This window comes from Patagioenas fasciata, chromosome 1 (genome assembly GCF_037038585.1).
Source record: "Patagioenas fasciata isolate bPatFas1 chromosome 1, bPatFas1.hap1, whole genome shotgun sequence".
Taxonomy (NCBI): domain Eukaryota; kingdom Metazoa; phylum Chordata; class Aves; order Columbiformes; family Columbidae; genus Patagioenas; species Patagioenas fasciata.
In genome coordinates, this window is record NC_092520.1 from 165,506,442 (window position 1) to 165,628,337 (window position 121,896).

At 36.5% G+C, this 121,896-nt stretch overlaps 1 protein-coding gene across 7 annotated transcripts; it reads right to left on the reverse strand.

The window, feature by feature from the left end:
- Window positions 1-68,016: 68,016 nt before the first annotated feature.
- SLC6A15 (solute carrier family 6 member 15) lies at window positions 68,017-104,549 on the reverse strand. 7 transcript variants are annotated; one of them, XM_071799646.1, is made up of 13 exons: window positions 104,352-104,549; window positions 102,244-102,337; window positions 93,711-94,186; window positions 85,733-85,890; window positions 85,110-85,236; window positions 83,063-83,244; window positions 81,742-81,852; window positions 78,610-78,851; window positions 78,315-78,507; window positions 77,152-77,344; window positions 74,278-74,437; window positions 70,831-70,993; window positions 68,017-69,380 (listed from the first exon to the last, which is right to left on the reverse strand). In XM_071799646.1, the coding sequence occupies exons 3-13, from the start codon at window positions 93,997-93,999 to the stop codon at window positions 69,009-69,011; spliced, it is 2,190 nt and encodes a 729-aa protein (XP_071655747.1). In that variant the 5' UTR covers window positions 94,000-94,186; window positions 102,244-102,337; window positions 104,352-104,549; the 3' UTR covers window positions 68,017-69,008. The 7 variants fall into 7 exon arrangements, with proteins under 7 accessions (XP_071655747.1, XP_065698900.1, XP_071655751.1 ...); XM_065842828.2 differs by lacking the exon at window positions 104,352-104,549 and adding an exon at window positions 103,590-104,198; XM_071799650.1 differs by lacking the exons at window positions 102,244-102,337; window positions 104,352-104,549 and adding exons at window positions 99,055-99,159; window positions 99,267-102,208.
- Window positions 104,550-121,896: the final 17,347 nt, after the last annotated feature.

A 121,896-nucleotide genomic window follows, 5' to 3' on the forward strand; every position in this document is an offset into this window, starting at 1 on the left:
TGACTAAAAACAAAATCCTTAAAACATATCTACATGCTATATTCCTGACAAAAAAGTTGAGTGAGATTTAGGAACATCAGCCCAGTCTGGTCTGCGTTTCACTGTAATTTGCAAGTGAGGCAAAATGGAAGTGCACATCAAGCATAGACATTTCCAAGGTGGTTTAAGAATTATTCACAGACTGTGATCCTAATAACAAACTCTACACACAGAGAAAGGAAAAAAATAAATACAAAGAAAACCAGCAATGATAACATGTCAAAAGAAATTACCACTAGAAGGTAACAAGGCATATTCAGGGTTCTTATTTACTTTTTGTAAATATTGATAATGAGGAACTTCTGATTTTTCCAGAGTACTTTCATAAAGATGAGTTAGATTAGCTACAAAAAATGCTGCATATATAATGTCCTGAACAAGGAACACTATCCTTTTCATAAACAAGTTCTGACATCTGCCAACTGTACTATAATAAGTTCATTAAGGGAAAGCTTACAGTTTCTTAAGAAAATTTAAATCCATGGGTTTTTTTTCTCTATCGTGCCTGACACCCTCCCCTTCCAGACATATTTTTCTAGTATAGTGCAAATTCCTCATCAAACAGAGATCAATTTGTGCCAAGTTATTATTTGCATGATGGTTAGAATAACACAATCACACAGTATCTTTTCAATAATTAGCCAAGCATATACAAGAAGGATTTTTTCTTTTTTTTTTCTTTTTTTTTTTTTTTTTAATTAGCTTTGGGTAACTTGCAAATTTTTTTTTCCCTGACTGTACTACATCATCATTCAAGTTGTTTTCCAAACATGGACTCTTTTTCTGTCTTGCTAATTCAATATATTTAATTCCAAGTTGTTTGCTTGTGGTGAACTAAAATTTTATTGCTTAAGCTTTTAAATATTGCTTTGAGGTACATTTGGTTGGGTAGGAACTTGGACAAAAACTCAGATTCTGTTTTTGCTAAAACATACCACAGCTCCATGGGTCAGACTGAGTCATTGAAAGATTATATTTTATTGGAACAAAACCATGAAAGTGCTAACCATATATGCCTGCAAGAAAAAAAAAATACTTTTTACTCCAAATATTTCACACAAAATTAAAAAATATGAATTATTTTAGCTATCTTAACTGTCATAATTCAAATATTTCCAGTAAGTCATAGTTAACAGCTCTAGAGATACATACTTTTAAAATTAGTGTAAGATGTTCATCAGCCACTACTAGACCAGTTTCCTCAAAGCAAGTCCTGTGGTCTAAGTACCCGAACCGCTGACTATGACACCAGTCCTGTAACCATTTGTTGGTTTGTCAGGTTCAACTGACCCCTTCAGACCCCTTCCCTTTGACTGTCAGGATTGATGAAAAAAACTGTCTGCACTCTGGAATCACTTATTGCTGCTCCCAGGGCTCTGTAATCCTTCTTGATACTCCTCAGACTGCTCCTGGCTGTATCACTGGTGCCCATGTAAAACAAGTGAAGTGGATAATAGTCAGTGGACTGTACAAGGCTTGGTAGTATGTCAGTGACATCCCCAATGCAAGCCCACAGTAAGTAGAACAACTCTCTAGAGAGTGCATCAGGTCAGCAAATGGTGTCTCCATATCTCTCACCTACTACTGTCACCCATCACCTTTTCTTAGTTGTGCTGGCTGCTATACAGGGAGCAGATTGGGCTGCCTTACTCAGCTCCAGCATCTCTCCTGATGTGATGGGTCTTTCGTCTTCAGTTCGCAGAGCGGTGAAGCCCATTCTGCAAGTGCAACTCATGCTTCAGAGAAAGTTTCTTCCTCCTGCTGATCTTTGCCATTGTAAGCTTCCATTTTTCTACATTATTAGCCCCCTTCACATCCCTGTGTGCTGGTGGGAGAGGTTTTGGCTTTTTAGCCATGTACAGTGGGTTCACTGCAGACTGTGCTTGGAACCAGCTATCTAACTCTTTCTCAACCTTCCTGTTGTTGTGCAGCCTTCCCACTACCTCCTGCAGTTCAGCCATGTGTTGCAGGAGGTCTTCCACCTGGGCACACCTTTTGCAGGCAGATCTGCCACCTCTCTCTCCTCCAGGAGAACAGTCCAGGCACTTCCTGCAGTCTGAGATCTGCTCTGCAGTCTCTCCCTTCAGCAGCTCCATCTGCATGGAGGCATCAGCCACCGCCGGAGTAGATGGTGCAGACCCCACAGCCAGAGCTGCAGTCTTTGCTCTCAGATGAGTGTCCACCATTCTGCTTTGGGGAACAGGTAGGATGAGTGCCATTGACCTGTGCAGATGGTCACAGAATAGTGCCTAGTTGTGGGGCTATGTGTACGTCAAGTCTCCTACTTGGCCAGTGAAATTCTCCTCCATTGAAGAGGTGTCCTTTCTGTGCACACTTCTGTGTGAACTTTATTTTACATCTTCTTTCCATGCTAAATGACTTCCATAATCTTCACAACATTTTAGCACTGCTACAATATTTCATATAGTCAGTGTACATAGACTGTAAAGTTGACATGCTTGGTTTGGTTTAGTTCTTCTTATACACTAGATACAACTCATGAATATTAGAGATGACAGTTTTGGAAACAGATCTCTTTATGTGTTCCACTTAACCCTATACCAGTGTGATCTTGTGCTCTATATGCTCTAGCTATCTTATAACAGTACTGTTTCCATATTTAACTTCTGAAATGTAGTTCTTCAAAACACTACCTTGAATTTTAAAAGTAATAAAGACATTCCCAGATTCCTAATTCTTGACTAAAAGATGGTGCTTTCAGATACTGTTTTTTAAACAGACTTAGCTGAAATTATTTAGACTATCAAACTAGTTACTGGCTCAATCAGATTTAAAAAACCTCATTTGAGTATTAAAGCCATGTCTACTTCACATGCTATTCTGATTCATTATGCAGACAATCTAAAAATGAAAATATATTTAAAAACTCTAGTAATTCTTAAAAGATGGGAATTACAACTCTTTCATAACTAGAACAAGTACTTTTTAAAGAAGTGGCACAGAATAGCATTTTTTGTGTGTACGAAACCCAGCAGTCGATTCCATTTCCACGGCAGGCCTCTCAGCATTTCACAAAAGCAATTCTGTGCTGTGGAGTTCATAAACAGGAGTCAAAGCTTCTGTCGAAATTTTTCACAACAGAAGCTTTTAAATTGATAAAGAAACATAATGGGCAAACACTTTACTCAGTGACGTTCTTCTGTCTAGCTGAATTACTTAGATGTTGCATGCGGTAACAATGAATATATATGTATTAGAAGCTGGCAGTAAGTAGACTTCATTATACCAGTTTAAATGTTTAATTCTTGAAGTGGAATTTTCTGCTGACTTCTAAGCAAATGTCTAGCCTGGCAGGGCACATGACAGTTCAAAAAAACAGAACATTTGTCATTTTTAAAGGTTAATCTTTCTAGATTTACTTACATAAATTACTCTCCAGTAAGGCTGTAAATTTAGATAATATTTCTAATAAATCAGAGTCTACTAATCCTATGACAGTTGGCTCCTTGAGTGCCTGAGCACACTAAGTACTCATTTCTTGAAAGAATATTACTTAAGGCAACCTAGTATGGTAATGCAAAGGTAACAACAAAAGCTCATTTTCCCAAACTGAGTGATCTTGACTGAAAAGGTGCCTTCATTTCTATCGTAACTTCTATATTATTGTCAAACTTTTATCGTCTATCTGGCAGATACACAGAAATATGCTTCTCGGGTAGATAATAATATACGCATTCTGATTCTATCTAAGTATACGTAAATCAACAGAAGCTCATGCAGTACTGAATTACACCCATTGAAAACTAGTGAAAAAAAAAGAGAACAAGGCAGGGTCTGCTGAGGTCTATTTAAAGTAACAGCATGTAGCCTGCAGTCTCCAGGGAAGGTAAAAGTCTCAAAATGTAGGTTGTTCAGGAAAAAGAAGGAGGTAGACTAGCTGATAAACTGTATTACAATAATAATGTGCTCCATGGAGAAATGGAAGATCTTTTACATCTTCTAGCCAAACACAGTAGAAATAATGAAAAATTAGTGAGGAGAGGCAATGAGAGTAAGGTTTGTATAATAATAGTCATCAATGGCTTTCTGCAACAGAAGTTAAAAACAGTAGGGAAGTCTGGAAAATCTTTCCCAAAAGCACTGGGTGTGTGTATGCCTTTTGAAAGTAAATTCAAAAGAGGCCACAAATGTCATTTTGTCTGGACATAGAGATGGAAAACATTCCAAATAACTAATTATATGAGGTTTCTTGAGAATCTCCTCCCAAGTATTATTCTTAAATAATTATGTCTTTTAAAATTAAATTCTTCACAGTTCTTCCCCTACTCTAAAGACTCAGCTGTGAGAACAGGCTCTCTAAGCAAAACTGGAAAGAGAAGGAACATCTCAAAATTCTTTTTGACTCTTCTCACAGGTTTACTTATTCTGGAACTTTCTGTAGACTTTATTCTGCCTCTTTTGAGCAATTTTGCCCCTTAGACTCTTTCAAGAATTAACAGTACTAAAGGGCAGACTGAAAACCTGTCTCTAATCATTACGACAATCTCATCTCATTAGCAACTGGTTGCTGCTTAACTGCAGTATATCTGTGCTCAGTTTTTAACAAAGTTTTCCTCAGGAGAAAAGATAGAACAAGAGGCAGGACAACAGACCTTCACTGGAACACTAGAAGGCTGCCACTTTATTCTGAAGAGATTTAGATTCTCCATTCTAGCAAGAAAACTATGTTTTTAATGTGTAGAAACCTTGGAATACACTCTTTAAGACCACCAATGAACCACTGAAGAAAGTGCATTAAAAATTATGTTAATGTTCTTTTATATTTAGATCTCAAACATCTGAATAATTATTGTAAGTTCTGGAACTCCTTCAACTAGTGTGGAGCTGTCTTACCAGTATCTTCTGGGCAGCAACACCTATGTTATAAACAGGCCGGCATATCTTCTAATCAAGATAAATAATGCTAACATATTGCTCTAATTTAATATGAATTAAATTAATTTCATTTAATTTCATTAATCAATCTAATTAATTTTATTTAGTTAATTTCAATTAATTTAATTATTTTATAATTAAATGTAGTTCAATCTGTTATTGAAGGATAAATACACCGGACATTGCTATTGACTAACGAAATTACCAAACATTAAAACTTATCTTTTTGTGACGGTGGTTAAACATATGATTAAATGTTTTCAGTCCTTTTCACTGGGGGGAAGAACTACCAGAAACTGCTGCAGAGTCTGAATATAAAACATCATTGCACAATGCCTGATCATGTTATAAATTCTCAAGATGGGATAGGAGTGAGCGCTACAGATTTTTCTTTATGCATATTAGTCCTTCCAAATATCCAGTATATTATGTAATCTGGATCTGGGGTTGAATTCATTATGTCATAAGGCTGCTGTGAGCTTCTGAACTGTATAAATGTAGAAATGTCATTTGCATGGGAATCGTGTTGTAGTGGAACACATACAGTACAACAACGTGACCAGTAAGTCTCATTTACAAAGGCAGCATTTCAAAGACGAAAGTATGCGAGAAATTCCTCTCATCTAGACTAGACAGAAAAATAATAGTTTGCCTAAAGAAATACATTGATGACCATGGTAGAACTGGTCCAGACCAGTACATGTTGGCTGTGGTAGCTTTGTAACTGGAAAAGTATGGAAGAGTTGTTATCCTTGTTGCAAATAATGAAGGACAGAACCAGAAAACACTACAGAGTTGAAAACTGTATGTTATTTCCTAGCAAAGTGAAGTAATCTGGTATGGTGCTCAATGGGCAGAACTGATCTGCCTCCCTTTAAATTGAGAGAGATTATTGTACTTCTATCAGTAAATCAGTTTTGAAAAAAAAAACTTTTGTATGTGTAGCAACTCATGTCTTTCTACACTTAGGACACAGTAAAACTTCAATAATATCTGTTGCTCCACTGAATGCAGAGATACTTATGCAAGGCAGTAAGTTTATTTTCCATGTGGCAGACAACAGTGGCAGGAACGCTGCTTTGGTTTGGGACAGAGGGGTAGAGGGAGTTGGGGGTTTGGTGGAGGGAAAACAGAAGTTTATACTATCCTGTCCTTCAGCTTCCAAGCTTGACCTACTAACTGAATAGGAAACAAATGCATGAAAACACTCATGTATCTTAGTACTACCACAGCTGGACTACTTTCATTGTTGTACTCAGACATCCTAATGTAGACCTACTCTGGCCATCTTTTTGTTCTTTGCTACTAGATTTCTACCTTTCTTTTTCATGTCTACCCAATTTACATCACCTTTTGCTCATAGCTCTTTTTCCCTCACCATCTCATTCTAGCCCAATCTTTGAACAATCAATAACTGCATCCTTGCATAATGCTGCAATTATGTATATCTGTTTCTATTGGATTTATTTTATGCCATGCTAAAAAGAATTAATTGTAATTTGTTGTCCTTTATTAACCTATGTCTTTGGAGCCATTAGAAACAGAAGGTCTGAAGCAAGAGACAACAGTAATGAAGGTCTGAGGCAAGAGACAACAGTAATTACTGACTATTGAGAAAACAGAAACAGCTGAATTTAATTCAGAACAGAAATGAATAAAATATGAGGAACAGGATAACAGCTAATGAAACTAGCGAACACAGAAAGACAATAAATCAAGAGACTTCTACTTAGCTGTTCCTTCAGTAAAATGTGAAGGTGAAAACTTGAAATCTGCTAAGATTTTTGCATTGTATACAGTTAATCAAAAGCACTCAACTGGCCACACAATGGCCACAAAACGGTTACAGATATCACAAAAAATAAAATAATGGGAGATTATCAAATGAATAAATATATTCAGATTGTAAAGTGAGATGCATCTTGCATGATTGAAGGCATAAACCAAGCAAATTCTGCAGGGAATTTGAAGATATTTTTCCTATTTATTTATGAGTCTGTTTGCAGGATTTTTGACATCAGATATCTGCCACTTGTAGATACATTAGATTGGACTGGATTTACTGTTTATTTTATTTCAGTAGAAGTTGTTATTACATTTCAGTTTGAAATGTTTTGTTTGTTTCCCAATATATCAAATTATGTTTAAAATACTAATAGTTGACATTTATCTGTACAGAGCTACTAGAACTTTGTGCTTATTTTCTCATGTCCTTTACCACAGAAGTTATTCTTTATGCTTTCCTCTTTAGCTCAGTTTTTGTGTCTCATTTCTGCTTAAAAATATCCACAGATGAACAAGATCAGTAACTCTCCTATTTTCCAGTATGATGATAATACATAATAAACATTCCTGAAAGCTACTCAAAAATTCACCAAGGAGCCCAAGAGAAAGCTTGAGTCCTACAAATATGTACTGCAATGCACGGTGGTGACTGCTGAAAATATATTTACTGAAATGGATTTTTTACAGAATTTGTATTTAGCCAGGTATGTAAATCGGACAAGTAGAAAATAAGGCTTTCAAAATTAGTAACTTCATGTGGAAATGTGGTTTTTATTACAAATTACAATAAATATGTCTAGTGTTAAAATTCAAAGTCTTTCTTGGGTTGAAATTTCATAAGTCAACTATGGAAAATTCAAGCTGACTTTTGACTTCCTGTGTTTTAACTCTAAACTCATATCTTGATTTATTTCTTTCTGAAATAAAATCCTTTCAAAAGAAAATATGATCAGACCCCCAGCAGTTGTGGAAAAGAATCTTTTCTATAAGAACTCTAACCTGAATATTTGCTTCTTAACACAAGAAGAAAAAGTCTTTACAAATTCAAATTTAAATCTGCTAAATCTGTACTCCACACTGATGACTCCTTTTTTTTTTTTTTTTTCCTCTCTTCATATTAATTTGACTTTCTACCTTTAACTTAATGGAAAAAAAACCCCTATTTCGCATAGTGGTATAGTCAGCCTGTGCTGGAAGGTGACCTTGTACTACACCATTCCCCAAATACTCATTTACAATGTTAAGTGTTCTGCCAACTTAAGTAAATGTATTCTGATTTATTTGTACTTGACAGAATGTTTCACATTGATAGACAGCTAGCTGAGGAGTGTAAAAGAGTTGTGAAAAAAAAAACTTCAGAACGTTTTTTTCATTGCTCAGGGAGTTAAAAATGATACTTTCATAAATGACAAAGTTGCCTTTTAGTTCAGTAAACTGACAGGATTTTAACACATTTGACTGGAAATATAAGTTTCCAGATTACAACAAAGAGCCTGAAAAAAATCTAAAAAATATTTCTGTGATTACTGAAAGGCTGCAAGAAGACAGAAGGAAAATAAGTTTTTTTCCTCGCCCTCTGGCAGGCAGAGTACTGGAAGAACTTGAAACAAAACAACCAAATGTCAAGCTTTCAGGCTCTGACCTCTTACGTCACACTCCAAAGTAAAAAAAGCCCCAAGTTCTGTTAGAGGAAACCTTAAATCTCTACTTAATTTTTTCCTATATAAAATGCTTTGTCTGAAAGCTGTTAGAGATCTTCCATAACTATTCACGTATTTTGACCAATATATTTATTTGGATCCAAGATGAAGTGCAGATACACTGTACTAAAAGCAAATATTTTTTTAAAAAATTGAGTATAGGGCTTTAATGCAAATAATACTGTTTATTTGATACACAGATATATATTTCACATGGGTATGATGAACGTCTGTATGTGTTGTGCTTGCATATTTATCACTGCTGACTTATAAAACGCACATTAATTTGAACTTCAAAAAAATAATGTGTTATAAATATTCTTTCCAATTAAAAAAGAAAATGAGTAATTTTATCTTGCAAACAAAATCTTTGTCATTAGAGACATGACTTTTGATCATAATAGCAAAGTTATTTCTGATTCATCACTATTTGTTGTATTGAGAAATCTGTAATTGTCACCCTAATTAACTTTAAAAGTAATTGGATCTTTTTTCCCGTCTGTGTAACAGAAAGCAAAAAGGCCAGTTTAAATTATTTATTTTGAAAAAAAAAAAAAAAGCTAAGAAGTATGTAAAGCAACTTTAAATCATTCAACTTATTAACTCTCCTGGCAGACTCTGTAGTTTTAGAAGATATTTATCAGGTATTAATATTGGTGTAGGTGCTGCTCCTGTAAACACCGACCTAGGTAAATAATTTCACAGTTGCATGAGTAAGAATTTAGATACTGCTATTTTCTGCAAACAAGAAAAGTAAGAATTGTAATGATTTATAACCAGAACATTACACTTAGTGGTGTGATATAGTTTACAACTTTTATAAATTATCTAAAATTTAAGCTAACATAGGAAAGTATGTATGACCTGATGAAGGACTCACTGAGATTGAGTTATGAGGGAAACAGAAGTCCTGTTTCTTAGTATAGCACTCAGGACAACACAGAAAGAAATGTAAGGCTGACTGAAAATATACAGCTGAGCAAGGTCAGTAGCTGCAAAAGAAAAGCTGTGTGCCATTTCTCCATTCAGGTGCAGAAAGACGCAACATAGAATATCATAAATCAAGGACAAAAATGTAAAATGTTTGCTATGGTAGAGAGCAATGTCACATCTCATATATCGTTCCTTCAAAGCAACTTGCTGAAATGAGAGACTTGATTCTTACAAGTCCGTGCTTTGTACTTAAATTTCCCTTATCATGTGTGAGAAGATATCTCCAGATGAATCCAAAATACCCACAGAACTCAAAAATTGTTCTGCTGTAAACAACACAGGCTTAGGTAACTAGGAGAAGATGGTGGGATCTTTTGAGCCATAAATCCAGGCTTTTGGGATAGTACTTTCAGAAAGATCCTAGAACTTCTTAATTAGCAGGAAAAGGTGCTGAATTTGAGTACCCTTTGAAGTAATAGTTTAGTCCTTAAAGACTCACCTAAGAAAGTTAGGATTGTGGCCCGTCTTCATACAAGGCAGTGTGTTGCAGTGTATCTAACTCAGTATTGTAAGTAACCCAACAGCTGGCCTGGAGGCTTGCCAGCTGGACCCATCCCTAAACCAGCTGAGCTACAGAGGCAGAAACTCAAACAAGAACTTCCCTCCACTTCTTAAACACGGGGTCAGTATAAAAGCAGGCAATAGCAACACCTTCGTGCTCAGGCCTGCTCTCCTTTCCTGCAGCAGAGTCTTCCTCCATCTTGTCCCTCTTCAAGTTGGAATGCCATGAGACTTTGTACAAAATTAAAAGTGAGGTCAGATCAGAACAAGAGTAAACAGTTTCGTGTTCTTCTGTTTGTTTAGACGTCACGTTTTGCAGAGGCAAGAAAAGCAAGCAGCTTTTGAACGGAGACATGAAGTACCATTTCAAGATGTTTTCTGATAATACTCCAGACAGTATTAAGCTAGGTATCCATTACCTCCTAGAGTTTGAAGCATATTTCAGGAAATGTGTGGAGCACTAGGAGTGTTCCAGGAAAATGTTAACTGAGATGCCATTACCTAACCTGGACCCATACAAAGACTATGACTGCCAACAAGCTGAGCTATGATGTGAAGCTTCAAAGCTTCATATTATACAGCTCTGGCAGTTAAATCTTGCTTTCAATAAAATTGGGATGTTTTGCTAGACTAAATTTGTAAGAAGCACTGCTTTAATTCCTGTTACCTTGGGAGTAGGTGAGTGATTACCCTGGAGCCCACCACAGGAGAGATCATTTACCCATCCACTAAACAGCTGTATAGTGTGCATTGTTAGAACAAGTTTAATTCTCCTTTCCTAACCCATTCAGTTCCTTAAAACTTATGGAAGAGTTTAGACCACCTTGATTTAAAACTTCAAAACAGGTAACTTGACATGTTCTGGGAAAAATACCTTATTTTTTTTTACAATGTGCAAGAAGTGTGAGAAAGAAGTCTTCGCTCCTGTAGCTGACAAATCTCTTAATATTATCAGAAATGTGAAGTCAATATAAGCTTTCATCGATTTAAAATTATATCCCCAGGTTATAAGAGAAGGATAAACTTGTGCCCTTTCAGTCTAACCCAGACTTGCTTGAGCTACTGTGCGTGTCTTACTGTGGTAAGCAGAACAGTAAACCAGAGATGCATAGCACTTCTGCGTAGAGTCTTCAACCCAGCTGCACAAGGGACATCCAGAACTGGAACAGAGACTTCCACAGAAAGTCAATGTGACAGGATATGGTCATGGCACAGCAGCTGCCCTAATCATTACTATGGGAGTTTATGTCTTGTTTAGTCAATATTACACCAAGAAGAGTTTAAAATAATGCTTTGAAAGAGGTGTGAACATTTGTAAAATTTTTGTTCCCTGTTTTATGTAAGTGACTGTTGTGACAAATCTGCAAATGATCTTCTACCCTTCTTAGGAACAAAAAAAATCAGCAGATGGTTGACTATTTCAGCCACCTCCTAGTAGTTTCACTCCTCTTTAATTACACCAGACAGTTATTTATTAAAAAACAAACAAACAAACAAAACTGGGATCAGGGCCAAACTAAATCACGATGTACAAAAATCAAACGCTGAAAAGTATGACTGGAACAGATGGAACTGAAGGCATCATGATTTGAGAACAGCCAAAGAGTTATTGATTTAACATAAATGAACACTGAAAAACACCCAGAAAATTTTACAAGATGAATGAACAGAGTTAAGGATATTATTGTGAGCCAGTTAAAAATTAAAACAAACAAAACAAAACTGTGACACAATAGAACTGAAGGTAGAAATTTCTTTCGAAAAATAAAACAAGGCCTTTATTTTGGTGTTTTTCTGTTTTTCAGTTTGTAGGGTACCTTATAAAAACACTAAATTAAACTCATACTGCAGTTCGCATGATGTTTCATTTTGCCCACAACATTGTGATTCCATATGTGTTGGCAACTGTGTATTTCTCCTTGCCTAGTTCAGGAATATTACCACATCCTTTTTTTCTTTCCCCTGCCCAACCGTCTACCTTCCTCCTTCCCCCATCCTGAAAATAACAAATAATTCCATACTGAAGGGTTTTTTATATATAGGGGAATGTAATACAATATGTCAGTTGTGTTTCAGTAAAATATAATGACCACATTTTCTTCATCCTTCATGAATCTTCCCACCACATGCCATAACCTCAGTCCTGTAACGACTTCTGTAGGCTTCCCTGGGCCTTCTGCATGCAGAAACTTCCACCATCACACAGGAAATACTTTAGGTTCAAATAACCTCCAAGTAGAGTATGGTGTCAACATTCATAATATTGTTTCAAGCATAACTGCATCAGTGCAATCTGCTGTAAACATTCAACAGAGGGTTTCCTGTGGGATGAAATTTGGCATGCAGTTCCTCAGTTTAGGAGTACTTTTTAGAAGTATGAGTATGACAAAATCATTTGGCTAGCCAAGAGTAAACCAGATTAATGAATCAGTTTTACAGCTGATACTTGTTCAAAATTCAATTGATGCAAAAAAAAAAAAAAAAAAAAAAAAAAGGAAGTAACAAAATAGGTGTTCAGTATTTCCAAAATTAAAGTAAAAATACTGACAGAAATCAAGAAATCTTCAATGTGCTTTAGTTTTCAACTGCCAGCTTGGATCTGAAAAGCTAGATTCTTGTTTGTTTGTGTTGCCAGGGAAAATAAGAGCGGGTTAAACACCTTCTGATGTTCTCATGGCTTACTTTGGTTTGCTTTGTTATATATAGCACTTACTAGTTCTTCACTGCATAGATAGGTTGATGTGCAAAAGGTATTGCTGAAGTGCCTAACCACAGTCCATCACAAGATAGTTTTTACTTACAAAATTTCTGAATTCTCCTCTGCCAGACCCTCTCGCTTAAGCATGTCTTACACTACTGGGCAAGGGCATATAGACTTCTAATCCTTACCACTGTCAAAGTGGTTCTGAAGTCATTATCAAAGATTATGAGAAAGTGAATTAAATGCTTTGGAACACAGCACACAGAGTAGATGGAATAACATATTTGCAACCTATTTGAAATAAACAACTCTCCCGTGCTCTGAAAATGTTATTTTACTCTCAGAATAAAACCTGAAAGTTACTGAGAAATCATCCTCACATACTAAGATACCCTTACTAAGAACTATGTACAACTGGCATAATGCAAATAAGATATGATGCAAATCAGATATGATCAAGAAGGGCAGGACTGTGCACCTTAATCTTAACTTGACATACAGTCAAGTCACAAATAAGCCATATGCCCACTTCAGGAACTTGGAGGCAGACCTGGGGTCCCAAAGTGCACAGGACTGCTAAAAGACTAGGTAAATCGGTTGGCACACCAGTCAGATTTATTTCTTCTCTGACATTTTTATTTCTTTTTTTCAGCTTTTTTCAGAAACATATACTTCAAGGATGCAGGCATTTTGATGTCACAGTTTGCAACACAGTTAAAAGTGATTTAAAAAAAAAAAAAAGTAATTTCAGAACCTGAGATGTTATTGCTCTTCCTGGCATTTAATTTCTTAATTTATGTAGTGAAACCACAAACTCATTTTTTGCTATTAATCTTGGCCGTTTGTTCAGTTGAAAAATGTGACATATGGTTTGACACATACAGCTATTTCTATGTTAGTGAAAGCAGATACTCTTGCAATAGAAAAGAAATCTGTATAATACTTGAAGTGTTTAAAGTAAGTCTTGTGTTTGCTCTAGTAGCTCCTAGTCTCTTGTCTCAGTCACTCACTTCTACTTGCATCTGCTTAAGGAAAGGAGCATCAATTCATTATTAAATCCATGTTTGGACATATTTCACTACTATATTCAAAATATTTTCATGTATGATTCAGTGCAGGTGGGAAAAACACTGTATATTGAATTGTAAAATAACCAGCTAAAGATCTCTTCAGTTCTACTGACACAAGTTGCTGTTTATAATATATCAGGATTGAAATAATCAGAAATATTTCAAATTTTCCTTGCACAAATAATGTAATTTTTATCATTTCATGTTTTATAAATGTGATATGTATTTTTTGCAGTGATATAACTTTTCAAAATAAATTTTTTTATCTGGAGACCTAAAATTGAGTTTTAAATCATAAAACTAGAATGAAAAGCTTCAGTATGAGCAAAATGTATTGGTTTGATAGACCTGGACCTTTTTGGGTTTTAACTTTCTTTGAAGGACTTTTAGAATATTTCTGTTTTGATTTGGAACACGAAAAGATAGTAAAATCATGGACATATTTGTGAAATGAAAAATCTGGTTCTTGCCCAGTCTACTCCAATGCGTCCTCATTTAAAATCTGTTATTTTTCAAAATGCAAATCCATTAAGTATCTTTGTCCCATAAGTGTCTTCAATGACCTCATATTTTTCTTCAGAGTATTCTTGATCTCTCCCACAGCCATTCAGTCCTGGCTTTGGGTTTTATTGAGGCTGTCAGCCTCTTCAAAAGTCATACAAGTGGAGCTGTCTCTGTTTGCCAGATGAGGTTGCAGTGCTAGGCAAAAGAAAAAGCAGAATAAGAGTTAATCTGACTTCCACACACTTTTTGTACAGTCTGAATTACTGAAACCACTCTACCTTTCAGTGACAAGGCAAAGAAGAAAATAACTACCTCACTTTGTTTTCCTAGTTGTCACAGACTTGCACTAATATTTTGGAAGAGGGTAAAGAAAAAATATTTAATGGGGGAAATGTAAGAAACAATTAAAAGGAGAGGAGGAAAATAAGGAAAAAGGAGGAAGAAGGCACTGCAGGAAAGTAAAGAACTATGTCAATGTGGTTACCCCTGAAGAACTCATGTTTTAAGGTCATAATAGGGCCAACTGAATTGAAGTAGACTGGAACATCTTATTTGTTTTACTTATAAGAAAGTCTGATTATTTTAATATAAATAAGAAACAAGCATATTTAGACTCTGAATCAAAACTCCATTCAGAACTCATTTTTCTTTACTCAGGTAAAATAAAAATGTTCATAAATTTATTCTTCCCTAGTGAAAATACTGTGACATACTGAAGCCAAAGGCTGTTCTTTACAAATAAACTATACACCCCTCACCACAAAGATTTACTGAATAGTGGAAATACAAACAGATCATTCATTAGCTAAGGGGTGTGAAATACTGAACAGATACTATGAGATTTTATGTTTCTGAAAAATTACCTCATGTAAAATAGAACCTATTTTAAGATAGTTTTGAAATCTGCGTAGCTGAAAAATTCCTGTGGTATCATACTGCTTTTTAGTGTTTAGTCTCTCCAGTTTTGAAATAAATTCCCAAGTAACATTTGCTGTCACTTGCTCTTTTATAACTGACTTGAAATGTACTGACTCTAGTAAACTTACTAATGAATATGTAGGAAATATAAGGTTTGGCTTCACTGCTGGTTTCTTCGTGTGTTTTTCTTCACATGGGTTAGATGCTTTTGAAGAATAATAGAAAACCCCAAAGCTAGTGCTGCAGCACATTGTTAGAAATGTGGGTTTGCTTTCTTTGTTTGTATTAGGTAGGGTTTTTCTGACTGCTGAACGAGAAATGGATGAAATAATTTTCAGTGTTTATTATGGCAAGGAAGAACAGAAATTAAACCTGTTGGATTTTCTGCTGTGTGCCCATCAATTCAGTGGCGCCATTCCTAACCAGCTGTTATTAGCCAAGGAATGGTTTCATAATGTTCATGTCTACAGTTTGTATCCTGAGGTTTACCACATTTTGTAGTGTCATCCTTTACAGACTAAACTGTGCTTAAGTTCCAAGAAGGCTTTCATGACTGTGCATATACAGAAGTGGCATGTAACTTACAGCAAGTAAGTCATTTAGCGATTTTTTTTTTTCTGGTTTTCAGTTGTCCAAGAATAGGTCATTTTTTTCCTAAACCTTTATGAACATGAATGTCTTCATAACTCATTGAATTTCCATTTTCTTCAGAAGATGGCTGTGTCAAAAGGAGTACTTTGAAGGTAGAGAATATCTTCTGAAGAGTCATCTTTACAAATCAAAATCTAAATCAAATTACAGTGATACTTACAAGACAATCCAAATATGAATAATAACACTAGACATTTTAGAGGATGCTAGTAAAAAATACTAATTTAATTAATATTTTAAGACATTCAGACCAACCCAATCAAACTTTGAATAGCAACATGCAGGAGAGATTTGACATTGTCCCTTTCACATTTGAAGGAGAGTCTATCATTGCAAACAACTGCAGTCACAAGCAATATGAATTACATTTATTTTTATTTACTTACATTTAGCTAAATTACTTAGAGCTAGTCCTTACATTTCTGAGGAACGTAGTGTCTATGAAGGCATACAGCCACCATTCTGGTTTGCTCAAAAATATTATTTATGTGGCTTATTATTGCATTTTCAATATATCAAAGAAATACACATTTTATCATGGTTCTTTTTATGTGAAGATTACCACCAATACAATTCCAGCCAAAGGTTATCATGGCTTTCTAGCCTTTAGAAAAACTATCTAGTCTTTTCTAGTCTTTAGCCCATGCCTTTTTTTTTTTCCAAATCTCCACATTGTTTTTAGTGATACAGGTATTTAGAAATGTATTTATGCACTTTGAAGAATAATCACAAAAGGACAAACTTCCACACCTGAAAATCAAAGATTTTTTTTTTCCTGCATTCTTTATTTCTTAAATGACACAATATACTGAGTGTGTCAGATGATAAGGACAATTTTTTGAGGTCTTTTTGATTAGATACCACTTACTTCACGATAGTATTATACAAGCATAACAGCCTCTGCCACTTTCATCAGTTTTCAGTTTATTTAACAGACCTGCTAGATCACAGCACACTTTCTACACCCTCTACAAGGAATTGAAATCTTACCTTTCCCACAGCTGATCTTAGAGTGATGCAAGCTGCCTGAAGCAAACACAGACGTTATATCACAGAAAAGGAGAAAGACACATACATCCCTGAGAAGGAGGTACAGGGCAACTCAGTTATTCCAGGAACCCATAGAGCAGAGTGAGAAAAAACAAATGGAAAAATGCAAGGATCTGCCTGACAGTGTGTAAAGGTGTCAACACAGTATGTTCTGCAGTGTTCATGAAGGCTGTAAAGATTTTAGAATACTCAGTAGATTCATAAAAATGAAAAAAAAAAATTTATAGTTAAACTAAGGAGGCTGGATTTCTTCGCATCAATAGATATCTAGTTGTTTAGGAATGTTTCTAGAGGTGAATTATGAATTATTTGTTACATAGAAGATATAGTTACTTAATTTTAAATCAAAGATGTACATTTGCTTGTGTTTTTGTTTTTTGTTTTTTTGATTTTTTTTAATATCTTAGCTGATTAGCAACATAGCTTCTGTTTTCCACTCAGTCCTTCACAGTTTATACTATGTTTTTACATGTTGGATCCATAAACAAATCAATGATAACTTATAACAACATGAAGGTATTTTCAAAAAGAACAAATAAAAATGAAAGCAGAAGGTCAGTTTTTCAATTTTCTCTATTATTTGATTTTTTTCAATGTTTCCTTTCCAGTTTGTTCACAACAGTCTTTATTCTCCTTCATGTTATGTCCAATTCCTGACTTGCCTGTCCACCTTTTTTTTCAGTTCCTCATACATTCTCTGATTAGCACTGCCCCAACTCAGTTAATTAATAGCCTTCCCATGACTGTCTCACACGTTGCTATTCTCTTAAAACACAGGCAATTAACTTTCATAAAGTTTTCAAACTTTCCTCTTCCTCTATGATCTGTACTTTTCCTTCACTGCTCTTGGGCTATCATCTCTGTTGACGCTATGAGATGTTTGGGGAATATTATAAATCAGTGTTACTTCATGTAATTTAGAGAGTGTGAAGCAGAACAAAGTCTTATTCTTGGTTGAATCATGAAAAAACTCTGATATAAAATTATAGAACAAAAAGAAGAAGAAAAAAGGCTTTTCTCAGGTGCTCTCACATTGGGTAGAACACCACATAGTTAAGCAATCATGAATAAATGAGCAGTAATAGTTGCAAGTTTTAAAATATTATAGGGCAATTGATCAAATCAAATTGCAAGTGGTAAAGTCCCAAATATTTCAGGTGTTACTTGAAAATAAAAGAATGCTTATAAGGTTAGTTTGTTATGTTTGTCTATAAAAATGTAATATTTTTCTTCAGCTGTTCATAAATATACACGTCACTGCATGCAATAGTTCATTACATAGTTATTAGTTCAAATGTAAGCAAGTTCAGTGAGTTTTTGAAACATATTCTGACAGATGAATGTGTTCAGCAGCAAAAGAGGCTAGAAAAATATCAACTTGTCTTAATATCTAGTATAGGTTATTACACAGTAGATGAAAAAGCACCTTCTAATGAAAAAAGTTTTATCCTGCAATCTAGTTTGAGAAGTATTGCACTTCACAATGAATAAAAAACCCTTATGTTTTAATAAATTTTTAATGTGCTAACCAAGAAAGAGACACCTGAAGAAATACGGTTGAATTTTTATCTTTGACTAAGAATTTGTTTATTTTTTGGTAAAAAATGCAGTGTTCATTAATAGTGACAAAAAAATCTATTTTAATAAAATATTTAGCAAAAATAGTCAATTATTAGAACAAACAACTTCTGCTTTTTAACATTTAATGTTAAGAGGCTCTTGACAGATACAGGGGCAGCACTTTTAATAATATTTAACACTTTAAAACATTTCAGTGGCTAGAAAATAAATTACTTAAAAAATTTAGAATGTACAGCTGCACAATAACTGGAGGACTCCTATTACATTTCATAATAAACAGTTCAGGGACTGAAAACTATCTTAGAAAATATCTTTAAAGCCTGAACAGCAAGAACAGAATGCCCAACTGTGAATAATATCCTGAAAAACAGTCCTCTCAAAGATACAGCTTATGTAAGATACTACACATCTGCTATCTCTTCACACCTCCATCTTTGCCTGAGTGTATTCCTGATGTCAATCACTATAGTATTCCTTTGTTCCTTCTCTTACCCGAGTGCTTTTGCTCAGTGTCCCCTTCTCATTGCTCACCCTTCATCCTGCCCTGCCCTATAACCAGTCAGTATTTCAAGGACACACCAGCTTTGAAGCAGTATTGACTTGAGAAAAAGGCTTATTTAACAATATTTTCTTTTAATTCAGGTAAGATACTAATGGAGCAGGTCACACGCACTGCATATGAAACTTGGATGTCAGATCTTTGTGGCCAACAGTCAATTGCACTCAGCAGAGAGAGACAGGAGTATAACCTTTTAAGTGCTTTTACATGTAGCATTTTGGACATTCATCATTTATTGCTTCATAAATGGATAACTTGTCCCACTTTTTTCCAGACTTTAATTATCCCTTGACATCTGATTTTTAAGCTCTATTAAAGAAGAAAAAAATAGTGTCACCTTTTATCTGTACAAGCTATATCCTGAGTGCAGTTGCCAGAGCCATTGTTTAAAAACAGTCTGAACTTACCACAACAAGCCAAACACTTCTCATACAACTTCTTCTGATTTTTTTTCCTTAATCCATCAAGATAAGATCTGCTGGACAATTGACAAAGGTTCCTGCAACTCAGTGGACTCTTTTTCAAGGCCTAGTGTGAAGGTCTTTCCATACCCCCACCCAAAACAAAAACCAAAACTAAAGCCCACCACACATCAGCAAAGACACAGGAATTTTCCTCATATGCAACAATTTTCTGTCTTACCAGAAATACTTAGACAATAATTGATTTCAGAAGATCATTTCTGACTGTTCTAAATCTTGGGCAACCTAAACTAAATTGACCTTGCTTTGAGCAAGTGGTAGGACCAGGCAACTTCAAGAGTTGCCCACTAATCTGTATAAATTTATGTCTACACATAATGTCAGACACATACATGTTATGTCTATACATAACATACCACTTCTCAGGCAAGAAGATACAGTTAAGCCACTGATAGGGAGTAAAGTTACATAAAAATCTAAATCCCTTCTTAGGATGAATTTGCCTGAGAACTCACCACAGCAAGGAGTACAGCACCAGCCAGAAATTATAGACACAAGAGAAAGAAACTTTATTCCATTTATCCTGCAGCTGGTTTAAACTGTGGCTAATTTCATGGCTAACTGTGAAGAGATGAACTTTAAAAATAGTTTTATGAGAAAATATTTTTTCAGCCACAGGTTTTGGAGAAATAAAGAAAAACCGATTTGTTAGGTTTTAGATAGATTTTGCTAGCACAGTCAAGGCTAAAACCTATCCCCTCACCGTCAAATCAATCAGGTTGTGCTGAAGGTCAGTAGCATGGAAGAAAGATGGAGCATTGTAATAAGGTATATAAAATAGATGTCCTCTGTTAGATTGTATCTAGCTCAAGGTAAATACTCTGTGAAATATGTCACCAAGAAGATGCTGCAAAAGTCAGGGGTTAGGTTTAAAGACTGCCTTTCATACAGAGGCATCCAAGACTTCTTTTTTTTCTCCTCCAAAGAGTGGCAGGGACATGTAGCAAAACCTGCAGTAAGTTTTTACTAGCATGTGCTTGTCTGTGCACATTTTGTTAGTACATTTATGTTTTCCTAGAATCACAGAAACATTTTGGTTGGAAAAGACATTTAAGATAAGTCCAACCGTTTCAATTGCTTTCATACACACCCATGTAAAAATTCAATGGAGCCCAGCTCCAGGGTCACCTTACAGTATCCTTCCAGTACCTAAAGAGGACCTACAAGATATTTGAAGAGGGACCTGTTACAAGGGCACATAATGATCGCACAAGGATTTAAACTGAAAGAGGGTAGATTTAGATTAGGTATAAGGAAGAAATTCTTTACCATGAGGATGGTTAGGCACTGAACCAAGTTGCCCAGAAAATTTTAAGTGCCTAATCCCTGGAAGTGTTCAGGGCCAGGTTGGATGGGGCTTTGAGCAACATGGTTTAATGGAAGATATTCCTGCCCATGTCAGGGATGGTGGCACTAGGTGATGATTAAGGTTCCTTCCAGCCCAATCCATTCTACGAAGCCGTGATTTAACTTCCCATTTCCTTTGAGGACAACAGTTCTGTAAATAATTCCTTGTCTGTAGCCAGTGCAGGGCTAAAACACTGAGTAAAAATTTAAATTTTTGAAAACTTTAGCTGCCTGTTGAGCTTGTTAAGAGAGCTGGGAAATTTCAAAAGGCCACCAGCAGCAAAGAAGATGCCTTGCCAGGACAAGATTTCAAATCCTGTGAAAATTATAGCTAATGATTCCACTTGCAACACTTGTGGGGGAAAAAAAAAAAGGCATTACAGGGGGACGCAGGACTGCCTTTTCTTACAGGAATCCAAAGTGCAGGACTCAAAAGCAATGTCAGCTTAGAAGCACTCTTGCTTTCTTGTTTATGTGTTTAAAGTCCACATAGTCAGCACCTTTTTTTCAGCATTCAGCAGCACCAGGCATTCAGTTTGTTTCTTGTGGAGTTAGATCCATAGTTTCCTTGGGAAGATGTTGCTCTAGGTATTAATTAGAAAATCGGTGAGCAGACGGTTTTCCTGTTGCATTTTTCTTCTGGAAATCTGCATTGTTTTTGTTTCAGTCTGATGAACATACTTTTTTTTTTTTTTTTCCTGAATAGTTACATTATTTTCTTCTTAATTTCACTGCTCATAACTTATTTTTGGACCATCATCCCTATCTCTATGTCCAGTGTCCTGCTACAGTGGGGAAAGGAATATGTTCATCTGACCGGTATTTATCCAGCTCTATGCTGCTACCTACTATGGCCTCCTGGCAACTGAGCACACAAAGCTTATGAATCTAAACATCAGTGTTGCAACTTGGCAGACACGTAGTGACCTCCATGGAAATAACTGTTTCATCTAGATGAGAATTCGATCCTTCTTTTAACAACCTCCTTCTTTTCCTGATAGTTTCTATATCAGGTAATATAATTTCTTACTAAAGCCTGTGTGAATCATTTTATTGGAGAGTCCTCTACTCCATTCCCACCTATCACCCACTGCTTTCGGTACTAGTTGTTTGAGCTCTACTGCTTCTGCAATATTCACACAGAGAATGGGGCTGCAGCCGTGTCCCCATATCACCTCAGGTCACACAGTGCTTTAATTTACAGAGCTCTAACTGTGCACAAATGTTTTTTGTGTTACCACTTGATAAAGAAAAGCAACTGTTGCAAAATTTTGTATTTCTTCAGTGTTGTGCTTTTTCTGCAAATCAGTCATAGTAAAGATCATGTTTTTGCCACGCTAGTCTAATCATGACAGCCACGTAAGAACTGTGCTTTCTGCAGCACTTATCAAAAACTGCTTTAATCACAAACATTTCAATCTCCATGAAAATGTTTGATGTTGTCTTCACATAATTTGCATATCTGTGCTCATGGGTAAATAATATTTCTTATGCATTAACATTCTCACTGCTGCTGCTGTGTGCTAAAAGATGGAAAACTTTGTAGTATTGAAAAATATTTCAGATCTCATATAAAGTTACCTACACTTCATTATAGAACTTAATGTTAATTATGAGAAAATAATATTCCTAAGATTCTTATTTTTTTACATGTTGCAAGATTTTTATTACTAAATTTTATTACTAAATACATACTAAAATAGCTGGGTGACAATTTCTCATTATCAAAATGAGTGGCTTCTTTATATACGGTCTTGTATCTAGCGGTCTTCTGTTGGAAAGTTCTAGAAGAGAAGATATGGCAGAATCTGCCCTGAAATCACACAATTTGGGTCTCTGATTTTTAGGTGGAGACAGTAACAGACATGTCTTTGCGGGTGTTAGAAAAGAGCCTTCTCTAAAAGTTACAGAGAGGTACTTACAGGAATTTATTGTTGTCTTTAGTTTCATTCAAACTGAAAACAAAGGAATTCTTAGTCACCACTTTGATAACACTAAAGCAACACAAAAAGCAAAACAACCTGCAGACACAGTCTGCATTTAAACCCCTGTTTTCTTCTCATCCAACTTCTTAACACTAAGAAAATGGAATACACATCAATACCCATCAATATGTATCAGAATCAGGATTTGCTTCCCATAATCATGTGTTTCTGCTGGTCTGAATCATTATTAGCAGTCAATCTGTCCAACCATCTCTGGAGTATAGCTGAACGATCCCTTATTTTGTTCTGGTTGGGTCACCCAGTACGTGATGGTTAATTTCTTCCATTTTCCAGATAATTTTTGTCACTATTTAATCTACTGAATAGATTTTGTTCTACCTGTTCCTTGATACTGCGAGGTTTCTAATGGTAACATGCTGCAAGAGAAAGATATAATTACTGTGAACACTTCCCAACAGAAACGTCTCATCAGTCTGATGCACCCATTTAAGTTCCATTAGACAAAACAGCTGTTTCCTTTGTGAGAAGGGAAATTCTGGTGAATTTGGAATGTCAGTTTAGGTCTATTTTGCCACTGAATTAAGAGTTTAATAGGAAACAGATTTTCAGGTATGCTTTCTCAAGAGCAAAAATGTATTTTAAACAATATAACTGTGGTGACGAGCTACAAAGTTCATCTCATTTTATCCTCTCAACCTCATCATTACATTTGTTAAGACCAGTGGAATACTATTATCATCTGCATAACACAGAAAGTATATTTTAACCTAGTGCTGGGTAGAGGCTTTCGGTCTGAAAACAGATGTAATGGCTCTACTCACAAATGCAGTCAAGAATGAAGTACGATAATGCAGGAATTATACAGGAAGTCAGGAAATCTTGCTACCATAGCTACAAATTGCAACTCAAAATTAGAAATAAATGCATCCGATCCTCGAAAAGTTATGCTTTCTATTCTAAAATTATCCTTCTCGGCGAATTTCGCAGAAGTGCTTCCCCTAGGCATCGATGCATCAGTACAGAAAGAATGAGCACTGTTTCATAAAACTCCTGAAGTAGATGATTAACTCTGCCCTAGGGATACTAGGATTTGGAACTTAGACAGCCTTACAGTGCGTTTTTATAATTTTTCTTGAAGACTAATAGTGGGATGTAATTCATTGCAAACTTATTCAAACATACGAGTAAACAAAAATATTCTATGTGTTCAGTGTTACTTATCACTTCTGAAAAGCAGATACCTGTGTGAAAACTCTGGACAGAAGTAAAGAGCTGAAGAATTTCTGCCCAACTGCCAGTCAATGGTACATATCTTGTTCAGATAGCAAAACACTTCAGCATTCTGTGTACTTTTGGAGAACTGTTCAGAACGCAAGTGAAACAGAACTTCTTGGAAATCACCATGAAGGATTATTTATCTCTTTCAAATGAAAAGAAATAGGAATGCACATTTTTCACTTATTCATTCCATCTACTTTATCTAAGGAAGGATATGACAAATGAAGTGCTATGCATTGGTTATTCTTTGGTTAGGTTCTGCAAATCTTCTGCAAGAAACCATGAAAAACAAGGTATATTTTTTTATGGCAATGAATGCTGATGAGACAAAATTTGATACAACCACTAGCATTTCTTCTCCAAGAAATATCCTTTAGATACAACTAATTATAACTTCTTCAACTACCTAGAGGGAAGGGTTATTCCCTTATCATCAGATACTTTGGCTCTATCAAATTATTTCAAGCTGATCGGGTCAGTTCTAAGATTTTCTGTAAAATTAGTGAATTCCTTCCTAAAGTTTTTGCTTTTCAGAATAGATATATCTATACTTAACTCTTTAGCAATAGTAAAAAAAAAAAAAAAATCACTTTGCTTTTCAGTTGTTTATTAGATAACTTTGCAGCTGCTCCCGACAAAACACTTTTCTCTATTTCTAAAACAAAATTCATGCTCATTGCAATAATTACAGAGCATATTATTAGAGAACTGTCCACAAGTTCAAAATGCAATTCACATTATATTCCATTTGAAACACCATTACTTCAATGCTGATTACAGGGTTCACTACATGTGTAAGGAAACTTGGAATCTGACCACAAGTGCTCTGAGCCGCTGCATTCTTTTCAATAGATTTAATGAAACTAAGCCATGTGGTAAGGCATTATTTACACAAATATGTTTTAAAATCTTTATTCTACCATAAATAGGAGATCCTAAATAATTCATACCCATTTGTTTGTTATTAGTGCATTTTTGTTTTACCATTTAGCAGCTGTGACAATCCAAGAAGCTGACAGAAGTTGCAGTTAGTGTGTGTTAAACATCATTTATTTTGGATAGAACTAGTCATAAGAATTCATTATTATTTATGTTACAGAAGGCAAGGGAAAGGAAGAGAAGAGAAACGGGAAAGTGCTTATTTTTAGAATTATTAAATAATTTAAAAGAGACAGATCATCAGCTCAGAGCAAATCTACCTAGATGAGGTTGTTCAACACTTCTCCAGGTGAGTTTTGACAGGGATAGAGATGCCCTCCTCACAGTGAAAAAGTTTTTTTTTCTATCTAATCAACATATCTTTGAGAAAAGTCTGGCTCCATCTTCTCCATACCCTGAACCATGTAGCCAAAGAAAGTAACAGGTTCTCCCTGGGTTTTTTCCTCCTTAGGCTCAGCAAACCACACTCTCAGCCCCTCCATAGGAATTCTGTCCTCCAGCCGTCTAGCCATCTTGGTGGCCCTCTGTTGAAATTGCTTCAATCTGTCAATGTCTTTCTTGTACTGGAAAGGCCAAAACTGGGCATAGTCCTCCAGATATGGCCTCACAAGTGCTGAATAGAAGGAGGGAGGTCAAGAGAGGTTCTCCTCCCCCTCTACTCTGCCCTGGTGACACTGCATCTGGAATATCGTGTCCAGTTCTGGGCCCCTCAGTTCAAGAAGGACAAGGAACTGCTGGAGAGAGTCAAGCACAGAGCCACGAAGATTAAGGGAGTGGAGCATCTCCCTTATGAGGAAAGGCTGAGGGAGCTAGGTCTCTTTTGCTTGGAGAAGAGGAGACTGAGTCTCATTAATGTTTATAAATATGTAAAGGGTGAGTGTCACAAGGATGGAGCCAGGCTCTTCTCGGTGACAACCAATGATAGGACAAGGGGCAATGGGTACAAACTGGAACACAGGAAATTCCACTTAAATATGAGAAGAAACTTCTTCACAGTGAGGGTGACAGAACACTGGAACAGGCTGCTCAGGGAGGTTGTGGAGTCTCCTACTCTGTAGACATTCAAAACCCGCCTGGACACATTCCTGTGTAACCTCATCTAGGTGTTCCTGCTGCAGTGGGGGGATTGGACTAGTTGATCTCTCAAGGTCCCTGACATTCTGTGATTCTGTGAAGTATCATGTTCCTTAGCTTGCTGGCTGCATGGCTGCCAGTAGAGTCCTGGAGGCTTTTGGCCTCTGCTACAAGGGCACACTACTGGTTTATGTTCAACTTGATGCCTTTCAGGACCCCCAGGTACTTTATGTAGATCTACTATTTCCCCAGCCAGTTCTCAGCCTGCACAGCTGTATGAGTTTACTCCATCCCAAGTGCAGGACATCATGGGTCTCATTGAATGTTATGAAGTGTCTGTCAACCTATTTAACCAAATTGAGGTCTCTCTGATAGCAACAATGCCCTTCAGGATATTGGCTGCTCCACTTAGTTTGTTACTACCCATGAACTTGCTGAGAATATATTATGTCTCATCATTTAGTTTAACACACACAATATTGTTCAAATATCAACTCCTGAGAGATGTCACTGTTAATCAGACCCCAGTTGGACTTTTTAAACTGTTCACAGCCTTCTGAGTCTGGGAATTCAGTCAGTTTTACCTGTTTTATCCTCTCCTTATCCAGTCCTCATCTCATCTTTTTGGCTGTGGATGCTGTGGGAGACCATGCGTTGCAATCTTATGAGAAGCAAAAGCCCCAGGAGTAACAAGCCAGCAGAAGTTACCAGAACAATATGGTTAAAATTGCAATGACAATCACATGATGTCACATAACTAGACATCATTAAGTGTTTTTAATAGGCATTAGTGCTGACCTCATTTTTAAGAAGGGAGACAACGATCACAAAACTCAATTTTTCAACTCATATGTCTCATGATCAATGGTATTAGACATTAAAGATTCAGGGAAATTTTGGGGACACAAACCTGGGTGATAGACCCTGCTGTGCTGGGTATTAAAAACCAGGAAAAATAATTTCTGTTTGTTGAAGTGGAAAAAGAGAAGGCAGGTAAAAAAAGCAACAGCGTGTTCCAGTAATCTAGCAAAAAAACAGCAGGGGGAGTCATTCACCTTCCATGGTGGTTCTCTATCACACATTAATCTTGCAGGTGATAAAACGGGTCTTAAATTCCCGAAGTGAATTTAAGGTTATTACTGTTTTAAAATGCTATATTTTCAGAGTATTTTCCTCTTGTACTTTTATTCTTTTATTGTACATTTCTTAGGACAATAATATAGAAGCAAACTATATCCTGGAGATTAAATTAACATATTTAATGCTACTCAATGATTTTACGAGTTAGCAGAGAACTGTGCTTGACAGGTTAAAAAAATACACATGGTAAGGAGTCATAAATATTTTTTTTGTCTGTTGCTTTTGCTTAGTCTTGCTGATGTGAACAGCATTTTTTTTTAATGTCCCATATTTTCATAATGTCTTTTATGCAATTTACCTACTGTTCTCTCTTTTTTAAAAACCCTGAAATGAAAATGCATAAACATTTCCACAGTGCTATCCTTACATTTTTCTTCAGTCATAGAATCATAGGGTAATTCAGGCTGGAAAGGACCTCAGGACGTCTCTAGTCCAACCTCTTGTTCAAAGCAAGATCAGCTCTGAAGTCAGACTAAGCTACTCAGTGTTTTATCCAATTGGGTTTTGAACGTTTCCCAGGAAGTTTTCAAAATTGCACAGCCTTTCTGGTAGCATTTTGCAAAGCCTAACTGTTTTCAGAATGGAATTTTTTTTTTTTTTTTCATGTATCCAGTCAAAATCTCTCTTGTTTCAGCTTATACCTCTTGTCCTCCCACCTTGGTCCTGTAGTGAAGCTACAGCTGATTTTTTAAACATATTAAGAAATTTGTCTAGAATAAAATCACTAGCTTAATGGGTCTGGATTGTATTTGGTTTGTGCTTAAATGTTCAAAACCAGATTTATTTGGCTTCATTGGAAATGCCAGCTGTAACCCAAGAAAAAAATAACTGTTGCATTGATTGTTGCAACAGACTCACGCAGTGGCTGTTGCTGTGTGTTGCTCTCCAAACTTGCCACAAAAATCACAGAATGGTTGAGGTTAGAAGGGACCTGTGGAGGGCATCTGGTTCCACCCACGAGCACTCATGGTGCCCATGCACTTATGTATGTCCATATTTAATTATTGTATTTTATGTCCATATTTAATTATGTATGTCCATATTTAATTATTCCCTTAGCTGATCTTCCACCATATCTACATCTTCCTTTTTCAAACAAATCCATTAAAATAGCTTATTTTTGTAGTTTAGAACTTTAAAGAATTTAGAATTTTCTTATAAAATTTAAACATGAAAAAAAAAAAGCTGAAGAAGCAAAGGCTTCTGTGTCTTCACCCCAACTAGGATGAAAATAAATTAGTCAAAATATGCAAACGTACAGCCATATGCACAGAAGACAATAATATAAAAGCTCACTATTTTTCAGTGTGAAATTACTTAAACAAGATTTTTACATTTTATCCCTTTACATTTTGTACCAGTTGGCTGTGACTTCCTTTTCTAGCAGATTTCTCCATGTGACCCTTTTGACATCTTTAATATTTTTTACTTCATGTGTACAGCCCTAACTTCAGTAGGGGAACTACCTGGAGTCTCTTTACTCTTCCTGACTCATCTGTGAGACAGCAGGCTTACCCATGAGACTGAAGAAACTGGAGCATAGACAAAAATCATCTAACTTTGGTCGTCTGGAAGCATTTTTCAAGCTGTTTTTCAATCACCTCCTGGTTGTGACATGATTCAGGACAATACTATGACCAATTGTACAAGCAGTTTCCAAGTTGGTCCTCTCTCATCCTTGATTAGCCAGCTCCTGTCCTTTCTTAGTTACTGATCATGCTCCCAGCCAACTATCTTAAATTTTCACACAGTATTCACGTTCTCTTGAAGTCCATAATCATCTTCTCCTCATCCACCCTAACATCTTCCTAAAGTCATACTTCTACTTTCTAGCATATCACTTTTAAATCAATTTATTCTTTCAAGCCAGTCCTTCTTTTGCCTCTGTGTTTACAAAACCAATGATCTGAGACAGTTCGTGGGTGCCTACAGCTCCTGTGTTACTGGGCAAATCTCCCTCCAAATTCAGAAACATTGGCTTAGATTTTTGGCCTAGATTCAGATCCTCCCAGAGGGTTTGTACAGTGCTCATATATGTGAGGGACGTGTTTTGAAATTAGAGCTGGGGCGGGGGGGGGAAAGATGAAGAAAAAAGACCTGGTTCCAGTTCCTTATTAAATGTCCCTGCTTAAACTTATCAGGTATTTACTGGGAACAGAGTCTGGCCTTCTGGAGCAGGTTTTGCACATAATTCCAGACATGAAATGTGCTATACTCTGGTGCTTGTGTACATTCCAAGAGTGACACTTATACTTCACTGAAAATTGAGCTTTGTGGGATACAGAACAGTACAGAAGGTGAACAGATGGCACATCCAGTGTACTACATGCATAAATCTCAAGTGAGCCTCCTTGTTCTTACACTATAATACATCATTCTGAAAAGAACTGCATATATCATAGGAACATGCTTCAGTGTTTCACTTATATTTTGCTATTTCAGGATCTGTTGTCTTCCTAACATTAGGGAAGATTGCTTTGGTAAAAGATCATTTTGCTAACCTACTGCCTACTCATATCCCTTTTCACACTGGATCCAGTCACTGTCCTAGCTCTCTTTGTGGCCTCCAGTATATTCTGCTGGTCTCCGTAATTACAATGAGACACAGTTTTTTACTCTTGCTGCTGTCTTTTTTTGGTTTTAATAAGTCAATATCTCCCTTCACCTGGCCATTGAACTTCATTTTCAGCATTGTTGGTGGATTTTTAAAACATTCATGTGCTACTTGTTACTCCTGCAAGTAATTTCCTGTAAACATTCATAAAATTGTCTCAATTTCCCCTTAAAATTTCTCTTTAAAATCCTTCTAGAAGATATCTGAAAATGATTAGCCTGATATAAGTCCATGCTCCCCATACCTGGTCATTGGCCAGGCCAATCAGAAGCACTTCCTTACTGTCTCCCTGCTTGTCTTTTTGTACATATTTAGTGTCTCCTGTCCACTTCCAAGACCTTACACATACACATACACACACACACAAACACACACGTCCATTTCAATTAGCAGAGTGCTAGACAATCTATTTTCTCTATTTTTTCAGAACACTTAGTCTAGGTGTCAGCCATGGGTCATCATCGATCTCCTTAGGAGTTGCAACAGTCAGATCAAAAGAATGTCAGTCCTTGTACTTTCCTAGTAGCTCCCAATATATGAGGTATGAGAGGCAAGACTAGATGAACCCTTAAAGCTTCAATTAAAAAATAAAATTTATTGTTAAACATGAGAATAATAACACTAATTACATTACCCCATTCTGAAAAATGACATTGCTATAGCGCATGTCTGGTAATCACTGCTTTGAAAGGCTTTTCTTCCTTAGCCTCGAAGAACATTTTGACTGCTAGATAGATATGTGCCAATATTAGTTGGCCAGACAAATTTTTTGTACATGCACAAATTTCTGAAGTAGCTATGTAATTTTCTAGGGAGCTTATTGTCTCAGACTATAATGAGACTGGCGCAAAGACATAATATTTCATGACAAAGCTCTTCAGAGGTTTGGTTTTGTCTCTGTTATAAAGTATGATATCATAGAATCATAGAATGGTTTGAGCTGGAAGGAACCTTAAAGATCATCTAATTCCAACCCCCCTACCATGGGCAGGGACACCTTCCACTAGACCAGGTTGCTCAAAGCCCCATCCAGCCTGGCCTTGAACGCTTTCCAGGGATGAGGAATCTCTGACTTCTCTGGGCATCCTGGTTCAGTGCCTCACCACCCCCATGGTGAAAAATATCTTCCTTATACTTAACCTTAATCTACCCTCTTCAAATTTAAAGCCATTATCCCTTGTCCTATCATTACATGCCCTTGTAACAAGTCCCTCTTCAAATATCTTGTAGGTCACCTTAAGGTATTGGAAAGTTGCTATAAGGTCTCCCTGGAGCCTTCTCTTCTCCATGCAGAACAATCCCAGCTCTCTCAGCCTGTCCTCATCGGAGAGGTACTTAAACCTTCTGATCATTTTCAGGGCCCTCCTCTCAACTTGCTACAATAGGTCAATGTCCTTCTTATGCTGGGGGCTCATACTGCAGGTGTAGTCTCATGAGAGTGGAGCAGAGGGGAAGAATCACCTCCCTTGACCTGCTGGCCAAGCTTCCTTGATGCAGCCCAGGATATAGCTGGCTTTCTGGTCTGCAAGCACACTGCCAGCTCATGTTGAGTTTCTCATCAACCAACGTTGCCACATCCTTCTCAATCCATTCCCCACCCAGTCTATATTTGTGCTTGGGATTGCCCCGACTCATTTACAGGACCTTATACTTGGCCTTGGTGAACTTCATGAAGTTTACATGGGGCCCACCTCTTGAGCCCATCAAGGCCCCTCTGGATGGAATCCCTTCCCTCCAGAGTGTCAACCATAGCACGCAGCTTGGTGTTGTCAGCAAACATGATAAAGGGGCATCCCACCCCACTGTCCATGCTGCCAACAAGGATGTTAAATAGCGCCCTTCTCAGTATCAGCCCTTGAGGAATGCCATCCATCACTGGTCTCCGTTTGGACAACAAGCCATTGATCACAATACTTTGAGTGTGGCCATCCAGCCAATTCCTTATCTGCTGAATAGTCCATTCATCAAATACATGTCTCTCCAGTTTAGAGACAAGGATATCATGTGGGACAATGTCAAATGCTTTGCACAAGTCCAGGTATATGACATCAGTTATACATAGGTTCTAGACCAGGATCTTATCTGACATGCATGGCTTCAGGCATCTTTTATCACCTATCAGAAACACAAAATAAGAATCAGAGATACTGTATTTATTGTATGTGCATCTGTGCAGTTACTTTTACAACCAAATGTACAAAACTAAGGATTTTTCTTTCTGAAATACTGAGGTATTTAAAAGCTGACCAAGCCCTGAAAATCTAAAGCACAGCATGATAACATATATCTCATGATAACAGGACGAGGAAGCAAGGAGTGCATAACATTTTACTAATTACAAGATGATTCTGCACTGGCAATAACAGGAGTTCCCAAGAAATTGTGTCATGGCCATCTGAGGAAGGACATTTCAATTTAGTCACAAAAGTGACCATGTTCATTTCCATTGTGAGAATAGGACTTTCTGGACTAATACTTAATAAATACACATTTCTCCTGTTGGCTTACCCTAGATGACTTTTTTTCTCCATTATACATAATTGATTCATTAGCACAAATGTTATAGAAATATAATTATCTAGAGAGAACAGATGTGCCTATTAGTCTACAAAGGGAGAGACTGTTTGTTTCTAAGTCAGGTAGGGCTAAGTGTATGTCAAATGAACATCACTCTTGATTTTGCTTTCCCAACACTGAATTCCCACATGAATGAAGGGATTTTGGCACACACTAAATTGTAAAACAGGAGAATTCACACCTCATCAGTTGAATGTCGTCTTCCATCCAGACGTCACACATTAAAACTTCGAAAGGATTTTCTATGCCACATTAGGACACACAACGGGAATCATTTCCCAGTGTACCAAAACTATGAATTGAGTTCTGAAAGATATACATGGGGCTTAAGCTGTTTTACTCTATTACTGAAAAGTAACATGGTTTCTTTATAGTCATGGAATTGGTTTTGAGTAGGAATATTGAAAATATGTAACTGTTTCAAGTCAGTTTTATAAAATACATAAATCCCAGAGACATGACCTACACTGATGGTAGAAAGGATAATGGTGAAAGAATCTTGCTTTAATTATTTTTTTATCTTTTAAATTAAGTTTCTCAGGGAAACCTATTTTATAGTTTCTATTAAATACTCTTTAGCTTTTATTATCTTTGTTTGATCCCAAGATTGATAGATTTCTCAACTCTTCTATAAAATATTCTAAGAGGTTAAAGAGACTAGGACTATCAGTAGTATCTTTAATGCTATGTTTGTCACTGAATCTTCAGAAACTGATGCTGACTTGGCCAGCTGGATACAGAATGAGTCAAATACACTTATTTGAAATATTAGAGTGGTAATCTATAATCCATCTTTTGATTAGATTGAAGCTAGGTGTCTAAACTTCTGCCTTAGGGTGTCAGAATGCATATTAACGGCTCTGTTTTCTAAGATTTTTTTTAAAATCATCCTGGCAAACATATTTTGTTGGGCAAAAGTTAAGAGGATGCAGTAAAGCACATATCACTTTCATGTAACTCAGAACATACACTTTAGTTACAATTAGACCTCCAAGTTCACCAAATTCAATTGCAGTTTTTGAACTGACTTTCTGGTTTTGGTTCAGGACCTGAGCATATGACATCAGAGGATGGATTTTCAAGTTTGAATACATTTTTTGTCTCAGTTGTCTTCCACCAGTAGATGTCTTACAGTTCAAAAAGCTATACTAGGATTCTTGTGCTTTGATCATTAATACCTTTGCATGGCAGTGAAGTAAAAGTAGAATGTGCTCTGATTAGATCTGTTCCAAAAAAGTGAAATACTTTTAAGGCTTGAATTTTGCAAGTGTAATTTTGCCATAAGCTCTCATATGGAAAACTAATCAAAAAGGATCTTGGAACATAGGATGCTCTCAGGCTGGTCCCAAAGAAAAGCTATTAGATTAATTCCAAAGATTTATTAGGCAATGGCATGCCTGCACAGCATAATGAAACACTACACACTAGTGGCAAGTCCTACCTAAGTGAGCCAGCTCAGGTGTTGGACAGGTATTTTTCACCCAAACAAAGGTACTCATCTGTGCGGGCAGCAGTTTTGCTGCTCTCAGGACACAAGATACCTCCAGAAGTTGAGACTTCCCAGGTGCAAGGGAAGCTGCCACTGTGCTTGGAACTGGTTGGAAACCCATTGAGCCATTCTTCTGACTGAAATGCCATTTATCTAAATTGACCATTTTCAGTGTGCAAGCACCTCATTTGTGTTAAAAAAAAAAAAAAACTTTTCTGTCAGAAAAAATAAATGAGTTTTTGTTGGTGTTATTTAGTCCCTTCCTTTCGTACCTGTATTGGTCTGACTTTTCACTGAATGAACAAAAATATTTAATCATAGTAGTTTATATTTTCTTGTTACATTACAGTGTCCGGGATTTGAATTCTTATCTCTCTGGTGGGTTAGGTCCCTTGATTGACATAAGTCCACATAATGTAGTATAGAAGATACAGTCTGGGAAGATATGCTAGTTCGCAGGAAATAGGGAATAGAGCTCCAAAATTTAAATGCTATGAGCCCATAAGATTTATCATTCGTTAACATGACTATGTTTTTCTAGATAATTTCAGTAAACAGAAATGGAATATATTGACCTTTCTAAACTTCTATTTTTTATTGTGTACAAAAATGTCTCTCAGCCCACTATAGGATAAGAACACATCCCGAGATATTCAACACGTCCAGCAGAACAAAATTTGATTTCATTCTCTCTCATTTGACATACGGGGTTAGAAGTCATTTAAATGTTTCCCACTGAGTCTGTAATTTTAAACCCTAGTTTCTTCAAAGTTCTAAAATGTCACAAGTAATGTCACATTTGTGACATTCTCCTTACTAGAAATTGCACGTAAGCATACCAAGGCACAGCAATTCAGCTTCCATTAAATGTTCTGATTCTGCTAGTCATGAAGGTACATTTGTCACAGATTATATATATGGCTTAAATAAAGGGATTAAGAAGTATCTGGTCAATAGAGTAACTCCCTTGCTGTGGTATGATGGATGTTGTTTAACCACAAAAAAAAATTAAGGATGTATGAAATCTCTGTCATGGAAAAAAAAAAAAATCAACCTGGAATGGCTTAAACTAATAGTGACTTCTCTTAGTATTTCCAAAATTGTCAAAATCAGTTTCACAAAGCTTCTGATATTTAATTACAAATGACATACCTTATTTTGTGAAAAATACTTAAGAAGAACTTATTTCTAGATGTGAAGGGTACTACTGCAATTGCAGGAACTCTACTACTACTTGAGGTACTAGCATTTATGGATCATTCTGTACTGTTTCTCAGATGTCCCTGTCTATTTCTGCTGACACTGTAACTAGCAAATAGGTGGATACGTACGTAGCCCATGAGTAATTGGTTTTATCTCACTGTATGCAGAGAAACACTGTTCACTTAGGGCTGAGCTGGTGGGCTGCAATTGTTATGTGTTTTCCTTTGAGTGTGATGTTCTGGATTTTGTATTTTCTCAGTGTATTTGTCTGGATCAAGAAATCAACTCTCCCCACTCATTAGCTGTTTAACTTTCAGGAAAACTATGTGAATGGGTAAATCAACTTAGTTCAACTCTAAAAGTATTTAGAGTTTATTAGAACTTGCAGAAATAGTATTGGAATACTCACCACCAAACAAACTGATATTATTGTACAGTAAACATTCATCAGTTCCTATTTAATCACTAGAAAACACTTAAATAATTACTTAAATTTTCATTTCTGAACACGGCCACTGGTTTTATACACATAATAGTCTTAAAACTGCAGTTTTTGAAACATCACACAGTTTCTCTAATATGTGTAATGTATGTTTCTTATTGAAATAAAGTGACAGCCAGCCAGAGAAATTATTACTATTATTTCTTCGAAGTCAGTTTTCCATTTTTTGTTGGCTGTTTGATGAAGCAGATTGCAGAGAAAACTAAAATAAATGTGGAGATTTACAACTACTCCTCAGATATCTCCACAGAGGAAATTATGAAATAGTTTGTATTTCCAATCAATATTTAGTGCTTCTATCCTCCTTGCCCATTCTTTTCAACTTTTTAGTATCTTCTAAAATTTCTGTTGCAATGATTTAAAGTTTTAGGAGATTTTTATTTCTCCTTAGAATCATAGTTACAGTTGTGAATCTGAAACCTTTCTTTGGAAGTGCTTGATAAATAGTTCATCTTCATTATAATTAATTTTAGATCCCCTCCCCCATTTGTTACAAAAACATGATGTATAATCTGTTATGACTTTTACCATAGATTTAAGTCTCCTGTCTCTAGGATATAATACCAGTCCTTGTCCAGTGAACTGCACAAAGCTGAAGGGCAGCTTTTCTAAAACAGAAGGGAACAAGGACCAGTGTTAGACACCATTCTTGGTTCACAAAGTACATAGATAAATCCTTCTTAAGTCCAATTCCCAGCAGGACTGCAATCTTCAAAACTGATGCACAGGTACTATGCATATGATTTTTCCAGCAGCTGCATTTTTTTAAGCATCTCACTTTTTTTGAAGGCACTAAAAACTTCAGCTTCAGTGAATGCTGAGATGCCACTAACTTGTCAAGCTCGAGTAGCTCATTGTTTACTCAATCAAAATTCTGTTAGGTATTTCTTCATCTTAACTACCTCATATGTGAGGTTTTCAGAATTTAAGTATGAGGTAGAAAAAAAAAAACAGTAGTGACTATGGCTTTTCTTCAGGAGAAGGAAGAGAAGGAAGCAAAGTCAGCCACATACCATGTTTGAATAGTGACTATTCGAACTATTGGTCACACTATTGGTCTGACTATTAGAGGAAAATACAAAAGCCAAAGAAGATTTGAAGGTCTAGCTTTCACTGTACTTTAGCACCTGAACCATGAGAGTACAGGGCTCCTATTTTTGGTGTGTATGTTTGTTTGTTTCTTAATACGGTCTTTTTATTAAAGTTGTTCCACTTTAATTGAAAAAACTTAATGGTTTTGTGATAAAGAAGAAGTGAGCAAAGCATTAAAAGGATGATTATGACACTCCCATTGAATTCACTGGCTATTTGTCATACTCTACAAAGTCAATCTATACAGCAAGATTAGGAATTCAGGTCTCTTAGTTTTACGTACAGGACCTAATCTTGAGAACAGAGAGCTATGTTTATTTTGAATTTTCCTTATGACTAAATTATTTGATTATTCATTCAAAATGTAATATTTTATACAGGAGGAATAAAGGCACTCATTCAAAATTCATCTTCGGATTACTGGGTAGAAAACTTTCTATGACAAAAGAACACTTTTCTCCCTCCATGCCATCCTGAACAAATAGTTGAACCAGTTTCAAGCTCCTCATCTAACCACTATAATGTTTTAAAAGTGTAGTAATGTTTTTTTCATCTGTTTTAGAAGAGATCAACCACTACTGCTTTTTTTTAGAGTAGGACCCTTATTGCTTAGCTAGAGAAGAGGGATGAGAACTGTAAATCTGAACATCTTTTCCTTTAGTAGTACACAACACTTTCAGACAAGTAAGAGGTAAGAGTTAAAACACTCTCCATAGCATTACCAGTGCTTGGCTTGGTGCTGCCTTTTGAGGTTTGCAGACTTTTGTATTGAATTCTAAAACATTGGGTGGGATCTAAGTCTCTCAGAGCTGAGAACTGAAATGTTCTGTGTAATGACATTAAAATCTCTTTATACATCTAGGCCAGAGTTGTAAAACACAAATATTTCTAGCACCCTTTTCCAATAAAAAATTGACCTTTCCTTATGCATGATGAAAATTCAGTCCAAGAGACAGGATATGGTTATAAGACATAAGCAAAGTTTTGGATAATCGGTGACAGTATCCACATGTTTCCCTTCTTTTCTGCCTCTGTCATTAGAAAGAGAGAAAGAAATGTGAGTTTACTCTTCTTTCAAATGAGTATTCCGCCGTTAGAAATTTAGTGTGGAAATGATCCTTATGCCTTCTCATGACTTACGAGAGGTATTTACTTTATGTGAAAATCCATGGAAATAGGAGAGTAAGGTCTTGAAAAGTTCAAGCAGCAAAGTGGAACAATTTCAAAAGGGCAAAAACCCGGCTAAATGGCAAGTTGTGTTTTCTTTGAGCCTTTTTCTATGTATTTACTTTCTGGTTGTTACGAAACCCCTGATCAGACATAATATTTGATATTAGAAAGCATTAAAGTCCAGTCTATCATTGCTTTAAATGCTTCCTTTACAAAAAACTGATTTAGATAATGAAGAACCTTTAGCTCATATGATGTCTACCCTATGTCTTTCATACTGTAATATATGCTTGAAGATACACATGATATTTATTGGAACATTAAATGTAACAGTTCCAACCCATACAGACTGCAATTAAATTATTTTCCAACCTGTAAAAAGACAGATTCAAACTAGTTATAAGGAAGACATTTTTGATGATGAGGGTAGCGAAACACTGGAACAGGATGCCCAGGGAGTTTGTAATGTCCAATCCCCGGAAACATTCAAGGTCATGTTGGACAGGTCTCTGAGCTACCTGATCTAATTGAAAATGTCCCTGTTCATTACAGGGGCGTTGGACAACATGACCTTTAAAGTATCCTTCCAACCCAAACCTTTCTATGATTCTACGATTCTATTAAATCACAGAATCATTTATGAGCCTGCCTGATCCCACATTTCTTTATGGCTTCCTATCTGTTGGCCCTTCTCTATCCACACAGAGAACTGAGCCATAGTACTCTGTGCCTACACAGATCACTTTTAGTTCTTCCTCAGTTGTATTGGTGTAATTCTCTGTACCACTCACAATCTCCACAGACAGTCTGCTAATAAAGACTTTAATGTCACCCATGTAAAATCACGTCCATGTTACTCTTTTCCTTAGTACGTTTTTTCACACAGAATAGTGACTCAATATCTACAGAATGTTAGCAAGTCCCATCTCATGGCACAGCCACACAGTTTTGTTCTGGAAATGTATTTTGCTACTCTTGAAGGTGTTATCACCAGTTGTTTATTTAGACCAAATGAAGCATTAAGACATTGGTAGAAACAATTGTAAAGAAAACAGGACTTGACTTGCTTCCATTTCTTAGATAGCAGCAACAGTAAAAAACAAACTAACAAATATGAACTATGTTGCTAAAAACACTGTATTTTGAAAATATGGAAACTCAGAAACAGGACCATTAATTCTTATAACCTTCCTATAAAATAGTGTAAAAAATATTTCAATAATAATTTTCTCAAATCATCTCTCAGGGACACAGAGATATATCTGCAGTATAGTTGCCGTACAGACCAGGCAAGGTTGCCTGCATCTTAATTTTGAGAAAATGATATGTTTCTGTTACAAATGTTATTAGCAACAGGATGCCTGGTCTTCACTCAGTCATTCTTTGCTATTTTATTTCAAGAGCAAAATTTACTGAGTCACTTAGTGCATTAACTGACTAAATGCCTACCAACAGATCAACAAAGTGAAATTTAGTTTAAAAAGTACCCAGAGAGATGCTGAGGTTAATAAAGGAAGCTCTTTAGGCTCTTATACCCAAATGGATATTGCATAGCAGTAGTAAACAGGATTGGATAGATATACACGACTGGTAGCAGCCTCCAAATCGGATTTGTACCTAATATTTCAATATGACTCACATGTTTTTTCAAATGGTTTGTTCCTCAGAAGGACTGGCTTAATGTCTCAATATTTGAGAAAAGAAATTGCATCTTTAGATAAACCATTCTCTTCCTTTATAACAAGCACACTGGTTTTTGGTCATCTCATGGTTATAGTCTCTTTTCAAAAAGGTTGTATCCAAGGAAATAAGATTTTTCCCTGAACAAGTAAAAGGTGAATTGACCTGACAGGTGTTTTGGGGGTATGAGGTCTCTGAATTTGTCTGGACTTGTCTTGGCCCAAGCTAATTTTGGCAACTGTCTAGTGATCAATTGCTGTAGGTTATCTTGTTTTAGCTTAGCCCTGTGTATACCATGATAAAAGTGTAATAAACACAGGCAGCAATGGAATAACAGACCATAGGTCTTTCTGGTAATTTAGATTGAGAGACACTATTGTGCAACTTAAACTAATAGGTGAATGGTGAAGATAGTCAAACTTTACCTATGAATCAGTGAGGAAAGAGCACAAAACCAGACTGTGTTAGGAAACACAAAAATATACCCAAGCAGATCCAAGACCAAGAAAGAAGAAATCCCCACCAACATCTTGGTCCTCCTAGCAAAGAACAAGAGTCATGGACAACTCACTCTAACCTCCATGATAGACACTCGAATATTTATGGACTTCAGCCTTAATTGTACTACTAATTGTGAGTGTATGCCATTGCAACTGGACTATAGTAATAATTGTTATTGGTATTTTCATTTGGATTTGACTGTTGCTATATTAACTGGGAAGCAATAAGTTCTTGGCTCCATATGTAAGGTGGTTCACCTTTTACACATACAAAATACTGAGTATAGCAAGGAAATATGCAGATTGTCCTAAGTACAGTCTACCTTAAGACATAAAAAAACCAATCTAAATCAATGAAGAAGTAACAGTACCTGAGCTATAGCAAGAACTTTGGTCCCTCAAAGGAGGAAAAAACCAAACCAAACTGAAAACACACTCACACACAGAAAAACACATGTATTTGGCTATAACTATACAGATGATATCTGGTGTGTTCCTTGTTCAAGATTGTTTAACTGTAACAAGGAATTGGAATAAAAAGCTTTGAAACCTGTAAATAAATAAACGAAAGTAAAACTCTTTAAGTTAAATGAGATGATGGTAGTTAAATTTTCAAGCGGACAGTATTAAGGAGTAAGTAAGTTTCTGCATTTATATGTCCAAAACCATTTCTCTTCAGTCATAACAAGTAACTTGTTTTCTGCATCTCCTGCTCATCATGACCAAGTTTAAATAATGCTCAGAGTCAGATTCTCAAAGAGAAGCAGGCAGTTCAATATGTGCCAAATTAGATCTCTCAGAGATATTCTGAGCCTGAGAGCAGGTGGATTGATATTAATTTTTTCATTCTTATTTCCTGAAAAGCATTACAGGCCTTAGTCTGTCTCTCAACTAAGCCTACTGCATTAGTGCTGCTTTGCAGTCGCCATGAACATGTGTTTAACATCCATGAGTCACATGTCTGTTGTTGATCTGTCCAGAGATGCCCTTCACACTGTCTTATGGGTAATCAGCACTGATTCTGTCTTTCTACCCCAGCCATTAATGGAGAAATCAATGACAAAGAAAAATTGAAACAAAGGGCTGACCTGGGATGCTTTTTCGTTTGGATGAGATTCTCATACTGTAAGGAAGCCCAGTCTCCAGAAAACCACAGGCTGTGGGGTTTTTCTGTCACTAGGAGGATTTATCTCCGATGAGACTGCCTGATCTCTATCTTTTCTTCACCCTTTCCTCTGCATGGTCCAGCCCTTGATTAGCACCAGGTGACTCAGAGACTAAGCCTTGCACAGCTGCTGGAAATTATACTCAAAGAAGCCAGCTTGATATGGTTCTTGCAGGGGTGCTCCCACATATATAAAGATGTAAAAGGCAGATGACTATTAATTTGGTAGTGCAGGTCAATTTAATTTGCAGGGTTTTTTGGTTTTACCATTTCTGTTAAGGGTTTCAAGTTGTTGCTGAGGTGGATTTTTTTTATTAGTGTGGGAGGAAGGACAGTCCAACATGAATCACAGTAATATAAACTTCAGTGCTCTAAATAAATGGGCTTGGTGGATCTATGCAAAGTGGCATATGCAAGTGTTTTTCAGTTATAGCTGAGTAAATAAGTAGGAAAAGTAGGTAAGCGAAGCTGAGAGTAAGGAGTCTGTGGGTGTAAAATGTCAAGTTTAACAGGAATCTTCATCTTGTAAGGCTAGAGCTAGTGCCCTTCTTGCAAGAAGCAGGTAACTACAAGTTATGTTGATGATCTCAGTCTACTTTTAATCTTCATATGAGATGCGGGGAATGGTGCAAATGTGTAGTCTCCTTTAAAAGTAGAAAAGAGCATCTATATTTGTTTTGATGTAAACTTCTCCTAGTTCAAGGACCAAGCAGCTTAAACTCAAGACAGGACAAACTCCACTGATCCCAGTAGAAACAATGTGAGACTCCGGTGGTGTTAACCTGAACACTGTAATTGAGAGGAGGTTGCTTTGCATAAAATCTAATTGTCATGGTTTTCTCTTGTACACAAAGCTGCTTCTATGTGGCTGAAGAAATAGTGAATGTTTACTTAAATCAAGGGTTTATATCAGCTTGTTTCAAACACTGGGAGCTACCTAAGGGGTAAGACTAGGGGTTAAAAGCAGACACAGGAACTATTATAGACCTGTTTGCTGTGGTTGGTACAGATGATACTTTTTGGGCTCTGTCAGCTGAACTCTTACCAGGGCTGAAGTCCAGCTGTGTCACTCCTATCTTCCTTCTCTGTTAAGCTTCCACTAGGTTATTACTAATAAATAACAGTCTTTTAGGCTGATTTTTGGAGGGATCCCAAGGTAATCCCACAGATGGTTTCATGAATATGCTGTATCTACACATCAGAGGGAAAGGGGTGCAAGAATCTCCTAGAACTGATTGACTCAGCAGAACCAACGTATTTCTGCCTTTACTTCTTTTTCTTGATACTATGAAAAAAGTCATGGATATAAGTTTTTTCATCTGGTTGGCTTGAAGGACTTCATTGTAAAAAGCTGGTCCACAAAGCGTTTATTATAGTCTGCTTTTGCATCCTCACCAACAGCATTCATGTATGGTATTATTTTTATGTGTAAATATGTCTTATCAAATCCAGATGTTACATAATTTTCTTTCATAAGCTTGCCAAGACATCTGATGCTAGAGCTGTGATGGCATCCATCCTCTATCCACAAACACATTAGTACCTTGCTTTCTTAATCATATGGCTAACCACCTTTTCAGCTCTCATTTGTGTGAAACCAACTTCTATAAAACAGTAATTTTGAGACCCCCTTTTTTCTTTGTTATTAATCTTGTTGTAGCACATCAAGCATGGGTGGTTTGATACTGGGGAATGTCTTGCCCAATTAGAAATTAGGATGGTGTCATCTTTTGTGTAGTCCTGACGCAAACTGGCAACCACTTTAAAGACTGGGCTCTCCTGATAACCTGGTAGAATGTCCTATGTACCCTGGCAGTATGTTCTCTGTACCCTGTGTGGGACATGGTCAGTTACAGCAATTTGAAGACAATTTTCAGACAGCAGTTCAAAGACAACATTCTTGTAGCACTGGTGCTTTAGCCCTGTGAAAGCAGTGAAGTTAGAACACTGCTGAATTCCTTCATGGTGACTGACTTGTATCTTGAAATATTTAAGAACCTGACTTTTTAATCAAGAAATGAATTTAATAAATAACACAAACAAATCAGCTATGCTTTCTCCAGAACAAAGCAGATATTTGTGCCCTCTTTAATAAATGTTACATCACCAGTGAGCAGCAAAAATCAAAGTACCTCTGAAATGCAAAATAGTATTTTCCCTTTTTTTATACAAAACTGTAATATTGCATTTCTGGCACAAGGGGATGCTGTTCAAAGCAGAAAATTAACTGCTTCCTGTATCACTTTGTCCCTCAGGAATCTGGCCTCAAGCAAAAACTGACTTTTTCCAAATTTTTAGTGCAGATGAAATCCAGAGTACCCAGCAGAAGAAACAGGCAATGCTGGCCTGCAGGAATGTATTATAGCTAGTTTCCCATCTCTCCTGAAAGTCTTTACTAAACCTACTTTTTTCTTTATTTTTACTGCCTTTTTCCATTGAGGTCTCTCTTGCTGTGATGGCAGATCACTCCCCCACTGAGTGTCTCTGGCTTATGTCTCTGTTCATCTAGCTGTCCATCTAGTCATACATGTGTGGGTACATAATATGTAGAAATTTAAACCAAGAACTGTTCATCTAGAGTTCTTCTATAATACATTGAATTTGTACATTTTTGTTATGTGTATTTTATTAATTTAAGCTACCATGGGGAACTGAGATTTTAAAGGTAGTATTTTTAGTCTGATTAACTATAGACATTTCATTTCACACTATTATTATTTCTTCAGTGTCTTTTGTGCCTTCTTCATCTTGAAGAAATTTTTGGGATGCCTTTATATTTGAAGGTGTTGACAGTGAGGACAGCTGTTTACATACCTGTTATGATTTTTTTTCTGTTTACTATACCACTACTTCTGCAAAGTACACGAATGAGAACTGAGCAAAGTCACAAAAAACTGAGCTTAGTATATTTTACACCTTAACCTCACACAGATGCCCTCAGGAATCAAAACATAATTCCTGTGTGCTATCCACATAAGTGCACATATTCTGTCAGAAGAAATATGGAGGTAAATTTATTAACTAGTATTTTTTATTATATTGCATGTTTTACAGGAGTTGTTATTAAATAAGCTTTCTGAACTGTATTTCTTTAGTGTGAAAACAAATATTGCTTTATTTATTTAGCATTTATTTTGGCATATGAGCTCAGACCTGTGCAAGACCTCATTCTTGAATTCTGAAATTGCTGTAAGTCTGACAATACTAAAGGAAAGGACTTGCCCATGTGATGATTTACTCTCTTAATGCAGAACTCCTGTATATCAGCAGAATAATGTACATTTTTCATCATTGTTAATAATGGTATAGGAACAAAATTTGGGCAAGTCAATAAAATTTAAATGTTTGTTAACCCTAATTCTGTGAATTGGTAATAAAAATATGCAAGCCTGAGGATTTCAGTTAAAACAACTAAGAAATCGAGTAAGTTCAAATGGCAGAGTCTACAGGGTATAATTTAATTACATGCAGATCTTTATAAACTCAACCTCTTGCAAAGTACTAGAGTTAATAGGAAAGCAAAATGGAGAAGGTTTCTCATATGCTCATTTTCCCCTTTCCTCTGCATTTTTTAATGGGAAACCTACATTTTTTGTCAAACATAAAAACCCAAAAACTGATGATTTTTCTACTTTAGGAAACTGAAACCTGGACAATTTTGTCCATAAACTTCAAAAATTTGCGTATGTGTTGGCTAAAGAGTTGGCATTCTTGCCAAACTTGGGTGTTGGTCAAAAGAGTGTTTAAGGAAACTACGCACTCTTTTCATTTAATTGAAAACTAATTTTTTTATTCAAAAAATGTTGATAGAAAATATTTCTTAGCAACAATAATAAGCCAAATGTGGTGTGATTTAGGTTATCCACCCAAAGGAACAACCACTTATTAATTTCTCTGCCATCAAACATAGTTTTGAAAGTATTTAAAGACAGCCATGGCCAGGGTAATAAGTTTTCAATGTTCCGCAGTTCTATTCTGAATTATTAAAGAGCTTTGGAACTTTTCTTCTTGTTTCCCTGCAGTTGAAAGACTTCAGTGAAAATCTGGTTTCAGAAAGAAGAAAAAAAGAAAAATCAAGCCATTATAATGAAATTTTTGATTGCATAAAAACACCAATTTGATGTTTCACTTTGGTTTAAACAAAATACTATAAGCTTAGAAAAAGAACAGATTTTTGAGGTTTTAGGTTGTATAGTTACCTAAAGTTCATACAAGAACTTGACTTAAGCCTGTAATTTGCTGCTATAAAAGAAGTAATAATTTAATTATTTTTTCTTCAATGAATGTTTTTTAAAGGAACAGTTTCTCAGTTTATCGAAGTACAGATATTAAATCCCACAATACAAAACCATCTTTCCAGTTCTGACCTTGAGAAACAATTCACTGTGTCGTCTAGACAGACCCTTCTGATCAGATTATAATAATGTGAGGCAGGTTTCATTTCTGCTTTGTGGTGTGAATAGGGAAGGCAATTAATGTGGAATCAATTTGAGTGTCATCCTGTATAAAACAATGTACTGTACTGCAGGACACTGCAAAATATATGAATTAATGTATTGAGTTGTTAGTGAGATATATTCATCTGGTCCGCCTCATTGCGCAAGAGTTGGGTAAACCATGTTGCCATACCAAGCCAATACAACTTCAATTTGTGCTGTAGCTTTTGGAACACATGTACACCAACCTCATCATGCCAATAAAAATTAAAGATAAAAATGCTTAAATAGTTCACCTCTTCTTTCACCAGAGAAAGAGAGATATTCTGACACTACAAATCAAACTGAAATAAACAGAATATAGAGGAAAACAGGAAATTCCTGTGGAAGTCATTGAATACTCCAGATGTCATTGTGTGATTATAATTTAACAAAAGCAGGGATCAGTTTAATGTCCTGTTAAATAAATGGGAATCTTTCCTTTGAACATTGTCCCCTGTCCCGTGTTGCACAATGTCTATGCACCATGGCATTGCCAGATTCAGTTTTAAAAACCATTCCTTTTGCAAATGATGTGAAACTGAAATCAAAAAGGAAACAGAGTATTGCAGTGTGTGTAGATTAAAAGCTTCAGAAATGGTTAATGAAATGCAGTCTTGGAACAGAAAATGGATTTAGAAAACAGAAATAGGAGATAAGATTTTTGTCTCAGTCAAGAGGACTTTTCCAAAAAGTGTGAAATGTAACAGAGAACAAGATTAGTTCTTTGCCTCACTTTCAACAGCTTGGAAAAAATAACAAAAAAAAAAAGGCACTAGAGCCAAAATTTTGCCTTTAATGTTACTTTCAATATTTCATGATGATTTTTATCAGTCCTCTCCCTTCATAACAAGGCCTTTTTTCTCTTTCCATGTTGGGGCCAATCTTAATACTGAGCAAAACAGATCCTCATTTCCTTTTTCATTGTTAACACAGTCAAAATGGTGAGAAGAAACATGCCAGGCTAAGACTGATATGTTCCCACCCTCTCTTTTTTCTTTCTTTAAAATGAGATGTCAATAAAATTCTAAACTCTTTCAAAGTGTTAGTTGCAGAAAAGATAGCTATCTTAGGTGCTAAACATAATAGGGAAATCATAAGCTATATTCTAAAGAGCATTAGTTTTTGACTTTTCAAAACCACCAGGCAAAGAAGCTGAAAGTAAAACAAAGTATGTTCAAAAATAAGAAAAAAAAAAAAAGGAAGATTTCTTCGACCACAGGGGGAAATGCTAATGCAATAAAAAACAAGTTAGTTTTTCGGGTTTTTTTAATAGGTGGGGGGGTGTACTTTCATGCAGCTGAAAAGAATTGGAAAATGAGAAATCACAGGGCGAAAAAAGTTTAAAAGGTGAAAATAATGAAATGTAAATAAATGAAACATAAATCAGAACCAGACTGTCTCGTATAAATTGAGCAGAATTTACAAGGGAAGAAGGAAATAAAAAGAGGCAGATTTACTTCAGAACTAAAGGCCCTTCAAAGGAATCTGAAATGTTAAAGAAAGTTGACCTAAGTGAAATGATGTGTAGTTAAAACTGGACACATAATTAAAAGTAAAGTCATTGGAAATATTATTATTAAAAAAATCCGAAGACCTAAAAATTGAAAAGAACTAAAGAATAAAAATTAATGCTGGTGACTGAAATATAAAACCCCAAGTAAATAAAATAAGAATTTTATTCAGACTGCAAAAATAATATGGCATGAAGAGCTGCAGGAGACTTGAGTTTGTTCATTTTGAAAACCTGCCCTAGTTCTGACCTTCATTATAAATATACAAATCAAAATGAAAAACTATTCTTTTTCATAGGCAAACAGCAAAGCTGTCATTTTTTATTTGCAGAACAGTTGAGGTTTTTTTTTTTCTTACAATTTCCTAACACAAATGTTGAAGAAAGTCATGCTAAAAACACAGGTTTCTTTTTTCTTTGTTGTTGGTATTACATTGGTAAAGACATACGCTGAAATAGATCAACAGACCAATGCTCTTTCAAAGTTAAGTATCCTCTTCTCTGATATTTTGTAATATCAGTCCCTATGTCTTTAATTTTCACCTTTTCAGGGCAGCCACCTGCTCAGACCTCTCTTGATTGGCAAGTGGCTACACCTGGGTACAAGACTTCGTTCACATAGGAGCTGATGTTTCATTTGTGTATTATTTTATACCAAAGGACAAAATTACTTTTCTGCTCATTGAGTTGAAGGACAAGTAAGAAAAAGTAAAAAAAAAAAAAAGTTTTAGAAACTTTCCTGAAGACCCATGGAAGCTGTTGTTTAAATTAGACAGTTCCTTAACTGACCAAATGGGCAGGATCAAGTTCACCTTTGTTTTTTGTACTTTTATAGGCTACCTGAGGTAAAATCCTGCTCTTTTCCTGTACTCTGTAACTCACAGAGAGCTCTGAAGACTGCATATCTTTCTGAAGGTTACTGTGGAGCAAGATTAGACTTTAACTCATCGTCAAAGATTTAGAGGTGTGCATCTGGGTTTAAACGCCCTTTCTTTTCACTTAAACTGTCTATTAACTTCAGTTTGAAATCAGTGAAAGATAACAAACTGAAGTGTGAGTCTGGTGAAATGAGGCTGCCAAAGTGTTTCAGATATTTTTACTTATTTGCTTTTAAAGCTTTAAGTTTACTAATGACATTATTATTGTTATTGTTATTGTTGTTATTCATAGTAATCCCTTGAAACTATTGTCTATATTAAGTATCTCTATACTAAGTAGCTTTATTTCTTGTATCTGTGTCATTTTCAGGTTATAATATACAGATCAGAACTCAGGAAAAGCAACACTTCTGAAATTAAAATATCATGCCACCTTGATTTTCTTAAAATACCTTTAACGATAGAGCAAGAAGTTTTTCTGATCCACATTTACAGTGTGTCCATGAGAAAGAGACTTGCAAGACATAAAATGTTATTAATGAGTATTGTATTTCCTACTATTGGAATAATAATAATAATCCATTCTCTTTTTAAAAAGAGTATTTTATTTCAAAGAGTATTAACTATGGTTACAATTATAGAAGCAACCCCAGAGGTTTTAAAGACCCTTTTAAAACTCATTCTGATGACAATAACAGTGAACATGTGTTTCCTTTGAAAACTCTGAAATGTACGGAATAAGCAGTTACTTGAGTAGATATCCTTATATAGGAAAGATTACCTAATCTGACATGGAACAGATGATAGCTCCTCTCCATACTATGGAAACATTGTCTAACTTCATATAAACAAAATGGAAACGACACTGTTCTTTACGATTGTATCCTTAAACGTATAGTACCATATTCTAGCCTGGAACTCAGCAACAGAATTAGGAAAATGGATGTTGCCTGGTGATTTTCATACTAAGAGACAGTTTCTTTCCCATTCTCTGAAATTCAGCTGGCACAAAGACTCATAGTGGAGAAAATTAGGACTCTCTCATTTTTTTTTTTAAAGAGAGAAACTTCAGGGAGACCCAACACTGGGATTACAAATCCTTCATGTATCTTGGGTATGACATATAGGGTCATAAGTTTGTCACAGCAATAAAAGCACCGACATAGCAACAGGTTAAGAGAAGGAGAATCTTAGCATGAGGGAAAGATAGACATCTGTTACTGCATCTAAAGGTTGCATTGCTGTGGATTCCTGGACAAAATCCTGTGGACTGTATGCCACAAGATATCTGACTAGGTGTCAGGAACATTCAACATTCAGCTCTTTTGCCATATATTTATTATTTTAACAGTGCCAGTGCTGCTGAGCTTCGACCTATTCAGACAAGTATGCTGTGTCCCTAAGTTAGTTCATAATGGGAGGGAGTGTTTGCTATGGACACTATGCAGCCTCCACTGCCTCAAATACAGTTTCTGAATAAAACTTTGTGAAAATGAACTTTTCCTAAGCATAGGAGGGAAAAAAAAAAAAATCATTTGCAGTTCTGTCCATACTTATTGGGCCTGAGAGGGTTTTTGCACACAGTTTCAAATTCTTAATAAGACTGCCAGTTAAAATACAGCCCTACGCTTTAGCATAACTTTTGGTACTGTGTTTTCTTATCCACAGTAAGTTAAATCATTTGTATAAAGTGTTATTTTACCAGACAAAAATTGTCTGAGGGAACACTATCAAAGGTTTATGAAAAGAGGTATTGAAGTTCTGGAAATATTATTAACTGCTGCTTGTCACAAAACTGGTGTGTGATTTGGAAGTTTTAAATACACTTATCTAGGAAAAATGAGAAAATATGAATAAAACACACATTTGTCATTAAGCTGAAAGGACAGTTAAAGAATGAGAATAAAGGATACAAAGGAATCTAGTTAATACATATGATGTTAATGAATTAAAATTTTTATCAGTGTTTATCAATGAAATGAGATTAACCTACCACAGTCCTTTCTGATGCCCAGTGTGGGCTCTGGAGGAATTCCAGACAAGGACAGCAGTTGCGAGAAGTAATGAGCAAACCTTGGTCTGGATGTTGCCAGAGAGTGGAACATATGTGGGAGATTTTCTCTTGTAATGTTGTGAAGAGATGAGGAGTGGAGTGTACATGGAATTAGTTTGACTTTGGTGTGTGGAATTCTTTCTGTTGATGTAAGTGACATTTGTGCAGATTGGGTGATGAATGCACATTTTAATGATAATTCTTTAATATGCAATTATTAAATTCTTAAATATGCATTAAAAAAAAAAAAAAAAAATGAGAAGCAGGTATCCACTCTGCTGCCCACGAAGGACCCTATCCTGCAGCAGGTGGATGTGACCTGAAGGAAGCTACAGCTCATGAAGAGCCCATGTAAGAGCAGGCTCCTGGCAGGAACTGCAGCCTGCAGGAGACCCACACTAGAGAAATCCTCCAAGACCTGCACCCCATGGGAACACTGGAACAGGCTACCCAGGGGGGTTGTGGAGTCTTCTTCTCTGGAGATATTCAAAACCCTCCTGGACACATTCATGTGTAGCCTCATCTAAGTGTTCCTGCTCCGGTGGGGGAATTGGACTAGATGACTTTTGATGTTCCTTCCAATCCCTAACATTCTGTGATTCTGTGTGATTGGACCTACACTGAAGAAGTTCATTAAGGACTGTATCCTATTGGAATAATCACACAATGGAGCAGAGGAAGCAGTAGCAGAGCTGAAATGTTATGAACAGACCACAACCCCTTCCCCACCTCCCTGCACTGTTGTGGGTGGAAAAGGTAGAGGAGTCAGGAGAGATGCTGAGCCTGGAAAGAAGGTGAGGGTGGGTGAGGTGGGAAGGTGTGTTTGGTTTTGGTTTCATTTCTCACTATCCTATTCTACTATTAATTGACAATAAACTAAATTAATCTTCCTCAAGTTGAGTCTGTTTTTCTGTGATGGTAATTGTGAGAGATCTCCCTTACTCAGCTCATGAGATTTTTCATCTTACAATGTCCCCTTGTCCTGCAGAGGAGGGGCAGAGAGAGACATCTATGAAAAGCCTGTGCAGATAAAAACAAAGACAATAAGCTACACAATCTGGAGGGCAATTTTTAAAAAGCAGTGACTGATAAAAAGATACTGAGATAATCAGCTGAAGGATAATAGGTTGAAATTGCCCCCTGGCAAATGCAATTTTTGGTAATGTAATGGTGAATTTCTTATGTGTAAGCAGAACGTAAGGATTGGAAGATGCAAGCATAGATAGTGTGATTTCTTACTGCCTTTCTCTGCATGGCAGTTGTGAAATCGTTATTTGACAAAGATGTCCACATCTGGTGTTTATTGAAGAGAAAATAAGTATTATTTCATTGCATTCTGTAGATAAATGTGGAATAAATTTCTTAAAGTATGAGCACCTTTAATCTAACAGGCAGAAACTTCACAGTATGCCATGGCTGGAGGATACAGCAAGACGTTCAGACAAGAATTAAGGAATACAGTTTTTCCAACACAGACTAGCTAGCCATTGAAATAGCTTTCCTAGTGATGCAATGCATTCTATATTACCTGCAGTCTTTAAATAATGGCTAAGCAATTTTCTAAAAATACGTGGATTCTGTGCATGACTAGTGATTTCCTTTTAATGCACCTTATTCTGGGCATTATCTTATAAGACAAACTAGAAAGATTTTGGAGAAAATAAAAAATTCCATGGGGTAAAGATGTTTTTTTGTTAATGTATTTGAATTTAATTATGTACATTGCATGTCTGAATGGTAATTATGAATTAAATGAACATGTTGGTAAATGGGTATAAATGTCAGGGAAAGAAAGAGGAAATGGTTCAGGATTTTGTATGTATAATTACACTCACACAAACCTGCTTTAAAAGTAGGATCACTAGCATTTCAGCATATCCAGATTCCTGGTATCTTTAGTTTTGTTACTTCAGGTGAGATTTAGCGGGGAAACAGCTCTAAAATGGAATGAAGCCACACGCTTGTCACCAACAACATCACATATATAGTCCTAGGATGCTTGTTGTTATTGTAGATAGCCATGTACTTCCATTCAGGCTGAAACTTTCACTGATTTTTTGAGATGTTTACAGAACGCTTTGAGTAGCTACAGCAGAAATTGTTTATAAACGTGTCCAGCTCTGAATAACTAACACAGTATATCTCCCTGACCTTTCAGACAAGAAGCTGACTTTTATGTAGTTGCTGACAATAGCAGAAACCAGCAAAAATAAGGTGTCTACCATTAAAACTGAAGCAAATTTGCAATTAAGAAAATAAACCTCATAGACTGTTGTGGCTGGCACCATACAAATGGTTTCTTGCTTTCTGGTCTGCATCAGAGTGACCATGTGCTGTTATTATATTAACAATAAGGCTCTGCTCCAGAAAACAATAGTGATTAACGATTGATTAGTTGTTGCTCCATACACTACCATGTTGTTCTTACTCCACTTCAATTTAAATACAGGCTTTGTTGCCAACAGCTTTGCTCCACTTCCCTCAAAGCTTGCTTTTGCACAGTAGGAATAGGAAGTAAAACTGCCAGAGGAAGACCAAATTTTTCACATAGCACCTGAGCACCCAAAAGTGTTGCACAGCACTAGTCTGTCAGAGGGCCAAGCAAGTTGATCAGTATGGTCCACCTTTCTTTTAAGGACACTGTGTCTTTTGGAAAAGCAGCGTCTGAAGTTTTTACTGAATCTCTTTCAACCACCTGCTGTACAGTTCCTAGTCTGACAAATAGAGATGAGTTTTTTCCAGTTCATATCAGGGCTGTTCAGATTCGCAAGTCACATATAGTGCAAGTTAGTTGGTATAAAGTCCATTTTCAACAAGTTCTGGTTCGATTTTTTGCCTTTCTGTCTTCCTCCAGACATTAGCAGCTTACCTGGTCTAGCCAACTCTGATCTCTACTTTTCTGGATGGCATTTACAGGCAGCTCATTTTTCACCTCCACGCTGGAACTGTTCTCCTTTGTCAGAATTGAGGATGACAGCTCAAATGTTCCTAAAGCTTTTGTTAAATGGATTTTGGATGGTCTCTTAAGAACAGGCAGAGCTGGATACTGATCAGTATGTCTTGATCTACAAAACTAAGATACATGGGTGCAGCAACCTTAACCCTTTTTACATTTTCTCCTTGGCTGCAGGGCAAAGGCATTGTGTTAAACCACAGCAATGTAGATATAAATGCAGGCAGAGTCTGGTGTAATTCGAGGATAAGGATCACTTTATTGTCTCTCTTCTTGTGAGGCCCACTGGTTCTGCTTCTTAACTAACCTGGAACCAAACCCCCATTCCTTGGAATATAGGGATTACTTCGAAGAAGTGGAGTTGGTATTTTCCTTGTGCAACAGGTGGAGCGGCAGCCACTGACACATTACAATATTCTATTCCAATTCTAGACAGTGTTTATCCTGTAAAGCGGATCTTCAAAACAGAAACCTACGTCATCATGAAAACTTTCAGCGTTCATAATATATATCAGCTGACTTCCAATATCTTTTTCCTCTTCCAAAAAATAAGAAATCTCTTACATATGCATTTACTTTGATTTCTGAGTATTTACTATGTGGGAGTCACTGAAAGGAAGTACACCACTACTTCTGAAGTTGTAAAAGATACATTAGAGTTCTCATTGGGTGGTTTTATGAAAATATGAAGCAGTGAATTGGTTTTCTTCAAATTGTTTATTATTTGGCTGGCATGAAGATAAAAAGCATTTTACAAATACAAAAACAGAACAGACTGTTTTTATAGCAAATTATTCATCTCTGTCCACAAAAATAAAAAAGTTAACATTTTCCTAGAAAAGTTGCAAAACAGACCATAGAGTCAATTTAGAAAAACTGAGTTTTGCTCACAGCAAAATGTGACCAGCTAGTATTTATGTGGGGTTTTTTTGCAGCAGAAAGAATTAAATCTCTTTCTGCTTTATGGTAGTGGATTGAAATAAATAGTTGCAAAGTTCTCAAAGTGAAGATGCTGTTCACCTTTAGAAACATGTCTCCTTTCCTATCTTAAAATTAAATTCATTTTCTGTATATGGAGAAAAGAAATTGAAGATCTATTGATAACTGTATTTTTCTGCATTTTGAGTGGTTTCTCTGGTCCCTTGCTATGAGACAGAATGACACATCACAGCACTACATGTAACTTTTTTTCTGTTCAACTTTTTTTCTGTTTAACTTATTTGGCCAGCAGTACTGTACATTTTCAGCAGCTACAAAACTATGCTGTACTGTGTCTTTTTGTGTCCATGAGTTGGATCTTTCTAAAGCTCAGAAATCTGATTCAAAGAAACTATTAAAATGCACAGGCAGCAGAAATGGCAACCTGCAATATCTTCTGTGGTTTGTGATGAATTTGAGCCATGACTATTACTTTGTGTGGGTGGTCATTTGACAAGTTATCTGCAGGGATATTACTAATACACTCATGCTTTTATTTGAAGTCCAAGCCTATCAGTTAGAATGAAATCATTCTGAAGAACAAACACATTTTACGAGGACAGGGAAAACTTACTTTCAAATGAAATTTAGCCTCGTGAAATCCACAGCTCTGGCAAGTGTCTCTGGTTGGCTGACCTACCCATCACCGCCAGTTTCTGTAGTGGGTTGAGGAAAACTATCAACAAAACACCTCATTCCCATGAGCATCAAAACATCCCAGCTGCCAAAAATAGCCTCATTTTTATGACCGTATAACCTGCCAAAGTTTAAATATGACTATTAGCCACAACACTGTGGAGAAAACAACTGCTTTGATTTTGTGAGGAGCTGAGTGCTCAAAGTTCCCATGATATAACAATCCTAATAAGAAAATCAGGCCTGACATGGCCTGCGGTTGTCTGAGAAGAGCTACTCCAACTGAGGTCTCAACATCTGCATGTATGTTAACTACAGGGGTACTATTTCACTGAATACAAAAGCCACCAAAAGTGCTTGGCCTCAGTCTACACATGGTAGAGTTTTTCTAAACAAAAGAGAAAGACGTCCTCCCCAGGATGAATAAGATCAGACCTTATTACAAAACTGCAAAATGTAATGTTCTTACCCTGTTCCTTTGAGTGGTTTTTACCAGAAATAGCTGGAAAAAAATGGGATATGTTCAGGAAATTATCAGTACCAAATGAGCATTTTAATTCCACAAAGAACTTCCAAACAACTACTAACTTCAGCTTGCCATCTTTGCAAAACTATTGCAAAATCCCAAACCCTCCTTGAAACCTGCACATAAACCTTTCCTTTTGTTCTGTAGTCTGCTGAATGAAAGCAGCCTTGCCTGCATTCCCCACACTCTGTGTGATGTTGACTGAATCAAACCTGGCGTAGGAGTGCCGAATTATGGTGCTAAGCCTCTTGAGAAGAGCTCCAGCTAATGTCCCTGATGGATGATTTTTCAAGTTCCCGTTCTGTGTGGGGCAGCATTATGCATCATCTTGTCTAACTCACTCTATACTTGATTACCTCAAGCCTGTTTCCATAAAACTGAAATATTATGCACCACACTATATTGGATGGGCTGGATGCACACTTATGACTGCACTTGAGAATGAAATGGGTAGACACTCTGCCCAGAATATAGTGCTCTGTACTACCATAATGGAGAAAACAGATCAGTGTCATAGACAACTCTGAGGTATTTTTGTCATAGAGAGAAACGGTTTTCATGGGAATTGACTGATCTGTCTCTGTACCTATCTGTATTTCTGTCTCCATTAATCTGTTTCCCAAGAGCTATGTAGTGTTTTGCCAGATGTGTTGCACAGATTGGAATCGGCACTCTTACCAGCAGATCTTTGGACCAGAAGCACTTTAACAGTTTACAGCAAAGGACTCACCCATAAGAAATTAAAATGTACTTCTGTTAACAAATCTGTTAATCTCAGCTGCCTTTTTACTATTTCATTTTGAATTTATGAGCAAACCTTTGATTGAAATCTTAAAATTTATCTGAATTTCTTTCTGCCTACAAAGGGACATAATGTTTTTATTCTGTAGATCAGGTCATTGTTATTGTTATTTTAGTGACTGGATTCATGGTTATACTATTCCACTCCCAATATTGGTAGAAAACTGGAACAGTACATCAATGACTCCTGCCCTTACAAAGAGGATTTCTGTCCTCACCAGCCACAGCCTAATTAAATAGGAAAGTGAAATGAAATATGCACCTAATTACAAAAAATATAAAGACAGTTTCCTTAAGACAAAGAGCATGTATTCCTTTCTCGTAGTGGCTGCCAGCATACCCAGCTTAAGATATAAGCAACCTGAGCATTACCTGAGATGCCAGGCTACAAAAAGTCTATGTTTTGGTCAAGTTAGATAGTGATGAATGTTTTCTGTGGAGAGGAAAAGTCAAGGGAATCCCTACTGCCTGCAGAGCTACTTCAGTCTAATACTGACTGTAAGAGATCTAGCATTTTATCACTGTTTATTTGATATAACTTTCCTTCACTTGAGTGCAGATGAAGTCCCTTACGTCTTCTTGAGAAGAAACTTTTAATGCTAAAACTAGAAAACTTTTATTTACTAGAAAAAGAGTACTCACTATTCTGTTTTGACTGTCTTCAATGTAACAACAAAAAAAATTGTGTTATGGGAATGTTAAGGTATGGCTTGCAACATATCCATATGTAATGGAGAAAAGAATAGACATGAAAAGAGATGAATTAAATGATGTCACACAAGAAATCTGTGTTAGATTCAGAATCGGTATTCTCTGATGAATAAAATTCTCTTCTATCAGTTATTTATAGCAATAGTTTGTATATACTTGCTGCATATGCAAAACAGGATTCCAGCTTGCCTTGGGTGCCTGTCATGGCATTCTTGGTGCTCAGCTGTTTGGATGTTCATTCACCTTATGTCGCAGCTCCACATGTACATTGGTGTACAGCATCTGCTGACACAGGATCTCATTCTCCCAAAGGACAATCAGGTGCTGTACATAACTACACACTGCCAGGAAATGTCAACATGTGCTTAAATTTTATACTTTTAAAGTAAAACCCCCAATTAGTTTTTTCCACTTTAAAAGAAAAGTCCCAGTTAGATTTTTTTCCACCTTAAAAGAAATGGAAAAAAAGAGGATAGATAAAATCCTCAATTAAACTGGGTAATTACCTGCTCTTGCTGGGAGTTCAAAAAAACTATAAAACAAGTAAAGAAGAAAACCTAAGGTAAACATATTGACCAAGGGCTATAGTGCTAGCCAGCTCTGCACCAGCCATGTGAAATTGCACCAGCACCCACCATCTCCTAATCCCAGTGAAATACATTTTAACGAAAGGACAAATTTCTTTCTTTGGCTTCATGAGGCAAGTGTCATGTCCTTCTTCTCCTTTCCAATGAGTATGATCTGATCTTTGAATCTAGATCTGTCACAAACTCAACTTGTGTTCTTTCTAGTCTTTGTCTTCTTTGCAGAATGGAAATGACACATCCTATTTCATGGAAGCTTTGTGCAAATACACATTTAAAATAAAAAATAATTAAAAAATTTGCATTATTGGCCTGACAGTTCTGGGAAGGAGTTAAAATGATCTAAACTGTTCTTCCCTTCTCCCAGGCTTAAAGTATCGGAGAGTCAGCATTGTCATAACTCCAGCAAACAGGGAAGTCCTGTGCAGGTTGTACAACTCCTTTTATGCTGCACTGTTGTTTCCAGCAGCCCTCACAACCCTTCATTTCCAATTGCTGACAGTGGCCTGTGTCCCGTTGGCTGGTACCTGAGCTTTTGCAGGGCTGTTATGCTTTCTGGGAAGGAGGAGCATCTCATGGAAATTGGACAACTCTATCTGCACCTGAAGAATCCTCACCCATGACGATCTGGAGGTTTTTACATTACCAAGCATAAAGGACTCATAACAAAGATGACAATCTCGCAGCTTTGGTAACAAATCTGGTCTCATTGGAATCAGTTCCAAAACCTATTTTTATTCCTGTCATTTTTGTTTGATTTTTTTTTTTTTTTTAAAGATAGAGATGAAAAGTTAAATTGGGGAAATACCGTATACGTAGTCACATACAAGTTATACTCTTCTTTCCTCCCATATAATCCTGGGAAAAGCAGGGCTTTTTATAAATAGAATAATTTAGTCTTAATAGCACCTACCAGTGAGTAGAACTGACTCCTCCATGCAGAAAAGAAGCATTTGCCAGCACAAATGAATTCTTTCTAAAGCTGTTGATGATGCAGTTATTAGTTCAAGACTAGACTGTCAACCTAAATTAGGGGCCAGAGCACTGAAAATGAAAAAGGTACTGGCACATACTGCACAGTTTGGCTCAAATAAGTGACATGGGAGCCAGGATGCATTGTACGTGAAAGATTCAAAAATGAAAATCTTCATCCTTAATGGTTGGATAGGGACACGTTTTCACAGGGATAAGCTGCATGACACCCATTAAAGTAAACAGAAGTTTAAAGCTTAAACCTTCTATCCTGATTTTAATACTTTCCTCATTGTAGCACATATAGGGCATGAAATATCACATTTTCCTTTAAGACCTGCAGTTAATGAAATGAGAGGTTAATTCCTTTGGTGTATTATGCGCCACCTGACTCACCTTCTTAACATCATACAAGCAATAAAAAACGGAATAGAGGACTTATTTTCTCAGTTTTGGAGGGCTTCACTTCTGTACTTTGTTAAAAAAAGGAAAGTGGAGAGGAATATGACTGAGTAACCCATCTAGTATCTCTTTTTGTTGCCATTCCATTTCTCTCCCTTTTTCAACATTTGTCATATATCTTCTGGCATTAGGTAGATGCAGGCTGTGGAGTGATGCTATGCCAGCAGTTGCTTCTGCCATAAAAAGCAAATGTAAGAATGTTCAAAATCCCTGAGACAAGATGAGGTTCCCTTGACTTTTGTTTTGATCACATGAAAGAATTACATCCAAGTCCCACTAAAGCTGAGATCTTGTTTTTTCTTGCTCAGTAAAACACCATCTTGAAGGAGCAGTAGGTATCTCCCAGTGCATCTGATTACCTATACCACTATCTGCTAGACCAGATTATTAATTGTAAGCTACAGTCCTTTATTGGTAGACTGAGAGAAGGGACTGATCTCCTTGTGCATGTGTGTGGTGGGGGCTATTTCTGGCTTTCTACCACTTTCCTCAGTGGAGTTTATACCCAAACCAGGCTCCTGGGTTGTGCTAGCAGAATTAATAAATATCAGTCTGTATCTGTTTGTCCCCTGTGAGGCTGCATTTTGATAAAGGATGGTCCAGAAGCATGCACTGTGCGTCATGCATGTAGTATATGTGAAGGTATACAAAGACAGAGCACAAAGACAATTTTTGCCCCCTCTATTGCTGTTTTCTTTTTCCAAGCAAGTGATTCTTATAAAATGCCCTTCGTTTCTGATGCTCACAAAAGTTGAAAAAAATGGATTTTTTTTCTCTTGATTAATCAAATTAAAGCTAGTTATTTTTAAGTCTACATCACTGAGATATTAGTGTCATAACACTATTTTTTCCCTCTGCATTTTCTTTCTCACAACTTTACTTCACAGCTCCCCTTTTATGGGTTGACATTGTCCAGTCACCTGAATGGTTACCTAAGCACTTTTTAACTTTACTAGTGTAGGATGTCTTGTTGTCTAGATTGTCATATCATGATCTCAGTGAGTTTCTGGCTATTTGTATACTTTCCACAAACAACATATTCCTGAGGATCTGATCCATTCTACAATAATAAAAGGGGTAACTTCCTGCCTAATATCTGCTCCTGAAGCTGCTGAGGCAAGATAAGCTTATGCCTATGAGAGAAATGTGATACTTTTGGCCATTTTTCTTCAAATTTTCTATCTGAAGAAACTCAACTGTCTAACACAGCAGCAAACCCTTCTGCTATTATTCCTGGTGATGTGTCTTCAAGTGAAACTTTCTACATGTTGTATGGCATATAAATTATTATGCATAGAGTCAGCAAGGACACTGAAGTGTTACATTTTCATTATTCATTTTTCTTCATTTCTAGACACAAGTTTAAAATCTGTTACACCACATGCTGAGTTTCTGAAGTATTTTGCCTGGGCAGCACTCAAAACTTCCTACATGTCTGTAAATGTGCCAAGACTCAAATCTCAGATCTGACTTAGACATATTTGCACTGTCTTTGAAGAAATGGGTTCCTATAGCTAAGTAATAATATTCTATAAAATAGAATTAACCATTCATTATTATGACTGTGATGATGAGAGGTCAGCACCATACACAAGCACATGTCAAGACAGAGAAACCTACTGAGTCAATTCAGCAGCAGCAAGTAAGCAGAGTTAAAAACTAAAGGAGTGGCAAATTATTATATTCACATTAAAGATGTGATAAGGCACTAACATTTCTCTCACAATTTCTTCTAGAAGATTATTAACCTGTTTTAATAAGAATGTGCTTTATGAATTCAATTAATAATACATATCATTAAAGATAATGTACACATAATATAGGATTCTTAATGGTATGGCAGAGCTGACAATTGTTCCTGCTAGGCCAAAATTCAGATGATCTAGTCATACATCTTCATCTTGAGCTAATGTTACATGATTGAGCAGACATAATTATTTCATTACTGCCAAAAGAGAGAGGTCCTGCATCTGTGCTTGCACTGATTTCATCCTCTGAAGAACCTGTTCAATTCACAACCTAACAAAAGTAAACCAGAATAAAAATTGAAGTGTTTTGCTGAGCTTGTTAGTTGGATCTTTCTGTGAAAGTCTGATGAATGCCGAAGTGGGCTGGAGTGAGAGCAGGAAGATAAAACATCTTCCTCCTCCTCCTCTTCATCAAATCACCAGATTTTTTTCAGTTACTTTTCAATAGCACAACATTGCCCAACAGGTACTTCACCTAAGAATGGTTGGAAGTGTTTCAGAGAATGAGAATTAGATCCCTGGATCCTTAATACAGCCAATATGAACAGATGCAGCATATGTACAGAGTATGATACGGACCAGATTCCTTCTGATCTGTGCAGTACTGGCATGTTTTCTGCCCAGCATAGCAATACAGATTCAGCTTCTCTGCATTCAAACTGCGAAGGTGTGCTGGTTTGACTGAAAATGGATTTTCTCCGTGCAGTTAGAAACCTTTCTTTTTCGTAGCTAGCACGCTCATTATTTGGACTTGGTTTGAGAACAAGAAGATAACACTCCAGCACAGAGTTAAAGTTTTTAATTGCTCTGGTCTTAGAGCCAAGGATACTCTGAGCGCTCTGCCCACAGGTGTGAGGCAGAGAGGCAGAGATGGGGCAGAGCTTGACTGGTAACCAGGCTGATCAATGAGAGTATTCCATCCGATTAGTATCATGCTCCAGATTTAAGAGTGGAGCCCTCTGGTTTCTGGTCCCCTTTCTCTTGCTCTTCCGTTCTTCTCTTCACTCTTTTTGTCGGAGCCAGGGGAGTTTCAGTCGGGATGTTTAGCCCAGCCTTTTGCCATTTTGCAGGCCTCTGGGCTTTTCTGCCTTTTTTTCTCTCTCTGGGATCAGCTTTAGGACCAGGTGTGGCTTGCTGGGACTGGCTGCCCAGTCGTGGACAGAGTTCATGAGGAATTGCCTTGAGTATATTTTGTTTCCATTTTATACATATATATTTACTAGTAGTGTGCTAGTATTTTGTTATTTTATTAAACTGTGTTTTTCTCAGTCCAAGTTTCTACCTTCCCCTTTGATTCTCTCCCCTGTTGGGGGAGTGAGGGAGTGGGTGAGTGAGCAGCTATGGTGGTTGTATTGCTAGCTCGGGTTAAACCACAACAACAGGCAATTAAGAAATCCAGTGCAGATAGTTAGAATGCAATTTGTATGTATGTGATAAATGCTGTTAGACTGCTCCTCCAGATTCCAGGCACTTCACCAAACTGTTGAGTCGTGAAAGTTGGTGATTGTGTAATGGGGAAAAGACAGATATGAAAGGCTAGAAAAAGTTATCCCCGAAAACAGAAGGAAAAGGCTGTTGAAAGAAGTTTAAAAATTGCAATTCAGACCATTCTGTTATTTTTTAATGATTGTGATAAAGTCGTGATTTAGTGCCACCAGCACTTTTTATATTGCCATATATCTGTACACCATGTGTTGGCTAATTTTCAGCTACTTGCCAACAGTAAATTATGTGAAACCCTTAAGAGACTGTGAATATATTTCCTATTGTTTAGTTGTTCATAACACAATTTTCATAGAGAGAACTGAATACTTCTAAGGCTGAAAGCGAAATTCCATGTTTCTTTCCTCAGTGTCAGTGCAGGCTTAAGCAATTTCTGCTCTCAGCCCTTCCTTCTTGTTTCCACACCACCACAGCCATTGTGCCAGCACAGCTGTTTGCACAGCCTATGGTGAAAATGAGAACCATCTGAAAAATTTGGGGGCAGCAGAGAGGAATCAAAATCAAAAGGAAACTTATAACAACGTGTGAATTAAGATCTATGAGAGACTGACCTTGCACTGGGACATCTACGAGGTATACTGAGACCTTGTTAAACAGACTCAGAGGAATTTGAGGTCTGGGGAAGATTTTACAGTTTCTTATGATATTTAAAAATGTATCTCAAGAAACTTCTTATTTCCCTAATTCAAAAGCTATTTCTTTATCTAGTGACCTCACTTTTAGCCATGTGCCGCTTGTAAGGTTTTTAATGGAATAATCTTAAATTTATTTGAAAATAAATCTTCTTGAGGGGCAAGGACAAATTCTTAATCACCAACTGTTCCATCCCTCTTCTGCTTTTCTCTCAGGAAGCCAATTGAATTGTATCTAGCTATATGTTGATGTGTACGTACATATATAGGTATAGGTATTGGTATAGATAAGGTGTACATATATTGCTTACAATATTTTTGCAAACCATTATATTTTTTATGTCAGGTAAGCAGTTTGCACTTTATGCTTTTGTTTCCTAGGGGAGAGCAGACCATTCATGACATCTTCATCATATACAACACTTTTTTATTCAAAACTGAACAGAGCTGAGCACTCAGTTTCTGTGAAGAGCCACAGACACTAATTTCTCACCTGTCTGACGTGGCAGTTTCTTCAGGATGCCTCAGTTTCTCCTTTTCTGAGAACAAGGGGTTCTGTCACACTTAAGTCCCACACCAAATGTTGCCCATTTATAGATCTATAATTTTGGAACGCTTCACTGTCCAGATGCATTGCATATGGGAGGCTGGGTATCTGGTTTCCATTCCAGGGACCAGGCAGTAAAATGCATATCACTTAGGTGCTTTGAGTTTTTGGCTAATTCCAAGTTTGAGAGTAATGGCTGGGACTATTCATATCCTTGATGCTAGGCAGATGCTCAGGAGATTTACTGCAATGTTAAATCACACTAACAGAGTGGTCTCCGACTCAGAGCCTTTAGTCCCAAACTCTCATTTTTCTTCACCTTGTATCTTAATACATTGGGGTTTCTGTGCTATTAAGTAATTATTTTTCTCCTTAAACCTTAAATTCATGGCACAATTTATCTGCTATTTTAGCCTGATAGTTTTGTCTTCAAATCAGACAGTTAAAATAATTTTGGAAGACTGCATTTCTGTAACATCTTTCCTCAGAACATCTTAAAATGCTATATGAAAAACAACCAAGCTTTTCAGTATGTCCAAGGCACTTGAGTACTTCAAGGGAAATTGATTCTGACACAGCCCAAGACTTTCCTCTCAACCCAGCATTCTCTTGTCCTGATTCATTCCTCCCTCTCCCTCGCCTCCTATGCTAACAAAACTTCAACTGCCTTTGATTCATACCTCTCTTTTACAGCTATATCTAACCATAGACTATTTCTTCTAAAAGCTTGATTACACCATACTTCACATAGCCATCAAAACCTGTTTTCTTTCTGAAGTCCTATTTTTTTTTCTTTTTCCCATACCCCTTTATCTTTCTGGTCACCTACTACCTATTCAATTTATACTTTGCCATTCATTGAGTGAGTCTTATTTCAACAGTATCTTTTTCTTTCTTCCTTCTTTTAATGAGTTTCATTTCAGTTCCACCCCCTTTCACCACTCTCAGTAATTTTCTTAATTCCTTATTCTTTGGATTGCAAATCTGACTCTTCCTTTGCATGTATTTCCTTTTTGCTTGAATCAAAAAACTGAAAATCAACAAGACTTGCTTTGAAGCAAATACCTTTTTTTCTTTCCATACCATTTTTCTTATTGCTAATCAGTTCTACTTCTTTTAGTTAAGAGAATATCTCTTATCCTTGAACTTCTAGTGATGGAAAACACCTTTTTCCAGCTGTTGAGTTTGGATTGGACACGCAGACATCCAGAGGTCAACTTAAAAGCAGAAAAAGATACTGGACTGAATAGAAAGGAAGAATGTCTACATCTGTTTTTTCCACTGAACAAATTCTTTACCGTAACACTGTAATTTAAAGACTGGTATGTGAGCTCTCTGTACTTTGTTGGGAAAAAATCAACAACAAAGTCATGTATTGATGCTGGTTTGAGACAAGAGTGTCTTAGCCAATATTTTTTCACTCATTTAGTATGAAGTAATGATGAATACAGTACAAACGAAAGACATTATGGTTCTATCACAGCTAGTGGGAAATGCTTTACACCCTCTTTTCCAAAAGGGTTAAACAGCTGTCAAATGCGTATTTTAGTAGCCATAGTACTTTTAAAACACTGCCGGATATCAGAGGAGTTGCTTTCGCCAGAAGCCAAGTCACAGGCTTGAGTCACTCCTTCCACTGCTGCCCCCTCAGCCCTCTCATACCTCATTGCAGTGTGCAGCATTCCCTGAGGATGGCAGTGAGAAGCATTGAAGTCTTTAATCTGGACATAGTGTTAGAAGTAATATTGCAGTCCAAGATTCTCTTATTCCTCTAACTAATTTACCAACTAATTAATCCACTATTTTCAGAAATGATAATAGCAAGTAATAAAATATTTGCATTTATTTTATTTTATTTTTTTTTTTAAAAGCATGTTAGAAAGTTACTGATTTCAAAATACTGAATCAAGAAGCTACTTGCTCTCAAGGTCCACAAGTGTACTACGTGGCACTGGGATACTGACAGTATTTAACGCTTTTGCTAGCATTAAATATTTGTTGTGACTTTCTTTCTTGGTTATAAAAAAACCCAAATATCTATGAAAGCAGTTGAAGGTACAGAAGATTAGTAAAGTTCTGAGTTTTAGAGACCATGATCATTCTGAAGAGTCCTGTCTTGATAGATTAAAATAATACAGCATTCTTCCCTTTTAAAAACTCCTAAACATGCCATTTTACCAACACATGAAATATGAGCACCATCCAGTGGCGATGAAAGTAAATAACAACCTACATTTCTGGTTTTCTTTTTCCTCAAACCACAGAATCTAACTAGGCATTTAAATGTTTCTACTACATTTCCTGCATTTTTAAAAAGCTGGCATAACTACATTTCTACTAATTTCTCAAATACATTGTAACAGTAGGAAGCTTTTTTTGAATACACTGCATCTCAGCTGAATAGTGCATGCAAGGCTTTTATGGTGGTCAAAAAAACTAAGTATTTTCAGACTATCTAAAATCCTTTTGCAAACACATCCTTCTTTTCTCTACTGCTGTTATCACAAACATAACTGATGCCTCCTTAGCATGACAAGATCACTGTTCCACTTATGCCAGCATGAGGATTCACCAACTAATGTATCTGCAACTCCCTGAGAATGGTTTATGATTTTTCAACTTTTTTTGTTGTTTTGTTTTATCTTCATTTGGTTTTTTGTTTGTGTTTTTTTTGTTTTGTTTTTCTTTTTTTTTTTTAATTTTATATATATTTGTTTTTCTCTGTTCTCTTTTCTCTACATGATACCCTGTAAGGTATTGATACAATGGCCTTCATTCATGCCATACTGATGCTGACTGATTCTGTTATCTTTGGTGAGATCAGTTCTCACAAAGCATATTGGTTTCAGAAACCTTAGGCTTTCTTCAATAAATTATATTGGAAATATATTTTCATTTTAGACATGGATGACTTTGCTCTTAGGCTATTTCTGATTTTGTAAGACAAATAGGATTTTCTTTAATTTTAAGCATGATCACCTTTTGCAATGATCTTTTCCTTAAAAAAATGCAAATTAATTGTGGTTATGACTGACATGACACAGAGACAGTCTTGCTTTTAAGTAGATAAATATCTGAAACCTGTCTCTCCCACCCTCTCTTTTCTTTATCCGTAAGAATAGCAAGTAGCAACTTGCTCCCAAAGTCAAAGTATGAGAGCAATGTGAATTCCCTTGGTTTTAATAGCAACTGTACATCCAATTTCACACTTTGCTTCAGCAGTTCTTCCATTAATACCCGATGACTTGGATGTTACACTTCACTGTAATGATATTAATGTTTTTAAGCCTCCACAACTAGCTGGTTTTTTTTACTGGTCCTGCTTCTTTAGGAAGAACAGGCAGTGCATTCACTTTTAGCCCATCTGATTAAACCAGGTTAAAAGAACCTCTGCAGTTCAGGGTGTTCAATCACAGTTGAGATCGAACTACGAATCAAACATTCAGCCCTAGACAGGAGACACATTCTGGGCTTGTTCAAGCCTGAAAAAATTCATGAAGCTGAGGTGAGACATGCTAATTGGAGCTATTAGGAAGCAAGTGATTGAGAAGCAGTGGCTTAAATGAGCAGAAAATCTAAATACTCTGAATCTGAGAGGCAAAAGGGCAACAAGACATATTCCCCATCAGAATAATCTTCAGCAGTCTGCTTAAGTAGCTATTACACTTCATAGTAAGATCTGATTCACATTCTTTCAAACAGCTCTTGTGTAGCAGCAGACATTTGCCCATCACTTCACATTTAAAACTAGGGTCTATGTAAGTAAAAAAGCCTGTGTCACTACAGGCAAGATTTTAACAGACTTCTGCACTCTGTGAACTGGTCGCAGAGGGGATGCACAACAAATATCCTGAGCAGCTACTTACTTTAGATGCCTGATGTGACACAATGGTGGAAACCTGCTGCTGCTCTGCCACAGCAGGAGCATTTTGTACACATTTCTTCTGTGTCTCTAATGCTGATTCATTATACACATAGTAATACTGCCAATTGATCAGTTATGAATGCACAATCTGCTTAAATTATGCCAGCTCTCTCCTTTATGTTCTAATACATGCATTTTAGCAGACTACTTTAAACTCTATTTTATGTGCACAACTTCTAACAAAAGGTAAGCCTGACAACATAGCTTTTTCTCAACTCACGCTACTAAGTTCAACTTTTTGATGATTCCAAGTAACTTCAAATGGAAAATTATCTGGGATTATCCTCCCAAAGACAAAAGAAGAAGGAATTTTATCAGGTTGCCAAGATATTTTGGTTTAGGATTTTGCTCCTTTTCATTTGTTTGGCATAGCTCTTCCACATTGACACACTCAAAGCTGCAGTCTTGAAGCAGACAGCTGCAGTATGTGTTAGAACACTGTTGTTCCCCATGTTGACAAGCAGAAGGCACTTACCTCTTGCGCCATCAGCATCCCAAATCAGCCTTTTACAATATTTCTTCCCATGTCAAAGGGCAACAGGTGGGCCAATGAATGACAGAGAATAGTCAGAGCTATGGCCTCTGAAACAGGGTTAAAATGGGGCGATGACTCTGTCACTTCCATTTACCTCAGATGAAGTAATTTCGTTCTTCATCTGATGCTGGGACAATGTAACTAGGTTCTACCCTTTGCTTATTATAGGTAGCAAAGTCAGAGTTTATGCCCAACTTTAAGGTAAGGAATAAATCATGTACCAGATTCCAGAGTATCATGTCACTTTACAGCACTACTTCAACTACTGTATTCACAGTAAAAGTAGTTGTGCAATAGTTAAGATAACTGTTTAGTATTTTTTGTTTTCAGGTTCTTTTAGTATCTCTATTCAGTTGGTAAATGTTATTCTTTCAGATAGTCCAGCTGAGGGAAAAGTGGGTTGTGTTATAATAAGTGTATTAGGAAATTACAGAGAAATACCTTGTTTATCTCTTTATTCATAGGTTAAAATGTAATGCCATACAGTTCTCAACAATTACTGACTGAAAAAAAATACCTGCATAAAACAGAAGCAAAACTGAAGGAGACTAATTAAAAAAGCGATCTTGCTTTAACTTTTGAAACTATTACATACAGAATAATATACATATTTACATTACAAGTATATTATATAAATATAATATATATGTAATCTTGTAACCACAATAAATATCAAGAAGGTCTTTTTTAGGTACACAGCATAGAAAAAAATGCAGAATCTGCACAGTCCTTAAGATTCTTGGAGTGACTCACTCTTACATTGTTTTCACACTGAAAAAGCAAATATTTTACACAAAATATACAGCCACAGTTTATGCAGTCCCCAATGAACAGGGAATCTCTCCTCGCCTTCCTGTAAGTCTGCTCCTTGATTTTCTAATACTATTGCTCTATACAGCTATTACATAAGAAAATAGTTTGCAGGTTTGTTTTTTACTCAGCTAATAGCCTAAGTAATTAATCAGTGCTAACAAAATAAGTACAGCATATCTACATAAGGTATATACAAGTGTTTGCACAAACACAAGTTCGGTGAACTGCTTCTGAGCTCACTTTTAATACTGGGGAGTCAACCTGAAAGCAGAAAAAAAGGATTTTCAGCGGTATTACCTTAGAAATATTTTATCAGTTGAGTGAGACCTGGGCTTTAAGATAGAAAGCTTTAAATTTAGCAATTCATTTTAAAAATCAAATTCTTGGCTATGCTGACAGGTGTAGGCTGCCATTGATTTTGAATGTGTTCACTTCAGTGCAAACAAAAACCCAGAGAATTAATCCAAAGGGAGTTTTCTCAACCTGTACGTACAGTCATGACATTTTAAAGACTGACGCTACGGAGCACCTGAGATCACACCCTAGTAAGCGAAGCTGACCACTTCTCGTAGGAGAGCCATGAGTGAGGAGAAACAAACACTATTTTTTTTCTGCAGTTACAAATCAGACTCTGGCATATCAGGCATGTCTGCCATCAGGTACCCAATACCATAACGTCCATTTGGAGCAGTATCCAGAGTTGGTGATCCAGTCTGTTTTCGATATATGTTCTTGCCAAAATTTGGAGATGGCACTTCACTTGGACTCTTCCCATGAATCAGACTTGTATTGTCTCCCTCCAGATTAACAGGTTCCTTTATTATCCGGCCTCTTTTGTAGGATACAGATGCCAAGCTACCAGAACTGTCATCAATAAGGTTGCAACGGCGCACCACGAAGACTATTGGGACAGGCAATATGGCCAATACCATCAGCGATATGCAAACAATCATTCCCCATGTTGGATAGCTGTGGAACTCTTCTGTAGCCTGAGCAACCCAAAAGAAAAACTATTAATACATATTTACTTAAAAAAGAGCATGTCTGCAGTCCTCATCAACGTGTGCAGTTTTCAAACACATACAGATCTTTTTGCCACCTTGCACCCGCAATGTGGGCACCACTACAGGTCTCAAATTTGAACAGTCATGGAGATGTAGGATTATTATCTTTCTGGCAGTGAGCAGGACCAAAACACTGTCCCACAGTTTCCAAGGTGCTCAAAGCACTCTAGTAGAGCCCAAATCAAGATTTTCATATTAGGCTTTCTTCTATTTGGCTGAAGTTGTTCCCCAATACTTTAAAGGACATTCAGAAGAGACAAGTGTGCAGTGGCGTCTAACTGTGCCTGAAAAATAACTCCTTGTTCTGTAGGTTAATAGCTGGGTCTACAGAGGGACTTAGATCACACTGTGTAATTGTCCCACTTTGTATAAACTTCATGCAAACTATAACAGATTTACTGGGGTAGTGACTGCACCCCACACCTCTGCTGCATCCATGAATCACTGGCCAACAGATTGTTTGCCTAGTAGCTCAATTAACATTTAGTTTTGTACATAGAAAGGAACAGTATGTTGGGTATTCTAAGGTATTTCTCTTCCTAATTTTTGAGGGCAAGAATCGAACATACCAAGAACATTTTTCTGAGAATCCTGAGAAAGTAGTAGCGGTTGTCTGGTCTATCTACAGTAAAGCCAGCCTCTTGTATTTACACTTGACCTGTCTTTGCTACAATTTCCCCCCCACTGCCCTGACTAGTTTGGACAATTGTCCATTCAGAAGGGTTTCTGACATTCATTTATCTGACATTTTTTACTCCCTGTATTGTGCATTACAAACCTGTAGAAACAGCTGAGGGCTGATGAGCCTACAAACTAGCACAACTCTTAGGAGTTACCTTCATTGAATCTCTTTCTGGGGCAAACATGCAGCACTGACTCTGCAGTTTGTAAAGATAATTTTTTTTACAAATCAAACATTCCTATTAGAGGCAGGATTTAATGCAGCTGTTACCTACAATGTGATATGTGTTCCCAAAGGAAAAGATTTATGACATGGCTAAATCTCAATACTTAATTCCACATAAAAATTGATGTGATAAATGAAATTATTTATTGTTATCACCCAACTATTTTCTGCAATAAAATAAGATTTAATGAAAGTGAACCACCTCTGCCACCCTTAAGAATTTCTTCAACATACATCAACAAACTTGAAGTCACAAAAAGCATGAAGGTTTGTGTCAAGTAGTTATATTTTAAAGCAGAACTACTCTAAAATTAGGAAATGGTTTGTTTTACCCTAGTTACTTGAAAAAAACAGTCATTATTTACACTGATTTTGAATTTCTAATTGCAATTTTTTGTGTTTTCATGTACTTCTGAAAGACTTCAGATATGATCATTATGATGGCGATGGCATCTGTCATGTACATACCGTATCTTCAATCCAAGCACTGTAGCCAGGAGGACTTAATCCCATTTGGACAACACTAGCTACCAGCAAACATAACAATACTAAAGGTGAAACATACTTCCATATGTAGTAATAATACTGGCTTGGAGAAAACCCGAGCATATCCTTCAAATCCTCCATAAATCTGTAGAAGGGAACAAAAGGTTATTGTTAGCGCATACACTGAGATTTCCAATACTATAATTGATACAAAGCATCTAATTTGAGGGAACAGACACACTGGAAAAATGCATGTCTATAAACAGCTGCAGTTTAGATTACTTGATGTGCTGAAAAATAAAGCTTGTATTACTAGTTCAGAACAGATGAACAGAAGGAATCATTACACAGTGCAGAGACTTAGTAAACCGCCTGCTGAACCATGCTGGAAAGATACTTAAACTCAACTTTCTTTTATAAGATTCTTTTTTACATCTTTGTATATTGTCTGCTGGGTTGTTTACTAAGGCATGTGTCATTACTTTCGAGGACATATACAACCAGCACATCTTACAGATTCTGCAAAATTAATTTCGAACCTACCATGTGTGCTGCAGTATAAAAAAATATCTTTATGCATAAGCTATAATTTGCATCATGTAAGTTGCTGAAATAAAACTTTGTGAAGTTTTAAATCTGCCTCTTTGTGCCTCAAAATTGCAATTTATGACATGAACACAGCTTCTATTTTTGCACTCTTGACGGAGGAGTACATGGTTCCAGAGCCAGTAAAAAAACAAAATATTTTTAGAATTAATTATTTTGGAGTGTGCACAAGCATTGATTCTGTTTTAACTCCTTTGTGGTCCCACTCCCTTTTGAAATGTGTGCCTCAAAAAAACTCTTTCTAGCAACAAATATGTTTTCAAAGCAGTTACACATTTGAAGCTACTGTCATATAAATTCTCAAAAAATTTTTTGAACTGCATAATTTGGGGTATTCTATCCTTTGTTTACACTGCAATGAAACACATGGTTATAAATAAGCTGTATTTACAAATGGAGTGTGCCCTCTATAGATAGCCTTTTCTTTCCTGGGTTCTCCAGATCTTCGCCCAGTTAAACATAAATGTATTACCTTCACTTCAAAATCTTTCCATCCTACTCATTCTCTTTAAAAGCTACCAAACTTCTTCTCATTCCAGTGTGACAGATTTTCCTTCTTGGCTACAGGGATTCACATGTTGTCCTTTTTCTTTTAATCCTTTTAGCTGTACACCCTTTGGATGTAATTTTTTTCTTCTATCTGATCAAAGATATTCTGTCTAATAAGACACATATGGATCTTCATCTACGAGGAAGACCCCTTGGTGCTATCACAGCCAATGACACAACCTGTAGTTGTTGATTCTGGCAGTTTTTGCCAACAAGAATGCTATGTTCCTGAAGAGGGATATTCTGGAGAAGTATGTTTCAGAAGAAATATTAGGAATACTCCAGAGGGAGATTCAGGTGGCCATTATGAATGGCAAATTGGCTGTTTACTTTTCACTATATCCTGTAAGAACCCTTTCTGAAAACATGAATCAACTGCGCTCTGATTCAGAAGCATAGTATTACCATGTTTTAGCCATTCCTCACAGGTAAGCTGCTGACTTTTGGCATGTATACCTCCCTTCAAAGTGGAGCTACCTGACTGAATATTACCTACCCAGGTCACCTGTTGCATCTTTTATTTGCATGTGTAAAAACAAGTACATGGTGTTTTCATGTCTATGTGATCAAATAGAGAATTATACATGTGGCTCAAGTGGGAAATTTCTCCGTTAATGAGTAAGTAGACCAGATACTACTTGCATAAACCAGAAAAAAATGTCCGGAAATCATAAAATTAAATTTTCTTATTATACTTTTATTTCATTGTGGCGATGGAGTAGCTGATTATTGTTCTGGTTTTGTTAAAAAACAAGTTCCTCTTTTAGTGAATTTGCCTGTCAGCTAAAGCCTTCATATTAAGCTGCATTTTCCTGGAGAACCAGATGCATGTTTTGGTTAAACCTAGCAATGGAATGCAAACTTATTGACAAGCACGGATGGACATCTCGTGAGAGGGGCAAGGAAAAACCGGTGACCAAGAAACTGACCAACTGTGTGTAACATTCCATTCACGTGAATACTTCATATAAAAGTGGGAGATCACGAGGATCTCGTCCCTTTTCCTTTTCCCTTCTGCTTATGGCCGACATTAGGAGAGGACCTTGCTAGTTGTCCCTGTGAACTGAGGCCTAGTGAGAGACTGAATCCAGCTCCGGTTGGCTACAGAGTCTAATCCAGGACTTTGGGTGTTGGCTCTGCAGTTGCTGAGACTTTCAAGATTGGTTTTGTATATTTTGTATTATTTTCTCTATTCTTATTAGTAGCATTAGTAAAACATCTTTAATTTTTCCAACTCTCTTCTCTCTGTCCTTCTTTCCCTCCCGATCACCTGTCCTGAGTGGGAAGGGGGGAGAGGGAGGGGCAAGAGGGGGAAGCGGGGGGGAGGATGTTAACAATATATCTGCCAGGGTTTTTGTTGTCACCCCGCAATCTAAACCCGCGACAATTATTCAGATTGTACGAGTGAAAATTCAAATGAAAAACCACCCATTCTATGTCACCCTGTGTACATGCAAAGGAATCACAGATGTTTAAATTACTACAACATGCTAGTATAGCACACTCTGTTTTATCTGTGGATGGCATGAGTTGTTTTTTATATGAACTCTTCTGTTCCTTAAGTGTGGCACACATTGATCTCACTTGGTGAACTCATTCTGTTGATTTCAGTCATACGAAGCAAAAAAATTAGGACTTGGTCTTTTCTCTTCAGCCATCACTGACAGAAGGTCACTTAAATTCACTGTCAATTGTGTTGCTTCCAAGTAAGTTTTGACCCTATTCTTTGCTATCATTTCCTCTATTTCCCCTCTCACAATTAATGCTAAGAATAATTAATTGCTACAACAACCCCAAATTAAATCTAGTTCATAAACTGAAACTTTCTTATTGTTACTGCCATTAGAGGAGAATCTGCTTTGTTCCTGGAATGCTGTCAATCTGGTCAGAATACTCATCCTCATCTGCTGCTTAGACCATGGTTATTACTTCTTGAAATCTTCCTCTTGCTGCCTTATTTCTATACAAATTCCTCATACTTGTGTATCCAGCCTCATTTCTAACACTCTAATTTTGCCTTTTTTACTGCATTATCCTCTCTCTCGATCTGTTGCAATCGCTCTTTGGATCCTGCTACACTGCCCTGATGCAGTATATCTTGCTCCAAACCTGTTCTTAAAAATAGACTAGAATCACCTCCCAGACTGACCCACTTTATACTTGCCTGTATTTGTGTGTATACCGCAAATACTTCACGCCATATAATGAAAACAGTAATAATTATTGTAATTAATACTGTTGATTTGGACAGGGAGGCACATTTCCTTCACTTACTTGTCTATACCATAAATCCGGGTGACTGCAATATTCTCCAAAATGACAACAATTAGCAGGGGCAGAGTAGCTGAGTAGTCATCAAACATTGTCACAAAATAATTTCCAGAGCGCTGCACAAAAACCAGGCCAATAAAAAACGCTACCAAGCAGCAGATGACTGGAATAAAGGAGATAAATGTGAGCTCTAAGTACAACAAAGTTCCATAGACAAAGAGGAAATGGAAAGTTTGAAACAGCAAAGATATAACACACATTATTTCATATAATCAAAGCTGATAAAATTATCCTTTTTGGGGAGGTCTCAATTATAAAAATATTAGGAATCCTAGCTATTCCCTACATAAGAGAAAAGTTATGAAATGAGAATCATTGGAACTGTCCTATTACAGTAGTCCTCAATAAGCAGCAGAGACTAATCAAATTACTATTTCTCATTTAACTTTTAATTTAATGTGAATGCAAGGCTAAAATAAACAGAACTAGTAAGCTAAACATCATATATCATGTTACTTGGTCACTGGAACACTTTTTGCAATTTAGAAGTGGAAAGAACTGAAGTTTCAGACTATGATCCTAAAAAATAAAAAGGCTAGACAGGCTTCCCCTAGATCATTCACAGCAAGAACTTCCATTAGAATCTGTCTAAATGTATTTCTGCACTAAGCAATAAAATTTATGCCCTTCTTTTCTTAGGGTCAACCTGAAATATATCTATTGAATGTTTAATCCTGTATAATGAATCTCTCTATATTTTTTCCTACTAAATTCATCCAAAATAGGACTGAATGCTTAAGTAGCCATAAAATAAGTCAAATTTCAAATAAGCTGTGAAATCAAATGCACGTTGAACACCAGTAAGAGTGATTCTTCCACTTCAAGTGTTATTCTTTTCCTTCCACTGAGAATGTAGGCTAAGGACACACCTAAGCAGTCTAAAATTAGGTGAAATGAATTTGGGCCAAAGCACAAAATCTCCTGACAGAATATACCCGTTGCATAAATCTCAGATAATCAATTAGTATTGATTAAAGCAGTGAAAGGAAGACAATGACACCTTTTTAAATACTGTGGCATAAGACCAATCACTTTTTTCAACCTTGTCACAACTACTGTTATAATGACTTTCAGAGAACAGAAATTTAGAAATAAAGAGGTGATTACAAACTGATGTAAACTCCTAACACAAGGTGACATAACCAGAACAAAGATAAAATCTCTCCAAACAACTTACTCTCATTAATCACACTGAGTTTTACTACTGACCCTGAGAAAATAATTAGACCATCAGAACCATGTGTACGTGAATTTAGAAATCTCTGTCATTCTTGTGTTCTCCCATCATGTCTTACCATTACACCTCAAAATAGTGCATCTTTAGTTGTAAACTAAGGCTCTGGTGGTTACATTCATCAAAACTCAGCACATACACATGCAGAGTCCAATTTGGAAATACCTGAACACAAAATAAGTTTAAGCAAGGGTTGATTTCCCTGAACTCAACAGGGACTTTTTTTTTGCAAAAACTTGCAACTGTGTTCACACTTCTGCAAAACTTGAAAATCTGTGGTTTCTGAGCACAAACTCCAGTGCAGGCACAATCCTTAAATCCCACTGATACTGCGTGAAACTTAACACAGGCACTTCAGTTTTATAAGTTAATTGGAAGTCATAATCCTCTGAGTGCAACCAAGTTCACCAAAAATCATGCCTGCGTAACACTCAAAAATTTACCAGAGAAATGCAGTTCTTGAATATTCAAGAACTTGCTGTAATTTTACAGTAATTCAAGGAATTACTGTAAAATGGTTCATTACTCCAGAGTAATGACTATATACCATTATATTTGCATATATACTTAGGGAAAACAGTCAATTTCTAAATGTCACACTGGTTATGCAATCAGAATTTAAGAGCTAATTTAAAAAAAAGAAGTGGTCAACAGGTTAGGACTTCTGAAAAATCAATTTATTAATGTTTATGATGAATTTTCTTCTTAGAGCTAGCACAGCAAACTAAAAAAATACAAGTCTTCTGTTAAATATTACTTATTATCTAAACACTCAGCAGTCAGGAAAGGGCAGTGCTCTGCTGCATCAGGGGTTAACTCTTAGAAAATATATTCTTTCCTTAATAGAGTTAGATAACGTTACAATAGCTTATTATATTTTTTATTTTCTACTTCTCCTGTCACAGGTATTGATGTGAAATCCAAATTTGTGTCCCCTGCAGCTGTCCTGAAGATTTTCAGAAACCTAACTTTCACATTTTATGCTGATGTTCTAGCTCAAAAAGAGAAACAGCGACAAGACAATCAGAGCTACATTAACAGGTTACACCTCACATAACTTTAGCAATTAAAAAAAAGGCAAAACAACATACATCTTATTTAAGACTCTTTCCACATTCAACAGTGAAAAAATATGTTCCTCTAGAGAGTAATTGTACTAATGTTTAACATAGTAAACATTTCAGCATAAATTAAGATTTCATTGGCCTATTTAGGAGTAATCTGTAGTAATTTGCAATGTATTTTCATTCTTTCCTTTTGTTTTGTTTCTCTGATCTGTGACACAGGCTAGAATGGAAAGTATTCTGGAAGAGTTCACAAGGATTGCCCATACAGAAACTTTTAACAGAAATCCTCCATTAAATTTAAAGTTCTAGGATCTTCCTGCTCTTGTAGCATTTAGGAAAAGGTTTTACATGCAGATAGTAATGTGCCTGTGCATGGAAGTGCAGTCTGGAATACAGTGTCAGCTCTGTAAAATGTCAGCACTGAAAATTTTCATGTAAAAAGACAGGACTCCATACTCTCAAAAAAAAACATTTAGCCTACTGCTCCAGTGAGGAAATAATGTTCATGCAACTCACCCGTAAGAATTTCCTTCCTGATTTTGAAGGTATCAACAATGGGTGTGATGATGCCTTCAATGGTTCCGAACATACTTCCAAGTCCCAAATTCACCAACATAAGGAAGAACATGACTGACCAGAAGGGTGAAGCAGGGAAGTGAGTCATTGCTTCTGTAAAGGCAATAAAAGCTAAACCAGTTCCTTGAACTGCCTGTCAATGAGAAAAAAATCCATGTTATTATTCATGGACAGTACTTTTTTCTAGTGTCACGGTCTGACTTGCTGTTCATGCAATGTCATTGATTACATCATTAAGTTAGAGTGGGAAGCTGCTATCTAACATGCGATCCTTCCAAAACTGCAAACTTAATATTATTTACTGAAATACTGGATTTGGCTGAAAATCTGTAAGTTTACTGATAACAGCTTCTTCCTCTCTTTCACCGATAATTTTGCCTGAGACCTATTATACAGGACCACTACAAAATACACTTTGTTCTCTCCAGTAAGTATATATAGGACCTCATTTTTATATCTATTTGTTTCAAATTTAAATGGCAGGAACAGTATAAAATCTGCAATGTCTAAGTCACAAATTTGACATTCTAGCTTCAGATACTGGTGCAATTACATAGAAGTCAGTGTTCAAAACTGGAAGTTCCTCTGAAAAAGATAGAAAAATATCTCTTCTTTTACAGATCTGGATTACTGTAAAGATTTCAAAACAGGATGATGTTCATTAAGCAATTACATAATAAGTAAATAATAACTTTTTTATTTTCTATTGAAGTAGTATTAATATTTAATAATTGCATCTTAACATTGGAAAACATCAGCTTGAGATGTTGAATAGGTACAGCTCTGTTTAGTCTTTGGAAAAATCCTCACGCTCAACTCTTCTAAATATGGAACTTTAAAACCTCCTGGGGAGAGCAATATAACAATAAGAATATTTCATAAATCAGTGAAGACTATATTAAGACATGGGATCAAAAAGTCCTCAGGTGAGACGGAATGTGAGCCTGTACAGAACCATGTTTCCATATGGATTTCTAGAGGTGCGCTGCTCATAAATACACTATGCTGATACTCTGTGTAGGCATACTTCACAGTTTACTTTAGGCTTACAAGTATTCATTTGTTTATAACCTCTGTATTTAAGACTTAATTATTAATCTCACCTTGTTAAGTTCATCTTCAATTTGACAAGATGTCAGACCAAGAGAATCAAACTCCTCTTCTTTAACTTTCCGAATAATGTCATAAACTAAATTGTAATCTTCTGCTGTAATGCTTGAGAAATTGATATGATGTGGGATCATATCCTGGCTCAGATTGCCTATTTTCAAAAGTTTTAAAATCTTCTCTGAATTTCTGTAAAACACAACAAAACAGAGAAATCAAGCTCGATGATCTGTGCTAATTAATAAATGAAATACCATAAAAATAATAAAGAAAATAAATGGATATTCATACTGGATAACACATTTTTCATTTATGATATTGGCTTTGAAGCCCAGAACTGCAAACACCACCAAAGTTGCCAGCACAGAAGTGAAAAAATTGATGAAGGACACCAGTACAGCATCAAAATGGCAGTTGTTGTCTCTCTTGTTGTAGCTTGAAAAGGCAATGACTCCACCAAATCCAAGCCCTAAGGCAAAGAACACCTGAGTAGCAGCTTCTCTCCAGACCTTGGGCTCCAGCATTATTTCAAGCTGTTTGAAATTAGATATAATATATGTCAGCTATAAAATGCATTTCTATTATATGAAAAGACAACAGAAAAAAAACAGGAAGACAACCTACATCACAAAATGCTAATACACTCCACTACAAATGTATTTTCATTATGATACAATGAAAGCTAAATGTGATACCTAAAGTTGAGCAAACTTACAGTTCAGAATTTCTATGGATTTTACACTATATAATCCTTAAAGAGAAATAGAGTATGTTCCAAATAATGTGACACTACCTATATAACTGAACTAGCAGCTAATTATACTGTGAAATATGAGAGAATAGATATATTTTACAGTATTTACTGTCTTTGTTATTTTACAGTACGCTTTATCAGTTGTTAGAATTGATATTTATTGCAGGATAATCAACACTCTTATACATGCAGTAAGTATGTGGAACATTGTTTTGTTGCTACTTTTTTTTTTTAAAAGTGACTATGAGAAACACATGCTTACATGGAATTCTATTACATGCAAATACACAAAGCAAAATGCAACATGTGAAATAAATGCTGGCCACTACAATCTTGATAGTTCACAAGTAAAATCTCCCTTAAGCTAGATGCCTTGAACTTACCCTAAGTTAAACGGGTCATGTATTTGAGGGACAACTAAGCCTTTTATTAAAAAATTGAACTGTGTTGCTCTTTCACATGACCATACTTCAAGAAACATCTTTGTTAAAGTTATGAGTCATCATCTCTCTATCTCAGATCCTTCTAGATTCTGAATCATAAAAAAGAAGCACATGTGAAATTTAAACACTAGATTTTCTCAAGTTGATTCAGAGCCTCCATTCATTTAACAGTGAAAGACCTCACTTCTGCAAATGTTTGGGTTTTGTTGCTATTTAGGTTTGGCCTTTTTTTTTTTTTTTTTGGGTTATCAAAAAGAGTAAAACTAAAAAGCATCAGCATAGGTGCCACTATCAGAAGACTGATTGTCTTACTCTGAGAAAAAAATAGAAATCTGCTATTGTTATGGTAACATTCTGAAAAAATTTCCAGTTTCCCATAAAGGTATAATATTTACCACAGACAGGTAGCAGCTAACTTTTTATTCTTCTACATATAGCTAAAATACAACATACTTTTTAAAAAAAGTGTTTATGACAATAAACTTGTTCCTGACTTAAAATTTTTGTTATCATTACAATGCACAAGTAGCTATTGCTCGTGGTTCACTCTCTGCATCCCACAGTCGTGCTACAGCTATTCCACTAGAGGGAGCTCGAGGAATAGTCTTAATTTTCAAATCTGTAAATGGCTTAAGTATCAAAATACTTTTTGCTTTCTGCAATATATCATTTGGTTTGATCAAAGGTAGGACGTTCTCAGATACACATTGCTTAGCATTTCAAAACAAGTTTCTAATTGATTTGATATTATAAGGTATTTTCTGTGAAATTTTGGGGGCTCTGTATTTAAGCTTCATACAATCACTACAATTTCATTGCAGTAGTTGACTTCTGTGAACTTTTCATATACCTTTCTTTAGGTTTTTCATTAAGGCTATTATTTAGAATTTCTGCTTTGTTCAGACATGCCAAAGAAAGAAATTCTCTTCATTAACCTTGCGCTCTCACACCTGCACCAACATGTGCCAGCCCTCTGCTGTGCTGACACAATTCTTCTGTGGGAGCATGCCGTGATCGTCTGTGGTCAAAATGTGGCCACTTGCTGAACTAGTCGAGGCTGAAAAGGTGTCTCTACCTCCCACTTCATGTCTATTTACCTGGATTATTTTCAACCTAGATCGTTTTAGCAACCATTTTTACAGCATGACTGCCTGCCCAAAGAAACTGAGCACAATGGAACAAATGGAAACAGCAACATGAGGGCGAAACTGAATTCCTCCAGGTAGTTTCACAAAACCTGCAGTCCACATTAGTGCTCAAGTACAGAAACAATCAGAAACTATAATGAAAACACTTTTGAAGGTTTATATTCAATGATACTGTATGCGACACATAGGCCTCCTAGCCTCAAATTTAAGCCACAACTTAAATTCTGAGATACTGAACTGGAAACCCGTAGAAGAAATTAAAAACCATTTTCCTTTCAAGATTGTTTATCTAAACACCTGAAACAAGTGTATGATTAAGTTATAACCTAACTAAAAAGTAAACATCAGCTGCAACTTATTTTAGGTCTGACTCCAGAAAGATGAAATAGTGAAGGGGAAAGAGGTGTTGGTATTTGAAGGGAGTTTCAGTGGTTACTTTCCTTCAGTATCTAGTGGTACTCTTCCAGTTAAAGAAAGGATTAATACTGTGGCTGAGAAACCTAATTATAACTTCAAGAGGTCTGTATTCTGTCTCTGCTATAGACTTTCTCTTTGTCAACAAGCACTGCATTTCTCTGTTCCTCAGATTTCCCCAAACTTGCCCGAGCAGCCTGCAAGTTCCTGCAGAACCACGACTCTCTAAAGCGATGACAGTGAGTGAAGCAGAGCAGGATTGCATATCACAATGCAAGAAATAACAATGTGATAGCTAACAAAGGTCATTTTTATAAGATGACAGTTCTCCAGAGACTCAAAACACCTTGAATTAAAACAACTGACAACACCCTGTTAAATGGCATTAGCTACTATGTGCACTGATTTTAATCATCTTATTTGGCTTTCATTTCTGAAATATCAGGGATGTAACTCTACACAGACCCTTGGAACACTTAGAGCCTTTGGACCTTAGGGCTTGACATTATGCCACTGAGGTCAACAACAATTTCGTAATTTAACCAAAGAAGAATATGGTCAAATGTTCTATGAAATAGGACAATAAGCTTAAATGAGAGCATTCACAGATGGTCAAATTGCCATTGAAATTTCAATACACTGCAAACACAAACTAAGCACATACCTTAGGTGTGAACATATGACGAATTCCATCCACTGACCCATTAAGGAGCAGTCCTCTGATCAGAAAGCATAAAAGTACCACATAAGGAAAAAGGGAACTAAAATACATGATCTGAAAAACATTAAGAAGAAATTTAACATGACATCTATGGACTTTTATTTTCAATAGCTTCATTCGCTACTCAGTATCTTCTGGATATATGACTGAATTGATAATGATGTGCCCTAAGAAACATGCAGAACATTTCCTATTCCCCTTGTCTCTTCAGAAGAAAGCAAAATCACATGAGAGTGAAATAAAATCTGCACTATATTAAACCATAAGCTTGCCATTGTGTTGACTAATTGATAACAAACTGCTGGGCTTCCAGTGAAATTCCGTGTGAATTTAATCACATGATGACGAGAAGGACAGAAATAAACTGTTTTAGAAATGCTTCATTTTACAAACACACTTCAATTCAAGTACATAGTATGGTAAAGATATGCGGCTTGAATAGAAACTCATTCTGTCATCAGAAGAAGAAAAGATTCAATGGAAAGTACATAACCAATGGATGAAAATCACTGAGTAATGCCTACTACCAAACCAAAAACATTACAAATCAAACATGATCTTTCATTCTCCATTACAGAAAATCAAATTTATTCTGCACATTCAAGTTTAGTGAAATCATTCTCTTGCTAAACCTGCTATTTGTTTCTTTAACTGAAATACACTAAAGAGGTCACAGAAATAGCAAATCATACAGTAGCCACTCCAGCTGACTGCATGGACAGGAAAGAAGACAAGGTGAGGTGCTCAGATGCAAAGGGACAGTCAGTCTTTAGACAAAAGAAACAATCCAGAATGCTGAAAAGCAGCTATATTAATCACAGAGCATGCATACCAACAACAGTAACAATAAACAGCAAAATTCCAAGGCACTTTGAGAACCTGAATGTACTGCAATCATACTGTGAGTACACATGGAAACCTAATTCCTTGGACATTCAGAAATGCGCAGACTTAGGCTGCATTAACAAATCAACAAAGCTGAGGTAAAGTTACTTGCAGCAGTTATGTTGATGAGAACAGAAATGATTCTTCTGCAGATCTCCATTCCCACTAAATTACTACAATTCCCACTAAAATTACTGCAATTTTAATGCTTAACTACTAACATTCCTCTACTTGAGAATATACAAACACTGGTGTGAGTCACAGATTGTAACCTGCTCCCACAGATTTCGTGAGAGAGTAAAGAGAGGGTGTGGTGAACAAAAACGTGGTGAAATGTTTCAAAGTAAAACACTGTCATTTAGGTAAACAGCATACTCACTTTGCCTGAAGACTGAATGCCTTTGATCATGGCTAGGCATACCATGACCCAGGCAGCCAGCAAGCAGACAGTCATCTTCCAATTTAAACCCCCACTCTCTGACAGAGAGCTGGAAATATTCAGCGCTTCTCTGTACCAATAGTAAGTGGTTGCAGAACTTTTTTCACACTCTGGCTCCACAACTGTCAAGAGATGTTAGCAGGAAGAGAACGAGTTCAAGACAGAGGTATCTTCCCAATATTTCATAACAATGTTCTATCAGTTTCCAAAATCTGCAAATTTATCATTTATCGAGAAACTAAAGACTCACAAAGAGTTTTAAGTCATTCTCTAACAAAAAAAAAAAAAAGGTGACTTCTATTGGTGAAAGGTTCTTGGTATATCTTTTTAAAACACACTTTCGGGATAGTGTATTCCTCTGCACTTGGTCAATCCGAGTCCTAAGAAAAATTTAATATTCACTTAAGTACTAAACAGCAGGTAGGCACAGATGAAGACACATATTCTATTTATCACAGGTAAGATTAGATTGCCTACAGATGATACCAACCTATATACTATGAAAAGTATCTCTCTGAAATCAAACACTGAACTATATTAATTTTGAAAATACATGGAAAACAAATTCTGCTTCAATATGACACACAAATCAACAGGTATTTAATTACTATTAGAAATGATCAAATAATAACATAATGATATCAAAGCGATTAGAAAAGAAAAAATGCCTCCTACACAGTTACGTTAAATGAAAGTTGCTATATTTATTCCAGAAGGTTTTTTTTAAATTATAATGTAATTCTGCTTTACTCACATTACCAAACAGTTTAAGAAATTCTGTGTACCTAGACATGTAACAAATGTAAATAGAAAGAATTCTTCAAATAAAATATTTACTTAACTTTTTTATAAATTACTTTTATTCATTTTATCTCTAAGCTAGGTCCTGAGTCAAGGTTAATTAATGAAAGGAAAAAATATGCTAATATTAAGAAATCTATCACAGGTGTCAGATCTTCACTGAAATAAACTGCCAAACATGATAGGATGTTATAAAATACAATACTTTTTTGTGTTTAAGCTTAGTTCAGATGACCTCTACTTAAGTTAGGCTGACACACTATATCTTAATATTTAGACAGGATAAGAGTACGTAAACAAATGCTGTGGATCGATTAATGGACAACAGCTTGTGAAATACAGTCAATATAAGTGTGTGCCAACATTCAAAAATTATTTCAAACAACTCAAGCAAGCAACTCTGGAAAAGCCACTATACAAATATTGTACAACTTTTCAAAGGCTTCTGGTTATCTTTATTAAAGGGGTAAAAAAACCCACAAAAGGTAACTAAAGAAAATTTAAGATCTGAAATAAAAAGAAATTAAAATAAATATTTTACATTTCAAGAGGAAGAATAATGCAAAGTGTGTAACTATTAAGAGATAACCAAAACCAAGGGATAAGGAACTTTGAATGCTATTGTTTATGTCCATGTGAGACCACCTCAGCACAGCAACAAACCAATGACAAATTATCTCATTTCTATTGCTTTACAAAGCAAACAATGCTTTTATCACATGCATTTCATTGACGTTTACAATTTTCCATTTTCTGCTTCATTAGTAGTGCAACACTTTTCGCTTTGCCACCAGGAAGTATCTTACTGATGGAAATGTAGAAATATCCTTCTTCCACCTTTGTTTTTCACTAAGCATAAAATGTAGTACCAAAATCAGAAAACGGTGATCAGAATTTTTTTTTTTTTTTAATCTGCAACATACTAAATACCACTCTCCTAGTTTCATTACTCTTTAAAATGCTGTTGACAGTGATGTTGTTTTCCAAATACAGTGTATTTATCTTAGGTTTGTTGTATTTTTCCCAAGTATATAATGTGACATCCTATTAACGTCCAAAACGAGCTTCAGATACAACGCTTTTTCCCACAAATATGCCTTGGAGTTGTATTTTTTCTCATTTTTGATTGAAAATATCAGATTTTATATATTTTATATAATTTTTAATAACATTAATATGAACTTACATGTATGAGATGTATTTTTAACTAAAGGACACTGGTCCCATGGTAATGGATGCTGAAAAGACTGGGAAAAGTAAAACAGACTCCATCCAATAATTACATTGTAGTACAGGGCCACAAAGAAACATACCTATTAAAAAAAAAAGATGCATCAAGAAAGTTACATAGATGACAACATTTGTTTATTTAAAAATATAAAAATCCTTACTGAACTTCTGTATATTTCTGTACATCAGCCACTGAATCTAGTTTTAACTAAAATAAGTCAAAATGAGAGCAGAATGTCTTGCCCCACTGAAGTACCTAACATTTTCTAAATTTTCACTTTTCTCTGTATTTATTACATAAGACCTACATTTTTACAGGGTTTTTTTTTTACCTCCAGAGAACTACTTGGTTGCTTAGTTCCCAATTTCGGAAGAGTCACAAAATACAAGCTGACTGGTTTTACAGACACATCTGTATTCATATTTTTAATGTACTATTTTAAATTTTAAGATCTTCCAAAACATTGTCAACTGATCTTGAAACCCAGTTACAAATCAGTGGCCTTTTCCTGCAGCAAAACAGTGAGTCTAAACCATACAGACTGAAACCAAACCACACAATTAATGTTAAAAACTTACTACACAGCTTGCAAATCCAATTCCTCCAAGTTTGGGGCTGATATAATTCCACACACCGATACTCCCGCGGCGGATCCTCTGCCCCACAGCAAGTTCCAAGAAAAAGAGTGGAATCCCTATTATCAGTAGCAAGACTAAGTATGGCACAAGATAGGCACCTGCAAAAGGAACAAAGTCTAAATCAGGGTGAGAGGAAGAAGAGTCAGAACTTGACACAACAAATGTGAAACCTTCTAATAGTTTTGAGTTAGAATTAGTGTCATTCACTGCAAAGCTTTTTTTATCACATGCAAAAACTATTTGACCTTTATCTTGGCCATACATCTTGTAAGATACGAAAAGCCCAGAGCCATTGGATTTCTAAAGCACTGTAACATTTTGAGGCAAATCTTACTGAAAGTGACTTATTATCTAATCTAGTTGTTTGCTTGTGAGAAATTTTGGGCATCTTTTTAGTGACATACTGCTGCTATCAGGAACTGAATCAACATTTCTCAAAAAGCTCTACACTTTGACTTGTAACAGAGCAGCAAGACTGAATTTATAAAGGAAATGCAGAACATACTACACATACAACATTCTAAATTGCATCCAGTCTTAAGCAGTTTCAGAAGACCATCCTGTTGATTTCTCCATGTGCACCTCAAATACTCAGAAAGGGAATTTCACAATGTACAGTATAATGATTCTATCCACCTAGGCAAGAAAACTGTGTGAGCCCACTTCTACCAGGCTGCAGACAGAGACTAGAAACATGAGGTGGAAATGGAGTACTGCAGATCCAGATCTTCAGTACTCACAAACTCTCCTTCAAGACATATTTGAAAATGTAACTGTAACTGCACTGTTAAACACATATATGTAAAGCAATTCCTTTTTTTCAAGGTCTTATTCACAAGAAGTGGTCATATACAATTCTAACTTCAGAAGGCATCCCCATTTATTTCAGTTAAACTAATTGCAAGCAAATATATCCATACACTAAGTGCACTGACAATTTCAGAGCCTAACTTCCTAGTTGCTGTTGTAGAGTATTTAGGATTAGAACTAACAACACATCTAAGAGTCAGCAACTATCAGAGTGGCAACTAATTTTCAAATGCATGGTTCTCATGCTGCAATCTAGAGTACTGTGCTGGCCACCTAACTCAAAGGGCTTAGGACCTTTGATTGCAACCACTGTAAGGCTAAAGAAAAGCACTTAAGAGATGTAGACTGCAGCATGTTGGAACAAACTACAAAGCAAAGATCTAAAGATCTCAGAAGCTTAGAGTCAGAGCTATTAGGTTGTATCATCAGTCTATTCATCCCTGTGATGAGAGAAGCTGAGCAACGTTCAGAAACCGATCTGGGATTTATCCTCAACTCCAACTAAATCTTACTTTACATGTCTTCATCCAGCGTCAACTTCCTAGGGCTTTTTTAGGAGTCTACCAAAACATGCTATCATTTGCACATCCTTAGTAGCTAGTTTGTCCCCAGGAACACAGTTTATTTTTAAAAAATTAAACCTTCCTGAACTCTGCAGGAGACCTCAGATTTTCTGGTACCATACACACCTATTTCGGTCCACTTGCAATTTTGCTCTTCATGAAATACACACAAATTAGACATTCCCTGCCATTATAAAGATCTCACAAAGAGCCTAAACATGGAGTAACTACAGTATTGAGTCAAAGGAGGAAAAAAGACAGAGGAAAGTAAATCTAAGAAAAACTACAGGTGGACCAGACAAAGAATATTGATCTTATTTACCTCACAGTCTATAGGTTGTTGTTAGCATGAAATAGCTCCTTGTGTTTTATTCTCATAACATGATATGCAATGATACTGCTTGAGCAGCACTTGGTCAAAACCTATGCCAGGCTCTGAACAATGTTCTAGTTTTGAGGTTTACAATACCCCCTCACAGAGCCAAACACCATGGTCTTATCTACCCGCTTCAGCAGAGTCTGGACAGCCTGCTGAGGTAGCAGCTGCAATGCCATCCTGTAAAGAACGCAAAGGACTTACTTTCTACTATGAAAAGAGAGACAACAGAGACAGAAGGAAATAAACATGAGGAAAATTGAGGAATAGAGTAACAACCACATTCCAAAATTAGGGGGACTATCTGTCTTAAGAATATATGACAAATAATACCATTATATACCCTTGATTTACCATCAGGACTCTCTCAAAAATTCTGTGAGAGAGAAGTAGACTGTAAATACACGCTGCAAATGAGAAGATTTGGCATCATAATCTTTTCATAATTGAAAGCCAACAGTACATAATTTTTTAAATAGTTTAACACTACTGTAAATGATACCTGAGGTCTTAATTAGACAGGTGTTGCACAGCTGAGCAGAGACAGGCCTAAACAGCTCAAAAACATTGGGGCCTAAGTGACTTACCCTGTATCCCACTGGATGACTGTACTAGAGCAGGAACTGAACCCAGCTCTTCAGTGTCCCAGTCCACAACCTTAATCACAAGGCTGCAAAGTTAAGCACATGTTTAAAGACTGGGCTGAGGTGGGTGTTTTATGGTGCAGTATCAACGTAAGTTGCAAGATTTATCAGTTAGATTCAACTAAACGAGTTAAATAAATGTGGTGTTAAATCCACATTACATTATACATGACACAACCCTGTAATTCAGTGTGGGGAGCCAGCAGAGTCCACATCTATACAGCAGCGCTTGTGCAGAGCACCTGAAGCACTGGTTTTCTGATTAAACTTGACAAGCTCCCTTCTGATCGTGTGCCCCGACCCAGAAGAAAGCCATAATGGAAAATAAGTGCACATAACGAGTTTCAGTATGATATAGTTTGGACATAGCTGGATTAAACAACTGTATATCACAACTGCAAAGGGCTTCTGTGCCCTACAGCCAGCATGAAACCACAGCATCTCTGGACAAGTATTTTGTTTCAGCGTTCCCTTGAAGCTAGACATCCTGTAAAGAACTGTAAGACATCTTCACTTCATCATAAAACAGAATCACTATGGAAACAGCTCAGCATGCCTCTTATTTGCCAAGGCATGAAAACATGGGTCTTTGGAATTACAATATTGAGTAAAGATCATTTTTCTTTGAATTAGAACAATAAACTATACATGCTGGCTTTGGACAGCATCCTACAATTAGTTATAGTCTACTATATCTGCCGGCCGAACAGCCTCCAGAATATTACAATTCTGTGTAGTTTAGGATCTCCCAGTCTCCTTCCTACACTTTCAAAAGTATTCTACTGCAGAGTCTCTTTTTTTGTGTGTGTGTATGTGTGTGTATGTGTGTTAGTTTGTCCTTGAACACTGGCTTTCATATTAAAAGACCATCTCAACTTCATAAGGGAAAAATACCTAAAAAAAAAAAGCCACCTTATCCTTCTTCAATGTCAGGAACCAGAGAATGTTAATACTGTGCACAGCATTGCTTTGATTTCTTTTTTTTATTTAACCAAGCACAGTAACAGAATACTGGTAAATGGTCTCTCTTGGTATTACAATCTGTACTACATTTTGCAACACTGTTGACAGAAGAGGAATATTAACAGTGGTTATAAATGCTTGGGGTGGGGGGGCAGGAAACAGCATAAAATGATGTGGTTCATAGCAATTAAAGAGTAGGAAAATAATTTCAGAAGCAATAATGCAAGATGATATAACTATCACCATCTTGATACTACAGAAGAGATTTTCTTCTCCTAGCCATTCTTGATGTAACCTGAAAAATCTAACAACTTTTCAGATATATTTCAACTTCTGCTGTGCCAGCTTTTAATTAAGTGTCTAGTGTTTGATTTAATTCTTACTCAATGAAGGTGAGCTTTACCACTGTCTTGAGGAGACATTCCAGTTCCGGACACATTTCCTAACAGAAAGCTAGCGAGAAGCTGATATTCAGACAAAAATCAACTTATTTTCAATGTTGAATGTTAAAATGTTTAAAGTTATGACAAGTGGGCAACAAAATAGCATAGGTTTACAGTGTACTAAGCTCCTTTAAGTTAAATTCTTTACCATTGTAAAATACAAACTGCTTTTATCAGGAAAACGCCGATAAAAAGGCTTTATGTTTTATCTGTAGGTTTGTAGTCTATCCCACTGATACAATAGTCATCCTGTCACTAGTCTTTTACAGTTTAAATATGTTCAGGTGTGCCTACTTACAAAACTGTGTTTAAAGGATGAAAATTTCCTTAGTTTTAATGAAGAATTACACTTGCAAAATTAAAATTAAGACATTTTCAGCACATTGAAGTACAACTATATTTTGACTCTGATAATAGTTTAAATCAGAACTCACAAAGTATTATTGAAGTCATCAGTGAGTTCAAGGCACTGATTATAAATTATTGATCAAAAGCTAAATAATTAAACCACTGAATTCATACTGAGTTTTGGAATACCAGGGAATACTTGCTTTTCTCCCATTCTGCTTGTCCAGATGATCAGACTGTAGCTTCTAATGACTACTAAATCTTTAACAGATTTCATACTATTTCCTCAGCACTTCTCAGCAATAGCTACTTTGCTTTTTATATGACCACAGAACTTAACTGTTCAATCTGCTGTTATTTCAGTATAAAATCCAGAGTTCTTGACTGTAAAAATTCTTGGTGTGACTCAAGCCATGTCAATCTTTTCAAAGTATAATGGCAAGATAATCTGCTACAGATTTCCCTCTACTGCTCACAGCTATTATCTGTTTAGCATTTACTAGTTCTTTTGACCTTTTACGTCACAGACATATTTTAAGACTGACCTCAGAAAAAGAAATGAGTTAATGCTCATGAAAACGCGACACAAAATCTTTGTGTGTGCAATACTTCGTAGACACTCAATAACACCTGCAACACTAGCACTTCTTAGATAACTATGTTCACTCATCTTAATAATAAAACTCATTGGCATATCCCTTATTCTAGCAGAACAGCTAATTTAGTTTTCTTCTGTTACTTCTAATTCATGAAAGTACCATTTTACTTCTACTAATCCTAGGAGAAAACAATAACCAAACATATGAAACTTTAATTTTTTCCTTTGTTCGAAAAAAGTGAAAGGTGTTTAAGTGATTCACCACATGATAGCAATAAGCAGCAGGAAAATATAGGCCTAGTTTGCCAGTATTTATTAGCCTCATTGCAAGACCAGGTAGACATGAGTGGTTTATTTTTAAGGCTCACTATCAACCAGAGGAAGTTGAGGAAGCTTTGAACCTATTGCATGCTAACATAGATAATGCAATTGTTACATAGGAACTATTCCTGTCTGAACAAACACACATATTTGTCTTCATATAGTATAAGGAATAATAAATAAACTGTATAGTGTAAAAATGCTAATTATAAAAAACTTTTAAAGCTAGGTTAGAGTATACCCAGCCCCAATGCAAAACACCTGTGTGAGGCATCAAGGAAGAAACAGCTTTTTCATCTGTTAGGCTGCAGAGTGGAAAATGTGCCTTAAGTGCTAGATGGGGACTGCGCATTGCCTACCAGGGAGGAGGACGACCTGTGGTTGAGGACAGACATGAAAAAGGCAGAGGTCTACAGTCAGTTCCCCAAAACTTTACTAAGACTTTCAGCCCTACCTCTCATTCCAAGAAAATGAGCACCCTGGAGTACTCTCAGTCTCTTCCCAGCCTTTTTCTTTCTATTTCCTGCATTACAGCTACATCCCACACCTAGGTTGAAGTTTGTCCCATCTGCGTACCAGTCTCTTCTCTCACAACAAACTTTTTTGTGGAAAAGAGCCAAGTGTGAAAGAAAGCAAAGAGTTGCCCAGTCTAGCTGTATGAGAATGAGAATAAAAAATACAAGATATTACTCTAAATATTTATTAATTTATATGAATTAAAGCTACAGGAAAAATTGTGAAAAGATCACAAGAAAGAAAGCAAAGGCAGTTGTTTTGGCAGCACAGACCAGACCTACTAATACAGATTGGAAAGATATCTAGAGAGTATTAATGCAGTGTCGTGATACACAAGTTACCTTTAAAGATAGTACTGCAGACACCTCACTGAAGTATTACAGAGCTAAGTCGGGAGTGCTGGCATACCACAAACCATAGCCATAAACAAACCCAGTCTCTCTAGAAAACAGAGCAGTAAACACCCAATCTTTTCTCCACAAAACCCTCTAATAATATATATCTGTTTGGGCTAACCTTTCAGTGTCTTTTCTACGTTTATTTTGTTGGTTTTGTTGTTTATGTCCCAGAAGTTTAAAAAACAAAACTGAAGACTACTGTACGGTTAGGATTTGCCTTCTCTCTTATGATGGCTTTGGAGGAAACCTGTGAAGGAAATTAATCTTTTCTTCTTTTTGTTTTAAACTTGGAATAGATGTATTGGTTTATCATTTTTCAATATACTCCACTCGCCTGATAGTATTTGCCAGATATAAGTTGCTTAAACATAGGGAAGTAAATAAAAAACGTTTAGACAAGACTGCAAGTGGAAAACTTGCCATACACTCCACTGAAACAGTTCTAATGCAAATCCACAGAAAGGCTGTTTACTTTATATTCAGGGACTTCAACAGGTATCTATAGTAAAGCTTTCTCAGCAAAAGACTACAGAACAGTTCTGATACTGGCATTTAAAATGGGTTGTATAAAAACACTTGAATTTTAACTAGAACGAAACATATACGAAATAGAATGTGTAGCAGAAAACTGGCACCTGGTATGTCTGTAGTTTTGTTTACCATGCATTTGGACTTTTCCCTCCCTCCCTCTATTCTTTTATATACTTGAGAGAATTATCTGTTCATCTGCATGCACATATACAGGCACCAATGTGCTTTACACATTTCAGTGTTCTGTGACAACTTCTCCATCTTGCATTATGGCTAACTTGAAAACCAAGAAAGCGTTAGCTCTAATGATCGCTTGCTTTCCTCTGGTGTTCTGAAGACTGCAATTTGCTAAAAAAGTGCAAAAAATTGTCAAAAGCCAAGTACATCCTTGCCTCACTCATGTGGAGAAAAACATTATGTCTGCACAGACTATGTTATATTTCCAATTCCCTGCAGTCACAACACAGGGGAAAGCATTTAATTTCAACCTCAAATGACTTCAATCTATTTCTTCAAGTTTTGTTAATGAAGTGCCATAATCCCAGGTGGTTGGGTTTTTGGGAATTTTTTGTAGTGTTTGTTTTTAGGGGGTGTTTTTTGTTTTGGGGTTTTTTCTTCTGTTTATTTTTTCTTAAAATGTGTAATTATTGAATACTTTAATACATTGATATTTGATATTAATTTACACTCACTGGCAGAGTAACTTCAAAAGTGCCTCATGGTATAAATCCACCAACCTAAGGAACATGCCAACATATCTTTTCAGTTGGTTCCAAGGAGAATCCAATGGGCTTGCAAAATTATTAGCTCACTACACTAAACACAGACTTTCAAAAGGGACACAACTACATAAAACAAACTGCTGTAATGCGTTAGTCTAGAGACTACATCTTGACAACATACTTATGATGAAATGATACAGAATATAAACATTCTAATAGCTACATCTTTAACTTCAAAAAGTAAAGGTGTGAAGCTAAGTACCACTAAATACTAAAGACCAAATACTGCTTTGGCCTTTAAAGTGGGTGCAGATTTAATGCCTTGATTTATTGTCCAAGAACCATAAAGAACAATTTAGCATAACTATAAGTAGGTCCTAAATATTGCAACCCCTACATAAAAATGTGTTTCACTTAACCACTAGCTTGAATTCTAGTTAAGATCATACCAAGAACTTTCTACCCTAAAATGAGGAAATGGAATCTTATAAGAACCTGCTACTTACTTTAACAGATGTGTCTCTCTAAATAAAGAAAATATGGCTTTTTCCTTATAGGCTCTGGCAGAAATTAAAAGAAAAACCTGATATGCTGGAGCAGGTTTTATTGTGGATATCTCTGCTAACCTTGAAATCTGTAAGGTTAGCTTCATCATTGATCTCCGACTAGCTATCATAAGACTTACCTCCACCATTTTTCTGACACAGATATGGGAATCGCCACACATTCCCCAGTCCCACAGAAAATCCAACTTGTGCCAGAATATATTGAAGCTTGCTGTTCCAAGCAGGTCTTTCATCTTCTACATCTGAGCCTTCTTCAACATCTGCATCTTTTTCTTCTTGATCATCAACAATGAGTTCACTCTTCTTAAATGCATCATCTGAAGAGTCTTCATTAGAGAGAAGGTCCTTAACTGACTCAATGACCTCATCATCTAGTTCTCTTTTCACTACCTTGCTGTTCTTAGGCATTTGTAGTATGAGAAAAACAGCAAAGAAGTTCAACTGAGACAAATGGACAAGTGCTGAAGAAAGCTCTCTCTCTGCTTGGCCAAAAATAATGAAGAAATAGACTGAAGATGGTGCCTGATGAGTCCTTGGTAACAGGGAATCAAGAGTAAGGACTTCTGTTTCTGAATGTTTGTTCTACTGAAAGTATCTGTGAAAAAAAAAAACAAAAACACACAAACAGAATATTATACTACTATGCAGAAGAAACTTGATTTACAAAACATATGCTTTGGTTTACCTTTTCCTGCTTCTATCAATGATTTGACAAGAAGAGAAACAGAGAAGAAAGGGATATTAAACCACTTCTAAAATGGAGGAATTAAGTCCACCTTTTGGTCTTAAATATTCATGTAGAATACATTTAATTCACTTGCTGAGGTTTTTTTTGGGGGGTTGTGGTTTTTTGTTGACTTCGGGTTTTTTTGTTTGGTTGGTTTGGTTTTTTTGTAGGTTTTTTTGTTTGTTTTTTGTTTGTTTGTTTTTTGTTTTGTTTTGTTTTCTTGTTTTTGTTTTTATTTCCTAAAGACTGATAGGCTAATTGTTCATATTTTGACACCATAAGATTCTTCTTGGCAGGCATAATGAGGTATGCACTTTAGATAAAATTTAGGAGCCCAATTTCATTACTTTCTGACTCAAGAGATGTACTTGAATTTAAAACATATTTTAAACAAAGTAGATTAAGTTTTTCAGATCATTTCAGAAAGTCATGCAGCAATTAAGATTTTTATACATAGGGTGCTCCTAGTACTTCAAAAGCAAGGGTGACTTATTTTCCTTTATTCTTCAAAGAATATATAATCACCACTATTTTTTAAAGGAGAGATGCTCATCTCTTATAAGCTTCAATGCTTTAGGTAGTTTATTAGAAATAGGAAATAATTAAACATACCTGAAACATCTGAAAAGCTGTAACCAAATCCATTTTGAAAGCCTGCTGATTCAAACATGTATGTACAGTCACAAGAATGTCTCCATCTTAGTATGTGTTTTTGTTTTATGACAATGAATCATTTTAAAAGATATACTGACTTGCATGCAGCTGCAGTACCAAAGGTAACCGTAAGTTTCCATGGTGGAATGTTTTTTGAGAAATTCTTCACTAATCACATGGGACAAAACTAGTACGTGCAAAGCCATCTGCACAATTAAGGGCCTTAAAAGGGATTTAGATTATGTGTTAAGCTTCATGAAAACCCTAGAGGGAATACACAAGGATTCTAATCAAGAACTGATAAGAAACAGAAACTACTCTGGGATACACAAGACCTTTCAGATTTTTCTTATGGACTTAATGCAACATCTGGTCCATAGGATGAAGGTTCCATCATGTTCTGATGAACCACCATGTAGCCAAGAACTGCAAGGCATTACCGGACTGCTAGAACAATAACTGAGAGATCAGCACCTCACAGCTGCCTCAGTGACGGACCAGAAGGAAAGACGTTAAGCCACTGGAACCCAGCCCCCAGCTTATCAAGATGAGACTTCACAACAGAACTAAGACCTCTGTTACCACAAGTACTATCACCAGCCTTGTGGCCAACAGGACAATTACCATTTTCAATAGTTTCCAAGGATTTGGAAGTTGAACTTCAGTTGCCAACTAAACTCCCTTCTGACCTCTTTCCATTCATTCCCTAGACTCCTGCCATTGCCTTCCCACCTTCCTTCTCCCTCCTGTCACTGCCTCCTCACAGCATCTCCAGCTCTGGCAGTCAGCCCAAATTATTTCAGTACAGTAGAGCCTAATGGCTTGTGAGCTGCTTCATGCTCACTACTGACACTGGAAATGTTCAGGGTCTTATAAACCTGTCTTCTGGCAAGTGGAGGAACGAGTATTAGGCTTTGTTTTGTCCAATACCAGTTCTTATAAAAAAAATAAGTATATGAGCTATAAGCAAGAACAGTATAATGGGGGGAGTTGTTAAAGACAATAGAGAAATCCTAATACTGTACCCTGTATATCTGGACCAAAGGAATGCCTGCTCAGACCTCTTTTTAGCTGTTTTGTCTTTTAGGACATAAACTCTTCAAAGGGCTACATCCATGGCTTCTACTCCATGTATGGTTCAATTGCTATTAATTATGACCCAGATATTTCGGTAGAACCAGAATGTAAACACCAGTAATATATTAAGCTGAAGTATTTCAGCAATCCTAATGGAGCTTTGAGACTATAATCCACAGCATCTACTACTTCTAATCATATTTCAAACTTTTCCTTTTGTTCCACTGATGTAAATTAGAGCAGTCTCTCGGTTCCAGTAATTAGTAATAAGTTCAGTGAGTACATTAAAATGAAACTATTTTATCTCTGTATTTAATGTAACAGCTGCACAAGTGAAATTACATCAGTATTTGTCAGTCTGAAATCCTTCTCCAACTGTAATAAGCAAAAGACATTTTGAGTCAAAAAGGCACAAGCCGTCTGTGTTTATTAAGATATTTACAAAGGTCATATCTGTATTAATTATTTTAGATATAGTAACTTGCAGGGCATCAACATGATTTATCTGGAGCTCTCACAGATGACTCAAGTCCAATAGAAATTGCATCATTCTGTCCTGTCATGCATTAAGTACTGCATTACTACACTTCAGAACAAACTTGGCTTGATACTTTTATTTCTAACACAGTATATATTAATTTCCCTTTCATTAACTTTCCATTAGGCAGGATGTTATCAATAGCACTATCACTGTATAGACTTGCAATGCTGGCAAGGCTTAAGAAAAGTGGGAGGCATGCTCAGCAGACTTGTGCTTGGTCTGATACTACTGCTTTCCTAATTGAACATGTATCACTGGCCAAACTGCATCAAGGATACAGGACGGTCCTTTGGGATACATCATAAATCCACAGGTGGTCTCTGACTGCCAGTTTTAACAACTTGTTCTCTGTACTAAACCAAACAAGGAGTTCTATCTCACCAGACACTACCACAAGGTGGAAAAGTTCAAAGCATGGTCCCAGCTGGTTTGTGCAAGAAGCCTGCATTATGTGATGGGACTGATTCTCCTAAGTATTATTAAAAAAAAATCTACATAGCAAACCACTGTATTTACAAACCAACTACAGAATTCAGTATCATAGACTGAGCCATTATTGGGATCCTTTAAAGTTCCAAGTCCTAAATCTTGTCACATATTTTAAAATATTACTGTGCTATACTATAATATTACCAGCACCTTGGATTAAAAGTATTATGTCTAAAATGTAACCTAGCCTTACCAAAGCTGTTTGTTTGGGGGTTGGTTGGTTGGTTGGTTGTCTTCTATCATAAATCTAGGATCATGAAATTTGATCAACTGATTTAATTCTGGTTTCCAGACAGTTTCACTCACCCCTTTCATAAGTCAAATAACATAACATTGTCGGATGAAAACACTGAAGGGAAATTTTTATTATAATATTTATTAGAGAATGTAATATTTCTCTGAACTCTTCCACAACTGAAAATGAAGATGGTATCCCTTTCTTGCATAAAATTCCCTTTTAAAAAAAATAAATCTAAAATTCATCTTAAACTGACCTGACAAGTGTCTACTGTTTGAAGGAATTAACAGAATGGAAATTGCTGAACAGTAAGTACATGGTTCAGTTAGAAGAACATTTAGAAAATTATTCTGTCACTGAATTAATAGTAATCAATAATCTGAGTTAGCATAAATGCACTTTCAGAGACAACTTTCTTAATCAAAGAAATCACCTTGATTTTTATGATGTCTTACTACCATTTTTCTTCATATGTTAAAATCTCTATTTCTTTCTCATACTGAAAAACGAAACAGTGAGTCTTTTTTGACATGTCAAGCAAACGGCAGACCCAAACTTTATTTCTCAGAACACAGTGGGAATTTTCTTATTTTCTCCTATGGAAGAAGAATCAAGCCTTAACGCATCAGCTTGCAGAAGTGAAGTAACCTGATTAGACTGCCACATTATTAGCAGCTTACGCAATAATAATCCCTTGCGACAGGGAATTCAGACCCAAATTAGCTCACTGGGAGATCTGGGCTTGCTATAGAACTTTTACTTCAGCTTCAGGCCTGCATGCAGAAACGCTGGCACAGGGAGATAAGACCTGTAAATCCTCTGCTGACCAAGCTGCATGCGTCTGCAGAAAGACTCAAAGGAATTTCATTAGTCAATGCACCAAGACACATTGAAAAATTTTGCTGTACACCCTTTTCTCCTTTCTTATACGTAATGCCTAGTAAGGGAGTTGTACTAGTTCTGTTCAACACTGCCTGCTCCTCTTCACCGTTTCACTGGGAAGGAATCGTATGTCGAGCTCCCCTTCAACATGTCTCTGTCAGACAGACCTCCATGCCAATATACAGACACTACTACACCAATACTCTACTTCTAGTTCTCTCAGTGGTGTACTACCAATAAATAATTAGAAGTTATGAGGCTGGAGATTTTCACAACATGCACAGAAAAACAGGTACAAAAAATTCTCTCTTGCTTACAAATTTGAAAGTATAATGAGTACAACTGCCCCATGTTCTTGCAATTACAGCCTCTATAAAAAACCATCTGTAAAGCAATTTCATGTTTAAAACATCCCACAATACTATTGCAACAACTGATATACTAAATATTAAAGAACTTCTAGCAATCCTTTTCTGACATAAATTAAAACATGATTATTTTTACATTGTGTTCCTTTTTAAAGCCAGCACTTCTCTCTGAAAATGAAAGCCCAATAAACCCTCAATTCTTTTCTAACACAGTGTACACTATTTCTTATTTTTACATCTGACAAAAGCACAGCAATTTCGCAAAATTATCTACAGTCAAATTTTAATGCATTACAAATAATCCACAAATCTTCTTTGATCAAAAATGTTTTAAACCTTCAATGTGAGATGGAAGAAAAGAAGTGGAAAAAATTAAAATAGTGTGTTCACACTTCATAAAAGACTATCAAGATAGTCCAGACAGAAAATAACTTTTTTAAAGGGTACTGTAACATCACAAAAAATAGAAAAATGAAAGAATGGATACCTTTTAAATTCAATGCTGGCCATTAAAGGGAGACAAAGACTAACGTTCTGTACTTCAGAACTCTGTGCTCTTCTCTCATGAAGCAGTCAACATACCAACATCCTGCTGTGGGGGTAGCAAAACGCAATATAAAGCTGCAGCCAGTTCATGCTATTATAACCTCTGGTTTGAATGCAGGTTGTGATAGTACCAGTCCAGTCCCACAAACTTACGTCTTATGCTCGTTTGCAAAATCTTCACCTTGACTCTCAGTGAAGAAACCAGTATGATTCGGCAGATGACACAGAACTACAAGTCAGGATTCTCACCATGGCAGATGCTCATAAAAGATCTTGACCAATGTTCATGCCAAAGGTTTCAGTCTATATGGAAATGTGAAGAAAAGGAGCTTTTGCACCTTGAAGAAAACCTATAAAATGCACCTCAAATATGAGTCTATGAGCGAGGCAGAAGAAAGCATGATGGGAACAACCAATACAGAAAAAGCAAAACAAAGTTTTAGGGGCAAAGAACTGCTGTGATTCTGCCAATAGGAATTGGGCCATTGGTCCAGATAGAATGGAGAGAGAAAGAAGAGTGCAGGAGCAAACCGGATTTCGTGGGAGTACTGTGACTTGTGAAGAATGGCTATCGCCGGGAGAATCTGTGTACAGATAATTATTTCAGCAAGAGTTACACTGTGTTACAGTACTCGTTGCACAGACTGAATTACTGCTGCAATGCAGCATTGTGTTCTTTGGCGGAAATAAGAATATGCACCACAGCCTTTTTGCCTAGTCAAGCCCATTTTTATCTATCTACTGAAGCTGCCATTATGCTGCTCTTCAGTATGAACTACATGATCTAGCATTTTGCTCTAGCTAGTTTAATACAGCCTGTCAGTAACAGATATAGATTCAATAGATACTTAATCATAATGAAAGATAATTATATTCTATACAACGAAACACATTTCTCCGCATTCTTCAGTGATGTTATCTAAGACATGCTAATGCATGTTGCACATACTACATTTCATTGTAAAAAAATAAGAGCTCTTTTGGCTATGGGAGACTTGAAACCATTAGAAAATGTGAATGTTTTTGATTCTGGTATCTCTATACAATCAAATCATCTAGACTACAGCAAAACTATTTAAAGACACAAGACTAAACTCACACCTGCTGCACATACGGGTAGTTATACAGACTCCAGTGACAAGGCATCTGTTTAATATTGCTGGGAAATATGCTCTCAGTTCCTACAAAATGTTCTTCCTGGCCTTATCTTACATCAAGAACCCGCACAGTCTCAAATGCAGACAATTTCTCTCCCAGATTAGCCTCCTTAAATGTTAGTTCCTGAAGAATACTTTCTACTATTATAAGACACAGAATTATTTGACAAGAATAGTAAGACTTCTTTCTTGGAATTGTTCATTGTCAATAGCTCGTATGACTTCTTTCAAATCACTGGCCAAACAGTAGTATCTAAGACAGAGAATGCTACAACCTATCACTCTTGAATGTCATTTTTGTCATGTAATCTCTGAAGACTTCATTGGCTTTACCGTAGTTTCTCACCTGCTTTCACAGATTTCTCAGTATTTTCTTCTCACAACAAACTCCACTGAAACACTTCACAGACTTACATGATGTGCTAACTGTAATTTCCTATTCAGATGGAGAAAATATATCACTTGTTCTGCAGTCTTTTCTTAGATGTAATTTATTGATGGATCAAATTCAGTAGTTACCACTCCTCCAGCTGAAGCTGAGTAAAATAAGCATCTCAGCAACTCTGACAATACTCAGCCAGCAGTCAATACTGCTAAAAATGCGACACTTGGCAACTTTAATCAAAATCTCCATTTTCTCTAAGTTCACCATAGAAGCTATAACAGAACCACAACTTTATTATAAAATCTTATCACACTTCTGAGAAAGGAGAGCATATAAAAGCACATTAAATATTTCAAGTACTAAAGTTATTTAAACTGCAAAATCAAGTATTGAAAGCTAGACATTACCAGATACATAGTTGCCCTAAGACCTTAATTCTCTGTCCTCTGTGCTTCAGAATGGATCAATAGGTAAATCAAGTTGTCCTGGGGAAGAACTTATATGATAACATCTTTGTCTGTTTCTTAAGCAAAAAAGCTGCACTGTTCATAGAGAGGTTAGCAGAAATTCTGCTTCTTCTCAAATCTGATTATTTAATTTCATGACATAAATCATGCTTTCAAGTTGTTACAGTAAATCCTTATGTCTTTAAAAAGAAAATTATTAATACCAATTCCACTACAGAAAATCCAACAGTGTAAATTTCCTATTCCAGTTTCCCACCCCTTCTCCATTTTGGCTTAAGAAGAACATGCTGAATCATTAGTACTGCAATACACATATTTTCTTTCCTCACATACAGAAGGAACCCCTAGTGTTAAGAGTGAAGGAGAAGAACAAGGAGCTCTATTTCAGTGTTAGGTGTCCGGGAAGCACAGCCCCATTACTGCCATTGCCTGATGCAACCATTCTAGCAGTTACCATTGCTCTTTTACATTACTTCGCATGGGCCTGTCAGGTTTGGCACATCCAGCTCTTCAGAAGAATAGTGTTCAGTTATCATTTGCGGATGATACTTCTTTTCTAAATTATACAAGAACGTTTCCTGAATAATGGCAAGGTTACTTGGATTCTAATTTCAAGGAAGGGAATTGCTGCTGATATGTCAAAAGTCCTGCAACTAATCAAGCACCCAGAGATATTTGAAGTCACATAGAAAAGCTGTTACTGGTATTACCATTTTTTACAAACTATCACCATACCAATCTGTAAACTTGATAAGCACAGGACCCCAAACTGTTCTTCCAAAATCAGCAGATATTTTGTCTTTTAAGCAAGAACATTATTCCTTGATATGAGTGAAACAGTGCAATAGAAAGTAGCAGGTGAATGTGTCCTTAATGTTGCAGATACTTTGGGTTGTACACTAGAGAATTCCAGAATAAAATCAGTCTTCCCAAAAAGATTTCTACCACAAACACTTCCCAAGTGCAGTAATTCCATACCACGTGAGCAGCAGCTACTCCAATCTTAACAATATAACTTTTACCAAAAGAAATAGCTATAATTAGTAGGTTGTGTTTCCAAGTAACCTGTGACTTTTTTTTCTTTTCTGATAAATTCAACATTTTAAAAGTTTTGTACATACAGGCTTTTGCAACATACAGCAGAGAAGAGACAGTTGACAGAGTTATTCAACTTATATGGTCCTCATTTGTACTACTACTTTTTCTCTTGCTTGCCTGTAAGAAAAAAGAAAACTGTAAGAATGACAAGACACTAAAGGTCAAGAGGAACCAGCTTATGCTGCAAAACTAGTTTCAAGATGCCTTAGCAGTTTCATTTAGTCAATTTCACTATTGGTGGCACATCTGAAGAGCTATGAAATGGTTCGGGTTTCCATGCAGCGATCAAAACCAATGGGCTTTTTTGTTCTTAAATCCAAAGCGCAGAGCTGAGCCCAAAGGGAGTGTTTGATATGCACCACATGCGAGCCATAATTCTATCATTATCTTAATATGGTCTATGTGTAAACCAAAAACTTGTAATATTAGTCAACACAAAATTAAGCAATCTTTCTTAAAGTTTCATTTTAAATGAAATATTGATAATGGGAAACACACTACTAAGTAGAAAAAACCTAAGTATGTTGTCATCATTTTTAATCAAATGGAGTAAGCTGTCTGCATAATACATCCAGTGCACATGTACATGACAAAATCTTTATTTCATTTACACTTTTCTTTGGAGAGGGAAACAGAGACTTGGATACCTGGTCCTACAGTATGTCACGGTTATATATTGATGGTGACATACAATTTTAAAATAATTCAGCTTCTCTTAGAAATCAATACTACAGCAGTGAGTTTGTCATGTATCAACACTGAACAGAAAATAAAATGGCTGATGAGGATGAGGTCTTGATTAAAACATCTTTTACAAATAAAACAAGTGCAATTTACTCAAATGGAACAAATCCCATTGCAGCCTCTCATGTGGCAGGTCAGTGTGACTGTGCAGACATATTTCAATCATCTCATTTACTTCCACAACAAAAGCAAAGCCTTGCAAAGAAATTCCAGTTCACTCTAATACTAGCAACATAGGCACAAAATCAGCCAATATGGACATGGGACATGAGAATTAATAAGAAAATCAAAAAGAAAAAAAATCACCAAAACTGTAGGTATGAATCTACCCTGTGGATATGCCATAGTACACAGAGAACCGCAATCATAAAAATCCTTAGCAGAAATTAAATCCAAGACGCAAAAAGGTTGAGAACAGGTCCTTCATTACCATACCCACCCAAATATGGCTGACACCAGGGTACACCAGCCCCAAGCCCGCCGGGGCTGCTCCAGCCTGTGCGGGGCGAGGGATGCGGGTGGCTGCGGTGGGAGGAACCTGTGCCGGTTCCCCCCGGGCAACGCCCACGCTCCGCGGCAACAATGCAGCGCCCGGGCAGCCCCGCAACGGGTCTTTCCTACTTACCTCCTGCGCCTCCACCCAGCCCTCAAACACGGGGCCCACAGCCCTGGCCCCGCCGCGCCTCTGCCTCGCACGCTGCCGCCGGCACACGGCGGGGACTGAGGCCCGCGGGCCGCGTCTGGCGTGACTGGCGATATTCCCGCTCCTTCGCCTGCCGAAACGCCGAGGCTTGAACCGCTCCCTGCGAGCGCGAAGACATCCACGCAGCGAGGCGCATAAACGCGGTGCTCCCGTGATGGGAGACAGCCTTCGCCCCCCTCTCCCCACGAAACACGCGCTACACATACATTTAAGGTGTTTTACGCAACACGCAGGAGATGAATGAAATTCCCACCACTCATGGTAGGAAAATGATTTAAATTCCCCACCCCCGGCCAATCATAATAACAATAATAATAAAAACAGCCCCGTTACGTCCTTTTAACCTGCTGCTTAATTAAAACACATGTGCGGCTGCCAGCGGGCGCTCGCTATTGTCTCACGAGGGGTCGGCTCTCCCTGCGAGAGGCTGGCGCCGGGGCGAACGCAGCCTCCCGGGGAAGGGGAACTGGGGGAAAGCCCTCTGTGCCCCGCAGGGAAGTGGGCACCGGGTGGAAAGGCACCCCCCACCCCTCGCACATCCTCCCCCTACCCGCCCAGCAACCGAAGCGAGGCGGTGGGGCGGCCATGCTCCTCCAGTCGCGCAGCCGGACTGGGAAAGCGCGGATCGCGGCAACGTGCAGCCCACCCGCCGCCCCGCGTAGCGGGCGCCTTGCCTGGCCTTACCTCCGCCCGCGGGGCTTGCCAGGTGTCGGCTGCGAAAAGTGGGGGACCGGATGCCCCCGCGGGCGCGGGGTGGCTAGCGGGCTGTGCGGGCGCGGGGCTCAGCGAGGGACAGACGGCAGCGGCAGGAACATGTGCCCAGCCCTCGCTGCGGCGGCGTTTAAAGACAGACATAAAAGCGGCGGGGGGAGAGGAAGGGGGAGGGCAGCGTCAGGCCGGGGGAGCCGCACCTCCTGACGCAAAGGAGCGCCCCCCCTACCCGCCTGCAGTAGCATCTCTTTCGCCGGAGGCGGGCGAGGAGGAGGCAGAAGTAGCAGCGGGAAGAGGTGGAGGGAGAGGCCCACCAGCCCCTCCGCCGCGCCGAAAGCCCTGCGACCGCGCTCCCACGCCGCGGCTGTCCAGTCCCCTGCCGCCTCCCACCCGGATGCGGGACGGCCACCCAGGCCCCAGGTCCCATATGCGGGACACATGGGCTGTGAGCGTGCGGCGCCGCTGCCCGTGGCCTCATGTTGGCGGGGCGGTGGCCTCCGGGGTGGCCTGGAGGTGGGAAGCAGGCGTGCGGGTGTGCGCTTCCTTGGAGAAAATTGAGCTTTTTCAAAAAAAAAAAAGAGTGGGAGTGGGAGCGAGGGTAGCAGGCCTGGGAAAGAAAGAGAGGCCGGTCAGGAGCAGGGTGGAGACGGGACGGCCGCAGCGGGTACATCTGCGTGCTGGGGGTACCAGAGATGGTGACCTGGCAAGGGCGAGCCTGGAGACTGGAGGGATGGAGGGAAACCGTGAAGAGAATGGAAAGCACCGAGCAGCACCCGTGGTGATGGTGCACAAGTCTGGCAGCCCAGACTTCTACTTATGCTGCATCCGCATGAAGATGATGTTTCACTTTAACCCCCTCCCCCTAAACTTTCTGTCATTAAGTCTACGCACCGCCCTTCTACCAGTTTGTTTTTTGCCTGCATTATTCTTTAAAAAAAATCGATTCTGTGTACAAAAGAAGGGTTGTAGTAAAGATGAGAAAGTAAGCTGTTGAAAGGTGTAGCAGTCAGACAAGGAAAGGCATGTTGACTTTCCTGAAGGTAGTCGTGCAATGGAGAGTGAACTGTTTTAATGTTCGCTTGGTGAATAATTATTGCAACGGCTTCAATCTTAACACATGCTCAGTAAAAATATATTACTTTCTTACACTACGCGAATCAAGGCAAAATTTTTTCCTCAAAGGGTTATGAAGTTGTCTGCCTAGCTAATTTGCATTTCTTTCATATTTTACCGAGAAAGCTGTGATACATACTTATTTTTGTATTTCTGCTTCATTATCAAAAGCAGTTTGTCACAGTGTTGTGCATTTCTTATTATTGTTGCTAGTACACTTAACTAATAATTTCCACAGTGTATTTCAGTTGTGTGTAGAAATGGTGCTGTAAGCAATAAATTTTACACCTCATGACTGAAGATTATTTGAGAATCATGAACTTACCTTGAGTAAGTTTCTAATTGTGAACTAAACTGATTTTATACTAAGTATGAATAAGAGGAAAATATTATTATTTCTATCGCCAGATCATGAGTGATACTTCTATTTAGTAAATGAATTAATGTTATCACATGACAGCATAGTTAATTGACACAGGAAAAGTTCATTCATGGATCCCTTTGAATTCTCTGTACAGTTAATGATGATCTTAGATTTGTAATCATGTTTTCAATTATTTGATGCCTCTAATTTTACCATAGGAAAGGCATCATTAAACTTTCTGTGTCCACCAAACCTATCCCCAGATATTTACAGTTTTTTGCAGTTCCTCAGAGAATTTGCAGTTGCTCAAATGCCATGTAAAATACCACATTGGTAACCATTCAGTAGGAATTTTTTCTGCTTCAGGCTTTCTGCAAACTCGCAATCTATACTTTGAATAGACGGACTAGGGTATGTTTACTGCAGCTCTTGTAAACAGAGTATTTTTACTCCATTGCTTGTAATCGCCCTTGTAATCTTTTCTTACTAGGTTTATTGGAACTTAAAACAACCATCTTTAAATTCCACATCGGTTTAATTCTTCAAAGTTCAGATATTTCCAGCTTCATAACTGTAAAAGCAATTCAGCTTCCAGTATAGAAGGATTTCCACTTTTGCTTCTGGGTGTAAATGACAAAAATATGATAAAAAATAGCTTATTCAATTTTGCCATTTTTTTAAGAAATACAAGAAACTGCTGGTGGACACATGGTTTGCAATTTAGCTGTTATAAGATTGACCTACATTAGAGAGGAGCTTATCATTCTCTAAGCTGAGTTACGGGCCTACATACAGGGAGAGAAAGCCTCATGTGCTGATCATACTCTCAGTCTTATCACTTGCATAGAGATTTTAAGTATAACACGTTATAGTTTTGTTGAGAGCAAACATGTATGAAATAAGCCATTTAATAACAAATATTTTTACACCTCTTCTAACTGTTGAATAAACACCATCTTAATTGATAATGTATTGAGTTATTTAAAAAATCTCTCCTGAACTATGTGTATTCATTAGATTGATGGTATGCCATTCAGTAATAGGTAAAAGTTAGGAATAACATTCTTGTAATTAGAATTAAGTAGACAAGCACATACCAAAATAGGAATAAATATGAGTCAGTATGCACCAGTAAATCTGAATGGAAAAAATGGTAAGTGGTTGTCATTATTGCTCGTTAAAAATAACATCTCAGGTTCGTAGTCTAGGGCTTGAACTTCCAGGACAGAACCATTTACTGTTTTGGGTACTTCTCCAGAAAATCTGTTGCATTGTGCTTTAGTAAAAAACAATAATTTCCTGTTAAATAGGCCTTTTGTATACAAGTATCATTAATATTCTCAGTGACATTTTTTAACATGCTGGCTAAAAGTGAAATGAGATAATATCATATCCTGCACCTTTTGAATCTGTCACTATTGTTAGTGTTCTCTCTTTGTCTTAGCTCAGCACTGAATTTTAGCTTAAGCTATTGCAATTCAGAATATTGTGGATTGTAAACTGAGTTACATCAGTAATTATCAGCTAAACTAGTTGTTTGACCAGTCTGTTATAGCTGTACCATGGTGGCCCAAGTCTCTGGGAAACTGCTTTAGACCAATACTTCATTTTTACAGACTTTAAACTATGACTTGAGGCACAATAAGCATGTAGATGCTACACACAACACCCTTCAAAAACTCAGATATATTGTCAACAGCAAGTCAAGAGTTTTGTGCTTACACTGCAAGTTGATTGTCCTAAGGATCTTGTTCAGCCTCAATTTTGATAGTGTTAGTTTCAAACTCCATTAGAAGTTGAAACAGAAAATATGTTCGACTTTGTTAATATAATTTGTCAATGGTTACTGTCAATGCCAACCTTGGTTTTAGACAGCATCGCTTGATATTGTGTGGTCAAAACAGAAAATTTCTAGATTTTCCACCTTAGGTTGCCATTTATTTTTTTTTTGGTTCAGCATTTAACTTGGTGCAAACTAATCCCCAACATAAGTTTTTAGCACCCCTCCACTCACTTCTCAAACCTGCTCATAATTTTATCTGTCTATATATGAACTTCAGGTTTGCACTAGTTATGAAACTCCAATTCTGGACAACTGAATAGCTTTTCAGCTCATTAAAATATGTCCAGATGATTGTGATCACATTTCTGAGTGCATTAATGGGAACTGCCACATAAAAGAGAGAGAACAACCTTGGATTTTTATCTAATTTATAACTTAGCCTTCAAAAATTAGAAGATTTCAGGCAGGATGACATTCCAGTCTGACCCTACAACACTTCTCAGTGTAGAACAGCCTGATGACACAAGCACACTTCCTTGGACAAGCAAACAAGCATAATAGTTGTATTCCTAAGTGTTCTTACCCAAGCTACAAAAAAAGTTGTAGACTTGGATGTGATTCTTTCATGAATGATGAGAGCTATAAGCAACATGTCAGCATACCTTGGATCAGGCAATAAGCCACGGTGATTAAAGAAATACCAGGCAATGGTTATGTAGCAGGTGATCTGTTGAGTTATTGCTAACTACTTTGAGCAGTTGTAAACCACAGTAGTTGCTCCTACATGTTGCAGTAATGATGGAGTCCTTAAAGTCTGACTATACTTCTTTTACCTCTAAACATTTTCTAAAATATTAACAGATATGAGAGAGTTGCTACTTTTTGCTGGCTTTATCAAAGGACACATCTGTTTCCATATTGTCAAAAATGTGGATTGTCTGTTACTCAGTGTATAACTTCATTGCGGAATTTAAGAGTCTGTTGAAAAGATGTCTGTAACATTTTTTACCATTGCACACAGAAAATACTAACAAATAGGCAATGTAAGATGTAGCGTCACTTGTAAAATCCCCTGAATATACCAGTAGCATGTTCAACCATAGTGTCAGGGCAAGAGATTATGTAGGATCAGGTAATAACTCATATTCTCACTTTCACTGGTTTTAGGTGGAAGGTGCATGAAGATTTCAGTGCATAAAATTTCTGTAAGTCCACAAGGGCACTGCAGCAAGCATTAGTGGTAGCAATTGTCTGTTGCTTGGTGTTAGAGTATGTTAATAATCTCTTAACTATGGTCTTTTGTAGCCTTGCCACGGGAGTACGAGAGAGCAAGACAGTGGCTGATGTGATTCCTGCCACCATTGCTGAGTGTATCATCCTGAGAGAGAACATCCTCAAAGTCAAATCCTGCCTTCAGGCTTTGTTTCTGAAATATAAATATATATTGAGGGAATTCTGGCAGCTAAGCCAGAAAGTTGCAATGTACCTCATTCTAGTAGGGAATAACATGAGAAATGAAGTCCTAGAAGTTGTGAGCTATTGTAGAAATCTGGTCAGAACAAATAGACTCTTCTGTCATCTGTTGAAGAAAAAAACTATCATAGATACTTCAAAATGTGAAATAATTATATATTGAGTGATAAAACAGAGCACTGGAAGGATATGCAAACCACAGATGTGCAGAGCACTGTATGGTTCATTACAGGTAAAACATATATTAACATCCAAACTAAGCAAAAGATATATATAAAGTCATGTTTTAGCAGTTAATATCTAACGTATTATTATGCTACTTGTGAAAATGTGGAAAATGAAGATATAATTCTGATAATGAAGCCATTCTTTGTATCTTTGACAATTTAGAAATCACCAAAATTAGCTTGATGACAGCAATGTAGAAAGCTAGCAGCCGCCAAGCTACATCTTCTATTCTTGAATATAATACAACATATACAATAACTACAATAACTACAAGAATTTATGTCTATACAAATCAAATTTCAAGACACCAAACTTTTAAAAATAATATGGTTGAGTGTGTTGAGAATGAGGCTAAGACTAAGAAACTAAGAAAACCCCCAGCAATTACATAGCAACTAGAAAAATAAAATAGGCTATGCAAACGTTAGCCACAACTGCAAAACACTGAAAGAGATCCAGAACAAAGCTAAAATGTGAATCCTTGAACATATTGTACATTGGAGTCTCAACTACAGTTTTCAAGAAACTATCATTCCTATTTTTTCAATGTTTTTCAAAAAGCCTCATGATCTGGTAATTCTAAATCACTTACGACCATTTTTGACTTAAAATTTTTACTGTAATTGTAGCCTGCTTTGTTAACAACTTCAGTGGTCTGTTCATGTGATTAAAAATATGCTGTGTCTCCAACAGTAGCAGAAGGATTTAAAAAAAAAAAGAAAAAAAGAGAGAAAAAATATTTTATGTAAATTGTCTGTTTTCACTGATTTTGTAATAATGAACTCTGGGGTAAAGCAAAGTGCATTGCAAGAGTTTGGTGTGTGTAGCAATTAAAATAAGTCATTTCCAGGAACACTGGCAGTTGAGGATTTGGCTAGTTAGGTTTAGAAATGCATATTTAAAATTTAATTTTCACTAAATTGAAAGTTTAGGTGTAATTAATAGGACAGTACATTGATCATCATTTCTTCAGCAGAATCAATTAAATAAGTACCCTATCTTATTCGGAGAAGGAAGAAATAGCATTGAGAATATTGTCCAGATAGATACAAAGTATCATTTAAAGTGTAAGTGTAGCCGTGCACACAAATTTTGGTTTTGAAAGTAATACAGAACATACTACTTACTAAGGAATGGTTCCATGTGTTATGTTCATCTATATAAGACATTTTGAGAACCTCAGAAATTATACTCTCCACTTAAACCCAGAAAACCAATATGCTTACTATAAAATCATACCAATAAAATCATACCCAGGGCAAGTACTTTCTGATTCCCAAAACTGACTGAGACTAGAAGAAAAATATTGTAGCAGCTCAAAACCGTGCATGAGTTAAAAATAGTTTCCTCTCATGATGTGTTTTATCACTTGAATGAAGTGATAAAATGATAAAATGCCAGGAAGTTTGTTCTTTTTTTTTTTTTTTTTTTAAGCTTGCAGAATAGTCATCTAAAGAAAATCATTTTTGCTTGCAGAACCACACTATATACTACATTTTGAGTATTATACTGAGGACTCAGTTCTGAATGGTATTTTTGTTCAATTCTTGCCTGAAACAGCATGATATGTAGAATTGTTCCTTACGTTTGAGCTAGGTAGACTATTTTAAATATATACTCTTGCTATGCTTTGGTGGTCACAATGAAATGAGCCAGAATGAAATTCTAGTCTCACCAAAACATATTCTAAAACTGATGGATCTAGAATAGCAGCAAGTCTACATTAATCTGTACATTGCATGAAGAAAACTGTGGTTCGAAGAAAAGCTGCAAAATGTCTGTGACTGTGTTGGTTGTCTCAGTGAGATTTCAAAGCAAACAGGTTTGACAATATGTTTTAACATATGATCTGAGATCACAGGCTTCTGGGCCGAGAAAATCCAAACACATTTCTCAATCTCAGGACTAGCAAGGGCAACCATAAGGCTTCTCTCAAGCCTGCAATCCTATCGGTCATCGCTGCCCACAGAAGCTCTCCCTCTCTACTTGCAGCGTAATAACTGGGTTATTTCATGATAATATTAAATCCATGTTGGATTTTGCCCATGTTTTACACATGTTTTTTAATACTGAGTTATTGGTGTGCAAGGATGGAAATTACTTTTTTATTCCTGCATGAAATTTTCTTTAAAATCTGTGGTATAAGAGACTGGTGTATTCCATATGTCTCAAACTGAATACCTTAAGAATGAAACACTACTTGATCCTCATGTGAAAAGACACAATCAAATAATTTAAAATAATTTCATTTTAATACATTACAATCATAAAGCAAATCTGAGGAAAAGTAATCTTATAGGATGTTCATAGAACTAGAATTTAGTGGTTGGCCATCAATTAAGGTCAGGGAGTGTGTTTCATTCACAGGAGTAAGAGACTGGAGGGGACAACTTGCATTAGCAAATTCAGTTGTGTGGTATCGTAGTCAACTTACCTGTACAGACTCGTCCCTAAATTTATTGTGTTCAGTTTTAAAATTACTTAGATTTCACCACCGCATCTTGTTGAAAAGTTTCTCTAGAACTTCTGTGATGGTTAGAGACCTCCTTTGAACATCTGGTCACAGCCTATTCATTGTCATTTGTTCTTGTGCCAAAAAGTTCTTAAACCATTTTCTGTCTTTGTATTTTATGTATCATCGTGTATTTATGGAGAGTGACACTAGCCCTTTCTCCCTTTGTTTTGGCAGAGTGCATAAAACTGAGGTCTTTTAGAGCAATGAAATTTAATATGAAACTATTCTCGTGTGTATTAGTCATGCACATCACAAAGAGACAGTTATTAGCTTGAGTTTTAAAAGGAGCAGGTATGTGGTAGTTTACTACAATACTGTCATAGTCAAGTGTTATCCCTGAGGTAATTTATTACATCTATGTGAAAGATTAAATAGCTCATGCACAATACGACGCCGATGTAGCACGTTGTTTCTAGTTATATATAGGACCAGAACAAAGGTCCACCTGAACAGTGTCTGTCTCCAGCTCTGGTAAATGGTAAATGATTATAGAAGAGTGTTAAGAAGACTGCAGGTATCATTTCTCGTATTATATCAAATGCTTAATAAATTTCAAACAAAATTTCTTGTAGTTAAAAGAAAGTACTGGTTTATTAAAGAAAAATATGAAGCTAGCATGCATGAATTATTCTTAGTAAACACATACAGGACTTACTGATTTGTATTTCTTTCTTTGACTTCCTTTTTTTTCAAATTTGATTGAAAAACCTTTGTATGATTGAAGTCAAATGAGTAGTCTCACTGTTTATCTTTAATATCTTTATTTCCAGATATATTTGGCTTTAATTTATCAATTTTACAAAAATTGCTAAGAAAATTCTTAAAAGCATTTATTAAAACCCATCATGCATGGTACTTTTCATATTCCAAGATGGAAATGGTGTAGCTTTTCTCTCCTTCAACCATCTCCAACTACACAGAAATTGAGGCTTTATTGCTCCATTTTTATCATTCTCATTAGCAAAGCCCCCTTTGCCACCAAGAGTTATACCACTCTTATAGTTTTTGCATATTTTACATAAGGAGTTTCTGTACTTTCTCATTGTGTAAGCCCACAAACTTCCCTAGTACGTTTCCTAACTTCTTAATATTGACTCCTCTAAAACCAAAAATATTAGTCACAGAATTACTTTACCATTCTGTTTATGCAGTTGAACTAGTTAGTGATCACTCCACTCTTCCTTTAGTTGATTTTTTTCCCCTTATGATGACTTTATTGTTCCCCAAAACAACTTAATATTAACCTATATTTGCTTCATTAATTGATTGTAAAAAAAGAAAACTATTGCATGTCCTGCTCAGGAATAATTGCTGTCAACAGTAATATTTCCTCTACAAACTATCTACAGTTTCTGTCAGTATAACACAGGCTTCAGTAGTATTTATCTCGCCAGCAACATTATTTTGTCCATACTAGTGTCCTGTTCTGAGGGTTTATAGTAGACATATGCCATTGTTACAAAACAAACCAAAAAACCTTCCACCACCACCCCAAAAATGTTATTAACCAAAATATATTTTATTCATGCTCAGTTCTGATTTAAGCTTTCAGCGGCAGCTTGCAGGATACTATACAACACCTTTAACTTTGTCTCTTTTCTTTATCTTACACCAGCAGTTCTAAGTCTTTCATTTTATTTTCAGAGGTCTTTACATTAGTGTGAAGATTTATTTTCTCTTGAGTTCATCCAATTTCCCAGCTGAATTAGGCAATCTTCTTCTGTCTTATATCCCTGACTTCTGCTGTTGTCACCGTCATCACTGCTCATGTTTTCTTTCTCCTGTCATACTATTCTTCATTTTCTGTATCCTTTACCACTCCATTTATCTGTTTTTCTCTTCTTCTTTACTAAATGTAAGTTGACTGATTATCTGAGACTCTCAGGTTTAAAAAAAAAAATAAAAATCTGAGGGACCAGCTTTGATCCTAGATACCTGGGCTTACTTGCATGCTTAGAATTGACTCCATCTGTTGAGAGAAGTAAGTTTGCCTGCAAATACCTCCCAGAAGTTGGACATCTCCCTTAAATCTTCTCTTCAGTCTAATTATCTAGATCTGCATTTCCAAAATACTGCTGCCTGCAGGCTCCACTCCTGAAGGGTTTATAACCCCAAATACCAATTTAAATAATCAAAAGGCATCTTTGCTGTCTCGCTCAAAAGTCCTAAAACTTCATTTGTGGTCAGATTCCAGCTATGAGTACTGCTGGACTAGCAGCACTCTTATGTTCGCTGACTTCCCACTTTTATTAATTTTTCTCATGTCTGCTATTTATTCATGGTTTTCAGTGGAAATCAGGAACTTGTTTGGCCAGACATAAAGAGCCGTCAGTGGTTTTTCTGTGTTTGAAACCTTTTCAATCCACATTCAGTATCTTAGATCTTTACAGTGTGTGAATCTGCTCAATGGGCAGGCGTCTTTATTCTTAATTTCTAACCACAAAGACCCAGCTCTCTGATGTGAGTATCAGACTCTCTCCCATCTCTTCCTGTCTAAGGATCATTCTGCCTTGAAGACACTGTTTTGTTTCCTATGTATCATCCTGTCTTTTCATCTGGTTCCAGATTGTCTCCTATCCCTTAAATATAACTACTGAGATGAGCTTCCCCCCTCCTATCTATGCCACCCTCTCTTATTTTTGCAGAAATGATGATATGTTACTGCTATTGATCTGCAAAACTACTTCATGGTTTCCAGCAAATTCTCAGTCCTTCTAACCTCCTGAATGGTGCTACTTAAAAAAACAAACAAACAAAACCCAAACACTTTACTCCTTCTGTTTTAATATTGGCTTAATCACTTTTCTTTGGGTCTTTTGAACAAGCATTTTCACTTTTTTGTCTTTTGGTTTCCCTGTATTCCACATAACATTATTCACATTGGCTGTTGTAAAACCACAACTAATAAAGTACTGATTTACATCATATTAATTAATCAAAGGTTTTGAGGTAGATAATGTCAAAATCAGTTTACTTAGCTAAAAGTTGGTTTTGGTCATTATACTGTTATTTAATTATTTCTATCGGCCTGCAAGAAAAATACGGAAAATAAAGTTTTGATTCAGACAACACTTCTTTTTTTTTCTCTAAACTACTGGAAAACTTCAAGTAGAGTCAAATACACAGACAAAGGATCTGGATTTTGAATTTTATCTAATTGTTTTAACTATTTTGTTAGCAAAATGGTACTCTCTAAAGACTACTAATTAGTAACATTGAGCAATTTAGAAGTGGTTTTTAGTGGGGAAAACCTTAAAGCTACTCAAACATTCATTTTTCCATGAAGATAGGAACTATAGCTACACACAAGCTAAGGCTGTTTAAAACCTGCTAATTTTAGTGTTAATTTTTTCAGTCTTGTGAATTACAATGAATCATATCCAGGAATAGTTTTTTAAATTCTGTATTTTGTTTAGTATTCATTATAATCTGTGAATTTTAAACTAAATTCTAGTTTGCAGTGGTGCCTTTACAGTCTAGTTTGGACTAGAAAAATCCATAATTCCTTCAAACGTCAAACACTAGCTCACTCTTGAAAATGAGATGCTTTCTTTATGTGTTTTGGTTTTGGTTTGTGTTGTTTTTGTTTCTTGTTGTGGTTTGTTTGTTATAGAAAATGTATCATATATGGGTGTATCACAATTACTGCAATGTCAGGTTTTATCTAACACAGTGTCAGCCATCCCAGTATTATTGTTACTTGCATTCCTGTGGTGGGATGAGATAAGTTGCCCTGTCAATACGTGTTCTGTCCAGCAGCTGAAAAGAGAACAAAAGTTTAGTTTAATCCAGACAACTAACATTGAGGCAGCTGAAAAATTCTATCCCTCACCCACGCACCGTACATAAGTACAGCTTTGAGATACCAATTCTTTACTATTATTTTGGCATGAGTTTGAGATTCAAACTATTGTATGCTTTGATTAAATCCATATTATGACAATTTATGAAGAGCAAGGATTAAAAAATGGTGAGGTTAAAATGACATCATTTACTGCTAGACTATGTAAAAATGCTGGTTTAGAAATAACAGTCTGCAGAAAAACTGTCTATGTAGAGTACTTTGGATTCTACATATTGTTTTGCATTCTATGTATTATATTAATATGAATACCATGTAAAGACAACCATGATTAAATTTGGTCATAAATCCTCCTCAATTTACATTTTTCTGAATGTACACTTATAAATGCTAGAAATCAGTAGCTAGTATTTGCTTGAAAATACAATAAACACTATTTTCTGTAAAAAGAAATCATAATATCTAATATTTACACTAATATTCTTGCAGGATGATTTCTTTATAGGGCACTCTAATTTGGTCCCCTTTTACTCCTAGATAAATTATGTATCAAGGAATTTATGTTACTTTGGTGAGACCTTTCTATGAAATTGTACCTAGACTTTGAAGAGTCATTCTAACAATGCAGTTTACAGTTTCAAAATGAGACACATTCAGCTATACAGAGCTTGTGACTGAAAAGCAAACCTTAAATGTGATTTGCAGAGGTGCTAGTGCAATTTGTTGGTGCCAGTTTGCAAGACCAGGGTTTGGAGTTTGGGAGGGTCTTGTTTGGTTCTGTTGATTTAACCTGGATGCTACTGTATACCAAGACAGATGTTATACAGTGGAACTGAAATCACTAACTAATGAGTAGACCACAAGTTTAATTCTCTGTAAATGTGCTTTTCTTATGATCTTGCCTATATTACAAGGTTCAAGGCTATGATAGCAGTGACTGATCTTGTGCTTAGTGAAGCCGATGGCAAAATTTCCATGGTAAGTAACAATTAGAGCCTCCTCTCCTTGGCAATGTGTAAGTACATGAGAACAAAAGCTCTAATTTGCTACAGGTATGAACTAGTAAGAAATAACTCCCCAGAGTAAGAGAAGTAGGCAGGAATGTGCACTGCAGCGATGTGCGCCTCAGGGCAGGCAGTCCCAGCACCTGTGAGCGCTGCCGCTTGGTGCCCCAGCCTTGCTTTGAGCTAAAATCTCTAAGGAAGTCAGTACATGGAAACAACCACATTTCAAGCTGCAGGATCCAATAACTCAGTTACAGATTGAGAAAGTTTGGCAAGCTCGATATCTTTGTTCACATGAAGTATATGATGAAACAAACAGAAAGCTGCTTTAGAAGTACACATTTTCTTCACAAAAAATTTATGTCCAAAGTAATGAATCTATTGTGAATATGTACAAAGAAGCAATTAATGCTGGATTTGTGTGAAAGCCCCAGTTAGAAAGCTGATTTTCCTGGTTTCTTATCTTTAAAATGCAATGGTCTTATGTGGACATGACAAATGGGGACCACAAGACCCTGAAAAACAAACCTTGTCTGCTTCATATTGCTGATACCATTGTTTAATTAATGAAAAGGATGGAGTTTTTTATAAAAAATGAAAATATATTATTGATTTCCTAAGGGACTCCAGTGAAAATATATGCAAATAATATTATTCTCTTTTACCTGTAAAAAGAAACAGATTACACACAATCAAAATTTAGTCTTCAATTATGGGAAATGTTTATTCAGATTGGAGGCAGAGAGTTACAGCCATGTTTATCCAATATAATTGATAAATGTTACTAAATTAAACTGAGTATTTTTCCAGCTGTTTTACAGAAGATCATGTGTTTCCAAAAGCTTTTCATAAGTTTGTCAAAAGCTGGAAACAAAAGTGAATAGAGAACAGAGCTTCTTGCTAAACAAATAGGCTCCTTAATATGCCAGGGAGTGGGAGAAGGGGGTTTGCTACATACTTCATGATGGCAACTTGAGTGTCATGTCATTTTGGCAGACAGATAGGTATATGCATAATGAGTACAGCCCTCACTGGAAGATCAGCACAAATGATGGGTATGGAGAAGCAGCAGCACCCATGGCTCAGTTTAGCATTTAGTGGAAGAGCCAAGAGTGGACTATGCTGAAGAAGCCGATTTAGGTTAACAAGTCTAGTTCTTCAAATACGCATGTACATATATTTGCACTCTTGTGTGAGTGTAATGTGCCATGTCCTAGCTTTTATTAATTAATGGAAATTATCTGCTCATTTAGGGATTTTCACAAACTGAATCTTCCAGTCATTAGAATATCTCTAATTATTTTCATTATCTCAAGCTGCTTTGATAATGATAATATTGCTTTAAGTAACAAGATCATAGACATTTAATACATAAAAAGAGAATTGTTGAAAACAAAAATTTAAAGACAAAGCTGTAAAAATCTTAGCTAATTTGAATCTCTCTAGTACTTTTAGTCTAATTACTTTCTATACCAGTAAAATATTTATGTCTTTAAGAATTTAACCTTGTGTTTAAAAGAAACAAATTTATCTGTTATATAAATACACTGGTTCATGCAATTTGAATTTGGCTAGAGTTACAGGATTGTACATATTTGAGGGCTTGGCCTCTAACCCCACTAAAATGGGTTTAGAGAAGGAAAGGGTGATTTCAGCCATTTTAGCTTTGCTTATTTAGAAAGTTTATGAAAGAAAACAAACAAACAATCCACCAGATATTCTTATTTTCACTTTACAGTGATTTATCAGATTTTATGTTTGGTTTCTCTTGTATCTGAGCTAAAACACTGTATATCTCTTCTGTGTCATCTCCTTTGATGTGCAAAATAGAAGGATTATAAATCAGAGAATTCCTGCAAACAGGATCTGTTAAGTCCCTTGGGAAAATCGTGTAAATGAATTTGGATGCATCACTGTGAAATCCAAACTCAAACGGCTTATGTTCTAGAAAGAAAAAAGAGAGCTCTTACTACCTCACACCAGCCGAAGCATGATAGCCCTTATGTGGAAAATGCCAGATGTGAAATATTTAGCTATTGTTTTTACACAGATTAGCAGGTAAAGGGAAAAATAAGAGGAAAATTAATAGATATTAATTCATAATGTGGGAAGCTGGTAAAAAAATCCTGAGAGTACATACAAAAGAAATGTTATCGTTCTGCAAACGCATTTAGAATTGTAATATGAGAGCATTATGAACTGTATGTGATGAAATAAAGTCTTTGAATAAATATTGTTATGAAATATTTCTGTATAAAACACCTGTGGCTCAAATTCAAGTTCATTGAAAACAAAAGTGTTAGTAATCTGGCATGTAGTTTTTTAATTTAGCAAAATAACTTGTTTGGGTTATGATGGATAAAAGAAAGAGTATGACTGTACCTTTGGGGTATTTAAATGGATAGTGATTCTCTTACTCGTCATCATACTACTTGCTTTTTAATTGCCAGTCTGGCAATGATCAGATCAATCATCCCACAAATGATAGACTAACATGAAAACAGATTCAAAAGTTAACTCTTGTTGGCTGGCAGGTGTTCTTACCAGATAATACTTGTAAAATTATAGATAGTTTTACTGGAGGTCACATGTATTTTATGCATGTAAAAATACATACATAAACTGTCCATATATATGTACACCTGTATATATACATTTGCATATCTATATATACATGGTTATCTCTGTGTGTGTATACATACATATGCTTGCCTGTAGATAAATCATATATCACAGACAGAAAGAGAGAGGGAGAGACAGGTGCGTATCAATCTGTCAGGTCCACCAACATCCATAGCTCTGAATTGCTTTTCAGTGAAGACCAGGACAAAGTGCTGTCACTAAGCACAGTATGGATTTGCTGCAGGAATCGCATGGTCATGTTGGATGGTCAGGAGGGGATCAGTCAGCACTAATAGCATGGTCCATGAAGAGAGTTAATCCGAGGCTGGCCTTGAATTTGAAAATCTGTGTCTTCCTCTAGACAAGCATCTTTCTACCCCTAACTACGGGGATCCTGTAGAGACTGTGCTTCCTGAAAAGGGCATCAGAATAAAGCAGTGCATGGTAGAAAAGCTATATGCTTTCAGTGTCTGAGTGTGTTCTTTTAGAATGTAAAACCAATTCAAAATAGAGTGCTGGTAAAACAGCATGAGGAAAAGCTATTTAATTAATGTATTTTCTTGTGTTGATTTGCCTGGCTTAATTGAGCAGCTAATGCCAGATTCTAGGGTATATATTGGATGACATTGTGTCTGTTGTATATAATAATGAGAATGATATCCTGCCAGCTTCCCAGTTGTGAGCCATAAATGTCCTCTGGCTACACAAAACTCAAATTTAAAATGTTGTCATAACTTGCAAATATGCAGAAATGATTTATTATACTTTCTGCATCTTCTTAGACTAAGTACAAACTTTACCATTTATTGTTTTATTATGCATTTATTTCTTTTACTGTGGAGTAGAAAAAAATTTACCTGAAAGTGGCTGGGGATGAGGACCAGTGTCAAATGAAATCTGAAATAAAATTGTCCGTAAGAAGCAAGGAAGCTGTACATTCCTCTGGCAAGTTTTGGTATATAGATTATAATCATATCCCTTAGGATATAATTCTCTTCTACTGACAATAAGAATTTGCTTCTGGCTATGATTTTCAAAAGCATATAAGTTACTTCAAAACACATTTTTTATCAATTTGAAATGGAGTTGTGCCTTTGAATTATGATGGTACTTTAAAATTGCTTGCCTTTCACTTTATTGAAGTACACTCAGATTCTCTAATATATGAACTCAGGTTACTTTTTAACTTTGAACCCTTTCTACATATGAGAAAATATATCCTTTTTTCAATACTATGCATTCTTTGCTTTATTATCTAAGAAACAATATTATTGGCTGATACATAATTTCAGGATGATTGCACAGAGAGTACTCCCATTCTTACCCCATAGGGGAAAATATACTTCTTGTGACATTTCAGATAAAACAATGATGAACAATAGAAGAAAAATGTTACTCAACCACTTGCTAAAATGAATGAATTGTCCAATAAGCTAAAAGCAGATGCACTTATTATTTAAAACAGGCACAAGTTTCTGACCACAGAAACTTCTGAACTTGCTTTTATTACAAAAGTTAATGTCAATGAAAAAATTAGCATTCAGGGTGTGGGAGGAGGGCACATTTTATATACTATATTTTCCTAATACATAATTAATTTTTTCTTCTCTCTTATTTGCAAGTTGACCATTGAGTTATAAAGTGGAAAAACCTACTGCCACTTCAGTCTATGCTGAAAAAATGGACCGTGAGGGACTGTCTCAGGGCTACAACTCTGTGGGACAGAGCAAGGCAGTCCACAACAAGACGGGCAGACCTTGGAAATGTGGACACTGGTCAAAGGAGGCTGTCTCCCTGACAATTCCACTTCTACTCTCTACAATTCCACTTTTACTCTCTAATGAACCAGATACTACTCAGAGACCAGACTTTTTTTCTATTTTTTTTTTTTTTTTAGAGAAAATATTGGAGTAGTAGAAAAGCACCAACAAATTGGATACATCATCCTCCACACATAAGATAACCAGAAGGAAGGTCCTGAATTTCATTCTCAGCTTCCAGGTTCAATATCCTGGACAAGGGCTCTGCCAGGGTACACACATTCTGCAGTGCCACCATAAAAAGTACAAGGTCTCCTTCCTGGTACCAAGGAATGTGGTCATCTTCCTCACCTAAGTCTGCTCACCACTGGCTCATAACAACTGTTTGTTGATCAGTTTAGGGTGGGCAAATTCACAAGTAGTTTGTTCATAGCCTACATAAGTAAGCAGTTCCTTTGTTTCTATAAAGATCACAACTTTGGCACCCTGAAGTCATTACCATACCGACAGATATTCCAGATCTTCCTTTCTTTTGCCTCCATTTCCAAAAGTAGTCTGGAAATTCAGCTCTAGATACAACTATGAGTCCACTCAAGCAAAAGAGGTAAAATGGTATCTAAACAATTAATTAGTCTTTAGTGATTATCAACTTTGTTTCGATTTAACAAGCTTTTGAATTCCGCAATTCTTTTTGTTGCTGTAAATGATAAGTAAATATTAATGTGTGAAACTTGTAATATATTTAAGTACTAAGTCTGAAACTCAGTCTCTCATCACTCATTCAGTTTTTCAGATTGCAAATCATTTGGTACAGGGCACTTATTTGCTTATGCAATGTGGAACACCATGGACCT

What these genes read in the sequence shown, in the direction of transcription:
- SLC6A15 (XM_065842818.2), bottom strand. Translation starts at nt 93,999, where the DNA reads ATGCCTAAGAACAGCAAGGTAGTGAAAAGAGAACTAGATGATGAGGTC. An exon ending in GTCATATGTTCACACCTAAG is followed by an intron (nt 78,852 to 81,741) that starts GTATGTGCTTAG and finishes AATTTCAAACAG; the next exon opens with CTTGAAATAATGCTGGAGCC. An exon ending in AATGAAAAATGTGTTATCCA is followed by an intron (nt 78,508 to 78,609) that starts GTATGAATATCC and finishes TGTGTTTTACAG; the next exon opens with AAATTCAGAGAAGATTTTAA.